Genomic DNA, 132,120 nt, shown 5'->3' with positions numbered 1-132,120 from the left:
AGCGCTGCCGCTGCTGCCCCGGCCCCGGGGGACACCGGCGGTGGCGATCCCAGGGCTCTGCGCAGCGCCCAGCCGTGCCTCAGTTTCCCCAGGGCTCTGTCCCGTGTCCAGCCCGTGCCTCAGTTTCCCCAGGGCTCTGCCCGGCGCCCAGAGCGTGCCTCAGTTTCCCCGGTGAGCCCGGAGCAGGGCTGTGTGAGCGGGAGCTCTCTGGGGACGTCTGTCCGTCTGTCACCAGACCTTTGGGTATTTATTTGCCGGCCTGGCCGGCTCGGCCCCGCAGGGAATTAATCCCCGGGCGCAGAGGGGATTACCGGGGACCCGGGGCCGCTTTAGCTGCAGAAAGAGGATTAAATCAAGGCCAGGGAACGTGGGGATGGGCAGCGAGAGCCCCGGAGCACCGCTGGCCTCGGGGGGGACAGGGCTGGGGCACACACGGACAGGGCAGCCCTGGGCTCGGGGTGCTGCCCACGGGCACTGCCCCCCACAGCTGGGAGCTGCGGTTTTGTGGTGGTGGAACTGGAGCTGTGGTGGTGACACTGGGAGCTGTGTTCTGTACTGGTGTCACTGGGAGCTGCGGTTTTGGGCTGGTGTCACTGGGAGCTGTGATTTCCTGTACTGGTGACACTGGGAGCTACGGTTTTGTGCTAGTATCTCTGGGAGCTGTGATTTCCTGTACTGGTGACACTGGGAGCTGTGCTGGTGTCACTGGGAGCGGTGATTTCCTGCACTGGTGACACTGGGAGCTGTGATTTCCTGCACTGGTGACACTGGGAGCTGTGCTGGTGACACTGGGAGCGGTGATTTCCTGCACTGGTGACACTGGGAGCTGTGATTTCCTGCACTGGTGACACTGGGAGCTGTGCTGGTGACACTGGGAGCTGTGATTTCCTGCACTGGTGACACTGGGAGCTGTGATTTCCTGCACTGGTGACACTGGGAGCTGCGGTTTTGTGCTAGTATCTCTGGGAGCTGTGATTTCCTGTACTGGTGACACTGGGAGCTGTGCTGGTGACACTGGGAGCTGTGATTTCCTGTACTGGTGACACTGGGAGCTGTGATTTCCTGCACTGGTGACACTGGGAGCTGTGATTTCCTGCACTGGTGACACTGGGAGCTGCAGTCCGGGAGCACGGCAGGCACTGGGAGCCGCCGGGCAGAGGTCCCAGGGCCGTGCTGGGAGCTGTGCCCGCTGCGCTGGTGTGAGCGGGGTACTGGGAGGCACTGGGCTGTTTTTACTGCGAGCTGGGAAGGCACAGGGGGACACTTGGAGCTGGGAGAGCCCTGGAAGCTTGGGAGGGGCACTGGGAGCTTCTGGGGAGCACTGGGAGCTGCGTGGGTGAGGGCATTGGGAGCTGGGGTGGAACTGGGAGACACTGGGGAGCACTGGGAGCTGTCAGGAGCACTGGGAGCGGGGGGTCACCGGGAACTGGGGACAACTGGGAGTGTGATGGTGACTGGGAGCGCTGGGGAGCGCTGGGAGCCGCGGGCACGGCTCGGGCACTGGGATGCGCTGCTGGGAGCTGTAGTCCAGCACCGCCAACTGGGAGCTGTAGTCCGGGCTCCCAGCGCATACTGGGAGCTGTGGTCCGGGGCCGGGGACCATACTGGGAGCTGTAGTCCCGGCTCCCAGCGCATACTGGGAGCTGTGGTCCGGGGCCGGGGACCATACTGGGAGCTGTAGTCCCGGCTCCCAGCGCATACTGGGAGCTGTGGTCCGGGGCCGGGGCCATACTGGGAGCTGTAGTCCCGGCTCCCAGCGCATACTGGGAGCTGTGGTCCGGGGCCGGGGCCATACTGGGAGCTGTGGTCCGGGGCCGGGGCCATACTGGGAGCTGCGGTCCCGCAGCCCCGGGCGCTGCTGGGAGCTGTAGTTCGGCTCTGCGGGGTCCCGTGGGTGCCAGCCCCGCGCTGTGCCCCTGTCCCTGTCCCTGTCCCTGTCCCTGTCCCTGTCCCCGCGGGGGGACAGCACCCGCGCCACACGGTCCCGGGGGAGGAACGGGGGGCTCTCACCCCTGAGCAGCCCCCAGGGGCTCTGCCCTGGGACGGGGTGGAACTGGGGGTCACGGGGGGCTCTGGGCAATGGGAGAGGGGTGGGGAAGGGAGGAGGGAGCGTCTTGGGGTCCCTGGGCTGGGGGACAGACACTGTGTCTCTGCCCAGGCAGCATGGGGGGATGCTGGCACTGGGGACCCCACCAGGTGGGATGCACGGATGTGATGGTGGGACACACGCGGCAGGTACGGGGTGGGGACAGCGGTGAGGATGGCACAGGGATGGGGATGGGCACAGGGACAGCCAGCCTGGGGGAGCAGGGGGGAAACTGGGGGGCGCCTGGGCTGGGGGGCTCTGGGGCTCCCCGAAGCACAGGGGGGCAGTGGCTGCCCCTCGGGGGCTCCTGGCGGGGCTGTGGTGGCCCTGTCACCGGAGGGGAGGCTGTGGCAACCCTGTCACCCCCTGTGCCCCGTGCAGAGCTGCAGGAGCAGTTTGGACGGTGGGATGAGCTCCTGGAAGGCGTTGGGGACTCGGTGGCTCCGGATGTGCCCTTTGGCCGCTCACACCTGTAGCTGCTGCCAGGGCACTGCTGGAGCTGGGCACTGCCAAGTGACTCCTCTTGCCCGGAATGGAGAGCCAGGGAGGGCAGGAGGAGCCCTGAGGAGAGCAGGAGCTGGGGCCAGTGCCCAGGGAAGGTGCCAGCAGGGCCCTCCCTGCTCGTGTGCCTGTGCCGAGGGAATAAAATCCCCAGGGATAAAAACCGAGTTGGCTGTGCAGAGAAACAAAACCACAGGGGGGTGGGCTGGGAGAGGCTTTAAAGACCATCCCCAGGTAAGGAAAATCCCATAATTGTCCTGCAAAGCCATGCAGATGGCTGAGTGCACCCTGAACACTGCAGGGGGAAGGGAGGAAGGGAGGAAGGGAGGAAGGGAGGGAGGGAGGGAGGGAGGGAGGGAGGGAGGGAGGGAGGGAGGGAGGAAGGAAGGAAGGAAGGAAGGAAGGAAGGAAGGAAGGAAGGAAGGAAGGAAGGAAGGAAGGAAGGAAGGAAGGAAGGAAGGAAGGAAGGAAGGAAGGAAGGAAGGAAGGAAGGAAGGAAGGAAGGAAGGAAGGAAGGAAGGAAGGAAGGAAGGAAGGAAGGAAGGAAGGAAGGAAGGAAGGAAGGAAGGAAGGAAGGAAGGAAGGAAGGAAGGAAGGAAGGAAGGAAGGAAGGAAGGAAGGAAGGAAGGAAGGAAGGAAGGAAGGAAGGAAGGAAGGAAGGAAGGAAGGAAGGAAGGAAGGAAGGAAGGAAGGAAGGAAGGAAGGAAGGGGTCTCTGAGCACCCCTCAGAGCTGCGGGATTGGGATTGGGATGGGGATGGATCCCTGAGCACAGGGGACATCCCCCAGCAGAGGGGACACCCTGACACGACATTGATTCAATGTCCCCTCTGCCCCCCAGTGACACACAAAGGACTGATGTGACCAAACCCACAGGATCCTGCCATTTTTAGGCCTTCCAGATATGAATTTTTCAGTGTTTGACACCCAAAGCAGTGTTCCTAGCCCTGTTCTCAGGCCGGGGGATGGCAGGGACAGGGCTGTGCTGTGCTGCCTGGGGACATCCAGGGTCGCTGGATGTGACAAACAGTGCTGCTGAGCAAGGAGGGGACGCTCGGAGCCCGGCAGGTCCCGGCTGAGCAGGGAGAGGCAGCGCTGGTGCGGAATCGAATCCCATTTTCCTGCCGGCACAGGCTGGGAATTCTGCAGGGCTCTTATGTAAAGGCGTTCGGGAGGGGGTGGCGGCCCCGGCTCTGCTCGGGGGGGGCTCTGGCATTAACCCTTCGGCTCCGGGGGCTCATTCCCGTGCCCGGTGCCCCTGGGGAGCAGGCGGGACCCTCCTCTCCGGCCCCGCATCCCTCGGCTCCCCCTGCAGAGCCGCCGCCGCCCAAAAAGCGGGTTTGTGCCTCTGGAGAGAAACCCTGAGGGAAAAGAGACAAAAAAAAAAAAAGCCCCGGAGGCGCTGGGGCCGGGCAGGAACCATCGTGTTTGTGTTCTGTGGGTGTGCGGTGCGGGAGCATCCTCCTCATCCACCGGCTCGGAATCCCAGCCCGGAGCCCGCTCCTCCCGAGCTCCCCGCGCTCCGCTCCAGCCGGGATGGTTGGATGCGGCACCAATCCCGAATCCCGAATCCCTGAATCCCCAATCCCGAATCCCCGAATCCCAATCCGGAGCCCGCTCCTCCCGAGCTCCCCGCGCTCCGCTCCAGCCGGGATGGTTGGATGCTGAACCAATCCCGAATTCCTGAATCCCTGAATCCCCAATCCCGAATCCCTGAATCCCATCCCGGAGCCCGCTCCTCCCGAGCTCCCCGTGCCCCGTTCCAGCCGGGATGGTTGGATGCGGCACCAATCCCGGGAAGGATTCCCTGGAACGCTCCAATCCCAGCCCCACGCGGCCGCTGGGATGGGGAGAGAGCCACACGGCTGAGGAAACCTGCGGGCTGAGATGAAGGCAGTTTAATAGGGAAAGGAAAGGAAAAGCTGCGTGTGCAAGCAGGGGGAAGCCAGGAATTCATTCCTCCCTTCTCAGGGACAGGGATTCATTCCCAGGGGTTCATTCCCCCCCTTCCTGTGGGGAAGAATTAATTCCCAAAGATTCATTCCCCCCTTCTCATGGGCAGGGATTTATTCTCAGGATTTCATCCCCAGGAATTCATTCCCCCCTTTCTATGGGCACGGATTCATTCCCAGGAATTCATTCCCAGGGGTTCATTCTCCCCTTCCCATGGGCAGGGATTCATCCCCAGGAATTCATTCCCCCCTTCCCATGGGCAGGGATTCATCCCCAGGAATTCATTCCAGGGGCTCAGCCACTCCCTAAGGTGAGCTGGGAAGACAAACCCATCACTCCCAGTGCTCCCCCTTCCTCCTGGTTTCCATCCTGAGCATGCTCTGGGACATCCCTGGGCTCAGCTGGGCTCACCTGTCCCAGCTGTGCCCCCTCCCAGCTCCCTGGGGGTGACACAGGAGCAGGAAAGGTCTTGGCACTGTTCAAAGGCTGCTCAGACACAACAAAACATCTTTGTGTTACCAACCCTGCCTTCAGCACAAACCCAAACACGGCCCCAGCCTTTGCACTGGAGTTAACCCTGCCCCAGCCCAGACCCAGCACAAACTGCTCTGCTGGGCCTGGGATGGGTGAGGAAGGGGCTGGGGTTGTTCTCTGGGTCTGGGATGGGTGAGGAAGGGGCTGGGGTTGTTCTCTGGGTCTGGGATGGGTGAGGAAGGGGCTGGGGTTGTTCTCTGGGTCTGGGACCATCCCCATCGGGGCTCTCAGGCTGCCCGAGCCACCCTGGCAGGTTCTGTGGCACGAGGCAGGAGTTAAAGGTTGTCCCAGAGGGATTTACCTGCAGCACCAGCTCAGCTGGGCTTTGACTGTGAGCTCTGGGGTGTTACACCCCCAGACCCAGAGGGATTTTTGTTTCTCAGGGATGTGGGGAGGGAACACCAGCCCTGTTCCTTTGGGGGTCAGCCCTGGGAGCCCCCAGCTGCAGGATGGCACCCCAAGGGCTCCCTTCCAGCCCTGCTCCCATACTCAAACCCATGGCTTCAAACATTGATAAAAAAAAAACCCAGCCCCAAACAAAACAAGCGCTGCTGCCCATTGATATTCCCCTCACAGCTGTGCCTGCAGCAGGGCTGGGCTCTGAATGGACACATTCCTCTTCCCCACGGCCTCTCTGAGCTCTCCCACCACAGCTTCCCACTGGAATCTGCAGTCCCACGGTGTCAGCACAGCTCCTCCCAGCCCAGAGCCTCCTGCTCCCCCTGCCAGGGCTCAAACCCCAAATTCCAGCTCCAGCCCTCGCCACCATCTACAGAAAACCTCATTTGCTCCATTGGAGCTTCCCTGTTGGTTTAATTAATGCAAATCCAGGCTCGTGTTAAAGCTCCTTGTAATTACCGTACAGCTCTCGTGGTTTTTGTTGGGGTTTTTTTTTTTTTCCCACTTTTTCTTGTGTTTTTAAGGAAAATATCAAGGCCTGGGTTCCCAACAGCCCGTGGAGGTGCAGGGCCCTCCCAGCTGAGCCCAGTGGGAGCTCTGGGGTTGTGTCCAGCCCCAAAGACACAGGTGCAGTGCAGCCACCCCAGGCAGCCCCTCCTTGAGCAGAATTCCCTAAATCCCTTTGGCTGGTGGGGATTCACTCCCTCTCACGCTGGGTTTTTTCCACTGGAAAAAAAATCCCAGCATTGCCCTGGGTGAGGAAAACCAAGTTTTCTCGCTCTCTGAAGTGAATTTTTATCATCTCATCCCTGAGCTGAGGAGCCTGCATGCTCCCAGTCACGAGGGATTCAGCTCCACATTTAAATCACATTTAAATCTTCCCGAGTTCCTCCCACGCTGGCAGCTGGGGCAGGACAGACCCTCGGGGTCTGCAGCAGCTCCGAGCTGCAGGCTCAGGGCTCTCCCCCTGCCCTGGCCCCCAAAATTCACCCCCACAGCCCAGGGGGGCTCCTGTGCCCCCAGCCAGCAGCACCCAAAGGGGGTTTTGGGGCACAATTCGTTTTTTTGGCAGTTTTCCCTCAGCCCCGTTTTGGGCTGGAGCCACCTCTTGCTACCCCAGGGATGATCCCTGAATGAACAGGGGGGGAAAGGGCTGAGGAGGGAAACTGAGGCCGGGAAGGGGCTGTGTGAGGTGTCTGTGCTCTGAAAAAGCCCCTGAGATGATGGAAATGGTGCCTTTTGGGTGGGCTCCAGCTTTCCCCCATGTTAGGAAGCACAGGCTGAGCTCAGCCTGTGGATGCTCCTGCCTTCCCCTCCAGAGGAAACTGGGGAGCTGGGTGACCCCAAATCCTCCTTTTTAACCCTTTAGCTCATGTTTTCACCCCAGAATTGGTGCTGAGACTGCCACCAGCCCTCCCTGGGGGACAGCAGAGCCCCCAAACCCACTCAGGCTGTCTCGCCCCTCCTCTCAACATTCACCACACAAAGCCTTGGCCGGGCGTTGTTTTGGGGGCTTATTTATTTTTAATTTAATTAAAACAAAGCCCTTGTGTTGCCCATCACACGAGGGTGCCTCTGAGGGTGTTGGTTTTGGCGTGGAGCAGCAGATTGCTGGTTTATTGTATAAAAGATGGATGTTTCTCCAGCAGAAAGTCTGGCTTGGTCTGTTCTCACAGCCACAGTGGATGTGTCGGGTTCTTTTGTCTTTTAATTTATGTATTGATCTATCAGGGGCTCAGATTGGTGGGGGGAAAAAAAAGGGATGAGAAAGCAGGGGGCAAATGTGAAGTGCAGGAATTGTTTCTGTGCTGGTATTGCCGAGATTCCAGGGGCAGGGAGCAGCAGTTAACCCCTTTGGATGTGGGATTGTCAGCGCAGACAGGGGGGGAGCTGCTCCTCGTCCTGAGAGCATCTGAAATGTGGAGATACAGATCTGGATTGATCCATAAAACCCCACCCCAGACTCGTTCCCTTGGCTCACAAATCCTGTGGGAAGAGGCCGCCGGTGTCTGGTGGATCCCACCCATAAATACCTACAGGTATTCCATACAGATACGGGATATTCCATACAGATATGGAAAAATCAGCCCTGGCAGCTGCCCTGGGCTCTCCTGCATTCCCTGGGTGTGAGGAGGGCTGGCCACTATGAAATTCTGCCTTTTGCCCACAACTTCAGCACCCGGGCACCCGAGAGCTGCAGATCCACCTGTTCCCCAGGCAGGAGAGCCCCTGGGAAATAAAACCCTCCTCCCCTTTGTGCCAGGGAAAACTGCCCTGATCTCGGGTGGCCCAGGAGCTCTGCACTGAGAAGTATTTGCACGTTTGCTCTTTGTGGGGCCAGGCTCGGCGTGGGGGCTGTCACGAGCCCATTCATTTTGTTTATTTGACACTGGGGAAGTCGTACTCCTTTAAGAGGATTTCCATCCCTCAACTCCTCCCCTCGTGACACTTCCAAGCCACATTTTGTCTTGACAGGGTGGGAGTATTTTTAACCATATCACGCCAGGGAAGTATTAATAGCACAATGGGCTCACTGAGCTGCTGCTGGGGCCCAACCCATATTTTAAATTCAAGCAACTAATTAGGAGCTGGGGGATAATTAGTGCTATACCCAGCTTTTCTTCATCTTCCCCTCTCCTCTGTTTTCAAAGACCCATTGTGCTGGAATGTTCTGTGGCTGTTGAATATTTCATAGCTCCTGTGTGCCGTGGCTATTCCATGTGTTTGTCAGGATCCCCCTGTGTCCTCTGCAGCATCCCAGGGGCAGGGGCTGGTCCTGGGGTGGGATCAGGGCATGGATAAACCCCAAACCCTCTGCAGCATCCCAGGGGATGGCCCTGGCACTGTGGGGATGGGATCAGGGCATGGAAAAAGCCCAGACCCCGAGCCCTGCCCCTGTCCTGCTCTCCCACCCGGCCCCTGGTGCTTGCTGGGCTCACAGCTCGGGTATTTTTGGGCTGAGATGTTCACGGGCTGCCTGGAATAGCAGGAGGGCTCCGTGCTCCGCATGGAAAAGGGGATTTGTGGGCTCGGGAAGGGTGGGGAGTGTGCACAGAAATGGCTCAGGGCGTGGCTGGGAGCCAGGGAGGGCTCCCAAAATGGGTCTGGGGGCACGGGGAGGGTGGGGACAGCACCCACAGGGAGCTGTGCTGGCTTTAGGCAGGAGAACACTCCTGTGGGATGGAGATGTCAAGAACACACCTGTGGGATGGGGATGTTGGGAACACTCCTGTGGGATGGGGATGTTAAGAACACACCTGTGGGATGGGGATGTCAAGAACACTTCTGTGGGATGGGGATGTCAAGAACACACCTGTGGGATGGGGATGTCAAGAACACACCTGTGGGATGGGGATGTTGGGAACACACCTGTGGGATGGGGATGTTAAGAACACACCTGTGGGATGGGGATGTCAAGAACACACCTGTGGGGACGGGGATGTCAAGAACACACCTGTGGGATGGAGATGTCAAGATCACACCTGTGGGATGGAGATGTCAAGAACACACCTGTGGGATGGGGATGTCAAGAACACACCTGTGGGACGGGGATGTCAAGAACACACCTGTGGGATGGGGATGTTGGGAACACACCTGTAGGATGGAGATGTTGGGAACACTCCTGTGGGATGGGGATGTCAAGAACACACCTGCAGGGACGGGGATGTTGGGAACGCGCCTGCAGGGATGGGAATGTTCACCTGTGCTGGTCTGAGCTGCTCATGGTGACCAGCCCTTATTTCAGGGTCGCTCTTTCTGGGTGTTTGGGTGTTTTTCAGGAGGGAAGCAGTGCTCCTGCAGCCTTTGTCTTTATTCCAGCCATACCTGATGTTCTCCTCGTGCCCCAGAGCCCTGGCACCCCCGTGCCCCCAGGATCTGGGTACCAGGCACTGCAGTCCCGTGGCTGATCGGGGCATTTCGGGGCTCTCTTGCCCCAATATCAAAGCAATTAATTGATATTTCCGTCCCTGTGGCTGCAGGCGTGGTCGCCATCTGTGCTCAGCGCTTCTCCTCCTCTCATTTAAGGGAGGAATGAACAGATTTCGAGTGAATTTCTCAAAAAAATTTAAAAAACCACAACCCGTCTGAGCCGCAAAAATTCAATTATTTCCAACAGCGCGTTGGGAAGTGCAAATTTATTCCGAAGGGAACGTTTTGTTAATGGTGTTTTTCAGCATAAATATAGTACCAGCCTAAACACCTCCAGTAAACAAATATCAATTACCTTAAACGTTTCCTGCCTGTGGAAAAGCTTTCATTGTGAGGGAGGCACTCCCTAAAAATCTTGGTTTGCTCTTCAGTTCCGTGGGCTCCTGGGCTGTGTTTGGATTAAAATGCATTTTTATCTGAAGATCAAGAATTTTTGAGGTTGGGGAAAAAAACCTGTGAGATCATTGAGTGGATTGGAAGAGATCTCGTAGCCCTTCCCCACCTCTGAGTTCCTTTAAAAATTATGAAAAATTGAATAACCCCTGGTTATTAAATCTCTCCAAGTGACCCACTCAGGTCAGATAACACATTGGATTTCTAGTTTTAAAATAAACTTTGCTAATTCGGGGCTCCTGCCAGGATCACTAACCCAGGTGCTCTAAAACATCCTCTGATGAACAAATAAGCTGTCACTGCCTGCACCAGCACCAGCGCTTTAGGCTGGCAATTGAACACCCAGAAACCACATTTTCCTGTTGGAGATTAAATATTTTTGCAAGTTAAAAGAGCTGCCGTGGGCTGAGTTGTCACCTAATTGTGTCAGTCTCTTTGTGGGGTGTTTTGATAAGCGCATCAGAGCACAGCCTTTCATCTTTGGGCTGACTCTGCTCACGTCACGTCCCACATTCACACCCGGCAGGATTCCTCTGGATTTTGGGGTCCCACCCCGAGCAGGGGGGGCTGGGGTGGAGCTGAGGGGGCTCAGGTTGGGTTTGTGGTGGGGCCGATGCCCCAGGGACACGTTTGGGGTGGGTGCTGTCATCACCAGCCCGGATTCTCCAGGGCCACTGCTCTTATTCCCGATTTCCAGAGCCTTTGTCCTTTTTCTCTGGGAGTATCTCCTGCTGGGATCCTCTATTTTCCTCAAAAGGCAGAAATTCATCCGGCAGAAATTCATTCTGATGTCACATTTGGGCTTGAAATGGTGTTTTTTCTGCTCCAACCCGTTTTGGGGCTAAATGTGACGTGTTGGGGGATGCTTCTGCCACTGCTGCCTGCTCTCTTAGTGGTAAAACTGGAATTAAAGCAAAAATTAAAAAGCTTTTGTTGGTGATAAGGAACCCAGTAGATAAAAACTGCCCCAGCCACATGCTGAGGAGGGAAGAGTCTGTTTGGAACTGCAGCAAAATGTGTCAATAAACACAAATCAAATGCAAATTAAATAAAAGCTTTTCATGCACTCCATTCTCCTCGAGATCAGACAAAAATAAATGCCACATAAACAACAGGGTTTATGAAACGCTCCAAAAATAAAACCACTCTTGCAACAAGGCCAAAAAATGAGATTTTCTCTGTGTCTTTCCACCTGCTGGGAGCTCTTGCTCCTCTCTGTATCACAACAGTGCTCAGAGATTGTGGCTCAGATCAGAACCAGCAGTGGCAGGAGCTGAAGGGGCTGGGGAAGAGCCTCATCCCAAGAGATGGGGCATGGAAAATCCCAGAGCTGAGAGCAGGGCCCAAATCCTCTCTGTCAATAAGTTTCCTCTTACATAAGAGAGTTCTCACCCGAAGGAAATATTTTTGGCTTTTAAGCCAGTCTGCCAAGGAAGGTAAGCTACAGACAGGTCTTTTTTTAAATTTTAAAAAAATTTTCTTTTTATTTTCCTTTTTTTTTTTTAATTTATTTCCCCCCCTTTTTATTTTTTTATTTTTGTTCCTTTTTTCCTCCTTTTTTTTTTTTCTTTTTTGTTTCTTTTTTTTTTTTTTTTTTTTTTTTTTTTCTGAAAAGGAAATTTCCTCCTCCCCTCCCAGGGCTGAGCACTGATCAAGGCCCTCACACAGGTACATCCCAAAAGCCCCGAGCCCAGGAACCCTCATTTCCTCTGGGAAATCCGGGGATCATCCCAGGATAAGCTCATTGATTGACTCAAAAGCGTTAATATTAAAGCCTCCACCCCACCCCACTGTTGGGCTGCACGGGTGATAATTAATAAATTACAAAAAAGTCCAACATAGCCTGGTGGGAGGGGCTGCTGCCTGCTTTGTCCACCACAGCATTTAATAAATCAATAAATGGTTAATAAATTAAAATTAAGTCCATCAGAGCCTGGTGGCAGGGGCTGCTTTGTCCCCCACAGCATTTAATAAATTAATAAATGATCAATAAATTAAAATAAAGTCCATCAGAGCCTGGTGGCAGGGGCTGCTTTGTCCACCACAGTGTTAAATAAATTAATAAATGTTTAATAAATGATAATAAAGTCCAGCACAGCCTGGTGGCAGGGGCTGCTTTGCCCCCAGCACCGTTCCATCCAGGCTCTCAATGTTTTCCATGTGTGCTGGGGGTGACAGGGATGGGATTTCCCTGGGCTGGAGCTGCCAGCAGGGATGCCCAGCAGGTTTCAGGTTTCAGATTTGGGGTCTGGGATCCCGGCAGTGCCACAAAAAGGTTCCAGCACCCTGCTGGAAAATGGCTCTTCCATGGCCACCGTGCCTCTCCCAGTTCCAGCAGCTCGGCGGCTGGATGTGGTTTCCATGGAAATAGACGTCAGATCAGCAAAAACCAGGGCCAGCGTTTAAAATAATCTCTGTTTTGAAAGCTCCCTGCCTTTCTGTCACAATATTAACCTTCAAAGGTAGGAGCCCTCTCTTTTTGGTGCGAAATCATTGGGTTTAGGAGGGTGCTTGGCGAGGGGGGGGTCCCAGAAAATCGATTTTTTTTGGGGTTGAGGGTGTGGAGGCTGCAGTGGAGGATTGTGCTGTGTGTCCATCTGCCTTTTGTGTGCGTTGACTCTTGCTGTGGCCAGAGCGTGGAAACCACCACGGGATTGATTGGTGAGGGACACGTGGGCACGAAGAGAGTTTGTTGGGAGCAGTTTTGGGAGTGAGCAGCTTCCAGAGGGGTGTCCTGAGGAGGGGAAGGTCCCTATGGAGCCACCGTGCCCGTTCCATGGGATCTGCACAGTTGGGGTTTGCTCTGGGTGGCCCCGAAATGCTGCGGGTGTGGTGGCTCTGTGGTGGCTGTGACCCCGAGATGACCAAAGGGACTCAGTGGTCGTCTTGGTGATGACCAAGAGCTCTATGGTTTTGGTGGCCCTGAGCTGGCCGTGCCCTTTCCTCGGTGACCATGTCTCTGAGGTGACTGAGATCTCAATGCTGTGGCTCTGAGGTGACCATGGATCTGGGGTTACCATGGCTTTGAGGGGACCATGGCCATGAGGTGACCATGGCTTCAAGGTGGCCATGGATTTGAGGTGACCACGATCTTGTGGTGACCATGGCTTTGAGGTGACCATGAATCTAACATGACCATGGCCGTGAGATGACCATGGCCGTGAGATGACCATGGCTCCGGGTGGCTATGGCAGTGAGGTGACCATGGATCTGACATGACCATGGCTGTGGGGTGACCATGGATCTGACATGACCATGGCCATGAGGTGACCATGCATCTGACATGACCATGGATCTGCCATGGCAGTGAGGTGACCATGGATCTGACATGACCATGGATCTAACATGACCATGGCCATGAGGTGACCATGGATCTGACATGGCAGTGAGGTGACCATGGATCTGACATGACCATGGATCTAATATGACCATGGCCATGAGGTGACCATGGATCTGACATGACCATGGCGGTGAGGTGGCCGCAGCTCTGCTCACCCCAGCCACAGCTCCACTCTGACCATTCCCCCCGTCGGGCCGGACACCCCTGACCGCAGCACAGGCCCTGACGCCCCTGCCCGCCCCACCAGACACAAAGGGAATCCCAGCCGCTCCGGGGGCAGGAGCGGGGTCCCAGCGCGGGGCTCTGGGGGTCCCTGACGGCCGGGGGGCGTCGCGGTCCGGCCCCGCAGCCCCGGTGCGGCCCGGGCCGAGCGCGGGGGCCGCCGCCCCCTGCCGGGGGCGAACTACAACTCCCGGCACGCCCCGCGCGGCCGGGGGCGGGGGGGGCGCGTTCGTGGGGGGTGGGCACGAGCCCCCCACAGCCCCCCCCCCTCCCCGGCGGGCGGCACGTGCCGGCGGGCTCGGCCAATCGGGGCGGGGCGGGGCGGGTCACGTGCCTTTGTTTGGCGCTTTTGTGCACGGCGGGGCGGGCGCGAGCGGAGTGTGGCCGGAGCGGCGGCGCGGGCAGGTGGGTGCGCGGCGGGGCCGCCACGGGGGAGCGGGCACGGGCGGGCCGCGGCCGCGGGGGCCCCCCCCCGCCGCACCCTCCGCGTCTCGAGGGGGCTGGAGGAAGGACAGGGGGAAGTGTCGGTGCTTCACGGGGGTGCGGCGCCCCGTTGATACGGGCGGCGGAGGGGGCCCCAGGGTGGGTGTCAAGGTGAGGGGGGGCTGCGGGGCGCTTCTCGGGCGCTCGGGGCGGGGGTCGCTTTTGTCCCCGCTCGCGGGCATCGCGTCGCCGCCCGGTTTTGGAGCGTTGCGGTGACAAAGGGAAGGGAGACAATGGGGGGGATTCCTCGTATGCGTCCGTGTTCCCCCCGTGCCCCGATCGCGGAGGGGAAGGGGATGGCTATTGTCCCTTAGCGAGGGGCGACGCCCTACCCGCGGCAGCGGCGCCCCCTCCCCTCCCCGCCATTGTTAGTGGGGAAGGGGCGGTATCCGGGCGGCCGCGCCCCGACGCCATCGAGCTGTGGGGGACCCTGTCGGAGCGCCCTGTCCCGGTGTCGCTGCCCAGCGCTCCCCGTCCCCTTCGCCCCTGAGGGGCTGAGGCGGGGGGCGGGGGGGCGGCCCCGCACCTGAGGCGGGGGGCGGCAGGTGCCCGGATGTTGGCGCTGGCCCCGCCCCCTCCCTCGAGCCCCCTCGCGCGGGCGCGCGCGCGCTCTCCCCAGCCGTTTGAATTCGGTGCGGTTGGAGGGGCGGGGGCGGGCCGGGGGCGGGGCCTCCGCTGGCGCCTCGGCGGTGATTGGCTGCTGTCGCGAGGGGGCGGGGCTAGGGCCGCGCGGTCCCCGCTCCGCGCCCCGGCCCCGCCCGGCCCCCGATCCGAGCCCCTTCCACCCCCCCCAAAAAAACCCCTTTTTTGTTGATTTTAATTTAAACGGCTCCTAGACCTTTTTCTGGCATTTTTTTACGGCGCCCCGTTTTCACGAGGTGTGCTGGGCGGTGTACGCCCTCGCTGTCTGCCGCGGTGTGAAGCATCTGACTTGAGCTGCGCAATTAAAACCGAATTTTAAATGAGCTCGATTGCGCACATTTCAGATCCTTCGGGAGTGGCAGGAATCCTAGCCGTGCTGTCCTGTGGTGCGTCATTTTTGTATTCTGCGAGCTCTTTTATATGTGTGAGAGCAGTGAAATCCCCACAGCCCCATGCTAAAACGGGGGTCTTTGTTCGAGTACCTTAAGGTGGAATAAAACGGATTGAAGATGCTCGAATATCACCCAGCTCCTGCAACGCCAGTAATTCCATAGCATCTCCAGTATTCCCAGCACCGTCCATCAGCTGCACAAAATGCCTGGAATCACTGACTGCAGTGACCTACCTTGTCTGCCTTTTGTTCAGCAGCTCTAATTCTGTTCAGCAGTTTCTATTAGAAGGAGCAGGATCCCTGTGCTGGCTGTTGAAAGGCACATCTCTTTGTTACCTAGGAACCCACCTGACTGACCTTCTCCCAGGCTTGGCTTCTGGACTCTGATTTTCTTGGCCATGGCTACTTCTGGTAGGTAGAATCCTGTGCTAAATGCTCTTGTGTCTTTTTTTTTTTTTTGTTGCCTCCTAATTTCTTCAGGAATAACTTAGAACCCAAATCTAGTGAAATAAGCCGCTGTCAGCAGGCTTTTCTCCCATCTTGGGCGAGGCTGCTGGAGCTGGGTGGTTGTGAAAACACCCCAAAAGAGGAGTCTGGCAGCAGATGGGCTCCCTGCAGCCATCTGCTCCCTCGGCAGAGCTGGCTGTCACCGAGACATCGTGGGGACCACGCGGGTGCAGCTGACACCCTGCAGGGCTGGGGGAGACAGCCCTGCCTGCACATTTCTCCAAAAACCCTTTTTTCCCTTCTTGGCTCTCTCAGGTTGTAGGCAAGCGCCTGGAAATTCATCCTCAGGTTTGTCACTGGGTGGAGAATGATTTTTGATTTGAGCCAATGGACTTGTTCTCACCGCTTGGGATGTTGATGGCTAAATTAAAGCAGCAGGTGCTTGGGCGATGCAGGATCGAGCAAGGGTTGCAAAGGAAATTTCCACATTTTTAACAGTATTGCTGTGCTGAAAACAAAACTCCTGTCCTGGCTGCCCTTCCTCAGGGGACTTGGGGGTGCTGAATTTTGGAAGGCTGTTTTTAACGTCACCTGAGCCAGTTCCTGCACTCAATACCCGTTTTTGTGGCTTTGTTCCCTGCTCTCCCAGACATCCAGGTGAAGGAGCTGGAGAAGCGAGCCTCTGGGCAGGCCTTTGAGCTGATCCTCAGCCCCCGCTCCAAAGAGGCCGTGGCAGAGTTCCCTCTGTCTCCCCCCAAGAAGAAGGATGTGTCCCTGGAGGAGATCCAGAAGAAGCTGGAAGCAGCTGAGGAGAGACGCAAGGTAAAGCTGGAGCAGCTGAAGTGAGCTCTGCTCCACCAGTTCTCAGAGTTTGGGGCTCTCTTTTCTTCTTGGGATAAGTGTTTTGTTTTTTAAATGCCAAATTGAATATTACTGGAATTTATTAATGAAATCCCTGGGGCTCTCATGAAGCTCTGTGGTCATGGTTTTGGTTCCAAAGAGATTGTGAAGAAAAACTGGGAGGGAACGTAGCTGAGAGGGGCAGCTCTTTCAGGAAGAAGCTGTTTTTCTTGTCTTTTAACACCAGAACAGATGAATTTTCTCCCAGAAAATGCAGCAGTGAATCTGTAATGAGAAGTTGGGGAATAAATTGTCTGAGTGATGAAAGATGTGGCTGGGGGTGCAGCCTGGAGCCCTCGAGGGTGGCGAGGCTTTGATTGAAGTGAGCCTGACCTGAATCTCAGTGAGAAGGGAGGATCTTCAAGGAAAGTTCCTTCGATATTAACATCAAAAAAACCAAATCCATGTTCCCTCTCCAGAAAAACCCCATTTAACAAGATGTGCAATGCCAGAAAGTGAGCTTTGCAGGTAGATGTGGTGAGAGGTGCAGGTTCTGAGGGAGGGTGGCAGCCCCAGGAGCTGAGCGAGTGCCCGAGGAGCCCTGGGGCTCCCTCACTCCTGGCCGTGCCTCCCCAGTCCCACGAGGCAGAAGTGCTGAAGCAGCTGGCCGAGAAGCGGGAGCACGAGAAGGAGGTGCTGCAGAAAGCCATCGAGGAGAACAACAACTTCAGCAAAATGGCAGAGGAGAAGCTGACCCACAAAATGGAAGCCAACAAAGAGAACCGTGAGGCACAAATGGCTGCCAAGCTGGAGCGCTTGCGGGAGAAGGTGGGTGTGGAGCCCTGCCAGGGAGCTGCCCCTGCTCCCTGCTGGGAAAAGTCGGTAAAAAACCCCAAAGAATCCTCCCGAGGAAGAGGCTGCCCTGAGCAGGTGGGGAGCCCGTGGAATCTGCAGCATTCCAGCTCTGTGCAGGAGGGATGGAGCTGGGCAGCCTCTGTGCCCCTCAGTGGTGTGGAGCCCCCTGTCCCCAGAGCCCCCTGTCCCCAGAGCCCCCTGTCCCCAGAGCCCCCTGTCCCCCGAGCTCACAGCTCCCGTGCTGCTGTTTTCAGCTCCCGTGCTGCTGTTTTCCAGCTCCCGTGCTGCTGTTTTCAGTTCTGTGCTGTTTTTCAGGACAAGCATGTGGAAGAGGTCCGAAAGAACAAAGAAGGCAAAGACCCTGGCGAGGCCGAGACCGACTGACTCCGCTCTGGCAACTGACTCTCCCCCTCCTCCAAATATCCAAAGACTGTACTGGCCAGTGGTTTTAACTTTGGTTTTGGTTCGGTTATATATATATTTCTTTTTTTTTACGTTTCTTAGAAACTGATGTAGAACTGTAAAATTAGATCCAAACTGTACACTTGCTTTGGGGGCTAGAGGGGAGACCTTCCATGTGTCACTTTTCTAAAGTGTTGTCTTTCCAGTGTAGCTTTTTCTTCTTGTTGCATCCTTTTCTACGCCAGTGCACTCGCTCCTGGGTTGATGGCGAGTACTGTATCAGCTCTGTAAGACCTTTGTGCAAGGAATCTCTGGTAACTGTTCCATGCTGAATATCTGTTACACTTCAAACAAAAATCTCTGACTGTCCAGTCTGCTAAAATCCTGCTGTAACAAGTGACTCAATAAAGCTGCACAGTGCTGTTATCTGCCTGCCTTCCTCAGGAGCCAGGGCTGGGTGCAGGGCCAGGGCATTGTCCTGGGGCTGTGACAATGGGGGCTTTGTGTGACACCTCAGCTGGGGCTGTTTGTGCTGCTGGGCCATCCAACAAGTGGCCCTTGTTGCCCAGGGCTCGGGGGGACGTGTGTGGCACAGGGGCCAGCAGGACCTGCGTGGCTGCCCCAAGGGCTCAGGGCAGAAGAACAATTTCTGTGCTGGGGTGGAGCAGCACCTGCCCCCAGCCTGCTCTGTTTGTTCCTTCTGCCTGCAAGAAAGGGGAGGGGCTCTGAGCAAAGATGATTTTTAGGTGGATTTGGAACAAAATCGCTGTGTTGTACCCCAAACCCTGCCCTGAGGATACCCACAGGTACCTGGGCTGCCCTGGGGGTGTGAGCAGGCACCACCACCCTCCCCAAAACACCCTGGGGCTGCCACAGCTCCTTGGAGGTGGCACTGCTGGCACTGGCCTCAATCCTTCCTCTGTCCTTGGCTCCCGGGTTTGTTTTCAGTTTAACTCCACACCCAGAGCACCTGAAGGTGGAATATCCGTAGAGAATTGGTTTTTTCTAAGGGACTCGGGGAGTCCTGGCCGCTGGACTCTGCTCTGGGGTGTGGTGGAGAAGGAGCCTCGGCTCGGGACACTTTGCCCGTGTCCCCCTGGGCTCTGCCGCGTTCTTACCCCAGAGGAGCAGCAGGACAGAGCCCTGCAGTGCCCGGTGGGTCCTGGCCCTGCCCTGAGCGATTTGCGGCAGGGTTGGAGGGACGGGAGAGGCGCTGCTGCTCCCTGCTGGGCTCGGGGCTCCTCGGCATGGCCCGGCAGTGAGGGAGGAACCTGAGGACACCGGTGTGGGGCCAGGGCCTGCCCGGGAATGGGGCCAGGGCCTGCCCGGGAATGGGGCCAGGGCCTGCCCGGGAATGGGGCCAGGGCCTGCCCGGGAATGGGGCCAGGGCCTGCCCGGGAATGGGGCCAGGGTCTGCTTGGGGATGGGGTCAGAACCTGCCCAGGAATAGGGTCAGGGTTTGCCTGGGAATGGGGTCAGAATCTGCCCAGAGATGGGGTCAGGGTCTGCCCCACAGGCTGAGGGCAGGAAAACAGGGCTGAACTTTGTCTCAAAGCTTGCGAGTGCAGCCAGGAGAGCGGCTGAGCACCTGGCACTGCGTAATGGAGGCTGGAGGGAGCCCTGGAGCAGCTCCGGAGTACAAAATGAGGCACAATCAGCAATCAAAACCCCCCAGATCTTCATTTTAATGTAGTTACCTGCTGAGGAAAGAGTGTCCCCGATGCCATGTGGGGTTTTTTCTCCTCTCTCCCGAACGTGGGGGAGGAGAATGGCAGCTCTGCCAAACCCCAAATGGTGCTGGAGCCCAAATGGATGCTAAATGTGAGGTTTAGGCTTGCCAGAGCTGTCAGAGCTCGCGCGGGGCCTTCTGTTCCCTCCTCTTCCTTCTGCTGCCCGTGCCTGCCGAGCCTGGGCTCAGCGGGGCTGCAGGGCCCGCTCGGGGGTCCCCGAGGGCTCCGGGGGGATTTGGGGGGGTGGGAGGAGGGAGAGGACAGCAGTGACCTGAGGGGGGGTAAGGGAAGGGAATGAGCAGGGCAGGAAAACAGAACTCGGGGTCCCTCTGGGGAGAGCTGGGCTGGAAACAGTTCCTTAAAAAATTAATAATAATAATAATAATAACAACAACAACAACAACTTATTCCAGCCGCGTCGGGAGGGAGGGAGGGATGCGGAGCCGCGTCGGGGCTGCAAAGGGAGGAGCAGCGGCTCGGAGCAGCTCCAAGGGGCCGCGACCCCCGGGACCCCCGGCCGGGAGGAGGCGGCGGGGCCGGGCCGGGGCCGTTCGGACCGGACGGGGCCGTTCTGCAGGTGCCGGGGCGGGGCCGGGGGTCCCAGGGGGCTCCACGATGGGACGGGAACCGAAACCCGGCTCATCCCCATCCCAGGGGAGGGAGAACCATCCCGGGCTGCCCAGGGTCTGCGGGGGCTCAGGTGGATCGGGGGCTGATCGGAGCCGGAGAAAACCCGAGGTGGTTGGAAAATGAGAGCCGTGAGTGCTTTGGGAGGCTTTGGGAGGCTGTGCCGCTGCGTGGCGGGAGCAAACAGCGATGTAAACAGCCGGGGGCGAGTCTTTATCATCGCAGAAAAATCCAGCGGGTGGGGTGGATGCTGCCGGGCAAAGGAAACGCTGCGGAGGAAACGCCGGGCGGCTGAGGCAGCGTTAGCCCAGCTCTGCGGAGGCGCAGGCTGTTATTTGGAGTACGAGGCACACGAAGGATTTCCAGGATGCGCTCCCGTCATAACGGAGCGTTGCTCAAGGCTCGGTAGTTGGGAAGAGCTCGGCGGATGAAATCCTGCTCCGACGAGCTTTGGAGGAGCTGAAGTAAACACCGCTCCCTTGGCCGGGCTGCTCCTGCCACGGCATCTCCCAGGGCCGCCTTTCCCGCAGGAATTTCCCTTCTGGGAGCTGCGGAGGGGTCGAGCTGAGAGCTGGGAGAGCTGAGAGAGAGCTGAGCCCCCTGCCCTGCTCCCGGAGGCAGCCCCGGCACCCAGGCAAGTTCTCCGGGCAGCGTTTGCTCCAAGCTGCCCGCGGAATTTGGGGCACAACCGCCGAACTGGGCAGGTTCTGCTTTTGCCCTCTCGGGGCTGCTGCGGTTCAGAGCCGGAGGAAGTTCAGGGGGTGAATTTCCCCTGGCAGCCCCAGAAGGTGGCGGCTTTTGGGGAGGGTGCAGGGCTGGGGAGGGCTGGGGTGGCCGGGGTGAGGTCCTGCCCCAGCCGGGCCTCTCTAACCCGGCCAGGTGGGCAAAGGGCAGTTGGGAGGGAAATGGAGCAGCAAAGAGCCTGGTTTGTTTTTCTTTCTGCATCTGTGCCCCTTGGATTCAGGCAGGAATGAGTTACAGCCTAACTTTGATGAGGAAATTACAGAGTTTTTTAAAGCAAACAGTCCCATCCCCACCTCCTCCTGTTCCCAAACTTTGAAGAGCTTTTCCTGTCCCTGAAATGAGGGCACTTGTCTGGGGGTGAGGCACAGAGCAGCACTGGAGCTGGACGTGAACCAGGTTTTCTTCAGGACTTGTCTGAGCAAGAGCAGGTAAAGAATCTCAATAAGTTTTTATGAAAAGGCTGAAGAAGCTGGCAGGGCTGCCTTGCACTGGGTAAGGACAGCAGCTTCCAAAAGGTAAATATGGAAATTCCTGCTGATAAAGATTACTCTGCTGGACCTCAGTGGTGTAGCAGGGCCACGATGTGGGAAGCTGCTTGGAAAATCAGAAGCTAAAAAAAGGAGGTAAAACTCCAAACACAGGAGCTGCAGCCTCTGTTACTTGTTGGTATTTGTAAGGACAGACACTGCAAACAGTTTACAGGAGGGGGAATCTGCAGTGGGAGCTTTGTTTGGGATGCTTGGTTTGTTTAGCAGTTCCCAAACCACAGGGAGGGGGGTGAGCCAGGCACTGCTGTGTCCTGGTGTGTTCATTATTGTCATTTAACCCCAGCCTCGTGTCCTTGGGGCTGCCCCCACAGCAGAGGCACCTCAGGGGTTCTTAAATCTCCCTCCAGCCTCCTTTTTGTCACTGTTGTTGGGGATTCTATGGAGGAAAAACCCAACCAGAGCGTTTAAACACCCTCTGCTTGTTGATTATTTGTGACCGTGTTCGCAGGGATCCGAGGATGAGGGAAGAGAGAAGGATCTGACTCCATGTTTCAGAAGGCTGATTTACTATTTTATGAAATATATTATATTAAAACTATACCAAAAGAATAGAAGAAAGGATTTCATCAGAAGGCTGGCTAAGAACAGAAAAAGAAAGAATGAATAACAAAAGCTTGTGTCTCAGACAGAGAGTCCGAGCCAGCTGGGCTGTGATTGGCCATTAATTAGAAACAACCACATGAGCCCAATCCCAGATGCACCTGTTGCATCCCACAGCAGCAGATAACCATTGGGTACATTTTGTTCCTGAGGCCTCTCAGCTTCTCAGGAGGGAAAATCCTAAGGAAAGGGTTTTCCATAAAAGATGTCTGTGACAATTATTGCATTAAAACCCCACAGCAGAACTTTCTCTCCTTCCCCAAGGTAACAAGGAGGTGGAGTTTGGCCCGAGCATGGCCACGGTGGTGCCGCAGAAGCTGAGCCAGCTCCTCATCAGCATGAGGCAGCTGCCGGGGCTGCTGGCGCCGCTGTCCCTGGGCACGGTGAGCAGCGCCGAGGTGCCCCCGGTGTTCTGGAAGCCCTACATCCACGGCGGCTACCGGCCCGTGCGCCAGACCTGGCGCTATTACTTCTCCACGCTCTTCCAGCAGCACAACGAGGCCGTCAACGTGTGGTCGCACCTGGCGGCCGCGCTGGTGCTGCTGCTGCGCCTGCAGCGCCTCTGGCAGCGCGTGGACTTCGGGCAGGACGCGCACGCCCGGCCCCTGCTCATCATCCTGGCCGCCTCCATCACCTACCTGACCTTCAGCAGCCTGGCCCACCTGCTGCAGGCCAAGTCTGAGTTCTGGCATTACAGCTTCTTCTTCATGGACTACGTGGGGGTGGCGTGTACCAGTATGGCAGCGCCCTGGGTCACTTCTACTACGCCATCGAGCCGGGCTGGCACCGCCAGGTCCGCGGGTTCTTCCTGCCGCTGGCGGCGGCGCTGGCCTGGCTGTCCTGTGCCGGCTCCTGCTACGCCAAGTTCCGCTTCCACCCGCGCTGCTCGCTGCCCGGGCGCCTGTGCCAGGAGCTGCCCTCGGGGCTGGCCTACCTGCTGGACATCAGCCCCGTGCTGCACCGCATCTGCACGGCCGCGCGCCCCGACCCCGCCCTGCTCTACCACAAGTGCCAGGTGCTCTTCTTCCTCCTCGCCGCCTTCTTCTTCTCCCACCCCTACCCCGAGAAGTGGTTCCCCGGGAGGTGCCACTTCGTGGGGCAGAGCCACCAGATCTTCCACGTGTTCCTGGTGCTCTGCACGCTGGCGCAGATCGAGGCCGTGGTGCTGGACTACGAGTCCAGGAGGGAGATCTACTCCTCCCTGCAGCAGGGCCTGGCTCACGACTTCTCTGCCCTCTTCCTGCTCACCATCACCTGCTCCGTCCTCACAGCCGCCTACATGGCCCGCAGGGTGAGGAACAAGCTGGGCCTCAAGGAGGAGTAAACAAAAAATGAGCCCAGCCCAAACCCAGCCCCAAGCCCCCAGATGCTGCTTCAGGAACTGTTACTCAGCAAGCGCTTTCTATAAGAATGAGAAATGCTTTTAGTGCTTTTTAAATCCAGCCTAAGTTCCAGCTTGCTCATAGAATGGTACAGGGTTCAGTTCAGCTCTGAATAAACAGTTGGAACAAAGTGTCCGTGTGCCCTGATGGGCTGGGAAGGCTCTGGGAGGCTGCCAGGGCTCCCAGCACAAGATAAGGAGAGGCCATCTGGTCCCTGTCAGACTCTAAACCATGGAAACGGACCAAGGCGAGGCTGGTTAAACCACTGAGGTGACAAATTAATTTAACATCACGTCAGGCCCCTCCTGTAGGGCTGAGGGAGTTGTTCAGAGCTCTCCATGCAGTGCCAGGCCCCATCCTTTACCCGCTGGGAGCAGCATGGGCACGGCCCTGGCCCTGAAGGCGCGGGGAGAGGAGGGGTTGGTGCGATGGGAGCCCCAGCACCGGGTCAGGCTGGGAACAGGCGGGTGTGGATGTCCCGCCGTGGATCCGGGCAAAGCTGGGGCCGTTCTGCCCCCGCCAGGTCCGGTCCGGTCCTGCTCCCGGTTCCGCTCCCAATCCTCTGCAGACGCCCTGCCGCCACAATCCCTTATAGAGGGCAGGGCCCGTGTGGGCGTGGTCTCATCCCACATCTGGATCCGCCCCTCATCTCCCATTGGTCCGTACCGCAGGCGGCGCGTGCGCAGTGCTGCTTAGGGGGCGGGACAGACGTGGCACCGCCCCTCATCTCCCATTGGCCCGTTCCCTAGGGCAGCGCGTGCGCAGTGCGTCTTAGGGGGCGGGGCACACATGGCACCGCCTCTCGTCTCCTATTGGTCCGTTCCTGCGGGCGGCGCGTGCGCAGTGCGTGTTGAGGGCGGGGCCGGCGCGAGCGGGAAAACGCGAACCGGGAACCGGGAAAAACCGGAACCGGAACCGGGGAACGGGAACGGACCGGGAAAAACCGGAACCGGGGAAGGGGAAAACCCGGAACCGGAACCGTGCCCAGGCCCGGTTCCGGGGAGCCGCCGGCAGCCCCGGGATGAGGCGGCGGCGCGGGGCCGGCGCGGCCCCGGCCGAGGCCTGCGGGGTGTGGCTGGACACGGCGGAGCTGAAGCGGGGCCGGGCACCGGTGAGGCCCTGAGGGGAACCGGGGGCGTCGGGCCAGCACCGGGAGCCCCCCGGGACCCCCGGGCCGGGCTGAGGCGCTGCCATTGAACCCCGGGGCTCCTTCGGGGCCTGGGGAGGGGAGGCTGAGAGGGGACCCCAAAAACCATAAAATATCCCCAAGGGCTGTCAGAGGATGGTGCCAGGCTCTGTTCAGGGACAGGACGAGGAGCAATGGCCATAAAATAAAACACAACGAGTTCCACCTCAGCGTGGGGAAGAACTTCTTGCCATGAGGGTGGCAGAGCCGTGGAACAGCTGCCCACCCCAAATGACTGATGCTTTGCAAATTATTAATAACTAATAATTATTGTCAAATGATAATGACTTATCCAGCATTCTGATGCCGCATAATGAAGGTGTGAGCTGTTCCACAGTGCTGGGACAGGGGCAGAGTTGGTTTTCTATTTAATTTAATATTTTTCATGTGTTTCTCCCCGCAGCCCCTCACGCTCAGAGCACCCACCCGAGCTGCAGGGAGGAAGCAGAGCCTGGTGCTGCTCCCACAGCCTGGCAGCAGGGAAGGCATCAGCCCCAGGCAGAGCTCCATCCTCAGCTTCTTCAGCCCCCAGCCAGGTACTCAGCCCTCATCAACCCAGCTCTCCTCTCCTGGGCAGAAAATGCTGGGCATTTTGTGGGGCACAGGGCAAAGGTTGGAACTCCCAGGAAGGGGGAGCTGGATGGTCCTGGGAACTTGGATTTTATATGGAATGGTTTCCAAGGTAAAACTTGGATTTTCTATGGAATTATTTCAGAGGTAAAACTTGGATTTTTTAATGAAATGGTTTCCGAGGCAAAACTTGGATTTTCTATGGGATGGTTTCAGAGACAAACATGGGGCTCGATGCCAGTGTGAGGCCAGGGTAGAGCTGGGGAGTTCTGGGGGTTTTTGGTGACTCTGGGCTGCAGCTGCAGCTCTGGGGCTGTGCCAGGGCAGCCTCTGCAGCTCTGGGGACCCCTGGGGGTGGTGGCAGTGCTGGGGACAGTCCCTGGGGACACTCAGGGCACAGCAGGGATGCTCTGGGGGTGGTTAACCCTGGGAAATGGCTCAGCTTTCACCAATTCCTTGTTGTTTGCAGATGAAAGAGACAAAGAGAACCTCAGGCCTGCTGCTCCCTGGGAGGAATCCAGGGTGAAGATCCTGCCCTTGCCACGGCTGGAGGGAGCCCAGGAGGAGCCCCCCGGGGCTGGGCAGGGGCTGCAGGGCACAGCCCGGGCAGGACAAACACCCCTGGAGCCCCAGGTGGGGCCTCAGAGGCTCAGCAAAGCCTCCCCTGGGGCTGGGGGGGATTCCTGGGGCTGGGGCAGCAGCAACCCCTGGGTGTCTCCTGCAGGAACGGCCTCAGGGGGCAGGACAGCATTGCCCGGCCCCAGAGCTGGGCCAGGGCACACAAACCCGGCCCCAGGGGCTGCTCCCAGCGGGGTTTGCTGCTCCCCCCAGAGCCCGGGGCCAGCACAGCCCCTGCGGGAGCGGGGCCAGGCCCCAGCGGGGCCCTGCATGGAGCTCCTGTGCCAGGGGAGGGACAGGGACAGGGACAGGGACAGCCCCTCCAGGGCCACCCACAGCCCCTCCAGGGACAGGGACATCCCCACGGCCATCCCCAGGGCCAGGCAGCTCCTCTGCCAGGCGAGCAGGGTCACTGCCCACAGGGACAGGGACAGGGCCACCCCCAGCCCCTCCAGGGACAGGGACACCCCCAGGGGCACCCCCAGCCCCCCCAGGGCCCCGCACCCCCCCGAGCTGGGCTCTGAGCCCCTGTTCACACAGGACTCAGAAGGGAACAGGGTCATCAAGCACTGGTGAGAGCCCAGCCCAGCTCTGTGGTGCTCACAGTGGGGAGGGAAGCCCTCGGTGCAGCCCCCAGCTCCTGTTTGTTCTCTGAGATGCTGCTTTAATCCAAATAAAAGTTGGAGTTTTGTTTCTGAGGGTTTGGCTGTGTCCCCGGAGCTCATTCCCAGAGCAGGGAGTGCTGAGAGCTCCATCTCCACCAAAACCCCCCAAATCCTGGTGCAGAGGGGCCCTGTGGGGACAGGGACAGTGCCCACAGCACCCAGGGGCTCTGGGTGCATCCAGCAGGGGAGGAGCTCCCTAAAAATGGACATTCTCACATCTCTCTGCCACAGAATTCTCTTCTTCTCTGGTTTTGGAGGTGGGGATGATGATTTAATTTTTCAAGGACATCCAGGAGGACGAAGAAAGCCCCTGGCCCCTGAATATTTGGGATTCCAGCCCCACCCCGAGCCCATCAATAACCCCACAGACCATCAGTGTCTTATTAAGGCTCCATTTTATAGAAAGAAAAAAAAATCACATTTTAAATACAGGCATGGGGGCACTGCAGGGAAGGTGGAGCTGGGGGAGAGCTCTGGGTGAGGGGGAGCTGCAGCCACAGCCAGGCCAAGCTCCTGCCCTGCTCTGCTTGGGGTGCCAGGTCAATAAACAGACCCTGAGAGGTGAAATAAAACACAGGCTGGGGGCACAGGGACTTTAATGGGACATTAAATTACTGGCAGGAAATTAAGGCCATTCTGTCATGCAACTGTGGCTGATCTGTGAGAGAAGGAACACCCAGGGCACAGGAAATCCCTCAGACCCGAGCTGGGGGGGTTTGGGGAATTAAAATCCCTTTTCCCACCATGATCCAACAGCCCTGGAAGGCTGGGAGCACCCAGGAGCTCGTTCTCAGCTCTGTGCCACACTCAGGATAAAAACTGGGCTTTGTCCTGTTCAAACTGGGCAGGGGAACTGGTTCTGTCCTTGCAGCTCAGGGCTGAACTGGAAACCAAGCAAAAGTGCAGGAGCACAGAACTTCATCCAGCAGCACTCCAGGAGATCCTCACCAACACCAAAACACAGCTGGGAAAGAGCTTCCATCTTCTTAAAAAGGATTTTCTTAAATAGAACAACACATGGCAAACACATCAAATCCAATTTCCTGACCAAGTGTCCGTGCACAAACCACGATTAATAAAAGAGGCAAAGGCTCAATCCTTAGGAGAAGGCAGCTACTGTGGAGGAGCTTTTGGGAGCAGAACTCTGCTGGCAGAGCCGAGGGCAGCAGCATCACTTCTCCTTCAGGGCCAGGTCTTCATCCTTGAGGGCAAACTTCCTCCTGAGCACCTCTGCAATGAGCACGGCCGGGTCCTCCTGCTTCAGGGAAGGGCGGCTCCTGAGGGGACACAACTCGGTGCAGTGAGCCCAAACCTCACTGACAGCTCTGCCTGGCTCCTGAGGGGACAAAACTGACTGCAGAGTGCCCAAAACTGACTGCAGAGTGCCCAAAACTGACTGCAGAGTGCCCAAAACTGACTGCAGAGTGCCCAAAACTGACTGCAGAGTGCCCAAAACTGACTGCAGAGTGCCCAAAACTGACTGCAGACAGCCCAAAACTGACTGCAGAGTGCCCAAAACTGACTGCAGTCAGCCCAAAACTGACTGCAGAGTGCCCAAAACTGACTGCAGTCAGCCCAAAACTGACTGCAGAGTGCCCAAAACTGACTGCAGACAGCCCAAAACTCACTGACAGCTCTGCCTGGCTCCTGAGGGGACCAAACTGACTGCAGAGTGCCCAAAACTGACTGCAGAGTGCCCAAAACTGACTGCAGAGTGCCCAAAACTCACTGCAGTCAGCCCAAAACTCACTGCAGAGTGCCCAAAACTGACTGCAGAGTGCCCAAAACTGACTGCAGAGTGCCCAAACCTCACTGCAGACAGCCCAAAACTGACTGCAGACTGCACAAATTCCTGCCTGACAGCTCAGCCTGGCTCTTGAGGGACAGAGCACAGAACTCACTGCAGTCAGCCCTGAACAACAAAACCCAGGAATGAGTTACCAAGCTCTGCTCCAAGGAGGTATTTCCCCCACGAAAATTCTCCATTATTTCCTGTCCCAGAAGGGCAAAAACCCCAGAAATGAGTTACCAGTATCTCATTTCCCCCAGGAGTGAAGGACAGGGAGCAGCTCCAGCCCAGTGCCTGCCCAGGCTCTGCGCGGATTTCACTCAGAATTCCAGAAGAATTTCAGGAAGCACTTACAAGTCTTTGCTCTGCTTCATCCTATGGATGTCTTTGAGGATTCCCATCATGTCAGCAAAGCTGCTGGCCTTGGAGAGGGACACCGAGTCCTCCTCGTCGGGGTCGCGGGGCTCGGGCCGGCCCTCGGGGGCGGAGCAGAGCGGCGGCAGCTCGGCCACCGAGGGCGCCTCGGGGCTCTCCAGCTCCGCCTCCTCCTCCGTGATGTCGCTGATCACAAAGGACGTGGTGGACTGGAAAGAGGGCCCAAAGCAATGAACGGGAGAGGAGGCGTTCGAGCTCCCTGGAGATAACAGGTCTGGGGTCAGCTGGGCCGAGGCTGGAACAGAAACCAGGAGGTGATGGATGAACTCACAGCAATCCAGGGGTTGGGACAGCTTCTCACCAGCACAACAGAATGTAAAACTGAGCAGAGCTCCTGAGCTGCCCCCAGAGCCAGCACCCCACCAGGGAACTGCAGGGAACCAGCCCAGAGTGAGCCTGGAGGAACCCAGGGCTCAGCCCCCAACAGTAAATCAGATGAACCATTAAACAAAATACCTGTGATACTTTAAAAAAAACCCCACAATTGGGTCCTGTTTGTATATTTGAGTTTTGTAGTGTCACTGAGACACTGCACCTTGAATGCAGTTTAGGATATATCTGGTTCTGTATATACTGATCCAGGCCTGCTGGTCAGCAGCAATGGAGGAGTGAGGAAAGAATGTAAAAGGCAGGGTAAATGTTGGGAAACCAGCCCAGAGGGGGCCTGGAGGAACCCAGGGAGCTCAGGGGACCAGCCCAGAGGGGGCCTGCAGGGAGGCAGGGCTCAGCCCCAGCAGGAACCTGGCCCTACCTGACTGTGCAGCCACGATTTTGGCGATCTGGCTCCGCAGGTGGCTCAGCTCGTCCTGCAGCTCCGTGGTCCTGCTCAGGGCTGGCAAACCAGGCTTCTTCAGGGCCAGCAGCTTCTCCTCCTGCTTCCTCAGGTTGGGCACTGAGGCGTTCCTCTGGATCACCGTGAAGGGGCTCGGCTTCCACTTGTGCTTCAGCGGGCGAGTGTCACTTCTGGGGACACAGAACTGTCAGTCCCTGAGGCCAAACCTGTCCAGGACAAAGCCTGGCCTCCCCCGAGGGCAGCAGAGCCTCCAAGGAAACAGTGAAGCCTCTGTGTCCCCTCAGAGAGCAGAGAGCACCTCTGCAGCACCAGGAACACAGGAAACTGCGGCTGCCCCCGGATCCCTGCAAGTGCCCAGGGCATTTCAGCCCTTGGAGAGCTCAACCCTTCCACTTCCTGGCCAGAAAACGCCCTGGAGAGGGGTTACTGTGCACAGAGCAGGACATGGCCCAGGCTCCTGGCACTTCCCACAGGAATTCCTCTCCAGGTGCTTTGTAATTTTTTTTCCCCTCTCTGGGGAAAATGTCTTTCAAGAGGCACCACACGAGACCCTGAGGGGACTGGAAGTTGTGCTCATGTGAGCAGAGTGTGGCCTGAGCTCTGTGCCAGGGAGCAGCAGAGGAAAACCCACCTGACCCTGGCGTAGGTCTCCTCATCGTCCGCTGCGATCCACACGATGTCAGCCAGGGTGGGCACGGGGGGCACATCCCCCAGGTACAGATCTGACACGCTTGGCAGCACCTGGCAGGGGGAGATGCTGCTGAGGAGAGGGTGCTTGTTCTCCTGGAGCTGCCCCAGGTGTGCTGTGGGCAGCTCTGTCAGGCACACAGCAGCAATTCCAGCAGTTTCCTTTAATTTGCACAATTGTTTGAGGTTTTGGAGCTGGGAGATAAATCCTCTGTGCTTCCCTGGGCCAGCTGCAGCTCCTCCCTGCTGTGTGAGTGAGGCAGGAGGGGACACCTGATCCAGGCCAGGAGCTGCCAAGGCCATGTGCCACCCTCTGCCACTCCAAGGGTGACATCAGGGACTCCCCGGTCCTGGAACAGCCCCAGAGGGCACCAGGCCCCTTGAAGGTCACACAGCAAAACCCTGGGGCAGCAGCTCCACCTCTCCATCTCCCTCAGCTCAGGCACTGCCCGAGCAGGGATTTCCTCAAGCTGCCAGGGATCGCTTCGCAAGAACAGAATTCAAGAAAAAATAAATTACAAAAAAAAAATCTCTTAAACTTCACTGTACTGGTGCAGGTTTTGTGGCTACAGCTCTGCAGATGTGCAGGGGCAAAGCAGCAGCTGCTGGCAGTGCCCTGTCCTGCCCCAGCTCCCCCAGCCCCCCAGGCAGGGGACACTCACCTCGAAGGTGGCCCTGGGACAGGGCTTCAGGGGCAGGTTGGAGCCGATCATCCTGACCACGCTGCGAGCTGAGCCATGGGGCTTGTTCTGCCAGATGGGGATGGTCTGCAGGGACACAGCACAGTCAGCATCTGCACCCAGGGCCCTCCCTGCAATTCATTACGCTGGGAATTCTCCTCAGCTGTCAGGGGCTGATCCCTGGCTTGTTATGTCTTCACTTGTAACTGAGAACCTGGTGATAACTGAGGTTATCAGCTGGTTTGGAGCTCTCAGGACACTTCTGAGCTGCAGCCAAAGGGTGAAGTGCTCTGCCCATGAGAGCTCCTGTGGCAGGAACAGCTCAAAGCCCTCCCTGCACAGGGAACAGCACAAAGAGCCCAGAGCACACCCAACAATCGATTTATTGCTGGAGCTCATTCTGTGCTCTGTGCCTGAGCACTGCTTCATGCTGACACACCTGAAACTCCCGATGAGCCCTTCAGACAAAGCCTCTGGGCTGGGGCAGGGAGGGGACAGATCTGTGCCTGGGGACAGGGGCTGGGGCAGGGAGGGGACAGATCTGTGCCTGGGGACAGGGGCAGGGAGGGGACAGATCTGTGCCTGGGGACAGGGGCTGGGGCAGGGAGGGGACAGATCTGTGCCTGGGGACAGGGGCTGGGGCAGGGAGGGGACAGATCTGTGCCTGGGGACAGGGGCAGGGAGGGGACAGATCTGTGCCTGGGGACAGATCTCTGCCATCTCTGCCTGGGGACAGGGGCGGGGGCAGTGCCCGGGAGCTGCTGTTGGGAAACGCCGCCGGGGGAAGGTTCTGGGGCAGCCCCCGGGGCAGTGCCGGGGCTCGGAGGAGGTGTCGGGGCAGTGCTGGGGCAGTGCCGGGGCAGTGTCCGGGGGCAGTATCCCAGGGCAGTGCCGGGGGCAGTATCCCGGGGCAGTATCCCAGGGCAGTATCGGGGCAGTATCCCAGGGCAGTATCGGGGCAGTATCCCAGGGCAGTATCGGGGCAGTATCCCGGGGCAGTATCCCAGGGCAGTGCCGGGGGCAGTATCCCGGGGCAGTGCCGGAGCAGTGTCCGGGGGCAGTTTCAGGGCAGTATCCCGGGGCAGTTTCAGGGCAGTATACCGGGGCAGTATCCCGGGGCAGTTTCAGGGCAGTTTCGGGGCAGTATCCCAGGGCAGTATCCCGGGGCAGTTTCGGGGCAGTATCCCAGGGCAGTATCCCGGGGCAGTATCCCAGGGCAGTATCCCGGGGCAGTTTCAGGGCAGTATACCGGGGCAGTATCCCGGGGCAGTTTCAGGGCAGTTTCGGGGCAGTATCCCGGGGCAGTATCCCGGGGCAGTTTCGGGGCAGTATCCCGGGGCAGTGCCGGGGGCAGTGCCCGCTGTCCCGCCCGTGTCACTCACGGCCTCCGCGTCCATGTCCGCAGGCTCAGCGCCGGCCGCTCATCGCACCCGCTCCGCCGCTCACTGCAACAACAACGGGGGCTCAGCACGGCCCGGCCCGGCCCGGCTCCCCAGCCCGGCCCGGCCCCGGTACCTGCGGGCCGGCGGCGCAGCTCGGGCCCGCTGCCAGCGCCCGCTCCGCCGCCATCCCCGGAACCAGAACCGGACCCGCCCCGCGCCTTCCGGGGCCGCGGCGCCTGCGCCGGGAACGGGGGACAGCGAGGGGACAACGGGACGGCATGGGGACAGCCAGGGGATAAGGGGACAGGCCGGGAATACATGGGGACAGGGGAACATTGGGGACACCGCCGTGCGGGGGGGACACTGGGAACACGCCGGTGCCAAGGGACACTGGGAACACCGTGCTGCAAGGGACACCCCGGTGCAGGGGGACACTGGGGACACCCCGGTGTAGAGGGGACTGGAGACACCCCAGTGTAAAGGGACGTTGGGGACACCGCGGTGGAAGGGGACAGTGGGGACACCCTGGTGCAGGGGGCACATTGGGCACACGCCGGTGTCAAGGGGACACCCCGATGTAAAGGGACACTGGGGACACCCCAGTGGAAGGGGACACCCCGATGTAAAGGGATATTGGGAACACCCCGATGCAAAGGGACACTGGAGACACCCCAGTGGAAGGGAACACTGGGGACACCCCGGTGCAAAGGGGACACTGAGGACACCCCGGTGCAAAGGGGACACTGGGCACACCCCGGGCACGCCCCGTCTCGCCCCGCAGCCCCGGCGCAGGAAGCAGAGCAGAGCCGAGCCCAGCGGAGGATGCACGGATGGTTTTACCGGGGCCGCTCCGCCGCCCCTCCCGGCCGACATCGGCCCGGGCCCGCCGCGCTTTCGGGCCAGGGCGTCACCAGGCACGGGAGGAGCGGCAGCGGAGCCGATACAGAGAGAACGCACCGAGGGAACGGGGAGAACGCACCGAGGGAACGGGGGGAATACAGAGACGGAACGGGAGGAACGCACCGAGGGAACGGGGAGAATACAGAGAGAGAACGGGGGAATACAGAGACGGAACGGGGGGAACTTGGCACGGACTGCTGGAGCCCCGCAGCCTGGCACGGGAAAAGGGGAAAGGGACACGGGCTGTGACCCCTCGGGATCCCCCAGGCTGCTCCGGCTCGGGGGTGGCTTTTGGGCTCCCCCTGTCACTGTCCAGGCTCATCCCGAGAGCGCTTGCAGGTGGCTGGGGGAGCTCGGGAGAATGAAATAAACTCAGTGGGATCCCAAAGGCTGAGCCCTGCGGGGATGGAAGGGCCCCAAGGGCTGGACAGTGCTGCCCTGACCCCCGCCTGTCCCACCGGGGAGTGAGAAAGTGCAGAGCTAATGCATAGTTACAAAGCCAACCATCCCGGGGTCATTAATTAATCTCACTAGAGCAATTAGTGAAGTGACACTGGTTCAGCCCAGAGGTGCAGCTAAGCTCAGTCTCCAGGCTTAGGTACGGACGGGAGGGCTGGGGCAGGATGGGGGCAGGGGAATTGCCACCACCAGGCTCCTCCCAGGACTGAAAAAAAAAAAAAAAAAAAAAAAAAAAAAAAAAAAAAAAAGCTTTTCCCTTAATTTGGTCCAACAAAATTGTGCTTCAGAGAGCAGAAAAAGCATCACCAGCCAGGGCTGGCTGCAGACAGCTACTGAGGATGCTTTGTCCCCTCACATGTCTGTAGGAATATTCCTTAAATCCCACTTCATTTAACCTTTCCTTCCCCAAATTACAAAATGATGCTCATTCTGTATGCAGGCATTGGCACAGAGTAGGAGCAACTGCTCAGGGTGGCTTCAGGTAAGGGATAATGGCTTCAGGTCTGAACAATCTCTTTGGAAAAATAATTCCTGAAAATACCTTTTTGTACTTCTGGCTTCTAGAACTGCCCAGTCCTCAGCCAGGAGGGAAGTTCCCAGAGGGAACTTCATGGTTCCTCCCCCAGAAGCTCAAAGCAGACAGGGACAGAGCAGCAGCTCCAAGGAGCATGGGGAGAAGGTCCCAGAGCTGCTGGGGAGGGAGCCCTGGGAGGGATGGGTGGGAGGGACACTGCTCACTGCTGTGTCCTTCAGCCTGGGGTCACTGCAGGAGCTCAGCCTGATCCTCACCTGACCCCTCTGATGCCCACCCTCGGGGCACAGACCTTGCCTGAGCGAGGCCACCAGGTGACACAGGGCCCTGCTCAGGGTCCTGTCACACAGATTGTCACTGTCAGTGTCCAGAGCTGCCCAGGACACCAGGCTGGCCCTGAGGCGACAGGGAGTGCCCAGGGCTGCTGGCTCTGTCCTCAGCACGAGTGTTTGGTCACGATGGCAGTGCTGTCCCTGCACCCAGCACATCCTGCAGGTCAGTTCTGGGCTTGCAGCAGCTCCAGCAGGAGCTGCAAAGGAATGAGGGTGGGTGCACACCCAGGCAGGGGCACTGGGAGCGTGTTCAAGTATTTGCACTCCTGCAGAAACGTGCCTGAAGTGAGAGGGGCAGGCTGTGAAACTGGAGCTCAGCTCACACCAGGATCCAGAGCACAGCCCCAGCTGGGACTGCCTGCAGCTCAACACCAACGGCTGCCACGGGCATCAGGAGGATTTGCTGTAACCAAAATAGATCTCTGAAGTCTTTGGCCATCTCAGGGGGGCATTCAGTGCCTGGTTTTAGGGCTGCAGGTATGGTTTTGCTCTGTGCAGCCCTTCCTTCAGGAACTGGAGGTAAGTTGCAGTTGAAGGGTCTTCAAAATTGGTTGAGAAACTAAAGATGCTGCTTTCAACATCTTCAGGCTTCATAGAAGTAATGTCCAGGAAATAGTTGGCATTGATGTGGTGAATCTGGCAAAGAAAACAGATGAGAGGAGACTTGTAAGGGTCAGAGCAATTCCCCATCCCCTGCCCTGGCCTGCAGCCAGCACAGAGCAGACAAGGCTCTAACAGCTCCCACAGAATATCCGATTCCTTCCAAGTGCTAATTCAGGAACCAGAATTCGGGTCTGAATTTCACAGTCAGAGGAGAATGCGCCATCTTCCCCCAAGGGTGCTGACCCTTTGCTTAGGTTAAGAAGAAGATGAAAAACTAAAACACATTTGTTGCAGATTTCCAGGTGGAGGGCCCAAGGCTCAGGGGCAGTTCCAGGTCTGGGAGACCCTGCAGAGAACAGATGCCATGGGAGGAGCCCAGCCTTACCACCGTGCCGTTGGGGAGGCAGATGATCATCTCCACAGGGAAGTTGTATTTCTCCAGGTGCAGCTTGGCCAGTTTGCTGTGGAACTCATTCTCTCTGTTGCTCTGCAGGGAGACACCAAAACCACACTTTGGCACAGCCCAGACGTGGCAGAATGACACCAGAATGACACAGGGGAGCCCCCAGGAGAGAGGGAGGGAGGGAGCACAGAGCTGCTTTGCAGTGCAAGGGTGCCTGGTACCATTCTCACAGGCTGCTTTCCCTTTCCCATTCCCTTTCAGGCTCCCTCTCTCATTGCAGCTGCAGATTTTCTCCCCAGACAAGAAAATCTCCCCATCACAGGCACACCAGAGTCCAATGCCAGCCCTTCCCAGAGTCCCCAGCTCTGTGACTGATCCCAGCTGACAGCACAGGCTCACAAGTGGGGAAAGGCTCAGCCAGGAGCCCCAGGGCTCAGACAGTTATTGGGTTATTTGGTTATTTGCTTGTCCCCTGGGCTGCAGGGGAGTCAGTTGGCTGATGGCACCAGAGGCCTTGGGCAGGGCTGTCTCACAGAGAATCATCTGTTTTAGCTTTAAACCTGGCACCAGGACAGAGCCAAGGGGTCACAGTGCCACCTCTCAGCCTGCCTCCATCTGCTGTCTGCCTGGCCCCTGCAGCGCCCGAGGACAGGGAGGGCTCACAACAAAGATCCCCCCTGGCACCCCATGGCACCCCCTGGCACCCCAGCAGAGTGTGAGCCTCACCTGCAGCTCCTCCAGCTCCTTGACCAGGGACCAGCTGCTGATGAAGCTCTCGTTGAGCAGGGTGAGGATGGGCGAACTTTCCAGGACGGTTTCCCGGAGAGTTCGCCCCGAACCTGGCACAGGAAGAGGCACAGGAGGCTTTGCTGTGGTTCCTCAGGTCACTGTCACCATGCTCGATGCCACCTGCTGAGTGCCAGCTGGCTCTGGTGCCCCCAGCCCTCCCCACTGTTTTTTGCTCCATTTTTGGCAGTTTTCCATGGCTTTTGTTCCCCACAGGTGCTGCTCGGCAGAGCAGAGCCCAAGCCAGGCACAGAAGGCCCAGGAGAGCCATGGCAGCCACCCCGAGTGCCACCTGCTGCTCATGCCAAGCACAGCTCAGTGCTGAGGGTTTTTCAGGGCAGACAGGACTGAAGGGACCCTTCCCCTCCCACCCATCCCTCCTGCCAAGGTGGCACAGGAGCTCTGAGGCACTGAGGGGGAAAAGCTGCACATCAGGACAGCCCCCAAGGCCAGGCCTGGCTCTGGCCTGTCCTGTGCAGGTGCCAGGGACAAGGCACACAGAGCAGTGCCCCTTTTTCCCTGCCAATGCTGCCTCTTCCCCAGCAGGAGGGAGGAAGGGGAAAGACCAGAGCCATGTCTCCTCCTTGACAAAGGCACCTGACTCACAGCTTGTCTCAGACAGAGCTGGTGCTGCCACTGGGCAGCTGGGATCCCACCAGGGATCCCCACTCCCAGCCTTTGTCTGTTCAGCATCTCCAGAGCCCACACAAGTGGCTCAAGGTTTCCTGCTGGCCCCTGGGCAGCCCCCTGGCCCCCGTCCCTGCAGCCAGGCTGGGAATGCCCTCACCTCAGCAGGACTGGTCATCCAGGGCACCCCAGAGCAGGATGGAGTGCACCAGCTTCTTCTCTGCTTGTGCTCTCTCAAAGGCTTCTGTGAAGGGCAGGTAGGAGACCTGGGGGCAGAGGGACAGTGTGAGGGACAGGCACGACAGCCCAGCTCCAGCAGGAGCAGGAGGAAGGAACCAGAGCCAGGGACACACACAGAGCTCAGTCTGCAGCAGGACCTGCAGGTTTAAAGTGATAACTGTGATAAAGTGATAACTGTGATAAAGTGATAACTGTGATAAAGTGATCACTGTGGTGGTGTCCCCGTGGGGTGACACCTCCTGGGCAGGCTGTGGTCCCCCTGTCCCTGGCACCCTCACACTGCAGAGAACACCTGCAGCAGGGTGGCCAGGCTGTCTGCAGCCCCACCCCAGCTGCTGGGAAATCTGCCCTTGAGGCATTCATTACAAACCTCCTGAAGCAGCCTGAGAACCGGCAGAGGAGCCTGCACAGAGCTGCTCCCATCACTCAAATGGAAGGAACTGATATGAACATCTTGGCAGCCTGAAGGGACATTTGTAAGCTCAGACTCAAGGAGGCAGCCACCAAAACGTGTCCCTCCAGCCAAGGCAGCAGTGACAGGCAGTGGCCATCTGCTCCACAGCCTGCTGGCATCTTAAAGAGTTTGGGTCAGCCAGAGCTGTAAATTTGTGTCTGGCTGCAGGCTGCAGAGGCACAGGCAGATCGTGTGTTCTCTGCTGATAAGGAAAGCCTGGTCCAGAGGCACCTGGCTGCTGTGCAAGTGAAGCCAGAGGAAAAAGCATTTGTAAGCAGCACAATTACCTGCCTGCTCCAGAATCACAGCAGCCAGTGATAAGAGGCAGGCAGGATGAGCCTACACCCACAGCACAATCCTGGGGACACCTGACAGGGAGAATTTGCTCCTGCCTGTGCTGCTGTGTGACCCCAAACACGCTGGGACACCCTCCCAGTGCCCTGGAAGCTGCTCAGGCTGTGTTCTCTGGACCCTGCTGGCCCTCCAGGACACTCACTGGGTGGCTGAGTGAGGACAATCTGCCCCAAATCAACGTGCCAAGGAGAGCCCAGCCCCTTCCTCACCTTCTTAAATGGATACATGGCCACTTCCAGCCTGTGGGCTGCCTCCTGCCAGGGGATCTGCTGCTGCCAGGTGATCTCCTCAAACACAAACTGGATGGGCTCCCCCGAGGGGTCCTTGCTGGCCAGGACCTTCCCATCCTCATCGTGGATCACGGAGGGCACCGAGGGCCCTGTGGATTCCAGCTCCATCTGCAGGGAACAGCCTGCCTTGGACCTGCACCCAGCCCCTCCTGGGACAGGACACAGATCCCAAATAACCCCGTGCAGCTCCTCAGGAACATCTCCCATGGCCTGGAGCTGCACTTTTCCAATGAAATAGCAGGAGAGGAACTTCATTTCCCCCAGTGTGGCTGCACTCTCTGGATTGGGAATGCACAGAGTCCATGTTCCCACCTTCCCAGGGCAGATTACTGACTGTGGACACCAGATCCTTTCAGTCATTAGGGGCTCACTGGAGGATCTTGCTGTCACCAGCTCAGCCCTAGGAAGCCACGAGGGGGAGCAGCAGGAAAAGCTGCCCAGGAGCTTCCCTGTGGTTCTGGTACAGCTGAAATGATTCTGCTAAATCTGCCTTCCTGACTTCTGCCAATTAAAAATAATCATGACTCTAGTTTAGGAGAACACGGGCTTGGTGAATTCAGGTATTCACAATTCTGCCTTATGTTTCCTGTCCCAAGAGCTGGGATTACCACTAAAAAGGGGAACAACCTCGTGCACTTTCTAAATCCAGACCCACAGTTATTCATACCCTGCTCTGGGCTCAGGGCCTGGGTTCAGCTCCTCATCTTCCCTCCTGCCTGTCAGGCAATGTTTTAAAAAAGGAAAAAGCCTCCAAAAGCTTAGGATTCAACCCACACTGAGGGAAAAAGGAAAATATCAGAAGAGCTGCCAACAGGGCTGCAGAGGGCAGACAGAGACAAATGGAAATTCTACTGCTGTACTGAAATGATCCAGGGAAAGCTCCAAGGAATGGGGTACAGAGGTTCCACAGCTCAGGGAGCACAAACCCCTGAGGAGAAGCTGCCCAGGTGTGGAGCACAGGAGAGGGCACAGACCTGAGGCAGGTATCCAATGTCCACCTCCATGTTGCTGCTCTCGCTTGCCCCGTACAGCCACTCCATGTCCACGTTCAGGGACCTGCAGGGGAACACCCAGGGCTAAAGCTGGGCAAGGGAACCCCAAACTGGAACCCAGGAGTGACCCAGGGCTAAAGCTGGGCAAGGGAACCCCAAACTGGAACCCAGGAGTGACCCAGGGCTAAAGCTGGGCAAGGGAACCCCAAACTGATGGGAACATCCTCCTGCAGGGCCAGCACTGGGCCCAGAGCCTCTGGAGATCTCTGTGCTCCCTGCAGCAGCCCAGGAACACCAATCCTGCTGGAGCAGGGCCCAGGCACCCACTCAGCACTCTGGAAATCACACTCAACACCTCTGAGCTCTGTCAAATGACAGGAAAGAGAGATGTCTTTGCTCCCTCTTCCTTCCCAGCACTCCACTTGCACATTCTGATCCTGCTGAACTTTTAAAAGTGTTTTTTTGGAAGCAAAAGGCTGCTGGCAGAGCCCAAAGTGGCTGCTGGCTGTAAGAAATGTGCTGACAGAGCCACTGGGGTTGAGTCGCCAGGGTAACGTTGTAATAGAATTTTCACTCTTGTCATGGGCAAAGAGATTTGAAGCTTCTTCCCCCTGAAACGCTTCCAGCTCCTTGCCAGAGAGCAGGAACGAGCTGGTGCAAAGCTCTGCACACAAAACCTTAACCTGTGAGACTCCAAGCAAAAAATATGTTGCAGGAGGAGCACCAGGCCTTGCTGTCCTGCACTGGGACTGCCAGTCCTGCCACACCCTGCCTGTCCCTCCCATCCTCCCAGCACCAAGGGACAGTTACTGGGCATGAATCAGGCCCTGCATGGCTCAGGGATCCTCAGTGATGTAGAAATGCATTTAAGGCAACTGCAGAACTCCAATCTCTCAGATTTTCCAAGAAATGAGAGGGAAACAGCCGTACCTGTTGTTAGGAACAAAGAGCCTGAAGTCCCTGACGTGGGAAGAGTCCTTGGACAGGACAATGTAACCTGTGAACTGCCCCGGGGAAAACCAGAAGGGGAAGTTTGGTGGCTCGTTCAGCTGGAATTCAGCGTGGATCCTGAAAGGAGAGAGGAGCCATCAGCTGGGATCCTGCACTGCAGTGACAGCAGGGAAAAGCTGCCTCCAGGCACCTGAAACTATGGACCTAAACTGGGCAGGAGAGGTGGAGCTTAAAAAGCTTTTCATGTCACACAGTGAAGAAGGTGAAAGACTGGAACAGATGCCCTGGGGCAGGAGCATCTCCAGTATCCATGCCTTCTGGAACTGGGCAGCCAGGAAGGATGAAACACTTTATCATTCCTTGAAACACAAGAACAAAACAAGGCCCCTTTAGCTTGCTCAGACACATCAAAGCTGCGTGTAACACTGTGAAGTGTAAAGTGTGTAACAGCTGTGTAAAGTGTGTAACACTGCCACTAAAACAATTGTGTGGACTCTCCCCCTTGGAAAGACACTGATAAACCCAAATCTAACAGAACTCTTGCCAGCCAGATTCTCCTCTTTCAGCCAAGGGTGATGCCCTGCATGAGGACACGGTGACACTGGCAGCACAGGTGACCCTGGCTTGCATGAGGACACGGTGACACTGGCAGCACAGGTGACCCTGGCTTGCACCTCCCTCCCAGCCACACCACCCGGTGTCCCTAGGGAACGCGCTGCAGTGCCAGGACTGCTGTGCCCTCGGCCAGGGCTCCCAGTGCCCTGCCTGGGCCAGGGACAGGCTGGGGGTGTCCCCAGCTCCTGGGGGTGTCCCCAGCCCCCGGGGGTGTCCCCAGCCCCCGGGGCTCACCGGAATGCTACGGTGTAGTAGAAGCTGCTGCTGGCCTGGAGGCAGGCCACGGCTCCCTGTGGGGCGAAGCGCGTCCTGACGAAGGGGCGCGGGTGGAACATGCTCAGCAGCCTGTGGATGAGCACCTGCAGGGAAGGGCAGCAGCAGCATCAGAACTGCTCCTCACACAGCTCCCAAGCAACCCCCACCTGAGCAGGAACTTCCTCCAAAGCAACCCCACCTGAGAACGGCTGTGGTTTAACAGCCAGCTCAGACACCGACCTAATCTCACAGCAAGGAGACAAAGCAAGGCACTGCTGTCACAAATAAATCCATCTTGCACAGCTCCTGTGCCATTCCCATGGGCTGCAGCTTCCCAGCAGCCCAGGCACAACAGCAAACTGATGTGCAAGGCTGCCTCCACCAATGCTTCAGCCTTTGAAGGGGTGGGATGCACCCAGGGGAGGGGATGCACAGCCAGGCTTTACCTGCTGAGCACACACAGGGTCCCAGCTGGCACCTAAGGGTTCCACCAGGAATGATCCCAGGTCCTTTCTGAATGACCCTCTCTGGGAAAAGCTATCCTCCAATCCCACACACTTAACAAAGAGGATGAAGTTACTCAAGTCAGCCTCATCTGCCTGTCACAGACACACACAGAGCTTTTGCCTGCTCTCAGTTTTGCCTCCACTTTAGGTGCTCCTGGTTATAAACTGCAGAATCCCTGCTTCCCTAGAAAATAGGGATTCACACATAAAATCTGAGTGTCATATCTCACCTCTTTGCCCTTGGGAGGTGGAGGGTAGAACCTGTTGTTGGAGAGATACCCAGTGAAGATGTTCAGCTCACTGGGAATTATCCACCAGGGATCCCCAAGATCCAGGTTGTCCTTAGGAGGGAGGAAGGCTTTGAACTGCCTGGCAAGCAGGACACTCATGGGGGCTGCTGGGGCCGTCCAGTTCCTGAGCCCAGACAGAGCCACGTGAGAAATCTGGGAACAGAAGATGCTGTCAGAGCCCACCCTGGAGTCCCCAGTGTGCAGTGATGTCATGGATGCAGGGAGGCTTTGGAAAAGGGGGGAAAGAATCACATCCCAAATTCTTCTTACCCCACCAAACAGTTCTGTCAGCCTTCAAGAATGTGAGTAACAGAGCAGAGGGAACATGGCCTGTACCAGCAGTGCTGCTGCCCCAGCTGAGCAGAGGCAGCTCAGCTCCTGCTCCCAGCTCCCCAGGAAGGAGGGAAGGAGTGTGTGCTGCTCCAGCTGGGCCAGGGCACTGCCCAGTGTGCTGCAACCCTGCAATGCTGAGGGGGTCCCTGTCCCAGCAAATCCCACGGGATTCAGCAGTATTCCCCTGTCCCCTCCCAGTATTCCTGGTGCTGCTCCCAGCCCCCAGACGTGTTTGTCCCACAGTCTGGGCCTGCAGGACACCTACTCCCAAGAAGCCATCCTTGCTCTTCGTCATTGTTTCCATGAGCAAGGGCTGGAACTTGGCCACGACGGACAAAGTCTCCCCATCTGGATCTGGCGTCTCCTCCTCTTCAGACTCTGAGACTGGAGCAACCCCTGGGCAAAAGGACAGGGATTCAAGCAGCTGCTTCCCCTCCCTCCCCTTTAAAGCAATTGTGAAATGAAAATCCTGGGGCACTGGGGGTCTCCAAGCTGATCCCACACAGCAGAACTCAGACCCATCCCCAGACCAGCTCTGGCTGCACAAACTGAAGGGGAAGGGGATGGGCTTAATGGCTTTAAAGTGGGAGGGGTGGGTTTAGGTTGGACAGTGGAAGGAATTGTCCCTGGCACAGGGTGCCCAGAGCAGCTGTGGCTGCCCCTGGATCCCTCTGCAAGTGTCCAGGGCCAGGCTGGATGGAGCTTGGAGCAGCCTGGGACAGTGGGAGGTGTCCCTGCCATGGCAGGGGTGGCACTGGATGGGCTTTAAGGTCCCTCCCAGCCCAAACCATTCCATGATTCCCTGTTTCCCTGGCTGCAAAGCCCAGGCAGACTCCCAGCCCCATCCCAGCCCGTACTGGAGCCAGTCCAGGAGAGCACAGCCAAGCCTGTGTCCCCACTGTCCTTTGTCATCCCCACACTCCTCCCTGGCTGGCACCAGCAGAGCCACTTGCTCTGTGCTGACACAGCCTCCAGAGATGATCTCCCACAGCTGCCACCCAGGAGAGCTGCCCCAGCTGAATGGAGCCCTCACTGATGCCTTTGGCCCGGCCTGAGCTGCATTTGTTGCACTCACCCATCCCAAATCCCCTTTAAGCTCCACACAAAGTAACTTATGTACTTTGCTAGTCCAGCAGTGGGATCCTCCACCTTGTAAAAACTGCACTTTGTCACAGTGATGTCTGCTGCTTAAGCCTTTCCAACAACATGGAAAGCTTCACAGCCTCTCTTCACGTAAATAAGACCCAAAGCAGCACCCAGAAAACAATGAAGTGAATAAAATATTCAGTGAGTTCAAGCTGTGGGTCCATGACGTTTGGCTCCGTGCAGGGACGCAGACAGGAACTCACCTGTGAGCTTCTCAGCGATGGGCTTGAACTCCTCTGGGCTCAGGTACAGGTCCTTGTTGGTGTCCAGGGAGGAGAAGAGGAACAGCCCCTCATTCCCCAGGGACTTCAGAGCCAGCTCCTGGTTTGGGAAGAAGAGGCAAGAGAGATTTCATTGGAACCTCCTGCAGGAGTGCACTCTGGCCCCTCTGGAGTTAAGCCCATTCTTCCCAGCACATCCAGGGGGAAGATGAACGCCCCTTGGCAGGATTTGGTGCTATTTGCAACGTGTCCAGGCACTGCTGGCAGGAGGATATTGAACCTGCATCTGCCTGAGTAATTCCAGCTGAACCATTTGCTCACGTTCAGAGTCTTTTGCCAGAAAAATTCCTCACTTTTTCCAGCTAGTTAGTCCAAAACCTGCAGCTACTGGCAGCACCTGGAGGTGGTGGTTGCTGGGATAAGCTGATGTGCAGTCAAACAAAGGCACTCACATATGTGACTACCACATTCCAAAAGCACAGAGGGACTGAGCTGAGCCCTTGGAATTAGAAAGTCCCACTCGTGGTGGGATCCACTCCAGCATCACTGCCCTGCTGTGGTCATTGCCCCTCCAGATCTCCAGCCTTGGAACTGCATGGAATATTCTGGCTCCCTGCTCCCTCAGCCACCCATCAGGGAGTCACAGAACCCACAGCCTTCTCTAGAAACTTCCACGGGATCCCAGCTTCTCCGTGCCTCAGTTTCTCCCTCTGACAAGCCCCCACAGGGCTCGCCAAGGTGGTGTCTCCCTCAGAGCAGCCCCAGAAGGGCTCTGGATGCTTCCAGACATTTCCACTCCACAGTCTGAAGGGAAAGGGACAATCTGGAGGCAGAGCAAGAGCTGCAGGCTGGTGTGAGAGGAGGGAGAGACACAGAGCAGGCAGGACAGAGCCCTCAGTGCCAGCCAGCCCTTGGCTCGTGCCCCAGGATCCAGCAGCTTGCCCTGCCACCCTGGAGAATCCTGGAGCTGGGAGCACAAACACTCTGCATCCTGCTGCTCTCCATTGCCTGCAGCACCATCCCCAGAGCTCCCGAGCCAGTTTATTTTCCATCTGTTGCTTGCCAGCCTGAAGCAGCACTAATGCAGCCTGGAAGGCTTTGCTCCCATCAACTGCAGCTACAAAAGCACTTAAGAGCCTTCCAGGGCACTTCCAGGGCCGAGATTGAAATAAACTGGAACTCAAAACAAAGATCTGGATGAGGACATGGCCAAGAACATTAAAAAATGAAGGGAGATGGTTTTTTGTGCACAGGGACAATGCACTGTGGACTGTCAACAGTTAACGTGCTTTTATTCCCTGAATGAATGGGGATGAGCATCCTGGGCTCTGGAGATAGATAGGTAACAGCTCTGCTGAGCACCTGGCTGCAGGTGCTGACACATCTCCCTCAACCCAGTGTCCACCTTAACCCCCCAATGCCTGGTGGTCAGCCCAGCCTGGCCACAGCCACCTCAGCCCCGGTGCCCAGCGGTTCTGGTGCCCCCTCAGCCTGGCAATGGCCACTTCAGACCTCACCAAGTGCCTGGTGGTCACTCCAGCCATGGCCACCTTAACCCCCCACTGATTCCTGGTGCCCCCTCAGCCTGGCCGTGGCCACCTCAGCCCTCACCGATTCCTGGAAGTCACTTTAGCCTGGGCACGGCCACCTCAGACGCCACCGATGCCCGGTGCCCCCTCAGCCCCGCTACGGCTCCCTCATCCCCGGTGCCCACCGGCTCCTGGTGCCCCCTCAGCCCCGCTGCCCGCCCGGCGCCGCCGCCTCCCCTCACGCAGCCCGGCCCGGCCGCGCCCGCCATTCCCCCTCGCTCCGCCCGGCCCGTCCCCGCCCCTGTAGCCGGTACCCGGTGCTCGGTACCTGCTGCCGCGCCGCCTCCGCGTCCCGGTAGTACTTGGCGGCCAGCAGCGCGGCCAGCAGCGCCAGGGCCAGCGCCAGGCGCGGAGGGGCCGGCCCGGGCCCCGGCCCCGCCATCGCGCCGGGCCCGCGCCGCGGAGCCGCCATGGCCGCCCGGCCGGGGGAGGCGTCAGGCGGCCGAGGAGGGGCCGCGGGCCCCGCGGGGAAACAAAAACGCTTTTTGGTGTTAAATCACCTCCGCTCCGTCACGGGAAGGGGCTTTGTGGTGTTAAATCAGCGGCACCCGGTCAGGGAGAAGTGTGTTTTAGTGTTAAATGAGCGTCGGTGCGTCTGGGAAAAGATCGTGTTAGTGTTAAATGACCGGCACCCGCTAAGGAAAAAATTGTGTTTTAGGGTTAAAGCCCCGTCGCCCGGCTAGGGAAAAGTTCCTTTTAGTGTTAAATGAGCGGCACTTGTCAGGATAAAACCACGTTTTAATGGTAAATGAGCGGCACTTGTTCAGGAAAAAGCACTTTTTAGGCTGAAATGGCTCTGCTGTGAGGGCTCTGGGGGGATGAACCCCCTCCTCCTCTGTCTCCAAGGGCTTTTTCTTTATTATCCATGGGAGACAGGGGTGTGTGTCCATCCCCACATTCCCATTTTGTCCTTAATTCAGCTTTTCCCAGAAGGAACCAAACCCTGAACTTCCCAAACCCATATTCTGCACTTCTGCTTGGTTCTAGCTGACCAAAATGGGTATTTTTTAATAAAACAGGTATCAGTGGGCTCACTTGCAGTGATTCTGCTGAGGTTTGAGCCCTGGGGATGGGAATTAGGGCATGGGAATGACTTGGCAGCCCTGGGGTGATGGTGCTCAGCCTCCTTTCTCCAGCATCATCCCCACATTTTGGGTCATTTTTACCACCATGGGTCACATTTTGGGTCATTTCCACCCCAAGCTTTTCAACCTCCCATATTTTCAGTGTCCCTCCCACAGCAGTGGCATTGCTGTCACATTGTCCCTTAGCGGTGGCTGGGCCAAGACACACAAAATTATTATTTAGACACACAAATTTATTATTTGAACTCCCTACACCTCATCCTCCCGCTCCTCCGTGCTTCCAATCCTGCTCCAATCCCCCACTGCCAGGGCAGATTCTGCTGCAGGGCCAGCACCGAGCGTTTGATCTCTCCGAGGGTAGCAGGAAGCGTCAGCCTTTAATCCTTTGAAGCTCTGCTGTATCCTAAGCCTGCCTAATCGTTTTTGTTTTAGGTCTAAAGAACTCTGGAGATGGAGATGAGCGAGAGCATGACCAAGCCATTAAGGGAGGAGGAGGGAGGATGAGGATGGGAGCAAGCAGAGGAGCCCGGCAGTGGAACCAGGGGGGAAATTTGTGGTTCATGCAGTGAAAATTCCTTCTGCAGCACAGCAGAAAACTTCCCTGGAACTCTGCTCCATAAAGAACCCGATTGTGGCTGTGGAATTAGCAGAGCATGGAAATGATGTCTGGGAGCAGGGATGGGTCTGGGAGCAGGGGATGAGCTCAGCACCTGCAGCAGATGTGCTCTAAAACCTGCTGCTGCTTCCCTATATATATATATATATTTAACCATATATATAATAACCCAGCACGGACCACAGAGTGTAACGGGATGGGATGGGTTTGGAGCAGGATAAAGGCCCTGCTTTGTCAGGGAAATGAGCAGGAGGGGACCTGGCAGGGTGGTGGCAGAGCTGAGCTGGTTCTCTTTGGGCTCGTTTTACACCCAAACCATTTCCAGTCACCACAAAAGATGAGAAACGGGGAGATTATTTCATGGGAAAGAGAATGAAAGAGAAATGTGAAATAATTCAGGGTGGCTGCAGCTCCTTGAAAGAGAACAAACCTCTCTGGGTTTGTTCTGGGTGCTGGGATTACAGCACTCAGGAAGAATGTTAAATATCCACACATCTGCTGTGGGGCCCACCCAGGCACACCTGGATCAAAGGGAATCCTAAAAATAACAACAGGGAAGATTTCCACCCAGCAGGAGAAACCATCCCAGATTTCCCCTTGGCCAGAACAGCTCCTGGTTTGTGGAGTGGCCACCGAGCTGCAGGAAAGTTCCTTGGGAGGGTGTGGGATGGTCCCACTCACCCGTGTGAAATGGAAACCAGCCATGGATCTGTTCCTGAAGGAAGCCAGAACCACACTGTTTATTTTGAGGGTTTAAGTTCTGCTCCATGTTACTCCAAGAGCAGGTCATTCTTATTTAAGAAATTCCCTTAATCCATTATCAGAATCCTTTGAGCTCCAAGAGCTCCCCATCCCCAAATCTCCCGGATAACACAGCTCACTCCCAAGATGTTTATTTACCAACACCCATTCCTCTAGGCCAGGCTTAGCAGGCTGCAGCTTTATCCCTGGGATAATGCTAAGTCCCCATCTGACAATCTTATTTCTCTCGGGGAATTACAAAGGCAGGAATTTAGAAACAACATTTTCTGTTTTCACAACTTGCTCAAAGCAACTTTATTTTCCCCCAAGTTGCTGAATGAACCAATTGTCACGAGGCTGTCACAAGAATGAACAAAAATGTTCCATCCCCCAGGGCCACAGAGCTGTGCAGTGATCAGAGGGAATGCTGATCCCAGACCCAGCACTCGAACAGAGCTGGGGATTGCTGTCAACCGCTGCCTGGATTCCCCTAGAAACCAACTTCTACTGCACAAAACTCTTTAAATCCGCTCTTTAAATCCAGTATTGTCTCATTCCAAGCATGGAGTCGCTGGTCTTTTACAGGATCAACCCCAACAAGCTTTTTATTTTACAAGACTTTTATTCTGTTTCACAGACCTGACTATTACAGCAGTAAAATTATTACAAGTGACTCGTAACATTTAGTTCCAAATAAAAGTAGAAAAACACCAAAAAAACAATAAAAGGAAAGTTAAATGAGATGTGATGGGTGGTAAATGTACTTTAAGAGCACAGGGAAAAAAAAAAGTATATAAAAATACATCAGGAGCAAGGATTTTGGTTTAGTTACAGTTGTGACACCACAGAGTCACAGAATGGCTGAGGCTGAAGGGGACCTTTGGGGTGGCCCTGTCCCAGTCCCTGCTCAGGCAGGGTCACCTGAACCCCAGGGCTGTGTCACTGAACCCCAAGGCTGTGTCACTGAACCCCAAGGCTGTGTCACCTGTCCCCCAGGGCTGTGTCACCTGAACCCCAGGGCTGTGTCACTGAACCCCAGGGCTGTCACCTGTCCCCCAGGGCTGTCACCTGTCCCCCAGGGCTGTCACCTGAACCCCAGGGCTGTGTCACCTGAACCCCAGGGCTGTCACCTGTCCCCCAGGGCTGTCACCTGAACCCCAGGGCTGTGTCACCTGTCCCCCAGGGCTGTGTCACTGAACCCCAGGGCTGTGTCACCTGTCCCCCAGGGCTGTGTCACTGAACCCCAGGGCTGTGTCACTGAACCCCAGGGCTGTGTCACCTGTCCCCCAGGGCTGTGTCACCTGTCCCTCTGGAGAGGTCCAGGTGGGTTCTGCTGCAGCCCAGGCTGGAGCTTTCCCCCCTCCCTGCTGCCCTCAGGATCCTGAACTCACCATCCACAGCCTCTGCAGCCTTAGATCTTGTTCTGGGCCCAGCAGAGCCCCTCTGTTGGCTCCTGTGTCCCTTGCAGGAGGAATTTATCACTCCAGGAGCCTCCAGGACTGCTCCTGAGTTACCCCTCCAGCAGGGATCAGGGTGGTTCAAGTCCCCCCCTGAAATCTGCAAATTCCAGCCTGAGGCTGCTCCTGTCTGCAGGGTCTGATCCTCTCATTTCCCAGTAGAACATCACCTCTCCCTGTCCTCCCTTCACTCCTGAGCTCTCAGCTGGCTCCTCAGCCATCCCCAAGGACAACTCCCCTTCCTCGTTCTCCTGCAGAGCCCCCAGAGCCCAGCACCAGAAATGCCAGAGCACTGAGTGCTGTCCACTGGAAAGGTGATAAATCCAAGAGCAGATGAAAGGCAGAAATGAACCAGAGAAAGGAAAGGAGGATGTGTGTGTCTTCGTGTGTGTGTAAAGTCTATTTTATGGCAAACTTCCAGTCCTTTGGCCACTATAAAGCAAAATCCGTGGATTTCATATAAATTCTCTGTATAAAGGAATGTCTATGAACTGTGTACAGTATGGCCCAGAATAAACATCTCATCATCAGCCTAATAGAGCTCCTCACAGAGGAAAAGAAGGTGCTTAGTCATGGTTCATCTTCCCAAGAAAATCCTGTCCGCAATTGGACGAGTGCCCCCAAACACCATTTCAGGAACAACAGGAATTCCTTCAATGGAAAGGAAAAGCAGAGTCTGCCCAGGCTGGGGGAGCAGGAGCTGGGCAGGGCCTCAGGGCTGCCCTGCTGCTTTCGAGTCCGTGTGGTTGATGGGCAGGGGGTGAGCCTCGGTGTTGAACACCCAATCCTCCAGGGACAGCACGTCATCTTCACAGAACAGAAGATAGAGGTACCTGCAGGACAGGGACACACGGCCTGGAGGAGCTCAGCAGGGCTCCAGGCAGGCACAGGCAGCAGCTGGGACACATTCCCACCTCCCTGGACATCCCCACCCTTCTCTGGTAACCCAGCAGAGCCCTTCAGCCCCAGCCCCTGGGCAGGAGCATCCAGGGAGCCAAGGGCAGCAGAGATTCTGCTGCAGGGAACTCACAAAGATTTCCAGCCTTGCCCAGTTTCCCCCAGAATGGGTTGGCTTGGAAAGATCCTGAAAGCTCCTCTGGTTCCAGCCCCCTGCCCTGGGCAGGGACACCTCCCCCGGGAGGAGAAGACTTCCCCCTCATCATCTGAGGCTCCTTGAGCAGCTGCTGCAGGAGCTGTGCTGCTCTGGGAGCCCACACTTACTTCAGGGTCTCTGCGAGGAAGAAGCTCTGCTGCATGTTGTCGTGGCTGGGCGTGGTGCTGTACACGTCCCGGATGCCAGAGAAGCCAGCTTCCACCCTGCAGTGCTTCTCCAGGGCCTGGGGGAACAGAACCCTCAGCCACCCCCACAGTGTGGGGAGAACAAACAGCCACAGTGGAGATAACCCTGAACGGAGGCACTTTGTGTATCCCTGCCCCATTGCTCATGGGTTTGAGACCCTGCCCCATTGCTCACGGGTTTGAGACCCTGCCCCATTGCTCACGGGTTTGAGACCCTGCCCCATTGCTCACGGGTTTGATCCTGCCCCATTGCTCACGGGTTTGAGACCCTGCCCCATTGCTCACGGGTTTGAGACCCTGCCCCATTGCTCACGGGTTTGAGACCCTGCCCCATTGCTCACAGGTTTGATCCTGCCCCATTGCTCATGGGTTTGAGATCCTGCCCCATTGCTCACGGGTTTGATCCTGCCCCGTTGCTCATGGGTTTGAGACCCTGCCCCATTGCTCATGGGTTTGAGACCCTGCCCCATTGCTCACGGGTTTGAGACCCTGCCCCATTGCTCACAGGTTTGAGACCCTGCCCCATTGCTCACAGGTTTGATCCTGCCCCATTGCTCATGGGTTTGAGACCCTGCCCCATTGCTCATGGGTTTGAGAACAATCTGGGTTGAAAGGAACCTTCAAAATTACCCAGTTGCACCCCCCTGCCACGGACAGGGTCACCTCCGTCTAGACCAAGCCCAGAGCCCCATCCAACCCAGCCTGGAGCGTTCCTGACCCATCTCAGCGTTTAACACAATTTCAATAATTTCGGCTCCTTCCTCCGACCGAAGCAAAGATTTCCATAGGAATGCAGGGACCCCCCGAGCCCAGTGCCCTCTGCAGCCTTACCTGGACCACCTCCCAGCCCCAGTGCCTGTACTTGGGCTGGTGGGTGAGCCTCCAGAGGTACATGTAGCTCTCCACCACCTCGGGCCGCAGGATGTAGTAGCGCTCGCTGAGCCGCGTGGCCGTGGCCTCGCTGCCCGCGTCGAAGCGGAACGCCTCGGGGCCCAGCTTGGTGTCTGGGGACAAGGACACGGCACTGTCACTGCCAGGCCAGCACCAGCAGGACACCAGCCAGCTGCCTTCGGGCTGCTCAGCACGCCAGGGTTTGCCCAAGGCTTTGTTGAGCCTTTTTTTCTGCAGTGTCTTGGAGAGAAGGGATCAGGATGGTGACAAAACCAACTGCACTGGTTTGATAAACAGAAAAGCAGGGGTATGTTGGTCTGTGCTGAGGAATCCCAGTCTCTTGCAAGCACTGGAAAAAATTGGTTCATGAGGGTGCCCAGAGCAGCTGTGGCTGCCCCTGGATCCCTGGCAGTGCCCCAGGCCAGGCTGGACACTGGGGCTGGGAGCACCTGGCACAGTGAGAGGTGTCCCTGCCATGGGATGGAATTTAAGGTCCCTTGCAGCCCAAAGCACTGGGGCACAGACCCCCCCTGGCAGGGCAGGCAATGCCCTCCCTGCAGTGCAGGTACCTGAGCGTGTGTAGGACTCGTGGCAGGTGCTGGTGATCTCTGCTGCCAGCTCCATGTGCCTCTGCCTCCTGTCCCCCGTGCTGTGCTGGGCCCCCAGGGCAATCATGCCCCCAGAGAAGCAGGCCAGGTGGCCCATCTTGTGATCCAGGATGCCACCCCTCCACTCAGCAATGTAGGTCAAGCCTCCTGCAGACTTTTTCACCAAATGCTTTTCTATTGCCTAGAGGGACGAAAATCAGGATCTCAAGAGAGTGGACAGTGAGTAAAACTTACTCAGTGTTAGTTAGTGCCAGGAGTGAGAACCAAGGAAACCCAGAGGCTCATTCTGAAGGTCTGAACCCTTCTCATGAACCATGGCCCCCCCAAAAAGCAGGGAGCAGCAGCTGGCTCCTCACCTCCAAGGCATCGTCGTACATCTTCTTAGCTTCAGAGTCCTTCTTGTCTGACATCAGCCAGGATTTGATGAGATATTCATAAAAGCTGTCCCCGAGCCCCCCGATGGAGACGTGGTCTGTGGTGGGAAAGCCAGGAAAGAGCTTCAGCCTCATGGCAGACAGTGAGCAGCTGCCTTACAAAGGGGAAACAATCTCGTCCTATTTAATGCCCTTGTTCTCTCCTTCCTCTGCCCAGCTTCCTGGGGAGAGCTGGCAGCATTGCTTTTCAGAGAGGAAGAAAGGTGGAAAGTGCAATCAGGAGAAAAATGTTCTGTCATTTTCCAGAGCATCAGTATCCCTTAGCAGAACCATTCAGAGGCCTTATTGTACAAGTTATTTATCCTGCCACGTGAAGATGCTTCCTGTTTATGGAGCCATCATCATAAATCCAGCCTCATAAACCAAAGCAGTGGTGGGTACTGAGGGATTTCCATCTGGATGGAGCCCCTGGGAGCTGTCTCCCTGCCTCAGGAAAGGAAGGAGAGGTGTTGGGATCCCACAGATCCCACATTTTAATGTCCCAGCAAGGGGCTGTGGACACACTCCTGGGTTTTGCCATTTGTATTCCTGCCCCACGGAGGGACTCTGGGCCCTGGGCGAGGCTGGGGCTTGCTGGCACATTAAAGTGATAAAGTCAGGCACAGGGATGTGCAGTGCATGTTTTCCTCTGCAGAAATGAAATTTCCCAGGCTGTCTGCTCAGAGCCCCCCCTGCTCTGACCTCGCAGGAGGTGCTGAGGGACTGCAGAGTGAAATGGGCCTGGCAGCTGCAGGTTTGTGCCTGGGGGGAGCTGCTGGATGCATTTACAGCTCCAAACTCTGCCACAGGGGGAACGGCAGCTCTTTACAGCACTCAAGCACTCCCATTTTTAAGAGAGCAAGACAAACGGCCCTCCCTGGACTGAGCCATCCTGTTAATTAACAAATTAACAGCGTCCCCCCCTGGCTCTGCCCCACCCTCATTTCCCAGCTGAGCCCATGCAGCGGGTGTCAGAGCTGCTCAGATTTTTGTTTCCCCTCTCCGTGTACACAGATAAAGTCCCGAGGCTTATTCCAAATGCTGAATCCTCCCAGCAGCACAAACCAAGAGCCACGCATCATTTTCCTGACCTGAAGAGCAAACATCCCTGACACAGTGTGTCCAGTGATCCAGTGAATAATCCCTAGCAAAACAATGAGATTAAACACCGTGCCAGCAGGGAGGGCAGGGGATTTGCAAGCACAGGCTGCCTTTAAAGAGCAGCTCTGTGATCCTGAGTGTGTCGTTCAGAAACTCCCCAAAGCTGCAGCCCTGCTGCAGAGCTGCTCTCCATACGGCAGGTTTGCCTCCCAGGCACCCTGCATCAATAAATCCACTGCCCACAGGTAACAGCTGCCCTCCCACAGCCTCAGCCCAGCCTCTCCGCTGACGAGATCTGCTCATTCAGCCAGGTCAAAGATACAGCTTTTAAGAAAATCACAGCAATTTCAAGGAAAACAGCTTCCTGCAAAGAGCTTTAATGGCAGGAGAGGAAATGAGAGCCCGGCCTCTCTGGGGAGCAGGCTGCAGATGCCTCCCTGCTCTGGCCCTCATCTGTTTGTCCCCAGCAGCACTGGGGGTGCAGAAGGGGCTGATCACTCTTCTCCCTCCCTGGAATATGGGGGCAGATCCCAAGGTCACAAACAGCCTGTGAAGGTCTGTCTGGAACCAGGAAATCTCCAGGCACCTCCTGTCCCAAGCAATCAGAAACTGCTTTTACTGTGCTTTGGAAAGCACCACCAGGCCCCTCTCTGAAAACAGAAATTAAATTCGTGGCAGAAGAGACAGAAAATAGGATTAAATTCGTGGCAGAAGAGATGAGGGCTTCCTCCCAGCACCCAAGGGCAGCTCTGGTTCAATGCTGTGACCATCCCAGGCACTCTGCTGGGACCAGCCCTGCCAGTTACAGGTCAGGGATTGCTCACAGCCAGGGCTCTGTCCCTGCCTGTTGCCACCAGAGCCCCAAAAGCAGCGCTGGGAGAGCTCTGCAGTGATCCAGCCCAGCAAAAGGTGCAACAGAGCATGGGGACACCAGGAGCTGCAGGACTCAGAGCAACCTGCCTGGATGACAAATGTCACCCTCTGACAGGTTCAAACCAGTCTCTGAAAAGAGACTTTTCTTTGGCAACATCAAATCCAGCAGCCAGAACAAGCAGATCAATAACAGAGCAGAGAGTGGAGGTCACAGATCAGGGCCCAGCTGCACAAGTGGCTCCTGCCACAGGGCAAACTCCTGAGGAGGGGCACAGCCTCCTCCCTGTGTGCCACCACAATTCCCCTGCCCTCTCCAAGACCTTCCCTGATTATTGCTCCAGTGCTGGGCTCCCAACAGGAGAGAAGCAAACATCCTTATCTCATCCTTCCTTCCCAAATGGCTCTGCAGAGCTGCCATGGTAACAGCAACAGGAATGCACAGGAGAATTCCTCCCTGGATCTGAGGCGGATCCGAGGGGAATCCAGGGCTCCTCCAAGCCCTCTGCTTCTCCAGGTGGCTCCTGAACTTTGGAGGGGAACCTCATGTGCTCCCCATGCAGCTCCCTGTGCTGGCTGCAGGATCCCAGCCTGGGCTGGCTCCCAACACCTGTGGGATGAGCCCCCGTGCAGGGAAGGCCCTGATTCTCTCTCTGAGAACACTCACAGGGACGCTCTCTGCAGCTGGGACACTCAGCAAGGCTCTGATTCTCTCTCTGCAGCTGGCACACACAGCTGGACACACATCTGGGGGTAAGGGCACACTTCCTGCCCTGCTCCCTGCCAAGCCTGGCTTATCTCCTGTCCCACAGCCTGGCTGGCTGGCTGCTGTGCCAGGGGCCCCTGGGGAAGGAGGGAAGGGAGGAGGGGAGGAGAGGCTGGCCTGCTGCAGGCAGGGATACCTACGCTGCACCCAGCTCCCCGTCACCGGGCTCAGGAAGTTGGGGTACAGGCCCTGGGGCTTCTCCACTCTGCTGAGCACCCTGCGGATGTTCCTGACCTGTGAGAGAGCACAGACAGCCTGGGGTTAATGCTCTGCCCTCCCTCCAGCCCTCCCTCCATCCCTCCCAGCCTGGACACAGCTCAGGGAGGGAGAGGCTCTGGGGCTCAGCCCAACCCCAATCTCAGAAATGGCTCTGGAAACGCTGCAGAGCCCCAGGTCAGCTCACTGCCATGGTCCAGAAGGGATCCTGGGGGATTCTGTCCTTGCAGCACCTGAAGGGGTTACCAGGAATTGGAGAGAGACTTTCCCCAAGGGTGTGGAGTGACAGGACAAGGGGGAATGGCCCCAAGGTAAAGGGGACCAGGGTTAGATGGGATATTCTTCCCAAATTCCTCCCTGTGCCCAGAGCAGCTGTGGCTGCCCCTGGAGCCCTGGCAGTGCCCAAGGCCAGGCTGGGCACTGGGGCTGGCAGCACCTGGGACAGTGGGAGGTGTCCCTGCCATGGCAGGGCTGGCACTGGGTGGGCTCTGAGGTCCCTTCCAAACCCAAACCTGATTCTATGCTTGGGGATCTGGGTGGAAATGGGAGATGTGAGCCATGCCAGGGGTGATTTTTTCCATGATCCAAAGGGAAAGGAGTGGCAGGGATGAGTGACTCACACAGCACTTAAATTCACCATGTGGTCACTTAACGTGATGAATTGAGGCCTTTAACTTCAACAAGAGACAGTTCCTTTAATGCCCCAGAACAGCCAGCACTTAACTCTCTAAAGCCCCCCTTGGTTTCACCCCCATTAAATCCAACAGGCCTTTCCCTTAAGGGACCCAGTTAAATTCCATGCAGCATAAATATTCTATTATAACCTACAGAGCAGCTAATTTGCCCTAAACCTTTTACAAAATCAGACAATTTGCACGCCGAAAGCTGGCTACAGCCTTCAGCCAGTGCTTCCAAGGAAGTTGTCAGGCTCCATAATATTTACTGGAGTTTGGGAGCTTGGCATATTCATGACAGGTTTGAATAAAAGACACAGATGGGCTTTAATTCCTGCTAAAATCACCCCAGTCCCAGGCTGGGAGCTCATGGGTTGATCTGCTCCCCTGCAGGAATTCCCACAGGCTGGGCTGGTGGAGCCCACACCATCCCACATTTTCCCTCTCAGGGCGGCTGTGCTCCATTTTCTGTGCACACATCAGCCCGGGAGAGTCCCTCAGAAAGGTTTTGCCCTTTTCCCTCCACAGGCTTAGGAGGAGAAGAGGAAAATCTCTTAGGCTGGGGACAGAGTTTGAACCCAGACTGAGGATGCAATTCTGGTTTTTAGCAGTGCATCCCCAGCGTTTCCTTATCTCTCCCCTCCCTTCATTTCCTCACAGTGCTCCTCTCCCTGGCCTCTCCTCAGCTCCCCCTCCCTGGCAGCAATTTGTCATTATCCCTGTCCTCAGGAACCTCAGCCTTGTCTCTGTTTCACATCACCAGCCTCTCTTCATCTTCCCACAGATTTTCCTGGCTTTCCTGTTTCCCTTCACCCTCTGCTTTTCCCTCCTCTGTGACACTCATTGCTCACCCCACCCTCACTGCTTTCCATCCCCTCCATCCCAGCTCCACTTTCCTCTCCCAGCTTCTTCCTCCTCTTTTTTTTCCTGTCTCTCCTTCAAATCCCCTCCTTGTTTCACAGCTGACAGACCTGCACTGGACACATGCTGGAAATGCGGAATTTTTGGGTGTTTTTTTGGCAATCCTGTCAGTTTGTACCCCACTGTGGCACTCTGGACCAGCCCCATTTCCCTTTGGGTTCTGCCTGGAACAATCTGTGTCCCTCAAAGCAGGCTCCTGATGGCTGTGCCCTTCTCTGGGTAAAATCCACACTGGGAAAAGCCCCCCAGGAGGATGAAGAGGCCACCCCACAGAAGCCAGGCTGGGCTCACTTGCCTTTTCTGCAAACACTGGGTTGCCAGAGAGCTCGGAGAGGTGCAGGAACTCCAGGTGCAGGGTCCCAAACTCTGCCAGGATGCTGCTGCCAGCAGATGCCCAGCCCCAGCTCCAGCTCATGCCACTGCAAGGAGAGAAAAGGGAGCTCTCACTGCCAGCAAACAGCCAGAGCCTGGGGTGGCCCTGCCCCGGGGCAGCCCTGCCTTTGCCAGGTGTCATTGGGGCATGGAAAGGACTCACACACTGATTTAGGACACACACACAGGTTTAGGACTCACACACACACACACACACACACACACAGAGGTTTGGGACACACACACAGATTTAGGACACACACACACACACACAGAGGTTTGGGACACAGACACAGATTTAGGAAAGACACACAGATTTAGGATACACACACAGAGATTTAGGACACACACACAGATTTTAGGATACACACACAGATTTAGGATACACACACAGAGATTTAGGACACACACACACACAGATTTGGGACAGATGCACAGATTTTAGGACACACACACACAGATTTTAGGATACACACACAGATTTAGGACACACACACAGATTTGGGACAGACACACAGATTTAGGACACACACAGATTTAGGACACACACAGATTTTAGGATACACACACAGATTTTAGAACACACACACAGATTTAGGACACACACACACAGATTTAGAACACACACACAGATTTAGGACACACACACACACACAGATTTAGAACACACACACACACAGATTTTAGGATACACCCAGAGATTTTCAGCAGCAGTTCCAGTGGCACTGAGCTGTGATTTTCCAGAGATTCTTTAGGACTGGGCTAACACACACAGACTGCACAAACTGCATTTTTTTTTTTTTTTTTTTGGTGGGAGAGGAATCCCTCCTGCACAGCTCAGCTGACAAACAGCTTTGGAGGAGCACTGCCCCCTGCCCTACACAGATACTTGGGATAAAACATCCCCGTGGTACCCCCGGCTCTGGGTGTCCCTGGAACCCCCCAGAGAGGAGAACGTCCTGGAGGATGCAGGGTTGGATGTAACCAAGGCAGCCCCTGTGGGCGCTCCCCAGAGGTGTGGTGGCTCCCGTTGGGCCCCTCCTGGCAGCTCCAGGGACGGGGAAGGCTGGGGGTGACACTAGATGGCGCCGGGAAGCTTGGCTGGGAGAGGGACGGGTTTGTTGTTTACAGGAGGTTAAAACTAATGATCCTTCTGAGGAAATAAAAGAAGTTTCCCTTGCTGTGATGGAGAGGAAAACGTGGCAGGTCCCGAGCTGGCTGTTTGGTCAAGAGAGGCGGTGTGGTCACAGTGCTCAGTCCCTGCCCTGCAGGGTCACAGCCCCAGCAGCACCCCTGCCCTGCCCTGCCCTGCTCTGGGGACATGGGGACACCTGCCAGGAGTCCATTGCTGCCCTTGATTTACTGCCCTGGAGGGAGGCTGCACCACACACAGCCTCACAAACAGCTCGGCTCAGCTTGGCTCAGCACAACTCAGCTCAGCTCACCTCAGCTCGGCTCAGCTCAGCTCGGCTCAGCTCAGCTCGGCTCAGCTCAGCTCGGCTCAGCTCAGCTCAGTCCAGCTCGGCTCAGATCAGCCCAGCAGGGCTGCAGCTGCCACGTGGGGCCGTGTTTGCTGTCCCAGCAGCTCTGTGGGGTCCCAGAGATGCCTCCCCAGAAGCACAGCACGGGATGTGCTGCTGGAGCTGAGCTGGGGTCCCACAGCACGGCAGAGCTGCTGGGGAGGGCAGGGAGGGAGGACACAGAGCCCATCTGCAGCCAGCCCTGGCTCGGAGAGCAGCCTGCAGTGACCCCCTGCAGGAAACGCTTTGTCAGCCTCACAAACTGGGCCTCCAGAGCTGCTCTGCTCTCCAGCAGCTCAGAGGAAGCCACTGCTTAAAGGACCTTGGCCTCCAAAGGGAAAGGAACGTGCCCAGAACCTCCTTTATCTCCCAGATAAGTGGGTCTGAAATGTCGAATTGTTGCCTTCCCCCATGGGGATCCAAAGCAGCAAAACCAGTGGCAGGTCAGGAGAGAGGCCAGGAGAGGATGCTGAGGGAAAATCTGGAATACAGAGGGGATTTAGGGACGTGTGAAGGAAAGGGCTGCAGCACAGGGAGAGCTCACAGAGCAGAGCACAGAGCAGCAGCTGGAGCACACAGAGCACTCCAGGGCCAGCGTGGCAGCTGGAGCAGCAGGATGGAAAGCAGGAGTGTGGGATGGGACACAGAGCAAAGCAGGAGTGTGGGATGGGACACAGAGCAAAGCAGGAGTGTGGGATGGGACACACAGCAAAGCAGGAGTGAGGGATGGGACACAGAGCAAAGCAGGAGTGAGAGATGGGACACACAGCAAAGCAGGAGTGAGGGATGGGACACAGAGCAAAGCAGGAGGGTGGGATGGGACACAGAGCAAAGCAGGAGGGTGGGATGGGACACAGCAAAGCAGGAGGGTGGGATGGGACACAGAGCAAAGCAGGAGTGAGAGATGGGACACAGAGCAAAGCAGGAGTGAGGGATGGGACACAGAGCAAAGCAGGAGGGAGGGATGGGACACAGAGCAAAGCAGGAGGGTGAGATGGGACACGGAGCCAGGGGACAGCAGGCAGCCACAGGAAACTCTTCAGCAGAGAGGGGACCCCAGAGGAAAAGGTGACAGCAAGAGATAAAGGCAGCTGGTTATGGCAGAGCTGGGGGGAGGCTGTGCTGGGCCCTCGAGAATGAATGTGCAGAACTGACTCAATGCCAGGGGGGTTTTTTGGTCTCAAATTTCTGAACGTCCCTTTTAACCCACCCCCCCACCAGCAGAGGCCCACACACACTGCAGGACCCTCCTCCTCCTCCTCCTCCTCCTGGGATGCTGAGGTCTCTCTGGAATTAGCACATCCTTGCAAAAGCAGAATTGGAGAGAAAATTCCTCGTTGCAAAACTCTCGTGGGCTTTGTTGTGGCCCTGATGTTTGGGTCAGCGTGGTCTCACAGCTCACCTCGCCCTCCCCTTGCACTCTGAGTAATTCCCATTCCCTGGGGGTTTGCAGCCTTTGGCCGCTCAGGCTGTGGATGCAGCTCCCTCCATCCCTGCTCCTCAATCACCTGGCACTCCAGCCCCAGAGCTCCAGGCAGCAGCAGCGGGGGCTCTGCCTGTGGCCCGCGTGTTCTGTCGATTTTCTCTGCTCTCACTCAAGGTCATCAGCAAAACATTTTGGGAATGTCTGGGCAGACAGAGGCTGCTCCAATTGTCTTCACAAAGGGCAGGGGAGGGTTTGGCATTTCTGTGAAAGGTTAGTCTATGCAGAGCCTTTATCAGGCACAGAGGAAGCAGGATGTCTGTGCTGTAAAAAAGGACAATTACAGAGCTGCTGGTGGCTCCAATTTTCCCGGGATCAGGAGCACATCAGACAGCTGAGGGCTGACAGTGATATTTGAGCAACGCAGCAGCGTGAGCCAAATGTTTGGAAGTCTTTTGCTTGCAGAGCCAAGGAGGAGATTTGGGCTAAGGGCTGGAAAATGACTCTGAGGGTTTCGCAAGAGGTGAGGATGAAAGGCTTTGTTAACCCGCATTTCCTGCAGCTCTCACCCGTGGATTTGTTTGGATGCATCAGAAGCAGCAAATCCAAATCCTGCCTGGCTGGCAGGGAATTGTCTGCCAGGAGAGGCAGGAGCAGCAGGGCAGCCCCAGCTCTGCTCTGTTTGCTGCCAGACCTTCTGCAGGCAGGGATTGACTGAGCTCAGGTGCCTCCCTGGCCCTGAGAACATCACCAACCTGAACTCTGGGCTGAGGAAGGACAGAGCCTGGCTGAGGGCTGTGTGCTCTACTCTGTTTTCCAGCACCAAAACTACTCAGCCAGTCCCATCCACTCCCTTGCCCAGTTTTTCCAGTTTTTAAATCCATTTTTTCCTGGATGAATTCACATGCATCTAGCTGGGCACACTGCAAAAATCCCTGCTACGAGCAGAGTAGAAAATCACCTTTCACAGAACATGAGAGTGAGGAAAATGCTCTTGCAGCAGGGAGCCCTGGCAGGAGGCAGAGGAAGAAACTGTGGCCAGCACCAAATTAATTAATAAAGCACAGCTGGGTGTGACCTGAGTCACCTGCAATCTGTGCCAGGGTCTGAGCTGGCAAAGGAAGGGACCTGGAGGAATCTGCCCTAGAGGGGACAGCTCTGAGGAGCTGCTGCTGGCCCTGGTCCTCCCCAGCTCCCAGAATAAAGGAAATGCTGCTGAGGATGTGCCTTGCCTGCCCAGGTTGATGACTCCACGTGGGATTCCAGTGGGGGTGTTGAAGGCTGGCAGAAGTTTCTCTCCAAGTTCCAGGGCTTTGCTCTTGAACACCTGTTAAAAGGGAGGATAAATATTTGATGGAAGGAGTCACAGAGGATCCCCCACATCCCCTTTTCCAAACACACAGTTATAAAACACTGGAGGTGCTGCAGAACCCCTGCTCCAGGTGTGCTGTGCCCTGGCTCCCCTGCACAAAAAAAAATCGGAACCAAAAATCTCACAGGGCTTGGGCATCTCTAAATTTCCTCTCAAATCTGCACTCAACCAGCAGCCAAAGCCTCAGCCTGCAGCAGAGCAGCTCACACCAGCACCCTGTGATCTGAGCTGATCCAGAGTGCTCCCCAAATCCTTCCCATTCCCAGCATGGCAGAGAACAGAAGGAGCTGCAATGGCTGAGCTGAAATCAGAAGAAATCCTTCTGGGCTGAAGCACTGCTGGATTTACAACGTGGGCTTGCCCAGATTTTGTTTTCATCTCCTGTTGTAAAAAACATGATTTGCAACCAACCATCCTCTCCTTGCAGCTCTTGGCCAAGAAGGATTGGTGGTTTCATGGCTAAGCTGCTCCTTTTGCACTGGTAATGCCTCAGTTTTGGGCTTTCCACTCAAATTGCAGCTTATGGTGCCTTGCAGCACAAAGCAAGCACACACAATTATTTTGGGACAGACTGATACCAGCACTAATCTTCACTGCAGAGATTAGTCCTGATCAAGAGAAGCCTCTAAGTGACTTAGGAGATAAAGCACAAGCCTTTTACCTCTAGCCCTGTGGTGGTGGCTCTCAGAAAGCAGGAATTCATTGCTCTAAAAATACAGCACTGAGGAAACCTGAGCTCTCCTGTGGGCTCCCAGACCTTTGATACTCTCACAGGGAAACAGGGGGTTGGTTCAGAGGGGAAAGCAAGAGCAGGGACTGGGTTCTGCCTTTCAGTGACACTGGGTAAGTGACAGGCACTGCCCCAGCTGCTGATGGGACTTCAAGGGGTCACTGCTGGAGTTTTATGGCTTAATGTGGCTTCTCTTTGCTCTGTTGATCTGAAACCTGTTGAAGCTGTCACTGAGGCAGACTCTGAGTCTCACCGAGCCTTTGAGAGTTTTCCCTGGAGGGAAATCCCAGAGGGAAGTCATTCCTGGAACACATTTGAAATGCAGCTGAGGTAAGAGAGCTGCTCCTGATCAATGGTGTCACTGTGCAGGAGCCACCCCAGGGCTGAGCTCTCATTTAGGGCCGCTCCTCACCCAACTCCCCCTGAACCGGAGCTTCAGCTCACCAAAGGGCAGAGGAACAATTCAAAATCTCCTCATCTCCCTACAGATGTAGAACTCCAGCCCAGGCACAGCAGCAAACAGACGATGGCATCTCCAGGCTGGGCAGGAGGGAGGGCAGTGGAGATGAGAGCTCCTGCTTCACCCAGGGCTGCAGCGTCCACCTCGGGGGCTGTGACACCAGCCCAGGGCACCCCAGCTCAGGAATTCCTGCTCCACAGGGATGTGGGGAGCCCCTGCCCTCCCAGCTGCCCTCCTTAGCCCCAGGCAGGATCTGGGACGATGTCTGATGAAATCTCATCCGACTTGCAAGAGAGAGGAACAAGTACAGAGACAAAGATGCTCTGCAAATGGCATTTCCCCGGGGAGCAATGTGTCCAACTGCAAACGTGTCTGGCTAGAATTGCCCACAGGAGGGAAGATCTCTGGCAAATGAGCCATGCACGGTGTGTGCAAGGTAATTATTCGAGGCTTAATTAAAGGAACATTAGTGGCATTTCCATATTCACAAAAAGGATGGGTTTAGCCTGTTGTTAAGGGGGGATTATCTGATGCTCAGGGCAGGGCTCTCAGCTGGTGCCCGGGGCTGGGGGGACACTGTGGGGACACTCCAGGAGCTGTGGGGACACTCCAGGAGCTGGGGGGACACTCCTGGAGCTGTGGGGACACTCCAGCATCTGTGGGGACACTCCAGGAGCTGGGGGGACACTCCTGGAGCTGTGGGGACACTCCAGCATCTGTGGGGACACTCCAGGAGCTGGTGGGACACTCCAGGAGCTGGGGGGACACTCTGTGGGGACAAACCTCCTCTCCAGTCAGGTAGTAGGTGGCCAGGAGCCCCCCGATGTAGCGGATGTTCACCTCGAACAGGGAAGCTTCTCCATTCTGCAAAGACAAAGGAGAGCCCTGAGTGCAGCACAGCCCTCAGCCCTGTGCCCATCTCTCAGCTCTTTGTTTGCTCTGCAGGGACAGGGGGAGCCTGCAGGGAAGAGAAACACCCAAACTGCCCCATTTACCACCTGAGGCAGCACCTGGGGCAGGCAGGGCAGATCACACAATCACAGAACCTCCTGAGCTGGAAGGGACCCCTGGATCACCCAGCCCAACCCCTGGCCCTGCCCAGACCCCCCAACAACCCCACCCTGGGCATCCCTGGGCACTGTCCAAGAGCTCCTGGAGCTCTGGCAGCCTCGGAGCTGTGCCCGTTCCCTGGGGAGCCTGGGCAGTGCCAGCAATCCAAAATCCTTTGCCCAAAATCCAGCCTAAACCTTCCCCAACACAACTTCAGACAGATCACAGCACCCAGTTTCCAGCAGAGCTTGTGGGTCCTGCAGTCCCTGTCCTGCCTTTCTGGACTGTGAGAGCTCCTTGTAGAGAGGCAATATTGAATTAATTCCCCCTGCCTCCCTTGCTGTGCTCCCCGACTCCACTGATCAATCCATTGCATTCACTCTTGTCTTTACAGATCAATCTATTCTGCAGGCCAAGATTAAAAGCTTTTATGAAATCCAGATAAATTATCTCCCAGTTGATTTTGTCCCTTGTTTATCGATTCAGTAACAGACTGAGACCATTCACCAGATTTATCAGATGTGGGCTGTCTCTTATGAATCCATGAATGCCAGTGGTGCCCTCCCAAATGATGCTTCTCTAAAAAGGCAGCTGCAGGCATTGTTCCCGTGGGAGAACCGTTCCTCACAACAACGAGACTGGCATTAAACAAATACAAGTTTAAGCTGCACTTTGGTTTGAACATTCTCTGTGGCTGCCACCGATGAGATGCCGTCAGCTGGGGGTGAGGGATGCAGGGGCAGAGGAGGGACAGCACCCTTCAGCTGCCAGCCCTGCTGTGCTGCACCAGAGCCCCAGCACAGCCCCAAGGGCCCAGGGAGAAGCAGCCCTGGCTGTTTGCAGAGGTGATGCCCAAACCCTGGCTCCCCTGTGCTCCCCCTCTGCTGCTGAGGTGTCACACAGGTCCCAGCAGTGACACCAACAAAGGGCCCAGACAAGGGGAGCTGGGTTTACAACCTTAATCGAATTTAATAAGGAAATTTAATAAGGAAATCTTGTTTTATCACAGGCAGACATTTACCTGAGATGAATCAGAACTTGTTCTTTGGTGAGCAACGTTTCCTTGGAGTGTGTAGCAGTGAGAGTCTGTTTCTATCACCCAGAGCAGAACACAAGAACCATTAAACACTGAACTTGTCAGCCAGGTGAGGCTGATCTGCTGGCCCCTCTGCACCCAGCAGAAAACCCCTGGGCTGAATCCCTGCGCTGCTCCCTTTGGCCTTACAAAGAAAATCAGCTGAGTGGTTCCTTCCCCCAGCGAGCTCTGGGGAAGATTGTGATCAGGGCTGGCAGCTGAGGTGGCACAGGCAGGCATTCCCAGCAGCTGACTCACCACGTTCAAGTCAAAGCTCTTCTCCACCCACTGCTTGGCTTCCTGGAATTCCTCCTCGAGCTCCATGATGTACAGGGTATCTAAGGCGTCGATCACAGTTGCTCCTCGAAGGCCTCCTGTGTGGCAGAAACACAGCAGAGAGCTGAAAGCACAGCTCTGAGGCAGCCTGGGGGGCTGGCACAGGCAGCAGCAGCTCCCAGGCCCCGGGCTGGGGGCATTTCAGCTCTGCACCCACCATTTCCACTGGCCTGGAAGAATGCTGAGTTCTGCAAGAACTTGTGGGGCTGTTTGCAGGGGTCTTAGGATGAGGGAAGAGATGACAATGTTGACTCCATGTTTCAGAAGGCTTGATTCATTATGATATATATTTTTATGATATATATTTTGTGATATATATTATATTAAATAATATTTTATGATATATTATTATATGATCTATTTTATGATATATCAATATATATAATAAAATATATAATATACTTATTCTTATGATATAGATTATATTATGATGCATTTTATGATATAGATCATATTATTTTATGATATATATTTTTATGAGATATATTATTGTTATATGAGATATATTATTTTATGATATATAAAATATTATTTTTATTATATATATTATATTAAAACTATACCAAAAGAATAGAAGAAAGGATTTCATCAGAAGGCTTGCACAGAATAGAAAAGAATGATAACAAAGGCTTGTGGCTGACCAGACAGTCTGAGCCAGCTGGGCTGTGATTGGCCATTAATTAGAAACAACCACATGAGCCCAATCCCAGATGCACCTGTTGCATTCCACAGCAGCAGATAACCATTGTTTGCATGTTGTTCCTGAGGCCTCTCAGCTTCTCAGGAGGAACAATCCCAAGGAAAGGATTTTTCAGAAATTATCATGGCTACAAGAGCTGCCCCAAGGAACAGCTCAGGGTCCGCAGCTGAAGCCATCCAGCCACAAGTGCAAGCCCTGGCCTTGTTCCCAGCCCTGCCTTGGCCAGAGTGGCTCAGCAATGTTTGTGCTCTCACCAAGGGACAAGGGACTGGGTCTGACTCTGGTGTGCAGCCCAGAGAAGGGCTCAGATCCACCCATCCTGGGCTCCTTTCTCCTCTCAGCCCTCCTCTACCCTAGGGATGGATCCTGCCTTATTTTGTTGATGCTCCAAGATTGCAGTTTTGACACTTCTCAGCCAGCCAGCACATCATTGCTTCAATAAAAACCCAAGCAGGACTTTGCTGCTCCACCACGGATTGCTGCCTTTTGGATGCTGTCTGCATCAAAAGCAGGGGCTGGGGGAGAGCAGGGAGGCAGAAACAGCCTCCAGACATCCATTTATTCCTGCAGGCCTGGGAAATGACCATGTCACTGCAGCCACCTCCAGGAGCAGTGGGTGGATGGAGTCGGTCACTGGATCAGCTGGTGGGCTCTAAAAATCAGCTGGGCTCAAGTGGGCCTGGCGTGCTTGCCAAAAGCACCGAGCATGGAAAACAACACCATGGCAGGCAGGGCTGCTTTCATCAGCCCTAATGATTCTTCAATATTAATGATTAGGTGATTTTTATACACTTTCCTGTTAGCAAGGAGAGACGTGCCAGGGAGGCAGGGAGAGCATCTGAACAGGGAAGGAAGGGCAGTGGCACCTGAGGCACAGCTGCTGCTGTGATATTCTGAGAGCAGAATCACACTGCTGGGCTCGCCTGAGTTTGATGATATAATCAACAAAAGCTTTTCATAATCTGCAGAGAGACAATGAGGAAAGTTGGATTTGCTCAAGCTAAATGGAGACAAAGAGACAACAAACTCACCATTTTCTGGGATGATTAATTGAAGTGAGGAATATTGCTGGGATTGACAGAGCCTTTTATCTTTTCAGCAAGTCAGGCCTTTAACTCTGGGAATGGCTCTGGGGACTGGGAGCTCTGCTTGGAGTGGCTCAGCTCTGCTGCCTGTGTTTGACAGAGTGGAGGGCAAACCTCACTCCCTGCTGCTTTGCCTTTGTGTCACATTAAACATTTGTTTTAAATATTCCCTCGCCCTCTGCATCAGAAGAACCTGGGGCTGTGTGTTCTGTACCAGGGGCTGGGCCGTGCTCCCTTTTTTCTGCACCAGCTTTGAAGCAGCTGCAGATGCTCAGTGACTCCTCTCCTGCAGCCCCAGAGCCCTGGCCCGGCCAGGAGGGGCTGGGTCGGCTCCAGCCCCAGGACAGGGTGAAAAGGCAGCTCCTGCCCCTCCTGAGCACAGATCAAACCAGGGCCTGGCTGTGCCTGTCCCTGGCCAGGACAGAGGGCACCCAGAGAGCCCCTGAGCCCCAGCCTGTGACTCCTGTGCCAGGGCAGCACCTGCCCTCCTGCCTGCTCAGCCTCGGCTTCCTCAGAGCAGGACGGAGCCGCAGGGGCAGCTGCCAGAATTCCAGAATTTGGTGTGTGCACACCCCAGCAATGAGTGCAGCACCAACACACCCACCTGGCAGGGTGGTGACACCTCCTGCCAGCTCCTGCCAGCTCTGTCACAGCACCAGCACCTCTCTGCACCTGCACATTAGGGTGGGAGGGCTGCAATCAAAGGGGAGGCAGCTCGAAACCAAATCAAACCCCTCTCTGTCACTTCTGACTCTTGCTGACACCCTCAGCTCGAAATTGCTGGTTTCAGCCTGACTGTTCTTGCTCTGAGGGAGTGTTAAACCAAGAAAGCCTCACAAGAAACCCCTGACAGAAACCCTGCTGGAAATCCCCAGGGCTGGGAGCAGCGGCTTTGGAGCAGGACCCCACAAACCCAAGTGTGCAATGAAATCCCCTCCTGATCCTGCCCCAGGCTGGCTGGGGTGGGGACACCTTCACCAGGGACCAGAACAGGGACCTCAGGAGGAATCCAGGGCGTCTGGGGACATTTCCGAGTGTCACAGCAGCTCTGGTGGCAGGGCCTCTGCCCAGAGCTGTCCCTGAGTGGTGACTGGGGAGGAGAAGCAGCAGCTGAGGGGAGCAGACAAAGGTTCATCTCTCCCTGAGCTGAAGGAGCTGTGCCACCCTGGATTTGCTCTTTTGTGCAGCAGAAGAATGGAGAGAGGAGTGTGGGCAACAAGGCTGCTCTGTTCCTGCTGCCACCCACCCCAGAGAGCACCAACCAACATTGACTTCATTAACACAAGGCTGGGAAAGGTGCTGGGTGGAGAGGAGCTGCCATTGGTGCTTTTGCCTTCTTTTGTTTCTTCTTTTCTTAATTTTTAAATTTTTGTTTTGTTTTGTTTTTTGGTTTTTTTTGTGGGAGGTGACTCAGGCTCTAGGAAGAAACTCTGCCCCAAATGAAAAACCTTGGGGCCAGGTGTTTACAGGCTGGGGATCTACATGTCCAAGCCCAGACTCACCTGCACCTGCCTCTCCCAACACCTGAACCAGTGGCCTAACCCCAGCACTCACCCAGCCCCCAGAGCTTAGCAAAAGTCTGATTTTCCAGAGGGGAGCAGCTGTGATGGGAGGGATGGCTAGCACTGCCTTCCCTCAGCCCTCTCTTCCCAAAATAGCCACCATGGAATATCACAGGCCAGACAGACTTGAAGGGCTCCCAGCTGCAAGTCTGTCCCTTGAGAGCCTCAAAAAAAGCCACCAAAGTGATGCTTCAGCAGCCAAGTAGCTCTGAGTGGGCTCTGAAATAGCCTTGCCTCAGGAAGGAGAGCTCCTTCCAAAGGCTCTCCTGGATCCAGCACACCCTCTGTGCCTGGGCATGGAGAACAAGGACCCTGCAAAGGCACCCAAAGCACAGGCCGGACTCCCCTGTCCCACCAGCCTTGCTCTGGGGTCCAAGGAGGAGCTCAGGGCTTTTGGGGAGGTGAACACCAGGATGCCCAAGCAGCAGGAGATGGAGCATCCTCGCCAGGATCTCCAGCACTCCCTGATGTCAGGGTTCAGCTCAAATAAAATTATCCTTCCACAGGCTGGCTGGGGTTGGAAGGGGCCTTAAAGATCATCCCCTTCCAACCTTCCACAAGAAAATTCCTTGTGCTGTGTCCCCCCTGTTTAGAGCCACGTTCCCCTGTGATTGCCTTTACCCCGAGCCCAGGCAGCCCTGCAGCAGCAGAGAGCTTGGGGAATGTCATCTCTAATGCCCTGGGCCCCAGGGGGGCTGGTGCTGCCATTTGGCAAGGAGCCCTTGATGAAGTGACTCAGTGAGCAGAAACCAAATCCTTCATTTCCAACAAAGCCATTTCCAACCCGTACAGTGACGCTTTGTGCCAACGCCTCAGATGAACAGCACGAGCCATTAGGAAGATATCAGACTTAATCTTGCATGCAGCAGGACTCTTTAAATGCCACAGAACAGGGGGTTTAAACAGCTCTTTGCTAACTTTAATAACAGAGTTTACAACTGAAAAGCAAGAGCAGAAGGGGGAGGAATTTAGATCAGCGCAATGTAAACCCAGATCAAAAATGAAAGGTCTTGACTCCCACTGTTCTTATGTCAGATCGTGTTTGTCAAAACAGAAATTAGTGCTGAAACCTTGTTTGGAATAAAAATTAGGATGCAGTTTCTATGAAACATGATGAACTTGTTAACTGCCAAGGCACAAGGGGCTCTGGTTGTTTACCTTCACCTCCTGGGGTACAGGGGGGAAAACACGAGATCCCTTCCCTGCTTCTGCTGGGCTGAAGGCTTCAATTAAAATCAGTGCCCTGGTACAGCTGGAGTCTGAAAAATTCCCATCTCCAAGTTCTGCTTTTCCTGTTCTTTTTGGTCCTTTTTCTCCATGACAGGGCCTGGAGAGCAGCCTGAACTCCTGACATTTATCCCCAATGTGTGTGAGAAGCCTGGGAGCTGCCTGGGACCGCGCCACCACACAGCTCCTGGCTGGTGGCAAACTGTCCAATTCTGGGAGAAATCCACACAGAGACGTTTTACACAGCTCAGGATTATCTTGGCAACCAAGTAAACTGTGAAAATCACTGCAGCTCCTTGAAAAATCTGCCCTGCAGCCAAGATTTGCCAGTCCCTGTGCAGAGCGCTCCAGGCCAGGCACAAGCAGAGGCTGGGAGCTCCTGAGCTGGGATCTGGGCTTAGGCCAGAGCTCCCTGTCTGGCCTTTAGCTTCTCTTGCCAGCCAAAAAAGCAGGAGGAATTTTCCTCAAAGCATGAAAAGAAAGGGTTTAAAGCAAGAGAATGTGATGGTTAGAAAAATGAGAATGAATTTATCCACCATGACCCGGTGTCTCTGCTCTTCCCAAGCACTTTGCAGCAGCCATCCATCCATCCATCCATCCATCATCCATCCATCCATGCATCCATCATCCATCCATCCATCCATCCATCCATCCATCCATCCATCCATCCATCCATCCATCATCCATCCATCATCCATCCATCCATCCATCATCCATCCATCATCCATCCATCATCCATCCATCCATCATCCATCCATCATCCATCCATCCATCCATCCATCCATCCATCCATCCATCCATCCATCATCCATCCATCCATCCATGCATCCATCATCCATCCATGCATCCATCATCCATCCATCCATCATCCATCCATCCATCCCCCATCCATCATCCATCATCCATCCATCATCCATCCATGCATCCATCATCCATCCATCCATCCATCCTCCATCCATCCCCATCCATCCATCCATCCATCCATCCATCCATCCATCCATCCATCCATCCATCCATCCATCCATCCATCCATCCATCCACCTCCCCTCTGGAATGGTGCAGGAACCCTCCCCACCTTGATTTCTTGACATTTCCTCCAGCACTCCCACCAGGGCTGGGCACTGGAGATGAACTCCAGCTCCAGGAGGTGTTCTCCAGGGGAAAATCACTCTGCTCCCATTGCAAGGATCAGATGTCAGGGATCCCCAGGACAGGGCTGGAACCACAGGTTCCAGCTGACAGAAATTAAACAGAAAATCCAAATGGAATTGGGAAATGGGTTTGCTTTGCAGGAGGAAAGAAAACTGCTCAGTTAAATCCACAATCACCTCATTACAGTCCTTCAGCTGCCTGTGAGTGGTACCTACTGCAGATGAAAGCAGAAACATCAGACCTGAGCTCCAGCCCTGCCAGGGCCTTATTTATTGAGTTTTTTGTCTGGGAGCCTGATAGCTGTAACACAGAGTAACTACATTCCCTTTATTTAAGGGAAACTAAACAAATTACATCTGAGCAACAAGGTAGCAGAAGCCAGAGATAGAGGGGACAAAGAAGCAGTCCAAGAATTAGAAAAGATCTATTTCTTTTTGTATCAGCACATTCTCTTGCAGAGTTAGGGAAAAAAAAGTCCATTAGCTTCTGAGCAACCTCATTTTTCTCTGCTTTCCAAATAAACCACTGCACCTACACTTCAGGGACCTCATCAAAAACCGCTCCATGGCCAAGGTTATTTTCCCATCTTCCTCTCATTAATCTTCCTCACTCTCCTCTGCAGGTACTGGTCAAAGGGTCACCCCTGAGTGCTCTCCATGCCCTGATGGGCAGCAAAGGCCACCAGGCAGGGTCACAGGCAGCTCTGTCCCTGTCCCTCAGCTGGGAGCTGCCATCCATGGGGGTCTCAGGGTGACACTCTGTGCCCCACCTCACACCCCAACAAACCAGCCCCCATCAGCCCAAAACACAATTTCCCCCAAACCAGCCCCCATCAGCCCAAAACACAATTTCCCCATGATTTCAGTCTCAGTTCTGTCTCCTCCCCTTCCCCACCCTGGTAGATTCAGCATTCCCAGGTTGCTGGCCCTGCTTTGCAGTTACCAACTCTTCAGCTCTCAATCCTGGCCCTGAGATGTGGATTTCCACACAGCTCCAGAGGAAATCGGGATCCACTGGAATCCCATGCATTTATGAGCCACAGGACGTCACTCACACCATGTCACCCTCTGAGCTTCACACCCAAACCAGCTCCAGCCCCCATCCCGTGCTTGCAGGGTGCTAAAGCCACATTTCCCCCAGCCAAGGAAAGGTCATGGGCTGATCAGTGCCTGGAAAGATGCTCGGGAGCAGCAGAACAATCAATCCTGCACCAGGCTGGGAGGCAGCAGAGCCCCCAAAGCTCCACTGCCAACCCAGGCTGAGCCTCCCACCCACAGCACAGGAACTCTGAAGGCTGGCATGAGGGAAATCACCCAAACACCTGGCTCACACACAGCTCAGCCTGCTCTTTGCTGTCAGCAGGAGAGCTCTCCCAGGCTCCTGGGAAGTGCTAATGAGTGCCAGCTCCACCTGCAGCACGGAGCGGCCTCGGCATATGGGCTGCCCAGGTAAAGCTGGCAGCAGACAGGCAGCTTCAAGTGCCGCCTTTTAGGCTGCTATGATCAAATTTAATAGAGAGTGTGTTCCAGCTGGGGAAGAAATGGCTTTTTTGGATTACAATCCACTCATGTTTTTCAAATATCAATTTCCCCTGGAGAATTAAGGCTATCGTTCAAGCTGGAGCAGCAGTGGCAGCTCTGCCCTGATCCAGTGATGGGTGGGAGACACAAAAGAGAGCTTGGGCTCGTTCAGGGATGTGAGAGGCTGGGGGGTACAGGTTAGCAATATCCTTATTAAGCACTGGGGAAAGAGGAGAAGAAAGGTGTTCAGCTCAGAAGTGAATCACTTGTCACAGCACCAGCCCCTCAGATAAGTTACTGCCTTCAGAGGGATGGGAGAGCAGACGTGTGATAAGCACCTATTGCCAACTGATTCTTAAATATTTAATACTTGGCAGCACTCCCCAGTTTAATCCTCTTTCCCCCAGTTCCTCCAACCATCTTTCAACATTTAGCGATCCTCCAACAAGCAGCTCCGCTTCATCCCTGCACGGCTCCAGCACCTCCTGGAGCTCAAATCAAACCGTTCCTGTTCCAAAGAGCCAGGGAGGAGGGGAGGCTTGCCCGAGGCTGCCAGCACAGCCCCTGGTGCAGCAGAGACGCTGCAAATCCACCCTCCACGTGCCTCCCATCTGTCTCCCGTGACACACGGGCAGCTCTGTGGGCCGGGGAGAGCTCAGCAGGAAATTGGAGGCGATAATCGTTCAAATGCTCCGCTGGGAAGGAGCTTCCCTCCCGCTCTCGGGCAGTGGGGCTCAGATGCTGGCCAGCAGGGGTAATTGCTTCTGACAAAGATGGGTCATTTGACAAGGCAGGAGCACGGCTGGGAGGAGCAGTTCAGGGAGGTTAAGCACAAGACAACAGCTGGGGCAAAGCACTGCTGGTGCCTCCCTGTTCTGGGTGTTTGAAATTAATTTTGGAGTGGTTAAAGGTAATCTGATTATAGTCAATTTATTGCTCCTCCACAGACCTCCTGGAGGACCTGCAGCATTTAATGTGAGGGGTCCCAACAGGCCCATTAGAGCAAACACACACGTCCTACCTGCAACTATTATCCTGCTCTGCCAGAGCCACAGGTAGCAGTTAATGAGCAGAGCTGCTAATTCACCTCACAATTCAAAGGGGAGATGCTTCATTACAACAATCAGAAGAAGGTGCCCTTCTGCCTCTCAAACACACTTCCCAAAAGTGGCAGATGTGTTATGACAGCACAGCCTGGAGCTCCTGACAGTGATTTTCCCTCAGATCTGATCTGGATGGGCTCTGCAGAACCAGCACCACGTTGGAGCTGGGGCTGTAAAACCACTCATCCCTGTGGTGGCTTTATCCCCAGCCCAGCCCAGCCCAGCAAACATCACCTCCCAGAAATTACCTGGCCCTTAACACCAGCCCAGGTGGGAGAGAATTCAGAGATGAAGAAACCAAACCAGCCTTTGCCTCAAAATGAATAAACAGATTAATTGTGCTGTTCAGTGTGGGGCCTGGCCACCTGCTGAGAACCCATGAGCTGGGCTGGGAACCCTCATAACCATCCATGGGAGAATCTGAGCACATTTTCTCTGTGAATGCAGTGGGCCAGGAGAATGCAAATGCTCCATTACCACCAGCACAAACACATTAAGGCACAGAACTCCATCACTTGGGACCATCTGTCCCCGTTCTTCCCTTTCTCTCCCATATTGTTAAAGTCACACCAACGAGACCCCAGCTGAAAGCCTCCAAATGCTCTCCAGTATGCTGCTTGACAGGATTAGATATCAAAATAATCCCAGCAAATTGGGGAAATAGTCAGGAGCAAGCAGGATGCGGTTCAGTGAGGCCGCACGGCGCGTCCTGCCCCGGGGCCAGCACAGCGCGAAGCAGAAGGGAGAAATGGTGAGGAAACCATTCCCAGGCTGCAGCCCAGGAAATGCAGCTCAGACCAACCACTTCCAGCTCAGACCTACCATTTCCAGCTCAAATTGAGGATTTCCAGCTCAAATCAAGGATTTCCAGTTCAGATCAGCAATTTCCAGCTCAAACCAATGACTTCCAGCTCAAATCAAGGATTTCCAGCTCAGATCAGCAATTTCCAGCTCAAACCAGCAATTTCCAGCTCAGATCAGCAATTTCCAACTCCAATCACCAATTTCCAGCTCAAATCACCAATTTCCAGCTCAAATCACCAATTTCCAGCTCAAACCAATGACTTCCAGCTCAAACCAAGACGTTGGAATGCTGGGAAAAGGAGCAAAGCCCACCCCAAGAAGAACAATAATGCCTCACCCAAGAAAGGGCACAGAGCCTCCCTCCAGCAGCATTTGGAGATTGCAGAGGGCCCAGCAGGAGGAATGTGAGCTGCAGTTAAAGCTGGGGAGGTCTGAGGCTGAAGGCTGGAGGAGGCTGGAGATGCTGAGGGTAAGAGCACCCAGCACATCCCCAGGGAGAGGCCAAGGAGTCCCAGCTGAGCCCTGCAGAGAGAGGGGTCAGCCACCAGGAGCAGCCTTAGAGCATTGAGGCAGAACTGTCCCAGCTTTTAGGGAAGCACTGAAAGGCCCCTGGCTGCTTCTCTGTGTTCTGCTGCTCGCTGGGATGAGTGGGAACTGCAGGACTCCGAAAAGATGCTCTGGAGAGGCAGCAGAGTGATGCTGAGGGAAGGAAAAGCTCCATGAAATGTTTCCTGCTGGCTCCATCCCCTGCAAACCTTTCCCAGAGCTCCCTTAGTGACAGGGAACATCACAGCTACAATTTGGGATGTACACACAAAAGTCAGGAAATTAAAAATGCTGGTTCCCACAGCAACCAGGATGGAGCCTGCCAAGAGAGAGGGAATGTTCTAGCCTAGGCAAAAGGTGTCAGTTTTAATGCCTGGAGGTGACTTCCACTTCCAGCTGTCTGAAGGAGAAGTCCGTGAAAGCTCTGCACTCCTGCACAGGCAGACCTTGATGCTCAGGTCCTTTGTTCCTGGATTCCCTCTCCTCCTGGCACACACAGCACAGCCTGGGGCTTGGAAATGGAGATGAACCAGAGCTGTTCAAACCCAGCCCTGAATGCTGGGATCCCCCACTTCAGAACTCAGGGTTTGTGTTTTCCCACCCCCAGCTCTGCGAGGAAACCACCCCAGAGCAATCCTGTGTTCAGAGGAAAGCACCGTGGAGAAAAACAGGAATGAATTGGGTGTTCTTAACCCTGTGTTTGTACCTGAGAGGTAAATTCTGGGTTTATTGAAATTAGTAGGAAACAACCTCTGCCTTTAGAACTTTCTCTTGAAATGCTTTCATTTCCTGCACTGAACTTTTTCTTCCCTTTTTTCCCTTCCCTTTTGGAGCTGCATATAAAGTGTGGTAGGGTGCAGAAGTGGTGTTGGGAATAAAACATCACAAGGAGGATGAACAATTTTAGTCAGTCCAGAAAAAAAAATCCTCGCCGCGTTTCACACTGATGCCTCAAGCAAAGGCTGAGGGATTTCCTTGAACCTCCAAAAAAATCTTCTCCAGAGACAGGAACAATCCTGGGAGGCTAAAAGGAAGCACTTTGTGAAAGCATAAAGGTCTTGCAGTGATAAATGCCTGCCACAGCATTCTGAGCACACAGAGCCAGCCCCAGCAGGGACAAATCTGAAAGCTGATGTCCTGAGGGAGGGAGTTAAACCCACTGATTAAGTGAGATAAGGGACTCCTCTCCCCCAAAAAGGCAGCAGAGATGGAAAAAAAAAAAATCAGAAACAAGCACCTGGAGAAATTACAGAGGAAGAAATTCAGTAGCAGGACCCATTTGATATATGATCTCCTGGAGGTGAATGGAAAAATGTCAAAATCTAACACTAATCCAGATGAATATCCAATGAGATACATAATGAGGGTGGAAAGAAACCTCAGCAGCAGCACAAAATGATGTGATAAAGCATTAAGTTCTAAATGTGAAATCCAACACAGCAAAGCCAGTTTGGAACCTGCTTAATCTCTTCAGAAGTTTCAGCAGTAGAAACCAAGTGAATTAAAACCAAAGTGGGTTTTTTTCCCTGTACAATTTCCATCTCTTCTGAATAAACAAGGGAAAGCTAAAACACAGAGGGATAAAGGTAGAAACCCACGAGTCTCGAGGTATTTCCAACATTAAAAGGCATAGCTAAAAGCGCATTTTTAAAATATTCTTAACCTTCTCTGGATTTTATGTAGCTCCTGGTAGTGCAGGAGGGGCTGTGGCTGCAAACTCCTCCTGGATTAGAGCTGGAGCCAGAGAGGGGTCAGGCTCTGCTCCCAGGGAACAGGGATAGGGCAAGAAACAGCCTCAGGTTGTGCCAGGGGAGGTTTAGGTTGGATAGAGGGAAAATTTCTTCCCTGAATGGGTTATCACAGCCCTGGAAATGCTCAGGAGTGTCTGGATGTGGGTTAGTGGTGAGCACAGGGCTGCTGCTGGGTCACTGCTTGGATTTAAACGCCCTTTCCAACCTTAATTCTATGATTCTGGCAAGAACCTCATCAAGAATCTGACTGCAAGCAGTGACCAGAGACACCTGGCCCTGAGCATCCCAAAATCCACCTTCAGCCCAGGCAGGGCAGTCAGGAGCCCCAGGTGGGGCATTTACCTCCCTAAGGAATCCCAGACTGGTCTGGGTGGGAAGGGCCCTCAAAGCCCAGCCCATCCCCATCCCAGCCCATCCCATCCCATGGATCCCATCCCCATCCCATGGATCCCATCCCATGGATCCCATCCCATCCCATCCCATGGATCCCATCCCAGGTTCCCAGCGATCCCCAGCTCCCTGGAGCGGGTGCTGGATGTTTGTTCAAACCAGCTGGAAGTGCCAAGCCTCCAACTCAGCTTTTGCTGTGGAGCTGCCACCAAAGCCTCCTAATCCAGAGCTGGATCTGTGAGCAGTCCAACTCCACCCACCCTCAGCTGGCTGCCTTTTAATCACACGCTCAATATCTCTGAAGATTAGACAATTATTTCCGCATAATTAGTGTCCAGAATGAGGCACAGGCAACATCCATAATGGGGTGCTTAAAGAAAATATTAAAAGGAAAGGAGGAAAAAATCTTAAAGACGAGCTCACTGTGTTTTAAAATACACTCAGAGCCTGAAAAAAGGATTAAAAAATAGCTCCAGCCTGATTGTTCCCTGCGTGCTGTGCCACGGGGCTGCTCACGTGTGGCTTCCTCCTCATCTCTGCCTGCTCCTCTCTCAGCTGCCCACAGAGGCCCCACGGAACCCTCCCCACTCCCAGCTCAAAGCAATTTTCTCCCTTTTCCTGCTCCCATTTGCTGCTCTAATGGCTGTTTTTCTGTTCCTTGTTTTGTTTCCTCCTGCCCCGTTTTGCTGTGCGAAGCACTCCTGACAAATCCCACGGCACCCTCTGCTCCTCCCAGGCCTCATTAAGCTCCAGCCTCAGCTCGGGGTCAGTGGAAAGTTCAGGAAGCTGCTGAGGAAGCTGGGCTGATGGATGGAACTCGCCCAGTTTGCTGCTAGGGCAGCTTGGGTGTCCAGAGTGCCCCAGTCTGGGCTCTCCCACCCCAGCCTCTCCACCCCCTTCCCCTTCCTGACTTTATTTCCCTGCTCAGATGCAAACCTAAGATGAACCCACTCTGTTCAAATGACATTTGCTCAACAGCCACTGCCCTGCCCAGCCCCAGAGCCAAGGTGGCCTCATTTGGAGGCCGCTCTTGAGACACTGGGGATTTTTTCTGGTTAAACTTTTTAAATGAATAGTTCAAGCTGAGAAGTCAGCTGAGCCACTGTAATCAGCTTAAACCCCTGTTTAGGGAGGGGTTTAGGGCTCAGCAGAGCCCTGAGGTTTGAGCCACCACTGCCAGCAGGACCCAAGGTGAGAGTGGAGTGGGGACAGATCTCCTGAAGGATTAATTAGCTTGGGAGTGATCTCAAAACAGGGGAAAAAAGCCCAAACAGGGATTGATGTCAGCTCCAACACGCAGCCAGACTCCAGTGAGCTTGGGATTTGGAGGACATCCTGATTCCCTGCTTCCTGCTGCCAGGAAATAAGTTTGTTGCTGCAGATTTCACTGACATCAAAAGCCAAAGTCAACTCAAAATGCCCTCCTGCATTTCAAAAATGAAAATTATTCATCTGGGGAACATTACACATGAAAAAGACAAAAAAGATGATGATGCCAGGGAGCAACAGAGTTCCACCAACATCTTCATTACAAGGTCTTTTTCTCTTTAAAGAGCCCATGGAGTCAAGAATCCAATGTCATGTGCAATAGGCAGCAGGCATAATTCAGCATAGAAATTAGGAGAGCCATTATTATTATTATTATTATTTTAATCACATAAAAGGACTCTCCAGGGTTTTGCAATTTTGTGATCACAGGGAAAGAGACCCAGAGACAGAAGAGAAAAGGTGCAGTAAGTGATTGCACAATTGGAGGTTCCCATTTCTCTTCTGGTGGCCGGGATATTGCTGAATTAATATTTTCATTCAATTATCTCTGTTACATATTCACAGACCAACTCCTGTTGTTTCTAACCGGGCTGGGTGTGTTTGCTGCCTGCTAAATGCTGGAGAAGGAAGCAGCTCTCTGGGAAATGTTTGGCTCAGCTGGCCAGACTGGGGGCACGTGGAGATTTTGGGGTCCAACACCTGAGCTGGCAGCCCCAGAGCAGGTGCTGGTAAAAGCTGCTGTCACAGGAGCTTCTTGGGGGTGTTAAATCCACTGGGGATTCCTGGGATTTCCAGTGGATTCCTGGAATCTCCATCCAGATCTGAGCCTGGCAGGTCACAGTGCCACAGGGCAGAGACAAAGTCTGGTGGGATCTGCCAGGCAGAACAAATCTGAAGGTTCTGGACCTCAGGACAATCAGCTGGGTCCTTTCCAGAGGCTTCTCTGGATATATTCCTGTGGTCACTGCTTTTCTTCCCCTTTCTTTGTCCTTAGAGCCAAACCAGCCCCATTTCCAGGCAGCTGAGGCCAGTGACCTCCTGTCCTCAAAGCAAACAGCTCAGCCGAAGTCAGAGCCCAGCACGCAAACACAGCCATGGATTTTCCAGGAATTCCTCCAGCCTGGGCCCTGCCACCAGGCAATCAAACATGAGAGAGCCCTGCTGCAGGGTGAGGTGCAAACACCTGCAGAAATTCAGTGCAGCTGCTGGCAGAGCTGTGCCACCCCTGCTGCTGGCCTGGCAGTGCCCTGGCTGTGACACTTGGCACTTGGAGCGCCTGCCTCACTGTGCTGCAGAAACTCAGCATATGCTGAGAGGAGCCATGGCTGCAACGAGGCAATTCATGATCTCAGGCATGATATCGAGTGGGGAAAGAGGGGAAAAAAGGGGGGAAACCTGGTTAAGGTTTGCTATTTTTAAACTAAAATTAATAAACCAACATGCATTTAGGTGGTGAGAAACGCCTAACAGCACAGCAGGGTTCCATATTTACTTGCTGTCACTGATTTCAGAGCAAATTGGCTCAGGGTATAAGTCAAAGAAAGATTCTTCTGTTGCCAGCACTGCACACTTCAAGAGATATCTGAAAATCAGGCTTCTCACCTTATCATTGTTAAAAGACTGTGCAATCAAAATGTAACTGACAATTCAGCTGATGCACGAGCAGAACGAGGTGCCAGCTCACTCTCCCGTAGCTACAGAAGCTCTGTAAAGCTATCAGGATTTTAAAAACATTTTGTCAGAAAAATAAGTGGCTCTGACAGAGCTGGGGAGTGGGCAGAATAATAATGCAGTGCTCTGGAGCTCAGGGTGACAGGTGCATTTCAGGGGCTGTGGCACACAGAGCTGCAGCCCTGCTCCCAGGGAGCCAACCCCTGCAAACACCACTGAATTTAATCCCTCCAGCACCCAGGGCAGCAGGGCTGAGGTGGCTGAGAAGGGTTAAAATAACTGCATCAGCACTGGGAGCAGAATTTGTACCTGCAGACCTCCAGCCTCACCCTCAGCCTCAAGCTCAGCAGCTGTGCCATTTTGCTTAAATGTTCCTAAACCAGCTCGTTTGGGGTCTGGTTTGATCAGTGCCTGGCATTCTGCAGACAACCCTGAACCTAAAATTAATGAATAATAATTATAATAATAAATATAAATAACAAAATAACAATAACATTAATTAATAATTAACCCCCCCAAGCTGTGCAGCCTTTAGGAGCATCTGGAACCTCGTGATGTGGGGTTTGCTCCAGCAGAGATCGCCCCTCACCCTCTGTGGGGCACTGTGCCCACTCCCATGGCACCATTTCCAGGGCAATCATGCCACAGCTGAAAGCCTAAACCGTGTTCACCCCACTGGAGGGCATGGGCTGGGCTGCTCAGCGTGGCACTTCTTATCACAAGCACCACTGATGAATAATTAATGCTGATGAAAGGAGCACAGCTTGTGGGTTTAAGGAAAGGGCTCTCGAGCTGCAGTGATTGTAAATGACAGCAATCACAGGAGTTCTGTGCAAATAAACTCAGTCCAGAAACGTGGGAGAGGCTTGATGAGAGAAACAGGAGCTGCAGAACACCAAGCACCAGCAGGAACGTGAGACCAGGTCCCCAGATCACAGTCCAGGAGAGGGGGGATGCTGAGAACACCTGGGAAATGGCAAAGTTGGGTCTCTGGAGAGATTAACAGGGCTGGGGACCCAAGTTTTCCTACCTGGGCAGGAAAAATGGGGAGGGAGGCTCTGTCCTGGCTGCCAGGAGAAGCAGGACACTCTGCAGGAGCAGAATTCAGAGTTCATTTTTATTTCTACTTGGACTAGAGGGAATATTTGATCCAGAGCAGCTCCCCCCAGGCTGAGGCTGCCAAACTGGAGGCTCCAAGTGAGCAGCAGCACATCCACAACAGCAAAATCACCCTTCAGGAACTTGATTGCTTCCCATGCACGCAAACACGCTCCAAAATAGCCCCAAAAAGGTTCCTCCCCTCCCACATGGCAGCAGCTGCAGAGAAATCTCAGCTTAATATTGACATTTCCAGCCTGGAGAGCACCCAGTCTGCCTCCTTCCCAGCTGGAGCTTGGGATAAAAAGCCACTGGGAGTGAGAGGAGGGGGAATGGGCAGCAATGCAGGGCCACAGTGCCCTGTGCTGCCTCCTCAGAGTCTCTGAAGGGCAGAGGGACAGGGGCTGCACCAAGGGATTCCCTGATGCTGCCCTCCTTTAGAGGCACAGCCAGGAGCAGGAAAAGCCTATTGAAAGGCTGAAATGTACCATGGAGCTGCTTTTCTGCAATTGTCTGCAAATCCTCGTGCTCCAAAGCATTTTTCTTGAGAGTGCTCACAGGCACACTGCAAACAAGCATAAGTACTGTCAATTGTTTTAGCATGATAAATGCATTTTAAAGCTTTCAATATTTTTGTCTGTTTACTGGCACACTCCTTGAGGAATTTTGACAAGCTTGCCAGAGTGGAAGAGCTGCAAAATGCTTCAGCTTGCCCTGAACTCCATGCAAATTCTCCATTAAAGAACCTGGCTGTTGCTGGAGGGGCTGAAAGAGCAAAGCAAAGGCCAAACCCACCCAAATCAGTGCTCCAGGCACAGAGGGGCTGGCCAGGGGCAGGGGCTGCTCACACCCAGCCTGAGACAATCCCAGACCTCCTCCCCTGAACCTCCACAAGGGTTAATGGGCTTCCCTGCAGCCCAGCCCAGCTGTGAGCCAGATGTGCCTCCCCACCCCTCAGCAAAGGACCTGTCCCTAATGTCCCATCCAAGCCTGCCCTCTGTCCCTTTCAAGCCACTCCTGTCCCTCATAAATGACCTCTCCATCTTTCTTGTCCTCCCTCAGGTCCTGGAAGGCCATAACCAGGTCACCCCAAGCCTTCTCTTCGCTTCCCTGATGGTGTCAGAGACACCTGGGGCCATTTCCACCTTCACACTTCCCTTCCCCACACCTCAGCCCCCAAAGCTGAGCAGGATGAGGGCTGGGCTCCACACAAAGCAGAACTCCACAGGCTGAAAGCTCCCCCCAGGTCCTGGAGCTGATGTGGAGAAGGAGCCGGGGACCTACAGAGTGCAAAACAGGATGGGAGTGTTCTCCAAAGCCCCAGTGCCACCCTCTGCAATCAGCGCACGGGTGACCTGCCCACGGAGGGACTCCGGGAGATAATCCCTGCACACACATCCCCTGGAAAGGAGCCCAGAGCCCTCTGCACAGCAGGAATTCCCCAGGGATGGGAAGGGAAAGGAAAGGAAGGGCTCAGGGAGCAGAGCAGGGAAATGCTCTGAGTGCAGAGCAGCAGAAAGACAATTTATATCCCCAAAAGCCAACAAATACCCCAAAGCCACAACAAGTATCCCACCAGAATGAGCAGGGGAACAGCACTGGAAGTGGCTCCCATAAAAAAAGGTAATCTGCTAAAGAGTAAAATTATACAAGCCAGTTAGCACAGAGTATAAAGAGCTTTTAATATTGATTCACTCAATATTTCATGGAATTCACATCTTGCTCAACAGTGAAGAAATGAGAGAGAGAAAATGCTCAATTTGGTCAGGTCCTGAAGCCTACAAGCCCAGACAAATAGCAGCATTGTCAGCTCTGGGCTGGCTTCATGTTTTAATAAAGACACTTTCATTTTAGCACATTTGGTGCTGGCTGTGCACAGAGAGGAGCCGCAGGCTGGGACTGGGAGCTGCCTGCAGGGATGAGGTCCCAGCCCTGGGACAGGCACAGCACACAGACTCACAGCCTTGCTGCTCACCAACAGCAAGAGAGACAGGGTCAGAGCTGTGACAGGCACCTCCCTGCCCTGCACACGTGGCTTCCAGAGCTCAGGAGAAGTGGAATTGCACTCACCAAACATGTTCCCGATGTGGCCGTTCTTGGTCAGCGGGCGCAGCTCGTTCTTCCCCAGGGCATACTGCTTGTAGTTATCCCAGGCAAACTTCATCATCTGCGAGGGCAAAAGGCAGGGAAAACAGTCAGCACGAGGGAGAATTTCCACACCTGAGCTCTGGGAATCCATGGCAGGTTCCCACTCACTGCTAAAGCCATGGCCCGTTGATGATAAAATCTTAATTCCCACCGAACACCAGGAGTGGGTTAGGGTTAGGGTTGGGAAGTCTCCAGCTCATCATTTCTGGGGAAGAACCTGGCACACCTCCCACCAAAACCCCACAATTCACCTTGGCCCTGCAAACCACATGGGATTTGTAAAAAGCTGCCTCCACCTCTGAATGTCCAACCTTTTTCAGAGAGTAGCAGCATTTCAGAAAGTTTGTTAAAATGGGCTAAGAATGCAAGGCCAAAGCTGATCTGTGCCCAGGTACAGGGAGGAACTGATCTTAGGGACTGCACAGAGGTTTTCATTCTGTTAATTGACAGAATACATTGACAAAGACCAAAGCCATGACATTTTGTTATCTTCTATCAGAACTCCACAGTGCTCTCTTCAGAGAGCTCTGCACAGGGGCTGGGTCACTTCTGAGCAACCCCTTCCAACTCAAACAATTCCTTTTGGGATGTTTGAGCTGTCCTGCCCGGGCCCAGCACCCTGACCTTCCCCTGAGGGCTGCAGGGCAGTGCTTGTGCAAGTTCCAACACACACACACATCCCAGAGCAGCCTCTTCTGTCCTCCTGCCCCTCTGGGAGGCCAAATTAAACATGCAAGTGTCCTTTCTTCACCTGGGAGAGACTGGGGCTTGTCAGCTTCCCAGGAGTGCCTGAAATCAAGCTGCCTTCTCTGACCCCCAGCCTGACTCTGAGCAGCTCCAGCCCCAGCGCTGCACTGACCTGAACACCCTTTGATTCAATTCCTGGCAAAAAAAAAGATAACAAAGGGGAAGAGGGGGCTTTGAGGGAACACGGCAGTTTAACAAAATCCTTCCTGCACAGAGCACTCCTGTCCCATGGCTGCAGCAGTGCTGGCTGCTCTGTTTCAGGATCAGAATCACAGGCTCCCTTGGTCTGAAATTCCTCCTGAAATTCCTCCTGTCATCTCAGCTCTTACTCTCCCCTGCAGCTGTGTGTTTCACAAACCCAACATCACAAGCCCCTGGCAGTATCCTCCTTAATTAGCACAAAGCCACATCCCCAGCTTCCCCCCTCCTTTTTAAACATCAAGCTTCCAAAGCAAAGTTTCCTGGAGCTGTTCAGATGGAGCAGGATAAACATTTGCTGAACTGATTGTTAACACTCAGGCTCCAACACCACCAGGAGATAGAATGCTGGACAAACTAATAAAGCCAATTTGGGGGTTAAAAACTCAGTGTGGGACGAATCAGTGAGTGGAGAACTAAATAATGACCCAGGGAGGGGGAAGAACCCCTCCACAAAATGCACTCAAGCATGTCCCAGGCATATGCCTCGGGGTGCTCACTTTATTTTTGCCAAATCTCTTTTTGTTTTTGTTTTTTTTTTTCCCCCCAGTGGCAGCAGGTTCTAAATGGGAAGCTCTCATTCTCCATGAACACACACCAGGGTGAATCTGTGAGGAGCTCTGGCTCTCTCTGGGCAATGCAGAGCAATGTTGAGTGTCAGAGCTTGCTGCTGGAGCTGGCAGCAGGAAGGATGGTGTTTGTCAGGGCAGCACAAGGAACCAGCCAGGCACTGCTCTCAGCCAGGGCTGGCCATGGGGACCCACCCTCCTGGCACACAGGGAGCCTGGGCATGCACAGGACGTGGAAACGATTCTAAACGTTCCCTAAAACTCCTAATCCTGAGTCAGCCTCGCTTTAAGCTGAGTATGAAATTTGAAGTTATTTCCTTCCCTCAACTTCTTTAACCTCTCCAGTGCAGAAGGTCCAGGGTGAACCCACCCAGCGCTGCTGGCACAGCTCCCCGAGGGTGCCCACAGGCATGGAAACCACCCGGGCTTCCCTTCAGCCTCCAAGAGCCACATCTACAGGGAAAATCCCCTCTTTCCCTGTCTCCTCACCAAGGAGGGACAGCCTGAGGCTCCCCAACGTGCCCCACGTCCCCCAGGATGGAGCCAACACGTGCACCCCTCATCTGCCTCTCCAACCATTTCAGCTGCCTTGGCCACACTGCTGTGAGAAGCTCCCCAGCACAAATTCCTGTCCCAGGCTCTGGCTCTGCTCAGCCCTGAGCTGATGCTCCGTGGATGGCAGTGCTGCCTCATGGAGCTGCCAGGCTCCCTTCAGGTGGAGCACACACGGTGCTGGCTGCCTTGGAACCCTGCAGATTTGGGAGGCAGGATGCAGAACGTGGCAGCTTTTCATCTCCCAGCATCCCCGAGCTTGCCTCTCTTCACTGACAGCTCCGAAAAGCAGCAACTGGAAAAGGTGAAGAGCCAAAAAAGCATCTGCACCACTCTGCCCGTTCTGGCTGCCTGCAGCTGCCTCTCCAGCCCAAATTTAGCACCTCAGCTTCCAAAGCACTGGAGGGATGCAGCAAGGTCCTGAAAAGGGGGGCTCCACATTCACAGCAGCTTCCTCTGAGCAGAGAACCCAAACTCCAGGCTGGAAGGGAAGGGATGGATGCAGGAGGGAGGGGAATGTGTGTGGTGAGGTGTTCCAGGCTCATTTCTGATGAGCCACCAGGATGAGAAGTGAATATTTTATGAATTCTGGTCCTGACACGTTACAATACATCAGTGTTAACATTGTGCCATTTTGCATTTGAAAATGGCACTGGAACCACAAAAATTATGGAAATAGATCCATAATTTCAGATTTTGTTCTCAGCAGCGAGCCATCTGCCACCTAACAGACAATTATCTATTTGGGCCTGGTATTCTAAGCACTCTGGGTCTCAACTGATTTATAGCAGAGACTTCCAAATTTATAAGTTAATTTGTCAGATTGCTCTTTTTTTCCTTTCACCTGTAAGTCACTTGTTACTTTGGAGAGTTTCAGCTGCCCAGCCAGGCAACAAGCCTGTGTTAAAATCAATTAGAAATGACAAAACTGACCTCTGAAAACCTGCACTATCATTTTCACCACTTAGATCCCTATCTTTTCCTGTGCTTTGCTCCATCCAAACCCAAAAGGGACCTGGCTTTCAAGCCCACCTGTGTTTCACAGAGGCAGCAGCAGAACAAAAAGCATTTAGAGGATGCTGTGATCCAGGTAACGAGGAAATGGGTCTCAGGATAAAAACTTGACCAAGAAAGTGTTTTCACTTTGAAGAGATGTGCAAATCTTTAGCACATTTAATATCTAAACCACTCCAAACCTCTGGGTTTATGCACTTGCAAAAAGCAGAGAGATGAGAGGGGAAGAAAAGAAGGAAAAGCTTCCCCCACCATCACTTGCCCTCCTTTTGTAAACAGGGAAGATTTCCAAAGGCAGAGCATTCCCAAACAGCTATTTGATTAGTTTTATCCATCTAGACTGGGATAATTAGTAAATGCTTAAAAGATGAAACCTAAATATACCAACCAATCAGCCCCTTTCAAGCACTTCCAAGGAACATGACACAAAGCCATTATCTACACAAGATAACCACTTCCCTGGCTCTTCAGCCTCCTTCCTTCAACTTCCCTTCAAACATTCCCCTATAAAATATCAAAGAAATTTCCAGTTTGGGTTAAAAAAAAAAAAAAAGGGCAGGGGGGTGAGTGTAATTTCAATATTTCTTTCTCCATTGTGTTCCTAACTTGTTTTTTCCCCATCTCTCTTCCTTTTCCTGCAGCTGGAAGCAGATTATTTGTGCTGACAGTTTCCAAAGCAGGACCAGTTCTTTCCCACCTTTAACCTCCTTGCCCCACAGCAGCTCTGTGCCACTTTGGGTCTTTAAGCTGCAATAATGCCATCTATTTTCCCCTCCTGTATAAAACATAATGTGCCAGATGAAAAGAAAGAAAGAAAAAAAGGAACTGTCAGTCTTGTAGGAAGAAGTCTGCCTGAACACATCGGGATAACTCATTTCTGTTTGGAATAATGGATGCATTTTTCCCTTATCAGACTTGCATAAACCTGTATAATTCAGGATCTGCAGAAAAGGTAATGAAACAGCATCATGTTTATTTTGTGTTGCTGCACATGGAGATATAAATACCCAGGCAAACAGCAGGGCAGAATGCTATAAAAAGGCTGGAATTCATTTGAAAACCTTTAATAGAAAGCTGAGCAACTTCTCAGGTTACTTCTCTGGGCCCGTGTCCCTGGTAATGCTTTTATGTAACAGCAAAATGATAACAAAAAGGCTGTGTGCATCTCCAGAGCATGGAGATGCTCCATTTAGGCAGACACTGATAGCCAGAGCCTCCCTCTGGCTGCCTCTAAAAGCCTGGGAGTGCAGAGCAGGAGGAGCTGCAGCTCCAGGGACGTTACCAAGCAACCCCCTCAGATGGACACCAACATTGATAATCCATCCTAAAGTAATTACACTTTATAATTAAAGATTACAGGAAAGCCAATAGATCCCAACAGGAACTCCAGCAGTTTAAAGGCACCCTGGCTAACCTGCCTGTTTTCCAGCAGCCATGTTCTCTCCTGCTGGGATGGAGCACTCAGGAACTGCAGAGATTTCCATTTAATGGGCCCTCAAATGCTGCCAGCACCTTGGGATGTGGTAATCCAACATCCCCTCTCTCCTCCCACTTCAAATCAATCTCATCCCTTGGACTGATGGCCAAGGGCTAAAACCTGAGCCTGTCACTCCAAAGGAAAGCCAGGAGAGCACAAGCCCAGCTCCAGCTCTTTCCTCTCCACTGGTGACTGACACATCCTCTGGGCACCTTCCACTGCTCCTCAGCTCCTCCAGCTAAAACACACTCAGCCCTTTCCTCCCAGAGACTGGGCAGGGTGGAAACACCCAGAGGGAGCTGGGCACAGAAACACCCAGAGGGAGCTGGGCACAGAAACACCCAGAGGGAACTGGGCACAGAAACACCCAGAGGGAACTGGGCACAGAAACACCCAGAGGGAACTGGGCACAGAAACACCCAGAGGGAACTGGGCACAGCAACGCCCAGAGGGAGCTGGGCACAGAAACACCCAGAGGGAACTGGGCACAGAAACACCCAGAGGGAACTGGGCACAGCAATGTCCAGAGGGAGCTGGGCACAGAAACACCCAGAGGGAGCTGGGCACAGCAACGCCCAGAGGGAGCTGGGCACAGCAATGTCCAGAGGGAGCTGGGCACAGAAACCCCCAGAGGGAGCTGGGCACAGAAACACCCAGAGGGAGCTGGGCACAGAAACACCCAGAGGGAGCTGGGCACAGAAACACCCAGAGGGAGCTGGGCACAGCAATGTCCAGAGGGAACTGGGCACAGAAACACCCAGAGGGAACTGGGCACAGCAATGTCCAGAGGGAACTGGGCACAGAAACACCCAGAGGGAACTGGGCACAGCAATGTCCAGAGGGAACTGGGCACAGAAACGCCCAGAGGGAGCTGGGCACAGAAACGCCCAGAGGGAACTGGGCACAGAAACGCCCAGAGGGAACTGGGCACAGAAACACCCAGAGGGAGCTGGGCACAGAAACACCCAGAGGGAGCTGGGCACAGAAACACCCAGAGGGAACTGGACACAGCAATGTCCAGAGGGAACTGGGCACAGAAACACCCAGAGGGAACTGGGCACAGAACACCCAGAGGGAGCTGGGCACAGAAACACCCAGAGGGAACTGGGCACAGAAACACCCAGAGGGAGCTGGGCACAGAAACACCCAGAGGGAGCTGGGCACAGCAATGTCCAGAGGGAGCTGGGCACAGAAACACCCAGAGGGAACTGGGCACAGAAACGCCCAGAGGGAGCTGGGCACAGAAACACCCAGAGGGAACTGGGCACAGAAACACCCAGAGGGAACTGGGCACAGAAACACCCAGAGGGAGCTGGGCACAGAAACGCCCAGAGGGAGCTGGGCACAGAAACGCCCAGAGGGAACGGGGCACAGAAACACCCAGAGGGAACTGGGCACAGAAACGCCCAGAGGGAGCTGGGCACAGAAACACCCAGAGGGAGCTGGGCACAGCAACGCCCAGAGGGAGCTGGGCACAGCAATGTCCACCCAGAGGGAGCTGGGCACAGCAATGTCCAGAGGGAACTGGGCACAGCAATGTCCAGAGGGAGCTGGGCACAGAAACACCCAGAGGGAGCTGGGCACAGAAACACCCAGAGGGAGCTGGGCACAGCAACGCCCAGAGGGAGCTGGGCACAGCAATGTCCAGAGGGAGCTGGGCACAGAAACCCCCAGAGGGAGCTGGGCATAGAAACACCCAGAGGGAACTGGGCACAGAAACGCCCAGAGGGAGCTGGGCACAGAAACCCCCAGAGGGAGCTGGGCATAGAAACACCCAGAGGGAACTGGGCACAGAAACGCCCAGAGGGAACTGGGCACAGCAATGTCCACCCAGAGGGAACTGGGCACTGAGCCTGAGCTCCCTTGGTCCATCAGGTTCTCCTTAAACACAAGATCAAGGTTCATTTTCCACAGCCAAAGCAGCAGCCTGGGCACAGAACTCCTCCCTGGGGCTCCACTCTTCCAGGAGGATTCTCACCCAAAATTTCCATCCCTGTCAGCTCCTGCCTGCAAACACACCAGCTGAGAGTTCAGGGGGAGATGGCAGATAGAGGAATTGCTTGCTACAGGCAGCTTTATCTGGAAAAAAATGTAACAGAGCAATTCCAGCAACAGGTGAGTGGGGCTTTGCTTTGATTTCTTTCTGGCAAACTCCTTCTCAAAGCTGCATGGGTGGATTTTTCTGCCATCAGCTGCTACCACAGCTCACCCTCTCTTGCACAACAGCCAAAGACATTGCTCAGAAAACTGATCTCCATCACTGGAACAACGGGGGAATTCTTTAGGAACTGAATAAATCACCTTCCAGCGAGTCACAAGATAAAAAAAAATAAGTTTTAAGCTCTCCTTGCTGTTCCCAGGCAGCCAGGTCAAGGTGAGCTCTCCAACACAGACCTGCAGAGCCAAGCATTCCCTGCCCAGCACAATCAGGGAAAAGCAGGACAAGAAGCACTGGGAGGACAGAAAAAAGCACTGGGAGGACAGAAAAAAGCACTGGGAGGACAGAAAAATGCCCAGCACAGAGCAGCCCAAGGTTGTCAGTGTTAGTGGCAAGGACAGAAATAGAACTCAAGAGTCAGTCCCTGCTAGGAAAGCTGAATGGGAGAAAACAGCTCAAACCACAATTAAACTAACACCTAATTAAATTCCTAATGCAACTAGATTTAACCGTGTCAAGAGGGGGAAAAAAATAAAACCCTTCTCGGGCTATCTGAGGCACTAAACCCCAGCTGGATCCAGCTGCATCTAAATCAGGAAACATGTCAGCAAGAGCAGTTGATTTTGCAGTTAGCTCTGTAATGAGATGCTGGCCTGGAAGAGGCTGACAATGGTTCTGAGAACAAATTTGCAAGTCTAGACCAAAGCACGGGGTGATTTAGTGGAGAGATCAGGGAAACTGCAGCCTCCTCTTCCTTTGCTTCCCAGAATCAAAGCCTGGGGAAAATTCTGATGGGAATAAAAGGAATTTGTGTTCCTGGCCACCCTGACACCTCAGTTTCATGTTCCCTGTGAGCCCCTAGGGCTGATCAGACTCGGGATGTGGCAGAGCGCAGCCAGGCTGGCACGGCACAGCCTCACCAGCAGTAAGCACAATAAATACTCCTCCTGTGCTAAGCTTGTCACCACGCAGGCCCTGCTGTCCCTGGTGCAGGGAGATGGCAGCAAAAGGCAATCCCTGAGCTCCAGGCTGCACCTGCCCCGGGGAGCTGACCCTGTTAAACCTGAGGGGCAAACGCAATTCCTGAGCTGCTGCCAGGGCTGCAGGCACACAGGACAGCAGGAGGACCAGAGAGCCACCAGCACCCATTGTGTGACACTGCTGTTTGCATTTTTTTCAACTCCATTTCACTCCAGGCCGGACAGTCTGGCTTTTCTTAGTGACTACTATGGCATTCCAGCACACTTTAAGGAAAAATAAGTGGGGAAAAATTACTTCCCTAGTAATGATGCTCCTTCACAAATGTCACCTCCGAGTCCCCTCCTGGGTGCTGAGCCTGCAGCACAAACCACACAGGAAATTCCCTGAGCTCTTAAGATTTTGGGCACTGTCTCATCCCTGCAGGCTGCCTTGAGGGCTCTTCCATTTCAGCTACTTCCCTTCAAGCATGTACAGCACGGGGCTTTGTAAATCCCTAATTACACACAGACTGCAAATTCTCCTTGCAAGTGCCCAGCATTCCAGGTGAGCATGAGCAAGAGCAGAGCAGGCAGGCAGAATCCATCAGCTCCTCCCCAGGATCCCCCCACGCTGGATGGGAAGGTGGATGGAAACACAAACACAGGGTTGTTTTTACAGACCTGCATTATGGCAAGGGAAGGTTTTTTTCCTTTTCCCTACAGATACCATCTGCACAGAATTCTCATTTCTGGAGAGCCACAGCCCAGGGGGATGCTCAAAGGGAGCTGTAGCCATAAGTAACTCAAAACACAAGCAAGGAGAAGGAAGGAGAGGAAAAGGTGTGGAAATATTTTGCTTTTCTTTTTCAAGGAAAATAAAAAAAAAAGAAAAACCAAGTCTCTAGAACATATTGGGCCTGTCTGTTTGACAGCCTGTAGGACAAATGTCAAACAGATCAATAATGAAAAGAAACAAAACAGAGAGGAGAGGAGGCTTTGTACTCCTGAGCCTTGGCTGGGGGAGGAGGATGGCAGGAATCCTCAGTGGGCTGGGAAGAGTAAACAGGCTCAGGAGCTTCTGTGTGCAGATGTGCCAGGGAGCCATCCCCAGGGTGGGCAGCAGGGGATCTGTGAGCTCCCTGCCTGTGCAGGGTGGGATGGACCCCAGGCAGGGCAGCAGGGGATCTGTGAGCTCCCTGCCTGTGCTGGGTGGGATGGGGACCAGGGTGGGCAGCAGGGGATCTGTGAGCTCCCTGCCTGTGCTGGGTGGGATGGACCCCAGGCAGGGCAGCAGGGGATCTGTGAGCTCCCTGCCTGTGCTGGGTGGGATGGACCCCAGGCAGGGCAGCAGGGGATCTGTGAGCTCCCTGCCTGTGCTGGGTGGGATGGGACCAGGCAGGGCAGCAGGGGATCTGTGAGCTCCCTGCCTGTGCTGGGTGGGATGGGGACCAGGCAGGGCAGCAGGGGATCTGTGAGCTCCCTGCCTGTGCTGGGTGGGATGGACCCCAGGGTGGGCAGCAGGGGATCTGTGAGCTCCCTGCCTGTGCTGGGTGGGATGGGGACCAGGGTGGGCAGCAGGGGATCTGTGAGCTCCCTGCCTGTGCTGGGTGGGATGGGACCAGGCAGGGCAGCAGGGGATCTGTGAGCTCCCTGCCTGTGCTGGGTGGGATGGGGACCAGGCAGGGCAGCAGGGGATCTGTGAGCTCCCTGCCTGTGCTGGGTGGGATGGGACCAGGGTGGGCAGCAGGGGATGTGTGAGCTCCCTGCCTGTGCTGGGTGGGATGGGACCAGGGTGGGTGCACCAGAGCTTCTGGGGGGCTCCCAGCCCAGCAGCCAAGGGAAGGGATCCAAAGCACCCCCAGAGACAGAAAGGGAGGATCAGCCCCACACCCAGCACAGCTGCCAGAGAGAGACAAAAGGAACAGCCCCGGGCCAGGCTCCCCAGGGCCCAGCTCTCTCCCTCTCCCCATCCCAGCCTCAATCCCCCAGCAGCTGAGCTGCCTCTCCCCCAGCACCCACAAGGTGCGAATTGCTGCTGACACATGGATGGCTCAGGGGCCCGGAACACAGCAGAAGCAGATGGGAGAGCTGAAGGGAAGGGAGAAGGGAAGGAAAAAAATGTAAATACAGGCCAAGAGTCGTCCTGCATCGCTCCTGTTCTGCGCTGTGAGAACGGATTCAGGGAGCAGGAGGAACATCTGTTTGGAAACTGCCTTTGTCTCAGTCCAAATGCTGGAACAGGAGAAAGAGGGAGGCTGAGGACTGCCAGCACACCTTGTGCTTCATCTCACACTTGGATGGCTTAGCAGGAGAGATCTGGGAGGATGAGTTTAGTTTAATGATTTCTTGCTGGTTCACCTGCTCCCCATCTGTCTTTGTAGTCCTTGCTCAGAGGGACAGATTGGAGCACTGCTGTCCTCTCCCTTTTCCAGAGTTCCTCGTGATTGGAACTTCTGAAGAGAGGAACAGAGCAATTCTCAAGTATTAAGTAGTCAGCTGAGATTAGTCCAATAATTTATCAGAGGTAATAGCTAATAACAGACACGAGAAACTCACTCAGAGCCTTCCTAGAGCCACGTGTCAGAGCTGTCACCTTACAAAAGTGGTGCAAGAAATTCTTGGACCGCAGCAGCAAATTTATTAGCCAGAGGCTGATAAACCCTTCCAGGAGCCCCAGGGCCCCCAATAAATCATCACAAAGCAGGTTACAAACACCGGATCCCCGATGAGAGTGAGGTCGGCGGGGTGGATGTGAGAACAATGTTAGGATTCAGCTGGCAGGATGGAGGGGCCTGGCCCTCCCTGGGCCTGACCTCCCACCCCCAGGGGGATCAAGGCTGGGCCCTGGCACTGCTCCAGCCCTGCCATCCCACTGCACTGACTAATGGGCTGCTGACAGAATAAAGCAGGGAACGGCAGCTCCGGGCATCTGGGTAATAAACTACAGAAAACAGCCATAAAGGTTCATCACAAGTAGAGGCAGCTCCTTGCTCCCAGACTCCACGTCAGTGCACAAGTGGCACCCACAGAACACTCAGGCCTAAGGAATGAGCCCCCACTCATCAAATCCCACCCTAACACTCAGCTCAAAACTTGATTTAAGCTTGTGAAAGCCAGAAATGAAAGAACCAAGAGAAGAGAGCTGCCTATGGCTTTGTCCTATGCCAGCCAGGGCTGAAATCAACCTTTTGAATGATTTTGCTGTGTAGCCACCAGTGAGGGTGGGCAGAGCCACAGCCAGCAGCAGTGGTGTTCTGGTTGTTTGGGCTCAGCAGCACAAACCTCTGGGAGATAAGATCATCTAACACAGCCATGGTGGTTCAGCAATCCTGACATGGTCTTGGTGCTGGAGAAAGGCCTTCAGGAAAGCCAAAACAGCACCAGAAATCAGCCAAGGGTTTGTTTGGGTTCATCAGCACTGCATTCCAACATAAAGACGTGTCCTTCCTAGAAAACTCCAGAGAAAAACGAGGCTCATGTGGAAGGAGAGCCAGAAACATCCCTATTCCACTGGAAGCATTTTATTTGTATTTGATCCTGCTGGCTAACCCAGGCAGCAGGAGGGTTTCAGGATGGATGAAACGCGATTATTTTACAATTATCCTTTGTTACTTCTCAAAGTACACGGTTCTGCACTTCCCTCCCTGCCCAGGGAAATCATGTTAACACAATTAGAGCAAGAGCCCTGCTTTAAACACGGCTGCTCGGACGCCGCTAACACGGCTCCAATTCTCAGCACAGACAGTGTGCAGGGCCATCCTGCTCCATAAATCAGCAGCAGCTCTGTCACCGAGTGCCTCTGAAGGGAAGGGACACTCTCTAGGAGGAACACTCACTGTAGATCATCCTCCTGTGCTAGTGCTGCTGGCACGAGATGCTGCGAGATTTCTCCATCTCTTGCATTTCGTATTCCTTGCAGCCTTATTCTTGCAATATCTCAGAGAGGAAATCTAACAACAGCTCTAGGGCCACACAAGGCAAGTATTGGAGGCTGGATTAGAACTAATGAGCTCCTGGCTCCCACTCAATCCCAGCCTTTAGAACAATTAGCTCAAATAAACCCAGGAACCGTTTTCTGCTCTGCTGTCGCCCGCCCGTCCTCCCCGGTACCTCCTGAGCTGGAAAACTTCAATTGGCTTTGACAGAGGGGAGAGGCCACAGAGAAACCAGAGTTCAGTGCAAGCTGCCAGCAGGGGAGACCCCCAGGGTGCCCCAAGAGAGGGGGGGTCAGTTCAGGGTTCCTGTGGCTGCACTGAGGAACAGGCACAGGATCAGGATGGGGCCTGTGGCTCACACAGGAGACACAGAGGGACACGAGGATGGGGAGCCCCGAGCTGCCTGATGGCTCTAAGGAGGTTCCAGCACACATTCCTAGAAAGCTGCACCCTGTTACCTTCCAGGCCAGGGAAGAAGCCTCAGGAACACCATTCCCCTCTCCAAACCCGCTGGAGATCCCTCCTTGGACCCCACGCTCACTCCCACAGGGCACTGGGCAGCTCTGCTGTCAGCAGCAGGAGATGCAGGAGGGAAGCACAGCAGTCACTTCAGCTTAGTGCAGCCTCGTGCTTTACTCACGCTCCAGTGTCCTCCTGGGGAGTGCTGGAGTGCCCGGGAGGAGCAGCTCTGCTGTGCATTTTCCTGCTGGATCGGGGCCTGAGCAGCGTGTGCCCGTTTCACAGAGGTGCCACCACGGATCTGCCCTCAGGAACAGAGCACAGCATGTCCTGTTTAATTCCCAGAGGGTGCTCTGCCCCGTTAGCCAGGGGACCAACGAGTGCCCTCCTGGCCCACGAAGAAAGAGGGGATGTTCGTTATCCAGTCGTGCAGCACGGCTCCCAGCGTGCTGTGCCTCCTGCCATGCTCTGGGTGCATCGTGCACAAAGCCCTCACATTATGTGCAGCTCACAGACACCACTGCCCACGACAGCTCCTCTGGAGCCCTTCCAAAACGCGGTGTCAGATGATGAACTCAAGTGCCAGGGGACCCAGAGTAAAGACAGCAATCATGGCAGCGTGTGCTCCTCATGCCAAATCCACTCACAGCATCCACTGAAAAGTATTTTTCTGGGGAATGTAAATGTCGTCTCTCCCTTAAGTTTAAAAATCAGAATGCTCCCAGCACCAAGATCTCCTCTTGCCACCACTGGAGTGAATTTTTGTTCCTGCCTTCTCCTTCTGACAGCTCCATGTCAATTTTATATTCAGGTCAGTCTCTCATTTAGTACTAAGGTACATTTCCCTTCCTCTCTCTCAGCTGCCCCATCTAAAATCTGAATTGTTTTCAATACTGGAGAACGTATTCAAAAACATCAAAATGACAAACAATCTGTACAATAACAGAGTCACAGAGTAAACTAAACATGATGGATTAGCCTCATCTGGCAAAGCCTTGCATACAGAACCAAAGGAAAGAACACTTAGCACCAAAATCTTTCTCCCATTAAGGGGCAGATTTAATCATTGATTAAAAGTTAATCATGAGTCCATAAAAATTTTGGCTGGGAAGATGGAATCTTAATGCAGGTGACTGCTTTTCAGTAACTATTTGAAGGCCTGGATGTGCTCAGGCCCCAGCCTGATGGAGGAGCAGGGAGGTTACAGCAGGATGTTACTGACAGCTCCCAGCCAGGCTCCATCCCGCTGCCCTAACCCCATCTTCCCATCCCAACAATTGCCAGGAGCTGATGTGCATTTCCTGAAGCGATTCAGGGGCGTGCAGGTCCTCCGGCAGCACAGATCCGTGGGCACCCCAGAGCCATTTCCCCCGCCCAGCCCTCGCAGTCGCTCATCACCCGCCCGCCAGCAGCTCTGCAGTGCTGGAGCCGTGTGCTGGCTGTAAGTGGCAGTTCAGAAACCAGTCTAGCATCAAATTTAGTTGTTGTGGAACAAGTGCTTTCGCTGCTAGACTTGGGGAGAGAAGAGCAAATGATTGCAAATTGCAGAGCACTCCCGAATTCCGGCGTGCCCTGAGCTGGGGAGAGCCGGGTCAGAGCGAGCTCTGAGGTAGCACTGAGGCAAGCAGCTCTGCAGCACTGATCACAGCTCAGACTCCTGTGCTCTGCACTCTACCAGCAGAACAAATACATTTTTAGTCAATTAACTGTATCCCCTACAGCTAAAACAGGCTCCAGGTCAGGTCTAAATTCTGTTTGCGTGAATCCACCGGAGGCTACTGAAGCAAAAAACCCACTGCATGCACCATTTGTGGGATTTACACTACAGTACCCCTTTCACAGGTTCAGTAAATAAATGCATGAGGAGTGTGGAGCAAAGGAAAATTCCAGCAAGGCTGGAGCCAGCCAGTGCTTCAAGCTGTAGAGAAATTCTCTCTTGCAGAGGTATTTCTACCCCAGAGAAAGAATTACAATCACAGCACAACTGACTGGTTTGAGATCATAATTCCACTGCACCACAGTAAATATTTTACAGAGAACTGGTTTCCTTACCCCCAGCAGCCAGAGCAAGTCTGTTGGAAGTCCCTGGGTCACACAGGATCAGACGCTCCCCACGTGCCCCAGAGAGGAGACGGGCACGGGAGGAGCATTTCCAGCTGGACTGAGCGTGGTGCTCCTCACGTACAGAACCACGGGCGGATCTCACGGCTGGCCTGGAGCCTGCTCAGCCCCGATCACAGCACTGAAAGGCATTTGCTCCAAATGGACAGACAGAAAGTTGCACGGTGCAGGCAAAGGGACAGGGCTGACATCTTTTTCCTGCTGGCTGTGGAAAGGAGATGGTCAGAAATGACCAGTGATGGGATTCACAGCCCAGCTCAGCATGAGAGCTGCTCTGAGCTCTGCTTTTAGCAAACTGGTGATCACAGCCCAACCCAGGGCACCTGTGAGCTCCAGGAGAGCACCCAAACCCACACAGATGTACCAGAGGCAACCAGCACCAGGGCTGAGAGCTCTTCTGGAAGGGGTCAGGGCTGTGGCAAAAAAAAATTCAGGAGAACCTGCAGCATTTCCCCAGCCCTGCCCCAAATATGGGCAGTTTTTTCACTGCAGTCATAAGAGTCAAAACCACACAAAGGGAACTCAGCAACCACCACCAAGGGGCTTTCAGCAGAGGCTGAGCTCCTGATAACATTCCTGTCTCTTGCTAATTACCTTTTAGTGATAAACTGTCAAGATATCTGTGTTCCAAAGACTGATCCACCTGCTGATGTGCAGAGCGATGCAGGGTAACTGTGTGAGTTGGTGCCTCCTTCCCCCAGGGGATGATTTTTGAGAGCAAATACATCTTTAGAGCTGTGTTGGAAGAGGACAGGGGAGAGCCAGGTGAGGCAGGGAGAGGTGGAGATGGAAGGAAAAGCCAGGATGAAGAGAACTGCACAGTGAAACAAACAGGCTTTGGTATCATTAATCCAGAGGAAATGAACGCAGGTGTCAGACCCAAGGGGACAATCCCTGCCTGGATGTGACACATTCCCTCATTTGAAAGGGACAAAAGGCACTGCCAGGTTCAGGCACGATGCATTCCCACACCTCAGGCATGGAAATGTGCCTTTTGCACCCAAAAAAAAAAAGAGAAGAAAAATGAATAAACCTCTCCCTCTGTTCACATTTTTCTCACATCCCATGACTGAATTGAAGTATTTCATGCTGAACTTTCTGCTCTGCCTGGCTCCAGCGGTTGTCTTTAAGCACTGGTTGGTATAAAAATACTTTAAAGGAATGCTCCTCCCTGTCTCCCCCCTGCTCCCCCACCTGTGAGACCCAGGAGTGCAGCAAGGAGCAGCCTGTTTGGCTCCATCCATCATCAGCAAAACTGTCAGCTCAGCTCCACCAGCAAAATCTTTATTACTGGTTATGATGCAGAAGGCAGGAACCACACGGTCTGATTTCCTCAGATCTGAGGCTGAGTTTGCAGAGGCAGCAGTTAGAGGGGAAATAATTTTGACTTTTCCCTGAGCCAATTTGATCTGGAAATTGTTGAGAGCAAATAAATATGGAATCCCACCGTGGAATTTCTGCAGTCACTCTCCAGCTACAACCACTTCTCTTTTTTTTTTTTTCCCTGAGCATCAGTGATTTGTATTTGGCACATGTAAAAAATCAGCTAATCCCCAAAGCCATGCCTGACTGATCAATTACACAACTAATACCTTTTCCAGAGGTCATCTTAAGAGATGAATAATCCCTTCCAAAATTTCCCAACCTGCAGCATGGGGACATTTGTTATTTGGCTTCCTGCAGCTTTCCTGGAAAGGTCAGAGTGCCCCAGCGCTGGGCTGCCCACAGGAACACGCAGCAGTGAGTCCCAGACTGTTCTCCAGGTGACCAACGACCTTTAGCAGCAAAAGCTGTGCAATACAGCTGCTCTCTTTTTTCATTTCCAAGAAAACAACTGTTAACTGACCCTGGGCTTGTTTGTAGAGGTGAAGGTACCTGCACACACACGTCAGCCCAGCAGATCCAGCCCAGCCTCACACTCTTTCCTCACTCTGCAAACAGCCCCAGTGCTCCTCACGCCCCAAAGGCTTTCCCAAACAGCAATGAAATGGGAGAGGCCATGGGGCTTTGCACTCTAAACTCTGGTTTTTAAGCAGGGAAGGTCTTGCAGGGCTACAGGAAAGCCGTGGCACTGCCTCTGCTTTAGCTGCTCAGAGGTGGTGGGAAGGAATGGACACCAGCTCAGGATTCCTGGCTGGAATTCCTCACACTGGAGGGTCCTGGGGAAAACAGAAAGTTCCAGGCTCTAGGCTGGGCATCACCTCTGGGCATCTGTGGTCATGCACCAGTTTTTCCTCCTGGCTTTCATCTAGCAGGCAGGAGGGGGAAAAACATCCACAAATCCCATCCACACCCACCCTCCCTGTTACAGGGGTGCTGACATGGGAGGATGGCCTGAGGGAAGGCAGAGAAAAGAACAGAACTCCCAGTGCAAGGACAGCTGGGGACTCTTTCTAGCAAGTTACAGGACTGAAAGTCCTGGAGGAAGGAGGGAAAAGCAACTCAGAGCAGCCAGCACAGCCACCACCTGCCCTGCTGGCATCTCACATCATGTGAGCAATATTTGCTAATCCAAAGGCTGTATCACCACTTCTTCCTTGCAATTCTTTTTTTGCTCCATCTGTTTCTTTTTATGCAGCATTTGTCTTCTAACCTTCCTGGTTTGTTCTCCTCTTGTCTTTTTGATTAACAAAAAGAGACACACCTTATCTCTTCCCCAGGCTGCACCACCCTCCCTTGTTTTGCATGTTCAGCCTCATATCTCAGCACCATATTTGTTTCTCACTCTCTGAATAAATAGAAGCGTAGGCACTTTTAAGAAATAAGGGCTCTGTTTGAAGAGTAATTAGCTGTCAGCATAAAACTAATATTTATGGATTCTCATCCTTGAAAACTCTAACTCTGCTACCCAGCACTGATTATGGCTGTTAGAAACAGATGGGGCTGAATCCATACAGCTTGAAATAATGCTATATTTAAAAAATAATTAACTCCAAATGAAGGGCTGAATGCCACTCGCTTCCCCTAAATTTGATTTTTCAATTTGATTTGTTTGCAGGGAGTGGAAGCTGGGTTGTTCCCGGGTGTGTTGCGCTCCCTGGCACACCTTGGAGGTGGGAATCTGCAGAGAGCCAGGCACTGGAACATTCCAAACACCCTGCAGCAGGAAAGGATGGCTGCATCCCTCCTGGGACCATCAAGGAACCCAGCACCCCTGGGTGTGCTGTGCCTGGCAGAGGAATTGGAATTCCACCAGCGGTGCAGCCTTTGTTTTAGTGCCTGACAAAGACAGCGGGAGGGCAGCTTTAAAAACTGTTTTCCAGATGCAGGTTGGAGAGGATGAAAGCCCTCGGTTTGTTATTCCCTGACTTGATTCTCTCTTCAATCCAGCATCGTCGCTGGACGCCTGCACCTCTGCGAGAGCACAGACCCAGGAAATTTACACTCTGCTTAATTAAACCTGTGCTTTTTAGTTATTGGCACCTCTTCCCAGAGCAGAATTCCCTCCAAGTCGGTTATCCATCAGGGCCAGGGATCCGACAGCCACGATGGAATCCCACACAAACCCGCTTAACTGGGTCACAGCTTGCTCCACGTATGTGTGCCAGGCTGGAGGCACGGGGCCAAAGCCTCCCCTCGCCCTGGCAGCCCCCCCAGCTCCCAGGGGTGACAATTCCAGCGCCAGCCCCACAGGGACCTGCAGGGACAGAGCCTCCTGCTCCTCCCCGGGTCCTGCATCCCGTGCCTCCATCCCCCTGCACCAGCCAAGTTCTGTCATCTCCTGGTTTTTGTGCAAATCTGACCCCCAGGCATGGAGACTCTTGCACAAGCAAAGACATCTCCCACCAGGAAGTGTCTTCCCCCCATAACCCTTCTTTCCCTGAATAACCAAACTGAAATGTACATTTCGTTCATTTCAGTGACACCGGCCGAATGGAGGGTGTGTGGGACACACAGTCAGCGACAGGGACACTCCCCCAGAAAGGGACACCCCAATTCCTGCCACCCCGCTTGGGAAAAGGAGGGAGCAAAGGACCTTGTGTGTGAAATGGGGGTGAGGCCGGGAAGGTGAGGGGTGGGAGCAAGGAGGGGAGACATGGCTGTGAGGGGAGGTGACAGACAATTGAGGGGGGACATGGCTGTGAGGGGAGGTGACAGAGAATTGAATTGAGGGGGGACATGGCTGTGAGGGGAGGTGACAGCTGACTGAGGGGGGACCCAAACATGAGGGCTGAGGTGGACATGGCCCCGAAAACTGAGGGTGGTCATGGCTGTGAGAGGGGACAAGGGTTGCTGAGGGCAACGTGGCTGTGAGGGGGGCAAGGACTGAATGGGGGGGAGATGCAGCTGCTGATGGCAGGTGAGGACTGAGGGGACACACACCTGAGGGGAGGGGATGTCTGATGGGGACATGGCTGAGGGACACACACCTGAGGGGAGCTGGGATCTGAGGGGACATGGCTGAGGGACACACACCTGAGGGGAGGGGATGTCTGATGGGGACATGGCTGAGGGACACACACCTGAGGGGAGCTGGGATCTGAGGGGACATGGCTGAGAGACACCTGAGGGGAGGTGAGCTCTGAGGGGACGCACACCTGGGGGCAGCCGATGCTGTGAGGAGGTGAAGCAAGCTGAAGGCTGCCTGAGGGGGCTGTGAGCACTGAGGTGAGGCTGCCTGAGGGGGCTATGGAGGGACTGAGGCAGCCCCGAGCAGGGACTCGGCCGGGAGCGCTGCCTGCGCTCCTCACCCACCTCTTTGATCTTCATCCTGCGGGCGCGGGTCTCGGGGTCCTCTCCGCTCCGCCCGCCCCGCACCGGGTGCCGGAGGCTCCGGCGGAACCGCTCGTAGTCGAAGCGGAACGGGGCCCGCGTCTCCCGGGCCAGGGGCGAGGCGCTGGCGGGCTGGGCTCGGCTCTCGCCGCCCTGCACCTGCTGCCGGGAGCCGGGCGCGGTGCGGGCCGGCGGCCCGGCCATGCGGGCGGCCGTGCGGAGCTTCTCCCGCAGGCGGCGCGGGGCCGCGGGGCTGGCGTGGCGGGGCTCGGCGGCGGCGGGGGGGCTGCGGGGCAGGTCGGTGTCGCGGGTGGAGGAGGAGGAGGCTGAGGACGAGGAGGCGGAGGATGAAGAGGAGGCGGAGGCGGTGGCCCGGCGGGGTAGGAAGAGACGCTTGAAGCGGGAGGAATCGGGCAGGAGGAACAGGGCCCCGAAGCAGAGCGTGAGCAGGCCCGAGAGGAAGAGCAGGAACAGGAACTTCTGCGGCAGCCGCAGCCCCAGCGCCGCCGGCCAGCCCGGCATGCCCGGCAGCTTCCGCAGCACCACCATGGGGCACCGGATCGCGGCCGCCGGGCGGGACCCGCCGCCACGCCGGGGGCTGCCGCTGGCTCCTGCGGCCAAACGCTCAGCGCGGCCCGCCCTGGGCACCACCGGCCGCCTTCACCGGGGACCGCACGTGGGTGGCTCCGGGCCGGGCGGAGCGGCGGTTCAGCGTCCCCCCTGCCGGCATGAAGGCGGCGGCGAGCGCATCCCGCCGGGGCCGGGCGGTGCGGGGCTGGGCTGGGCTGCGCTGCTCCCGGTGCGGGCTCCCGGCCGGACGGTGCTCCGGGGCTGGCTCAGGCAGCGGCGCCGGGGCGGTGCGAGCCCGTCTCTCTAGGCGGCGGTGGGTTCATGCTGCAGCATTTCTGCGGGGCGGGGGGAGACAAGAGCGCAGTCACTCAGCACCGCCGAGGATGCGGCCGGCGAGACGAGCCTTTGTCCCCGGCCGGTCCCCCACCCTCCAGCGGCACTAGTTCGGTTCCCTCTCTCCGGACTTGGCATCAACTCTCCGGTCTGCGAGCAGCTCTGAGCTCTGCACCATCTCCCATCCAGCGCCGGGATGCCGGGCTGTGCTGGCGGGGCAGCCCGGGGGACAAGGGTGAGAACCCTGGGGGGAACGAGGTGCTCTGGGACACCCTAGGAGGGGCAGGGTGCCCTGGGACAGCGCACACAGACAGGGACGGGGCTGCTCCGCTCCTCTGCCAGGAGCTGCCTTCGCCCGCGCCGGGCTGGGGGGGACGATGGGGCTGCAAATCAGCCATGCGGAAAGCTCGGCTCGGGCTGAGCTTCTCCAGGCAAAAAATAGTAATAAAGAAAATTAAATCTACGGGTTTTGTTTTGCCTAATAGATCCCGGTAAATTTCTCCCAAATCTCTGCCTGCTAGTTATCCATATCCCCCCACAAATCCTCTCCTTGCCGAAGAGCCAGAGCTCAGCTTTCAGACCCCGCAAGCCGGCAGGACACGGCTTAAACCCCTACGTGCGATGCCCAAATCGCCCCTTCTCCTGCGGGCAGGGACAGCGCTGCCCCCAAGCACCGTCACACCCGCTGGGGCGGACGCTCTCGCATCCCCAGCGCTGTTTACTCACCCCTCGGACAAATCCAAGCCTCTCTGGCTCATACAGCAAGCAAAATCTTCTCAGTCCTGCCCGCTCATCCCAAAAGCGACAGCCCCTCGCTGCTGCCAGCGCTCACGGGTGTCCGCTCAAGTAGGAGAGGGAAGATGCTGCGCTCTCCAGGGGACAGCTCCTCTCCCTGCCCATGCGAGCGCGCACGAGGGAAGCGCCTCACTGCACCGAGCCCCTGGCCAGGCTGGGGTTTTGGCCGCTCCCGTGCCGGGCGCGGGGACCGGCGGGGCAGCGCTGCCCGGTGCCCGCCCGGAGCCCCGCCCGCGCCGCCGCTCACTGCGACAGCGCCCGGCCCCGCCCCCGCCGCGCCCCCTCCCGCCAACGGTCACTCCGCCGCCGCGCCAGCCAATCAGCGAGCAAGTCTCTGCCCGCCCTCGCGCGCTATTGGCTGGTTGTCCACTCCTGCCATCGCCCATTGGCTGCTGCCCGCGACAGGGAAGCCGTGGGCCCCGCCCCCTTGTTTACCACAGTCGCCCGGCTCGAGCTCGGCGAGGGTTGGCCGCGCCCCTTTCCTCCAGCCGCCGCCTCCCATTGGCTGCGAGGAACGCCCCGTCCGCGCTGCGATTGGCGGAGGGGGGGCGCCGCTACTTTAAAAAGGGGCTGCGGGCACGCGGCCGCTCCAGAGGCTGTGAGGGTTCGGCTGCTTTGGGTGACTCTGCTGTCACCAATTCCGATCCTCACGCACCGTAAGGGCTCTGAGAGACCGATTTACCCACAGATCCCCCACGAGGGGCTCCCTACCCTGCGGGTGCCACGGCCCTGGGGGCACTGCCTCGCTGCCTGGCACGAGGAGAGGAGCAGGAGTTTTGGAGAGGGGCTGGAGGTGCCTTGGAAACCCCTTTTCTGGTTTATATGAGCCCATGTTCAAGTGCCATGAAACACTTCTTAATCCCAAATTGTTAAATCCGCACCTTAACCTTCAATTTCTCACCAGGTAAATTGAGTGACCTTGTGAGCAAATACTGTACCAGAGGGGAAGATGGTAAATCAGAGTTTCAGCTCATAAATGTTACAAAAACCACCCTCAAACCTGCAGAATTAGCAATGAAAGGGAGAAAAGGGCATCATCTGCAGCCAGAGGCATCTGGAACCCCTCAGGAATAACTGGATGGGGGAAGGGGGCAGGATGAGGCTCCCAGGAAAGGATAAATGCAGCCACCAGAGAACGGCTGTGACTAAACTTGGAAGAGCTAAAAGGGAACATTTTGTAGGCTGGAAAGAAGCTGGAGCTGTGAGGAAAGGAAAGAAATCATCTGCTGTTTGTGTGTGCAGTGTGTGCCTCCTGCACAATAACCAGCACCGCGGGGGACAGATACCTGAGCTGATTGCTGCAGGGCCCACATCTCTGAGAGTCAGAGCCACACTAATATTGTCATTTTCCCATGAAAACTGCTTTAAGGGGCATAAAGCAGGCGGCACAACTGGATTGTGGAGCTGCCCTTGACCTCAGGCCGGCCATCCTCCCACTTCACCTTCCCGACAGCTCCACAGCTGCCGCAGATTCAGTCCAAATAAACCCAAACAATCGTGATGCTTTCAGCTCCGGTGGCTGCCCGGCGGACCTTGAAGGTGGCCACCCTCTGAAAAGGATTTGCATCTTGATGGTTTGGGTTTCAAATCGATGTTTTTCCCCCCTTCGGTTGGAGGCAGGGCCTGCTGAGGCGTGAAGCATCTGTGGGCACCACGACCCACGGCCACCATGGTCACCACAGCCCACAGGGCACCACGGCCCACAGGGCACCATGGCCACCACGGCCACCATGGCCTACAGGGCACCATGGCCACCATGGTCACCATGGCCCATAGGGCACCACGGCCCACAGGGCACCATGGCCACCATGGTCACCACAGCCCACAGGGCACCATGGCCACCATGGCCCATAGGGCACCACGGCCCACAGGGCACCATGGCCACCATGGTCACCACGGCCCACAGGGCACCATGGCCACCATGGTCACCACAGCCCACAGGGCACCATGGCCACCATGGCCCATAGGGCACCACGGCCCACAGGGCACCATGGCCACCATGGCCCACAGGGCTAACCCTAACCCTAACCATGGTCACCACAGCCCACAGGGCACCATGCCCCACAGGGCACCACGGCCACCATGGTCACCATGGCCCACAGGGCACCATGGCCACCATGGTCACCATGGCCCATAGGGCACCATGGCCACCATGGCCCACAGGGCACCACGGCCCACAGGGCACCATGGCCACCACAACCCACAGGGCACCATGGCCACCATGGCCCACAGGGCACCATGGCCACCACAACCCACAGGGCACCACGGCCACCATGGTCACCATGGCCCATAGGACACCATGGCCCACAGGGCACCATGGCCACCACAACCCACAGGGCACCATGGCCACCATAGCCCATGGTCACCACAGCCCACAGGGCACCACGGCCACCACGGCCCAGAGCCAGCCATCCTCCCTGCTGGCCCCCAGGTGAGGCAGAGCCAGGTGGGAGCGTCCGGGCCCCAGCCCAGCAGCAGGAGCTCTGTTCCCAGCAGCTGCAGAGCTGAGGCACAAATGGGGCTGTGGATGTCAGAGCCGCTCCAGGGAGATGGCTCCTTGTTCTGTCAGCCGAGCTTGTTCCCCGGCAGGGAGGGAGGGAGGGAGGGGATCCCTTCCTGTCACGGCTGGCAGCCCCAGCAGGGTTTGTTGTCACTGCCTGCACTTTGTAGTAGCTATCAGCAGAGATTCTGTGTCTGCTCTACACGCTGGGGCTGCCCTGTTCTGGGGACGTGTTCAGATCCCTTTGCACCACAGGGGAGCAAGGCTGGCTTGTTGGGTTGGTTTCCTTTTTCCCCCCCTTTCCTTCCTTTCATTCCCTTCCTTCCTCTGCCTTCTCCTTTCCCCTCTCCACATTTGTCCCTCCCCATCCCTGGCTGTTGGGTTGTTTTCCTTTTCCCCTCCCTCCTTCCTTCCTTTTTCCCCCCTTCCTGGCTCTGCCCCTGAGCCTCTCTCCCTCTGCCTGCTCCATCCTTTCAGGGCTGTGATGCCCAAAGATCCCCAGCTGGGAGCCAGAGAGGCTTTCTGGATCCACGTTCCAGCCCTGGGATTCACCCCACAGCCAGAACCAGAAATGTTTTCTGCTCTGAGAGAGGAATAAACACCGAGGATCTCTAAAACATAGTCTGGAGGCTCGAGGGCAATAATTGGGCCAAACTCCTTTGCCCTGGGTGTTATCTATCACTCTGTAGTTTGCTTCCTCACAGAAAGGTGGATATTAAATTCTATTTTTCTTATGCCCATAAAAAAAAAAAAAAGAAAGTAATTTTCTTTAAATTATTTCTTCCAGAGCTGCTAAAAAACCAAGAATCATAATGCAGCAGGACCCCCATTTCCCCAGTAATTACACTCTGCCTCCTAACTCCTTCAGCAGCAATTTCTCAATTTATTTGGCTTCTGTCTGGAATTGCAGTCACGGGCAGAGCTGGGCTCTGTCTTATTATTGCACAGACAAAATTGTTTTTAAAATGTAATTAAACATTTACCTTGAAGACAATGCTTTGTCTTCTTTAAGAAGCATAATATCTTAATTTAACCTAATCTGGAGAACCTTCCAATTCCAAGCTTTTACCTTGAAGACAATGTTATGCCAAACACAAAAAAAGCAAAACAAAAAGATTTCCTAATTTAACCTAATTAAAAGATAAGCCTCCAACTTTTCCAGAGCTGCTGCCTGGAATGAGGAGCGAGCGTAGCCCTTTGCTTTGCTCACAACTGGCTGCTTTATCCTCCCTCTGCTTTGCTCTCTGCTGTTGATTTTTATTTATTATCCTCCTTGATGCCCCCAAATCCTCTTAGGAAGCAGAGCCGTCCAACCTTTCCCATCCTGGGGCCTTCCCTAAGAAGATCAAGGGACCACCACAGGAACAGAGGAGCTTTGGTTTGAGGGGTTGGTTTGGGGTTGTTGTTTTCAATAATGATGAGACAAAACGCAGCCTCTCTGCTGGGTGAGGCTTCCCCAGGGGAGAGGAGATTTAGGGGAGGTGAAGGATTATTTCTGTTCAGTCTGAGCTGAGGTGTGGGGAGCCCATGGAGCGATGCTCTCTGGCTGGTGCCGGTCCCTGGGGGCTGCCTGAGGTACAAAATGCCAAAATCCATCCGTGCTCAGAGGAATGGAAGCGGCAGCTGGCTCGCAGGGCTGTGCCTGTCCTGAGCAGGGCCAAACCTTCCTTTGGAGCTGCTGCCAGGGGCTGAGAGGAGCCTGGGCAGCATCTGCCAACCTGGCAAGGAGGAGCAGCCCCATCCCTCCCTCCCTAAGGGAGCCAAGCTGCACCAAGGGAAATACAGGCTGGGCATTGGGAAAAAGGTTTTTATAGAAAGGGTGGTAAAGAACTGGAATGGCCTGCCCAGGAGGTGGTGGAGTCACCATCCCTGGCTGGGTTTATAAAAGGACTGGATGAGGCACTGGGGGCCAGGGTCATCATCTGCCTGCTTTGCTTTTCACTCCACATTCCTAGATACAAGATATTAATTATCTGAATTAAGAGTCACACTTAGGGATGCACAGGAGCCTCGCTGAGAATTCCAACAGCTCTCTGCAGGCAGGAGAGAGACATTTGCACGATGTAAACCCCAGCACCTCAGCCAGACTCGTGTTCCATCCCAGAGGAGGGGAAAAAAACCCATTCATATCTGAGATAAGAACCCAATCTGAGTCCCTCGCCACAGAATTGTGTAGGAACAAGCTCTCACAAGAGGAGGAATCTTGCTTAATTATGGTAAAGGTCTACATCTCAGCAATCTTCCCTCCTGTGTGCCAGGGAAAATATCAAAGACGCTGAAAAACAGCACAAAAGCAGAAACACAACATAAGGTGCATGGAGGAGAGAGCAGGAACATTCCCGGTTTATTACTTCCCTGTAACGCCAGGTGACTGATGGAGCAGGCTGCAGCTTTTTTTCCCCTGTTTTTCCATCAAAATCTGCATCATCAGAACTCCTGTGCTCCATTTTGCCCTGCTGGAATAAGGAGAGGGCCAGAGGAGTGCTGTGAATGTGGGGCACCAGCCCGTTTTAGACGGCTTCAGAAAGAAGATCCCAAGTGGGAAAGGTCTAAGAATAATTCTCAGCCAAAGACTTCACCTGGCAGAAAATGCAGCTCAGGCAAACCAGACCCGAAGATAAATCAGGGGGGAACTTGGCGAAAGCAAAAGAGGCCCAGCTTTTCCCTGGGTGCCCAAACCCCCTTCTGCTGCTTCTGCTGAGCTGCAGCGGCTCCCTGGCCAGCCCTGAGACAAGGAGAGGGTTCTCTGCAGCCCAAAAGAACTTTGCAGTCACCTTGAGGGTGAAGTCCGTGTGTCCCAACCTGAGGAACAGGTCACCCCAAGCTGCCTGGGATGAATCACTGTCTGCTCTATATTTAAACCCAGCCCGGGGAGGCCACCACCGAGCTGCTGTCATTGTGCCAGTCTGGTGCTCCTGGTGGCATCCTCAGGCAAAACACGTCCTGTGACACAGCCAGAGCCTGGAGGGGCCTCAGCACGGCTCTGAGAGCTCACCCTGCACGTTTCCAGTGTTCCCAGTAGCTGGTGATGGCCCTGAACTGGTGGCACTGTGCCAGCACAGCCCCTGCTGCTGCTGGGAGAGGGGGGTTTGATCCTCTAGGTCCCTTCAGAAATGTCCTTTCAATTTTTCCTGGGTCAGGAGGAAATGAAATAATTTTCATTTCATTGGTGTCAATGAAATGTTTTCCCTTCCTGGTGTCTCTGTGTGGCCCCAGCTCAGTCTCCTCATTCCCTGAGATCCTTTGGAATGACAAATCTCCCACAGACCCACTCAGATTTCATCTTTCCTTTTCCTCCTTGAAAACTGCACATAGGGCTATGCCTAATCCACACAAAAAACCCCAAAAATATCTTCTCCACAGGGCTATGCCTAATCCACACAAAAAAACCCAAAAATATCTTCCTTGGAGCCTCAGCCAGGCTGAGCAGACCCTGCCCAGGGCAGTGCCCTGTGCCCAGCCCGTGTTAGTGAGCCCTGAGCACGTTTGAGAGCTGAGAGTGGCCTCGAAGGGCCCTGGTGGCTGCGGTGACGCCCGAGCCGTGCGGGGACAGGCAGAGCAGATGCTGAGAGCGGCTCCCCCTGGTTCTGATTCTCACCACAGCCAGGAGCTCCTCTCCAGATATTTCGCTGTGTTATCACTCCTGCACCTCCCTGATAAAGCTCGAGCTCATCGGGGCAGGCAGCTTTAAACCAGCATTTAAAGGAGCATTTATCGGGCAGGAGGCACGGGCAGGTCGGGATGCTCAGCCCGGGCATTTCCCAGCTCCACGCCGGGCTCCGAGCGGGGTCAATCACTCGGAAGAGACACATTCGGTGCCATTGCACTGCGGCTGGCACTGCCAGCGCGGCAGCAGCGGTGCCAGTCCGAGGGCAGGGACTCACCTGCATCGCTGCGGGCCCCGGCGAGGGCACCGCGGCAAGGGTGGTGGCACAGCCGAGGTGACTGGGGACACACACACGCAGCACCCTGGCGATGGTGAGGCCGCTCCCCACCCTGGCACAGGGCACAGCCTCTGCCCAGAGCATCCATCAGCGCTCGGAGCGTGCCCAGGGCTGCCCGGGCTGGCATCGCCCGGCTCCGAGCGGCTCAGCCGGGGCACAGAGCGCTCCCCTGCCCGATGCTCTCAGCCGGGGCACGGAGCGTTCCCCTGCCCGATGCTCTCAGCCGGGGCACGGAGCGCTCCCCTGCCCGATGCTCTCAGCCGGGGCACGGAGCGCTCCCCTGCCCGATGCTCTCAGCCGGGGCACAGAGCGCTCCCCTGCCCGATGCTCTCAGCCGGGGCACAGAGCTCTCCCCTGCCCGATGCTCTCAGCCGGGGCACGGAGCGCTCCCCTGCCCGATGCTCTCAGCCGGGGCACGGAGCGCTCCCCTGCCCGATGCTCTCAGCCGGGGCACGGAGCGCTCCCCTGCCCGATGCTCTCAGCCGGGGCACAGAGCTCTCCCCTGCCCGGGGCACAGAGCGCTCCCCTGCCCCATGCTCTCAGCCGGGGCACGGAGCGCTCCCCTGCCCGATGCTCTCAGCCGGGGCACGGAGCGCTCCCCTGCCCGATGCTCTCAGCCGGGGCACAGAGCGCTCCCCTGCCCGATGCTCTCAGCCGGGGCACAGAGCGCTCCCCTGCCCGAGCTGCCTCTGAGGAAGCCAGGCTGCTGTGGTGTCTCTGTTCTGTGCCAGGGGGCAGAGGAAGGGCTGGGTTTGGGCACTCCCGCGCCCCCTGTGCGATGGGTACCGAGCAGGGAGCCCCAGGGAGCCGCTCCGGCCCTGCTCGGGCTCTGCTCGGGCTCAGAGGCCTCGCTCCGCTCCCGGCAGATGAAAAGCAGCGCTCCGAGGGCAGGGGAGCGGCGGTGATGCAGAGCCGAGCCTCTCCTGTCGGGGCTGGGAATGGCTCCGGGCTCCTGCCCGTGAATTACCGCACCAGGAGCGCTCCCACCTCTCCCATCACATTCCGCAGCCGTGAGTCAGCCCAGCTCGAAATATCACCGGGACCACAGAGGAGCAGGTGACCCAGATTCTGCCAGACCTTCCCCAATTTAATCTTGATATACACCCCCAGCTGCCGGCTGGGTCACCGTGTTTAAGCAGCGTGAAAAAACCAAGTCCAGCCTCTGACATCCCCTGAAAGCAAAGCTCCTGCCCGCCCAGCACTGGCTCTTGCCACACAAAATCACATTTGGCCAAGCCACTGACCCCTAAACTCTCATTAGAACTCATTTGATGGATCTCAGGATCCATCAGAACCTCAAACATAACATCAATGATCAAATCTGGCCCCACTCAAGAAGCAAATCCCCAGCAGAGCAGCACAGCCCCATCCCACAGCCACACCATGGGACACAAATCCTCTCCAGAACCTGCAGCCCCGGCTTTGGGGTTTATTTGGCGCCTCTGAGGGGTGGGATTTGGGTGGATTTGGGGACGCTGTGGGCAGGGAGACCTGAGCTGATGAGGAGCAGCTGGGAGGGAGCTGAGCCAGTGCCAGCCCCAGCTCTGTAGGGCAGGGCTGGGAGTGATCCCTGCTCAGCAAAAATCCCTGACTCCAGCTGGACCTGAGCTCCAATAAAGCCCTGCCAGAGTCAGCTGGATCATCCTCTGGCTCATGCAGCAACCACGAAATTACAGGTTCCTGTTCCAGGCCCTGGATGAGCAGGTGATTTCACAGGAGCTGAGACTCCCAAAGCTGAGCTGGATCTGCAAGTCCAGCAGATTTTTTGCATCATTCTCATCCCTCTTCCACCACCCACCTTCTGTGCTCTGTTTTTAACTCACACCTGAAGCCAAGTTGGTCTGAGAGGTGCTGACAGGAGATGCACCTGGCTCCTGCCACTGCTCCCTGCTGTCACCCTGATCACCCCAAAAGCTGCAGCCCCTCCTTTCCATGGACGTGGAGCCTCCTCCAGCCTCCCTTACAAACAAACCTGATTACCCAAAGAATTCTGACACCTTTTCCTGCTTTTTTAACATTTTCCTTTGGGCTGGCTGAGCCACAGCCACTTCTCTGCACACCAGCTCTTGTTCTAGACAGGTTAAACGATTTAAAATATTTAATGGATCTCCAGGCTGCCTCACTGCCCTGCAGTTTGCAGGTTCTCTGCAGACAGAGCTGCAGGAATTGCAGACATGCAGGACACGATGGCTGGCAGTGCTCCACAGGGAACCAGGGGACAGCAAAGGCAAATCCCTGCAGCTCCTGGGCAGGATGGGATCTGCCTGGGCTCAGGACCCTGCTCCTGCACACAGGACCCTGATTAGAGCCCTGCTCCCCCCTGAGCTGTCCAGGGGACACTGCAGGCACTGCTCCCTGTCACCATCTCCCTTGCAATAATACATGAGCTTACAGGAAGCCTCTCAGCTGCAGCTTTTTATATCTGAACTCTTTCTGGCTGAGCAATCTCAACCTACTATTGATCCACATGACGCATTTGATTCCTATAATTGAGATTGGAATGGAAAAAAACACATTTCTGTTCCTCCCAGCGAGTTTGTTTCTCACGTGTGACAGCTCAGAGCGTGCAGCACTCGAGTTTTGCTGTGATTAAAGTGAAGGAATCTTTTAAAAGTGGAAATCTGTGACTGCTCCAGCCCAAAATTCAGCGATGGTGGGAGCAAAATACCTGGGTGTTCTCTCCCCCATCACCTTTCAAATGTCAAGCAGCTGCTGGAGCTGTTTTCTGGGTGTCATGGAATGGTTTGGGTGGGAAGGGACCTTAAAAACCATCCCATTCCCAGCCCTGGGTGGGCAGGGACACCTCCCACCACCCCAGGGTGCTCCAGCCTGGCCTGGGGCACTGCCAGGGATCCAGGGGCAGAGGGATTTCTCCCTAAGATTTCATCTAATCCCACTGTCTTTGAGCTTTCACTCATTCCCCTTTGTCCTGTCAGGCAGGAATTTGGAAAGAATAAAATAGAAATAAACCCCTGTCCAGCTGAGAATCAAACAAGAATGTTCCTGATCTTTATTGTATTTGCAGGGTGCCCCAATGAAGGCAGGAATGGTGAATCTGACTCCAGGCTCTCAGAAGGCTGATTTATTATTTTAAGATACTATATTATACTAAAGAACACTAAACTAAACTATACTAAAGAATACAGAAAGGATAATTACAGAAGGCTAAAAAGATAATAATGAAAACTTGTGACTCTTTCCAGAGTCCTGACACAGCTTGGCCCCGATTGGCCAAAGAGTGAAAACAACTCACATGAAACCAATGGAACAATCACCTGTGGGTAAACAATCTCCAAACACATTGCAAAGGAGCAAAACACAGGAGAAGCAAATCAGATAATTATTGTTTTCCTTTTTAAACACATTCCAAAGGAGCAAAACACGGGAGAAGCAAATCAGATAATTATTGTTTTCCTTTTAAAACACATTCCAAAGGAGCAAGACACGGGAGAAGCAAATCAGATAATTATTGTTTCCCTTTTTAAACACATTCCAAAGGAGCAAGACACAGGAGAAGCAAATCAGATAATTATTGTTTTCCTTTTTCTCTGAGGCTTCTCAGCTTCCCAGGAGAAAAATCCTGGGCAAAGGGATTTTTCCAGAAAATATGAATGTGACAATCTCCCCTTGCTGCTTTCTCCTGCTCCAGGAGAATTTCCAGCAGCTGAAGGGGACAGAAATCCCCCAGTTTCCCCTGACTCCGAGGAGAAATTTCTGACTCAAGAGCAAGCCTGGAGCCCCTCCTGTCTGGGCAGCAAAGTGAGCTGACACTGATCCCTTTGGATCTCTCTGTAGGTATTGCACTGATGGAGAAGGTGCTGTGTATTCTCTTGTTTATTTGCAAAAAAGGAAAGGTTTAAAAAAAACCTCTATTAAAATGCTGCACCTCTGGGAGCGCCTGTGAAAGGAGTGAGATGTGACTCCAGCAGGGAAGTGATCAGCCTGCAATAATTTAGATGTTCCTGTTGCTATGGATACTTTCTTAAAGTGAAGCATACCATTATAATTTAAATTTCCAGTAACTCACCAAAAAAAAAAAAAAGCACATTAAAAGTAATAAAAAATGCCAGAGACGCAACTGTTTTATTCCTTGCTGTCAGTTTTCCTGGTGCTGTGACAGCCCTGGAGAAGTGAGAAAATTGGCACTTGGGAGCAGATTTCAGTCTTTACTCATTTACTGCATTAATTACACCTGGGCTTGGTGGCTGTGATCGAGGCAGGGGATGGGACACTGGGAGTGAGGGTGGGACACTGGGATGGGACACTGGGAACTGGGATGGGACACTGGGAACTGGGATTGACACTGGAATTGGGGATGTGACACTGGGATGTGACCCTGGGAGCAGGGCTGTCACACTGGGATGTCACCCCGGGATGTGCCACCTCTCAGCAGTGAATTCAGCAGTGAATTCCTCCTGCCCTCCCTTGCAGGAGAAGGGAAAGGATGCTGCAGGTTCCTTAACTGGCAGCTGAAAGCAGGGAATGGATGCTGGAAGCTCCCGAAGTGGCGGCTGTGAAAAGGTGACATCAGAGCTGAGGGCTCAGTGTGTTCCTCAGCAGGGCCATCAGTTCTGCATGAGGGCTCAGCACTGGGACAGCTCAGCCTGGAACAGGCAGATCCAGCTGCAAAATCAACTTCTGGTTATTTCTGGTCATTCTGTTTATTTCTGTTAGCACCAGAAATTAAAACTCTGTTCGCTTCCTGAGGTGGCTCTGCAGAACCCCAGGGGGAGCAGGTCAGTGTGTCAGCAGCCCAGAGGGATTGATGGGATTTATTTCACTCTCCAGGTGCTTCCCCCCAGGGTGGAGCACACAGGGCTCTGCTGGGCTCTCTTTAGCCACAATCAACTGCACAAACTCAGCTGAAGGAAAAGAGAAAAGCACTTTGTGACTCAGGGACTGCCACGGAGGAGATTTGGGGTTTGATGTTGCTCCTCGTGCGCAGGTGAGCCTGAGGCTTCCACCTCCCTCTTTTTCCCCTTCCTCACAGCCTCACCTGGAGGCCAAAGCAGCCACACAGGGACAGGCTCTGTGTCCCCATGTGTCACCTCCAGCCCCTGGGAGCAGAGTCCAGCTGAGCCCCCCTGGAATCACCCCCAGGACCTTTCTGATCCCATCCTGCCATGCACCAGGGCCAGGCAGAACCCAGAGACACAAAAGCTGCCACAGGAACCACAGGGGAGATAAATAAAGTGACCCAGCACAGAGCCTCCAAAAAATGGCAGTTTTTATTCCCCTCAGTGCAGAATATTCTTTACAGCATCAGGTTTTCTTGAAAAAAAAAAACCCAAAAACAAACAAAACACTCTGGACACACATAGATAGTGTTAAGAATGTCAGGATCTGCTGCTCTGGGAAAGGACAGGGCAATCCTCACCCTCCATCCCGGGTTCCTGGGAGAGCAGGATGAGTTCCTCACACATGCCAGGAGAGCAGGATGAGTTCCTCACACATCCCAGGCTCCAGAGGAGAGCAGGATGAGTTCCTCACACATGCCAGGAGAGCAGGATGAGTTCCTCACACATGCCAGGAGAGCAGGATGAGTTCCTCACATATCCCAGGCTCCAGAGGAGAGCAGGATGTGCTCCTCACCCTCCATCCCAGGTTCCTGGGAGAGCAGGATGAGTTCCTCACACATGCCAGGAGAGCAGGATGTGCTCCTCACCCTCCATCCCAGGTTCCTGGGGAGAGCAGCTCTCCCTGGGGCCAGGGCTGGCCACAGCCCCTGCTGGGCTCCTGGCCAGCTCTCCCTGGCTGAGCCCTGAGCCTGGAGCAGCTCTGCTGATTCCCCCAGCCCAGGAGCTGCTGCTGCTGCCCCCAGGACTGAGGCACTCATGGGCACAGCCCTGCCAGGACATGGAACTGCTCTGAGCTGCACCCTGCAGAGCCCACAGAGCACAGGTTCCATCTGAGAGACCCCCAACACCTTCTCACACTCACACTGGGGGGAAAAACATCTCCAATCTAAGGCAGAGTCACTCAGCCGCTTCCTGATGAACTCTTCCAGCTGACTGAGAGGGTTTTGCTTCCTTTCTGTGAGCGGTTCTGAGGGAGTTCTAAGGAGCTATCTGGGGAATGAATTAGTGCTTCAAACCCAAGTTACAAATCTATAAAACAGATTAGTACACTTCACATAAGGCCACAAACACTGTGAGGTGTCAGTGAGGCTACTGAGGATGGTTAAACCCAATCTTTAGTGAGCACAAGTTGTACCTCCATGGCTGATTTCAGTCCCAGGGGTAGATGGAGCTTCCTGAGCCCCCTGGGAGCTGTCAGGGAGAGGGGTGGGAGCACCACTGGGCACCAGGTATTGCTGCTGCCTGGCCCCATCCCATCCACTGGGCTGTGGGGCAGGAGCCAGTCCTGGCCAGGCAAACCTGCAGGAACGTGGATCTGAGCTCCTGCTGCTCCTCCCAAGCTGCCCTTCCCAGCAGAATTCAGCAGAACAAACCTTTCCTCCCTGCTGGTTTTGCTTTTAAAGCCAACTTTGGGACCTGGAGTCCCACCAGAGGTGATGAGGGTCAGCCTAGAGCAGAGCTGCAGCACTGCCAGGGTGGCTCTTTTTGGGTGAAAAGCTTCTGAGGAGAGCTCCAGGCACTGCTCACCCTGGCAATCCGCAGCACTGCTTTCAGTCCAAGCGTTAAAGTGCAAAACTTCTTTGAGTTAAAAAAGTCTTTGGGTTAAAAAGGAGCTGGGACCCGCTGGGGCGATGCCCCAGACACTGGCACAAAGCAGCAGCTCCGCTCCCTCTGTGGCTCCACGCTGTCAGCAGCTGCTGCAAATCCTCCCTGGCCAGGCAGTGCTGTGCTGTCCCAGGCTGGATCGGTGACACCCAGAGCTGTGTCTGCACCCACAGAGGGGCTGTGGTGCTGCCTGCAGGAGGAGCAGCCCCTGCAGATGCTCTCCACACCTCCCAGGAGCGTTTGTAAACTGTGAACAAATCTGTCCAAGAGCATCCTGTGGTTTGGGTAAAAAAGCAAGGTACAAAAATCCACGTCAGGCTTCCGAAGCTTTGGTCTGAGCTGGGCTGTGGCACCCTGGGAGGGTTCCCTGCCCACAGCAGGACCCAGGAGGGGCTCAGAGAGGGTTTCTGTGCCCTCAGAACATGAAGAGATCGTCCTGCTCAGCTGGGCTGGGCTCCAGCTGGCTCCAGTGCAGGGGGGACAGAGCCTCTGCAGCCTCCTGAGCCGACAGCCCCGTGTCCAGCTCCTGGGGATTGGTCCTGGACTGCGCCAGCCTGGGGCACAGACACACAGGGAAACAGAGAAACACTGAGAAAAGCGCACACAGAGAGATGCACAGAGCAAAATAAACACAGAGTGATGTGCAGAGGAAAATAAATACAGAATAATGCAGAGAGTAAAATAAATACAGCCTGGAAAAGCCTCAGCAAGGGGGAGCAGACCCAGGAACTGCTTGGGGAATGAAATTCCCCATCACACACAGCCTCACTCCCTCCATCCTGAAAAGGTTGTCAAAATATTTGGCTTCTCATGCAGCCCTAAAGCCTCCCCTTCTATCACCAGCTGAGGCACCGGGGGCAGGTCAGATCAGAGCCTGGTGAGATTCAGGAGCAGCATTAACATTATTAACAAACAGCCATTATTAACAAACAGCCATTATTAACAAACAGCCATTATTAACAAACAGCCATTATTAACAAACAGCCATGGCCCTGGGGCTGCTCCCCTGCTGAACTCCAGGGAGGGCTGAGAGTTTGAGATTTACCTCGAGGGAGGGATGAGAGTTTGAGAATTACCTTGAGAACGCCTCGTCCAGGCCATCATCCATCTCCTTTGTGAAGGGATCAAAAGAGAGACAAGTAGTTGCTAAGAGAACTGCACAGAAGTGCATTTAGAGACCTGGCTCTGCACTCAGACAAAGAAATATCTCTGTCTGTTGGATCCTGAGTGCCTCAGCCACCTCCTCTGCAATCTGCCTCCTCTGCAGGGCAAAGGGGAACCCCGGGGTTTGGCCCTTCCTGCACCCCAAAGGGGCTGAGCCTGCCCCAGCTCCACCCAGGAGAGCAGCAGGGATGGAAATCACCCCCAAATCACCCCCAAAGGGGCTGATCCTGCTCCAGCTCCATCCAGGAGAGCAGCAGGGATGGAAATCACCCCCAAATCACCCCCAAATCCCTCCCCTGGCCCTCCCAGCCCTGCAGGTCCCACTGCCAGGAGGGACCTGACACTCTGAGCTGTGGCCCCTCCCGGAGCAGCCCAGGCCCCCCAGAGCTCCCAGTTTGGCCCAGTTTGGCCCTGGGCCCCCCTGGCTGTCCCTTACCCACTCCAGGTTGTTGTTGACCGAGGGGCTGGGCCCAAAGCTGCTGTTGTCCAGCGCTGGGGCCTCGGTGCTGCCGCCCAGGGGGGACCTGCCCGGCTCCTCCAGGTCCAGCAGGTTCCCCAGGGCTGCTGCTGAGGGCAGAGCAGGGGCAGTGAGGGGAGAGGAGCAGAGCAACAGAGGCACAGCCGAACGTCCCTGCAGGAGTCACCTCCCTGCGTCAAACCCCGGCAGGATGGACCCAGGTCTGAGCTCTGAGGGGCTGCACCCACCCCACCGCGGGGCACAGGCATCGTTTATGGAAAATCCTTTCCTCAGGATTGCTCCTCCTGAGAGGCCTCAGGAACAAATGTAACCAATGGTTATCTGCTGCTGTGGAATGCAACAGGTGCATCTGGGATTGGGCTCGTGTGGTTGTTTCTAATCAATGGCCAATCACAGCCCAGCTGGCTCAGACTGTCTCAGTCAGGCACAAACCTTTGTTATTCATTCCATTCTTTTTCTATTCTTAGCCAGCCTTCTGATGAAATCCTTTCTTCTATTCTTTTAGTATAGTTTTAATATAATATATATCATAAAATAATAAATTAGCCTTGTGAAACATGGAGTCAGATCCTCCTCTCTTCCCTCATCCTCAGACCCTGTGAACACCGTCACACTGGGGGCTGTGGTTCAGCTCCTGAGGAGCTTTGGGAAGGCTCCTGGGTGCCCAGTGATGCTCAGGGTGAGCCCCAGGCCAGAGCAGCCCCTGGGCAGCATCCTCAGCTCAGCCCAGACCATCCCACAGAGCTGCTCCAGGGTTTTATGGGCTGAGCCCTGCCCTGGGTGCAGCTCAGAGCCTCCCAGAGCCTGCCCTGGGCAGGAGCACCCAGGGAGGTGCTGAGCTCATCCCCACAGCCCTGGCAGCCCCAGGTGCCACCCTTGGCAGAGGAGATTCCTGCAGCCCTGGAATCCCTGCAGCCACTGAGACCCCTGAGATCAACCACTGAAACCCCCAAAATAAATGAAATTACTGAGCTCAATGACATCACTGAGATCAATCCCTGAAACCTGCAGCCCTCCCAGGCACGGGCAGGAGGTGCCAGCCTGGCAGGGAGTTTAAGCCCAGCCCAGTTTAAGGCTGTTTTTTTCTCTGTGCCAAATCCTCTTATCTCATGGCCAGCATGGGGAGGGATGAGCCTCCTGTCCCACTTCTGCCTGCCCTGCACTGGACCGGGAGGGGGACATTCCCATCCCTTGGGGACAATCCCCATGGCCCACAGGCCATGCCCCATCCCTCAGGGACACCCCTGTGCTGCTCAGGGACAGTTCCCATCCCTCAGGGACAATCCCATTCCCTGTTCAGGGACACTCCCCATCCCTCAGGGACATCCCTGCTCTGTTCAGGGACAGTCCTCATCCCTTGGGGACAATCCCCATCCCTCAGGGACAATTCCCCACCCCTGGGGATAATTTCCCACCTCTTGGCGACCACCCTGTGCTGTTCAGGGATAGTTCCCATCCCTCAGGGACAATCCATTCTCTGTTCAGTGACAATCCCCCATCCCTCAGGGACATCCCTGCTCTGTTCAGGGACAGTCCTCATCCCTTGGGGACAATCCCATTCCCTGTTCAGGGACAATTCCCCACCCCTTGGGGACACTCCCCACCCCAGGCTCTGCTCTGTGCCTCGCTCACCTGTGCCAGGGTGGGCAGGAGCTCCTGAGCCAGGGCTGCTCGTCCCTTCTGCTGCCAGGATGGACCTTTCCCTCTTCTCCTTCTCTGCACAACGGGAGGAGAGGCCATCACTGCCTGCAGGGAGCAGGGACAGCGGGGCCAGGGCCACCCTGCTGCTCCTGCCAGCCCAGGGAAGGGGACAGCACCAACCCCAGGGGCTCTGAGGCACCCAGGCCCTGCAGGGCAGGAGTGTCACTGGGATATTTTCACATTCCTGCCAGGATTTCTTCTCCTGGGAAGCCTCAGCTGCTCCACGTTTTGCTCCTCTGGAATGTGATCTGGAGAACTGTTCACCCAGCATGGGAATTGTTCTTAATTAATGGCCAACCCCAGACAGCTGGGTGTCTGTCATGACATTTTATCATCATTCTTTTCCAGCCTTCTGATGTCTCCTTTCTCTTTCTTTAGTGTAGTTTTAACACAGCATTTTCTTTTAATATAATATATATCACAAAATGATAAATCAGCCTTCTGAAACATGGAGTCAAATTCTCATCTCTTCCCTTGCTGGGGTTGCCTGCAAGTTCCACCCAGGAGCACAGCCCAGACCTGCCTGGGTTTACAGCAAGCAAAGCTGGAAATGTGGGAGGCAGGGGAGGGAACAGCCTGGGGTGAGCAGGGCAGGGACACAAACTCCAACTCACCTTCCTTTGCTGCCTGCCAGAACTCAAAGGCCAGCCTGAAAGCCTGGGCCACGGTCAGGGTGACAGCCTGGGCCTGGGGACAGACAGCAGGACAGGCTGAGACCTCTGAGAGCACTGAGATCAATCACTGGAATCACTGAGATCAATCACTGGAATCACTGAGATCAATCACTGGAATCACTGAGATCAATCACTGGAATTACTGAGATCAATCACTGGAATCACTGAGATCAATCACTGGAATTACTGAGATCAATGGCATCACTGAGATCAATCACTGAGATCTCAGAAATTACTGAAATCAATGAAATTACTGAGATCAATCACTGAAACCTCTGAGATCAATCACTGAGACCTCTAAGATCAATGAGATCCCAGAAATCACTGAAATAACTGAGATCAATCACTGAAACCCCTGAAATAAATAAAATTACTGAGATCAATGAAATCACTGAGATCAATCCCTGAGATCTCTGAAATCAATCACTGAAATAACTGAGATCAATCACTGAAACCCCTGAAATAAATGAAATTACAGAGATCAATGACACCACTGAGATCAATCCCTGAGCTCTCTGAAATCATTGAAACCACTGGCAGCCCCCAGGGACATGGGGGGGACACAAACAGGGCACAGCACCCCCAAAACCAGGCAGGGGGGACAAGGGGACCCCCAAAACCAGGCAGGGGGGACAAGGGGACCCCCAAAGGCAGCAGTGCCAGTTAAGGCTGGCACCAGGAGGGCCCATTGGGACGTTGGAGTTATTTACATCCTTGATGGGAGTGCAAATGCTTTATGGCAAAAAAAAAAAAACCCTTAAATATGGTAATTAAGTATGAAACTCCTCACAGCTGTTTACAATTTAAGCTGTCACATCTGAATCAAGTTTAATAGGCCCAGCTACTGTTGAGAATTACCCAGGAACTAAAAATATGGGCTAATTACATGGCTGTGCCTGGGGGCTGTGGTGCAGCCAGAGCCCCTGCCCTGGCTCCAGGCTGGGAGCAGGGATCACCTCAGCAGCAGGATGTTCCTGCACCTTACAGAGCAGGAAAAAGGAAATTATTCCCAGGTTTTTTTTGCCACAAAAGGCTCTGGAGAACTTTATTTGGAGGGGGATGCACTGAGCTGATGCAGCACTGAGATAATTCTTTTAGCAGCAGGAAGATTTAAATTTTAATTTGCAGAGCGAGGCTTATCTTGGCCGTGCCAGGATGGGAGCACAGGAGGGACAACTTGCAGCTGCCATTAGTGCCCCCAGGGGAAAGAAAGGAGCTGGGAGAGGCAGGGAATGTGAACAGAGCTCCAGGCACAGGGAGGCTGCTGAGGATGGCCAGGAACGGCTGGGAACGGCACCAGAGGGGACCTGGGACACCCTGTCCCCGTGCAGAGGCACCAGGGAGGGATGGCTGGGGGCAGAGGGCTCTGAGCTGCCCTTGCCCTGCCCTAAAGGCCCTCGGGTTTAGGGGAGGGGGCTCAGGGCTCCACCAGACACCCCAGGGCTCCCCTTGCCCCTCTCGGGTCACCAGGTCCCTTCCCCTCCTGGAGCACTGGAACAGCAGGGAAAGGTCCAGGAGGGCTCCGAGAGCAGACCTGGCTCTGGGAGAGTCTGGGATGGGCTCTGAGCCCACCCTTGAGTCCTTCCCAGAGCCAGGCCTGGGCTCTGAGCCCCTCCCCAGCCCAGGTCAGGCTCTCCTGATGTCACAGACACATTTATGGAAAATCCTTTCCTTGGGATTGCTCCTCCTGAGAAGCTGAGAGGCCTCGGGAACAAAACGTACCCAATGGTTATCTGCTGCTGTGGGATGCAACAGGTGCATCTGGGATTGGGCTCATGTGCTTGTTTCTAATGAATGGCCAATCACAGCCCAGCTGGCTCAGACTGTCTGGTCAGTCACAAGCCTTTGTTATCATTCCATTCTTTTTCTATTCTGTGCAAGCCTTCTGATGAAATCCTTCCTTCTATTCTTTCAGTATAGTTTTGATATATATCATAAAATGATAAATCAAGCCTTGTGAAACATGGAGTCAGATCCTCGTCTCTTCCCTCACCCTCAGGCCCCATGAACACGGTCACATCCTGAGGGCAGGACACGGCCCCAGCTGCAAAGATGTCCCTGAATGTGTGCAGGGAGCCCCAGCAGGGTCCCCCGGGCTCCCCCTGCCCCAATCCCCCTGCCCAGGGCCTCAGGGGCTGCAGCAGCACAGGGAGGCGCCCCTGGGGCAGGGGCAGCTCCTCACAGCCCCAGCTGGGATGAGCTCTGGGCAGTGCTGAGCCTTCCTCCCAGCCCTCCTCCTCCTCCTCCTGTCCCTGCCCTCACTGACCATCTTCCTCTTGGGGCACAGGAAGGCGTGGCACTCCAGGCTCTCGCTCTGCTGGCTCTGGGCGATGTAGGCAAACACTTTGTCGTGGGCCTTGTCTGCTGTGCAGTAGGAGATCCTGGAACACACCAACAGCCCGGGACGGGCGCTGGGGCAGCCTCCAGAGCCCCCTGGGGCTGCCACAGGAGCTGCCCAGCACGGGGTGGGCAGGGGGAGAAGCCAGGGTGGGGGCGTGGGTGAGACCCACAGGCTCCACAGGGAGAGGGGGGAGAAGGGAGAAGAGAAGGGAACAGAAGGGAGAAGAGAAGGGAACAGAAGGGAGGAAAGAGAAGGGAACAGAAGGGAGGAAAGAGAAGGGAACAGGAGGGAGGAAAGAGAAGGGAACAGGAGGGAGGAAAGAGAAGGGAACAGGAGGGAGGAAAGAGAAGGGAACAGAAGGGAGGAAAGAGAAGGGAACAGGAGGGAGGAAAGAGAAGGGAACAGGAGGGAGGAAAGAGAAGGGAACAGGAGGGAGGAAAGAGAAGGGAACAGAAGGGAGGAAAGACAGAAAAGAAAAGAAGAGGAAATGTCTTTTCCACACTGCGGGACAGGACAGGCTAGAGAAGGGGAAGCTTCCAGCAGAGCAGCACCTCACAGTGCTCTGCCTCAGAAGGTTTTCCCTGGAGGGTGAGGAAGGAGAAAGGAGCTGAGCTCAGCCTGGGGTTTCAGCCTCAGGCAGGGGCAGGAGGTGATGCAGGGGTGCCCAGATCATCCCAGGCTGGGATCCAGGGCTGGGGCTTGCAGGTGCTCAGGATGCTCCCCGAGCTCAGGGGATGTGGGAGGAAGGCTCAGCCTCCTCCCTGAGCCTCCTCACAGCTGTGCTCCAGGCAGGGGTGCTGAGCAGCAGCCCTGGGGCCCAGCAGAGCCCCAGCACCCACCTGTAAATGGAGATGTTCTCGATGAGCTCGCTGGTCCTGCTGTCCCTGAGCACAATTCCCCGCGGTGACACCTTCAGGGTCACCTTCTGCAGCTTCTTCCCACTTGCCTTGGCCTTGGGGAGGGACAGAGGGAGGGGAAGGCCCAGGCTTGAACCCCGGCACCTCCGAAGGCGTGGGAGCAGCCGGGGATGCGCTCTGCTCTCACAGCACTGCTCAACCCTTCCCTTCCCTCTCAGGGGGCAGGAACACAGGAACGCACCTCACCAGGCAGCACAGGCACTGCCAGCCATTATTAACATGTTACATGTCCCCAGGGCCACCAGCACGGCCACAGGAGCTGGCAGCAGGACAGGCCTGGCACGCCTGGGCTCCCAGGTGCTGCCAAACCCCGCTCCAGTGGCAAATGGACACGACATCAGCTTCAAACCAGACTTTAGCAGCCACTTTCCCTCCTTTACTGGCCTGGAGCTCTCAGCCTGCAGCTCACACCCAGCTGGAGCCAGGCTGGAATCCTCAGCCCCATTCCCTGGGGGATTCTGAGTCCCTTGGGCACCTCAAAGCCCTGCCCAGAGCAGTCCTGCCCCAGCCTTTATTTAAGGGCTCCTCTCCCCCCATCCATCAGTGAAGGGCTCTGCAATTCCCTCCTGCCCTGGTCCAGCTCAGGAGAGGATCCAGCACTGCCCACCCCACTGAGCTTTATGGCACAGCCAGGGCTCTGCCTCAGTCACTTTTATAGGGGTTTAAAGAAGCCTTAATTTCACCCAGAGCCTGGTGAGCTGGGAGGCTCCAAGCTGGAGAGGGCTGGGAATTGGGGGATTCAGGAATTCCACCCCTCTGAGGTCCCAGTGGGACAGAGGCCGTGTTGGCTGGGACCTGTCCTGCTCCCTTCCCCTCTCTGCCCTCCAAATCCTGGAAGGAAAGCCCAGAGCAGCCCTGGCCACACTCCAAACCCTGCCCCAGCCCCAGGGCAGGCTGCCTGCAGCAGGTCAGAGCCTCCTCACACACCCCAGCTTATCACAGCAGCCAGAGCTCAGCACGCTCCAGCCTGGCCCAGAGAGCCCCATCCCACAGCCTGGGCTGGTCCCAGGGGCTCCCAGAGCCTGGAACTGTCTGCAGTGCCCCCCACACCCCTGGAGGGGCTGCAGCTGCAGCCCCAACCCCATGAGCAGCAAATCCCAAACTCCTGGAGCTGCAAATCCCAACTTCCCTGGAGCTGCAATTCTGACCCCATGAGCAGCAAATCCCAAACTCCTGGAGCTGCAGATCCCAACTTCCCATGAGCTGCAATCCCAATTTCCCTGGAGCTGCAATTCTGACCCCTCAGGAGTTGCAATCCCAGCCCCATGGAGCTGCAATCCCAATTTCCCTGGAGCTGAAATCCTGACCCCCCTGGAGTTGCAATCCCAGCCCCATGGAGCTGCAAATCCCAAACTCCTGGAGCTGCAAATCCCAATTTCCCCCAGCTGCAGCTCTGAAACTCCTCCCCGTGGGGCCCCCCAAGGGCCAGCTGGGCCACCTGGTGACCCTTGGGGACACCTGGGGACACTCACGGTGGCCACGATCCTTTTGACAGCGGCTGCAGAGAGCTCCTCTCCCTTGGGCTGCTCCACCAGGGTCATGCCCAGGTACTTGAGGCTGAAGAGCATCCCCTCCAGCAGCGTCTCCCTCGTGTCTGTCCAGTTCTCAGGCAGCTCTGGGGACACACGGGAGGCTCTGGAGTCACAAACTCACGGCAGCAGCACTTCAGCCACCAGGTGCTCACCTGGGAGCCTCCCCTGCAGCTCTCCAAGGCACCAAAACAAACCCCAAAACGTTTCCCCACGAGCCACAACAAACCCCAAAACGTTTTCCACACCAGACCCTTCAGGAGCCCCCAGTTTACCTGGGAGCCACCTCGTGCCCTGACCCTGCAAAGCTTCACCTGCACAAGGAGGCTAAAATGGGATTTGCTGCTAATCCCGGGCAGCTGCTGGGAGCCAGGTGAGGGGAATGATCCCCCCCAGCCCTGAGGAGCCCCCCAGGAGCAGAGGGCTCTGCTCTCCCCTTGGAAACCGGCACTGAACGGTTCCCCAAAGTGCTGGGGGGGAAAGGAGGGTTCGAAATACAGGGACAGGTGTGGGGCCAAGGTGAAAATCAGGTGGGGGTTCCTGAACCTGAAATTCCAGCCAGGAGCCAGCTGGGACGGGCAGCTCGAGGGCTTTGCCCCCCCGGTGTCCCCAGGCCAGCCCGTTCGTGTCCCCCCGCTCCCCATCCCCGGTCCCGCTGTAACCCGGGCCGGGTCGGTCCCACGGGATCAGCGACAGCCGCGGGTTCGGTGTCGCCGGGGGGGTGCGGGGTGGCCCCTCCGGGCCCGGTGTCCCCCCCCCGGCAGGGCCCGGTGGCCGCTCCACGGGGCCATCGATCGGTGAGCGGGACGAGGTCACAGCGCGCCCGCCGGGCTCCGGCCCTTGGCCCGCGCTGGGAGACACGGGGACACGGGGACACGGGGAATACGGGAACATGGGGACACGGGGACAGGGGGACACGGGGACAGGGGGACACGGGGATACGGGAACATGGGGACACGGGGACAGGGGGAATACGGGAACATGGGGACACGGGGACAGGGGGACACGGGGACACAGGGATACGGGAACATGGGGACACGGGGACAGGGGGACACAGGGACCCCCAGCCAGCCCCGCCGCCGCCGCCGGGGAAGGGGCGCAAGGAGCGCGGGGCGGAGCGAACAACGCGGCGGAAAGTGGGGCTGAAAGTGAGAAAAGAGCGACGAGAAAGCGAAAGAGGAGGCAGAGAGAGAGAGCAGGGGGCTGGGGGAAGAGAGGGGACACGGACAGAGCGGAGAGAGGGGAAGGGGCAGGGACCGGAGCAGCGGAGCGGGGCCCGGGCGGGACCCGGGGCAGGGAGCGGGGCCCGGAGCGGGGTGCGGGATGCGGGACCCGGAGCAGGGCTCGGGGGAGGGAGCGGGGCCCGGAGCGGGATGCGGGGCCCGGGACAGAATGCGGGGTGCGGGGCAGGGAGCGGGAGCCGGGCGGGATGCGGGCAGGGAGCGGGGCCCGGGGCAGGGAGCGGGGCTCGGCTCTCACTCTTGTGCCGCCCGCCGGCCCAGGACGGTTTGTGCACGCTGGGGCTCCTCAGCAGGGCCCGGCCCGCGGACTTGAGCGCGTCCATCCCGGCCCGGCCCCGCCGCAAACTTTTCCTGCGGCGCCAGCGCTGACCGCGTCCGGGGGCGGGGCTATGCAAATGAGCGCTGGCGTCAGCGCACCACGCCCTGTGCCACGCCCACCCCCGCCCCGGGACCCGGGGCGCTGCGGGACCCCAAAAACTCTGCGGGGTCCAAAAAACTGTGCGGGGTTCCTAAGGTTGTGCAAGGTCCCAAAAACTCCGCGGGGACCCAAAAGTTCTGCGAGGTCCCAAAAACTGTGCAGGGTCCCAAAAACTGTGCGGGGTTCCTAAAGTTGTGCAAGGTCCCTGAAGTTGTGCAGGGTCCCAAAAACTCCGAAGGGAACCAAAGCTCCTCGGGGTCCCTAAAGCCGTGCAAGGTCCCTAAAGCACTGCGGGGTCCCCAAAACTCCACAGAGACCCAAAAGTTCTGCGGGGTCCCAAAAACTGTGCGAGGTCCCCAAAGCTCCTCGGGGGACCTAAAAGCTGAGCAGGGTCCCCAAAACTCCGCAGAGTTCCCAAAGCTCCTCGGGGTCCCTAAAGCTCCTCGGGGTCCCCAGGTCTGACAGCGCTGTGGGGACACCGTGACCCGGCCACACCCAGGGCCTGTGGGTGCCCCCCGAAATCAGGAGTTGCTTCTCCGCACGGATCTCGCCCCAAATCCCTCCTCCACACACCTGTGGGTGCAGCTCCGCAGGGATCCCCCCCTTCCCCACTCAAATTCAGGGCCAGGACCCCCCTCTGCTCACTCCATGCCCAGTTGACCCCAACAAAGTTGTGTTGGCCCCAGGAGGGGTTTGGTGGCCCGGGCTGGGGTGGGATATCGGGATGTCCTGTCTGAGCAGCCACCCTGGTGTCACCAACGTGTCACCAACTGCTGTGCACGCCATGGAATGGGAGATCAAAGCCCTCGCAGGCTTTCCGAAATTAAAGGATAAAAAAGAGGAGGTGAAACCCCAGAGGAAACAGGAGCAGTTTGGGAAAGGGGAGCTGAGCCCTGAGAGGGGCTCGTTCCTCCTGCAGCTCCTCCCAGCACGGGCTCAAACTGCTGAGGGAAACTTGGCTGGAACGGTTCTGTGCTGGCTGGGATTTCCTCTCCCGGGGTCAGAAGAGAGGGACCAGGAGTTCAGTCACTTATTCGGGTTAATTCTGCTCTTTGTCACGAGGAATCCAGGCCTGTGTTAAACTGGATTAGTTTTACCGACAGTGCTGGAGCTCCCAGACTGACACCAGCACATCTCGTTATATAACGCAGCAAAGATAAAAATACAGCAGGGTAAAACATCAGCTGGGAGAGGAAATGACTGGAGCACCCCCACTTTTAATGCATCCTGGAAAACGGGGGGAGAAACCCCCGTGCTGGAGGGCTCAGGACATCTCCTGTCACAGCTCCTGTCCAAGCTCTGCACAAATCCTGATTTATTTCAGCCTTGTCACACTCTGCTCACAGCCAGGGCAGGAGCCTGGGGAGCACCAGCAGGCAGGGAAATGCTAAAATATTAAAAATGAAGAGCTGAGTTTTCCTGGGGAGACCCTGCAAACCCCATCTCTTGGTTTTTGTGGATTTCCTGAGGAAAAGGTTTCACTCTCCACTTTCCCCACCCCTCCTGTGCTGCTGGGGCAGCCCTGGGCAGGTTTCCCTGCCAGGCTGGGGCACAGGGGATTTTTGGGGGTGCCAGGGGAGCTCCCCTGGCCCCTGAGAGAGCCCTGAGGTGCCCTGAGCTGCCACCAGCCCTCGACGCCAGCCAGAAAACCCTGGGGGCACCCAGCAGCGCTGCCCTCCCGCAGCTGTGATGGCATTTCCCTCCCTTCAAGCTGAATTTTTGTCCCTTTTCCCCATTCTCTCCCCCAGCCCTGCATCCCCAGGGGCAGATTTGCTGCTGCTGCTGTCACTCCCAGCCAGGCTGTGCCAGAACACGGAGTCTGAGGTGCAGGCAGGAGCAAAAGCAGCTGTAAAGCAGCAGATGGGCAGCGCCCGGGCTACTCTGCCAGGGCAGATTTGGGAGCTAATAATAATTGTAAACATCTCAGTGCAACCTGGTTAATCCTGATCATCCCCTGAGCCCAGCCTGGGATTTGTGGGAGTTTTGTGTGCTGGGACATCCCTGAGTGTGGTGGCGTTTGAGGGTCCCAGGACGAGGGAAGAGATGAGAATGTTGACTCCGTGTCTCAGAAGGCTGATTCATTGTTTTATGACCTATATTATATCAAAAGAAAATGCTGTATTAAAACTATACTGAAGAATAGAAGAAAGGATTTCATCAGAAGGCTTGCACAGAATAGAAAAGAATGAGAATAAAATCTTGTGAGTGACCAGACAGTGTCCGAGCCAGCTGGGCTGTGATTGGCCATTGATTAGAAACAACCACATGAGCCCAATCCCAGATGCCCCTGTTGCATTCCACAGCAGCAGATAACCATTGGGTACATTTTGTTCCTGAGGCCTCTCAGCTTCTCAGGAGGAACAATCCACAGGAAAGGATTTTTCCTAAAATGTGTCTGTGACACCTGAGTGTCCCCGGCCCCAGCTGGGATTCCTGCAGTGCCAGGGGCGCCAGCCAGGTGAAAATAAAGGAAATAAAGGAAATAAAGGAAATAAAGGTGCCACTCTGAGCCCAGCTCCCATTTCAGCCCTGGATGTGCTTCCAGCCTGGGCTCAGCAGCCCTGGAGTCTCACACAGCCCCCAGTGATGTTTTCAACTCACAAATCTCCACTGAAACGCGAGGTTTGGGGATTTTTGTGGTTGGAAATATGAAGAGCACGAGTTCAAAAATGCACACAGCCAGCAGAGAAATGTGACTTTTTAATTAATTAATTTATTTTTTTAATCTCTGAATCCAGGGGAGGAGCTGACTCTGGGGTTTGGAGCTTTTCATAGAAAAACTGGAATCTGCTCCCGTGGTGGAATCTGCTGCTGCTGGCCTGGGGACAGGGGGACAGGGGGACAGGGGGACACAGGGACAGGGGGACACGGGGGGACACAGGGACAGGGGGACAGGGGGACAGGGGGACACAGGGCTGGGCTCCTCAGCAGCTGCTGGGCAGGGGGGGTGCAGCTGGAAGGGGTCAAAACCACAAAAATCCTTTTTGAACTCATATAAATAAAAGATTTTTTTAATGGCAAAATAAAAACCCCCAAATCAAACCCAAACCTCAGCTCATTATTGTTTAAAGTTCCCTCAGAAACATGGTGGGAAATGTGAGTTTTTTTCTGCTGGGGAGCACCAGAGTTCCCACCTTGCCCAGAAGCAGAACCAAGGCTCAGTTTCACCTTCATTTTCCTGATTAAAATGCTTTTTTCCATCACTAACTCCATCTGAGTGCCCATTTTCCAAGCACACCGAGGGCTGCAGCTCCCCTTGGAAGCCCAGGGGAGGTTTTAAGGCCAATCAGGAATGTTGGAGTTGCCCTCTCCAGGTTTGGGTGCCACAGCTCCCTTTTTGCTTGGGGCCACAGCTGATTTTTCCTTTGGATTCACCAGCGTGGCCACATCCCTAAAACCACAATTCCCAGGGCAAGGCAGGCCCCAAAATGCATTAAAATGAAAGGGTTCAAATGTCAGCTCCTGCCTGGCACAGGGGGCTGGAAGGGGCAGGGAGAGCTCAGCTCCAGGAATTTATTACCGCAGCTCTCTGCTGATTTACATTTTTGCATTCATTAAAGCAGCATTTCCAATTCCCAGCCTTCCTGCTCTCCCGTTCCCTGTCCCGGCCAGGATCTCAATTTATTCCAGACAAATAAATTTGTTAATTCCAGACAAACCCTCTGAGGCAGCTTCCTGAGCTCCTCTTGGATGTTGAACTCTCCTGCTGGCACCCCCAGGGCACAGAGGGGCTGCCCTGGGCATGGGGGAAGGAACATCCCCAAAGCCCATCCCTAATTCCATCCCCATCCCCATTCCCAATCCCATTCTCATCCCCATTCCCAAATCCCAATCCCATCCCAATTTCCATTCCCATCCCTAATTCCATTCCCATCCCCATCCCAATCCCATCCCCATTTCCAATCCCATCCTCATCCTCATTCCCATCCCGATCCCTACCCCCAATCTCAAATCCCAATCCTATCCCCAGTCTCAGCCCATTCCCATCCCCAATTCCAAACCCCAGTCCCATTCCCAATCCCAAATCCCATATCCCATCCCTAATTCCATTCCCAATCCCCTCCCCACCCCTAATCCCATCCCAGTCCTATCCCCATCCCCATCCCCATCCCCAATCCCCCATCCCCATTCCCATTCCCTCCCCAGTCCCAGTCCTGGGCTGGCATCACCTGCACCCCCCCTGTCCCCTCCAGGCACAGATTTGGGGTCCCCCAGGTCTGTTCCATCCCCCCTCCCTCCCTGGGGTGTTTTTCCATCATTTATTCCAAAGGGAACGGGAATTGTTGGGAGCCTCTCCCACCGGGGTGACACTGCCACCGCTGCCATGGCAACCTGCCTTTGTTTCTGGGCGCTGCTCCATCACAATTAATAACTAATTAATAAAAATCCTCCCCTGCACGTGGGCCCTGCCCCGGCTGCTGCCCCCGCTCCCTCGGGGCACGTGGAGAGAGCAAAGAACAGAAAAAAAAAAAAAAAAAAAGGGAAAAAAAAAAAGGAATTTCTGGCCAGGTCGGGTCTCTGGGACAGGCAGGGCCACCTGGGGGTCTTTGTGTTTGGTTTTGACCCCTTCCAGCTGCACCCCCCTGCCCAGCAGCTGCTGAGGAGCCCGGCCCCGTGTCCCCCTGTCCCTCTGTGTCCCCCTGTCCCCGTGTCCCTGTGTCCCCCTGTCCCCCCTGTGTCCCCCTGTCCCTGTGTCCCCCCGTGTCCCTCTGTCCCTGTGTCCCTGTGTCCCCCCGTGTCCCTCTGTCCCCCTGTCCCTCTGTCCCTGTGTCCCCCTGTCCCTGTGTCCCCCTGTCCCCCTGTCCCCCTGTCCCTGTGTCCCTGTGTCCCTCTGTCCCTGTGTCCCTGTGTCCCCCCGTGTCCCTCTGTCCCCCTGTCCCTGTGTCCCTGTGTCCCCCTGTCCCTGTGTCCCCCCGTGTCCCTCTGTCCCTGTGTCCCCCTGTCCCCCTGTGTCCCCCTGTGTCCCCCTGTCCCCCCTGTGTCCTCCTGTCCCTCTGTCCCTGTGTCCCCCTGTCCCCCCTGTGTCCCCCTGTCCCCAGGCCAGCAGGAGCAGATTCCACCTCGGGAGCAGATTCCAGTTTTTCTATGAAAAGCTCCAAACCCCAGAGTCAGCTCCTCCCCCGGATCCAGAGATTTATAAAAACCAAAAAAACCCAATTTAAAAAGTCCCATTTCTC

General features: G+C 55.4%; 7 protein-coding genes across 43 annotated transcripts; 3 read left to right on the top strand and 4 right to left on the bottom strand.

Annotated features, from left to right (window-relative positions):
* The first annotated feature begins 12,229 nt into the window (after positions 1-12,229).
* On the top strand, positions 12,230-17,843 carry STMN1 (stathmin 1). Of its 4 annotated transcripts, none has more exons than XM_036397094.2 (5): positions 12,230-12,257; positions 15,214-15,284; positions 15,970-16,142; positions 16,797-16,988; positions 17,331-17,843. In XM_036397094.2, the coding sequence occupies exons 2-5, from the start codon at positions 15,272-15,274 to the stop codon at positions 17,397-17,399; spliced, it is 447 nt and encodes a 148-aa protein (XP_036252987.1). In that variant the 5' UTR covers positions 12,230-12,257; positions 15,214-15,271; the 3' UTR covers positions 17,400-17,843. The 4 variants fall into 4 exon arrangements, with proteins under 4 accessions (XP_036252987.1, XP_036252984.1, XP_036252988.1 ...); XM_036397091.2 differs by lacking the exon at positions 12,230-12,257 and adding an exon at positions 13,689-13,762; XM_036397095.2 differs by lacking the exon at positions 12,230-12,257 and adding an exon at positions 14,850-14,868.
* A 2,403-nt stretch (positions 17,844-20,246) lies between these two features.
* Positions 20,247-23,178, top strand: PAQR7 (progestin and adipoQ receptor family member 7). The gene is given in 3 exon segments (XM_036397043.2): positions 20,247-20,408; positions 21,931-22,389; positions 22,392-23,178. Coding segments are annotated over 2 exon segments (1,029 nt in total). The 5' UTR covers positions 20,247-20,408; positions 21,931-21,959; the 3' UTR covers positions 22,991-23,178.
* An 858-nt stretch (positions 23,179-24,036) lies between these two features.
* On the top strand, positions 24,037-26,120 carry LOC129046929 (aurora kinase A and ninein-interacting protein-like). The gene is made up of 3 exons (XM_054517227.1): positions 24,037-24,159; positions 24,638-24,770; positions 25,274-26,120. Exons 1-3 carry the CDS (start codon positions 24,070-24,072, stop codon positions 25,996-25,998), a joined length of 948 nt encoding a protein of 315 aa, XP_054373202.1. The 5' UTR covers positions 24,037-24,069; the 3' UTR covers positions 25,999-26,120.
* A 345-nt stretch (positions 26,121-26,465) lies between these two features.
* MTFR1L (mitochondrial fission regulator 1 like) lies at positions 26,466-32,059 on the bottom strand. Of its 3 annotated transcripts, XM_036397064.2 has the most exons (7): positions 31,987-32,059; positions 31,854-31,916; positions 30,454-30,558; positions 29,736-29,845; positions 29,063-29,274; positions 28,231-28,546; positions 26,466-27,364 (listed from the first exon to the last, which is right to left on the bottom strand). In XM_036397064.2, exons 2-7 carry the CDS (start codon positions 31,866-31,868, stop codon positions 27,259-27,261), a joined length of 864 nt encoding a protein of 287 aa, XP_036252957.1. In that variant the 5' UTR covers positions 31,869-31,916; positions 31,987-32,059; the 3' UTR covers positions 26,466-27,258. The 3 variants fall into 3 exon arrangements, with proteins under 3 accessions (XP_036252957.1, XP_054373203.1, XP_036252958.1); XM_054517228.1 differs by lacking the exon at positions 31,987-32,059 and having other exon boundaries at positions 31,854-31,977; XM_036397065.2 differs by lacking the exon at positions 31,987-32,059 and having other exon boundaries at positions 28,231-28,510; positions 31,854-31,977.
* Positions 32,060-34,030: 1,971 nt separating this feature from the next.
* SELENON (selenoprotein N) lies at positions 34,031-45,113 on the bottom strand. The gene is made up of 12 exons (XM_036397018.2): positions 45,000-45,113; positions 43,125-43,242; positions 42,041-42,171; positions 41,383-41,595; positions 40,626-40,750; positions 39,756-39,893; positions 38,808-38,889; positions 37,753-37,941; positions 36,656-36,761; positions 35,809-35,921; positions 35,065-35,166; positions 34,031-34,712 (listed from the first exon to the last, which is right to left on the bottom strand). Exons 1-12 carry the CDS (start codon positions 45,111-45,113, stop codon positions 34,542-34,544), a joined length of 1,602 nt encoding a protein of 533 aa, XP_036252911.1. The 3' UTR covers positions 34,031-34,541.
* A 2,662-nt stretch (positions 45,114-47,775) lies between these two features.
* On the bottom strand, positions 47,776-103,570 carry MAN1C1 (mannosidase alpha class 1C member 1). Of its 31 annotated transcripts, none has more exons than XR_008508808.1 (15): positions 103,285-103,570; positions 101,638-102,560; positions 82,676-82,772; positions 64,650-64,765; positions 63,050-63,130; positions 60,937-61,031; positions 56,685-56,808; positions 54,719-54,812; positions 51,785-51,900; positions 51,390-51,609; positions 50,761-50,933; positions 49,852-49,967; positions 48,262-49,463; positions 48,181-48,221; positions 47,776-48,094 (listed from the first exon to the last, which is right to left on the bottom strand). XR_008508808.1 is itself a non-coding variant. In XM_054517220.1 (13 exons), exons 2-13 carry the CDS (start codon positions 102,202-102,204, stop codon positions 49,343-49,345), a joined length of 1,920 nt encoding a protein of 639 aa, XP_054373195.1. In that variant the 5' UTR covers positions 102,205-102,560; positions 103,285-103,570; the 3' UTR covers positions 47,776-49,342. The 31 variants fall into 31 exon arrangements, 1 of the variants encoding a protein (XP_054373195.1); XR_008508816.1 differs by having other exon boundaries at positions 47,776-48,115; positions 48,181-48,201; positions 48,324-49,463; XR_008508819.1 differs by having other exon boundaries at positions 47,776-48,115; positions 48,181-48,201; positions 48,346-49,463.
* Positions 103,571-115,033: 11,463 nt separating this feature from the next.
* Positions 115,034-126,850, bottom strand: LDLRAP1 (low density lipoprotein receptor adaptor protein 1). Of its 2 annotated transcripts, none has more exons than XM_036397057.2 (9): positions 126,764-126,850; positions 125,228-125,370; positions 123,678-123,790; positions 122,764-122,878; positions 120,438-120,510; positions 119,755-119,838; positions 118,081-118,211; positions 117,557-117,591; positions 115,034-117,034 (listed from the first exon to the last, which is right to left on the bottom strand). In XM_036397057.2, exons 1-9 carry the CDS (start codon positions 126,846-126,848, stop codon positions 116,896-116,898), a joined length of 918 nt encoding a protein of 305 aa, XP_036252950.1. In that variant the 5' UTR covers positions 126,849-126,850; the 3' UTR covers positions 115,034-116,895. The 2 variants fall into 2 exon arrangements, with proteins under 2 accessions (XP_036252950.1, XP_036252951.1); XM_036397058.2 differs by having other exon boundaries at positions 118,081-118,208.
* Positions 126,851-132,120: the final 5,270 nt, after the last annotated feature.

This window comes from Molothrus ater, chromosome 24, assembly GCF_012460135.2.
Source record: "Molothrus ater isolate BHLD 08-10-18 breed brown headed cowbird chromosome 24, BPBGC_Mater_1.1, whole genome shotgun sequence".
Classification (NCBI taxonomy): Eukaryota; Metazoa; Chordata; class Aves; order Passeriformes; family Icteridae; genus Molothrus; species Molothrus ater.
Note: the sequence above shows the minus strand (reverse complement) of the source record. Positions and strands in the feature narration are given on the sequence as shown.

What these genes read in the sequence shown, in the direction of transcription:
- MAN1C1 (XM_054517220.1), bottom strand. Translation starts at nt 102,204, where the DNA reads ATGGTGGTGCTGCGGAAGCTGCCGGGCATGCCGGGCTGGCCGGCGGCG. An exon ending in AGAGCTTTGACTTGAACGTG is followed by an intron (nt 63,131 to 64,649) that starts GTGAGTCAGCTG and finishes TTGTCTTTGCAG; the next exon opens with AATGGAGAAGCTTCCCTGTT. An exon ending in TTCCTCGCAGAGACCCTGAA is followed by an intron (nt 49,464 to 49,851) that starts GTAAGTGTGGGC and finishes CCTGTCCTGCAG; the next exon opens with GTACCTCTATCTTCTGTTCT.
- LOC129046929 (XM_054517227.1), top strand. Translation starts at nt 24,070, where the DNA reads ATGAGGCGGCGGCGCGGGGCCGGCGCGGCCCCGGCCGAGGCCTGCGGG. An exon ending in TGAAGCGGGGCCGGGCACCG is followed by an intron (nt 24,160 to 24,637) that starts GTGAGGCCCTGA and finishes TTCTCCCCGCAG; the next exon opens with CCCCTCACGCTCAGAGCACC. An exon ending in CTTCTTCAGCCCCCAGCCAG is followed by an intron (nt 24,771 to 25,273) that starts GTACTCAGCCCT and finishes TGTTGTTTGCAG; the next exon opens with ATGAAAGAGACAAAGAGAAC.
- MTFR1L (XM_036397064.2), bottom strand. An exon ending in GAGACCTACGCCAGGGTCAG is followed by an intron (nt 29,275 to 29,735) that starts GTGGGTTTTCCT and finishes CTGTGTCCCCAG; the next exon opens with AAGTGACACTCGCCCGCTGA. An exon ending in ATGAAGCAGAGCAAAGACTT is followed by an intron (nt 27,365 to 28,230) that starts GTAAGTGCTTCC and finishes GTGTCCCCTCAG; the next exon opens with GAGCCGCCCTTCCCTGAAGC.
- STMN1 (XM_036397094.2), top strand. An exon ending in CAGCTGAGGAGAGACGCAAG is followed by an intron (nt 16,143 to 16,796) that starts GTAAAGCTGGAG and finishes GTGCCTCCCCAG; the next exon opens with TCCCACGAGGCAGAAGTGCT. An exon ending in TGGAGCGCTTGCGGGAGAAG is followed by an intron (nt 16,989 to 17,330) that starts GTGGGTGTGGAG and finishes GCTGTTTTTCAG; the next exon opens with GACAAGCATGTGGAAGAGGT.
- LDLRAP1 (XM_036397057.2), bottom strand. Translation starts at nt 126,848, where the DNA reads ATGGACGCGCTCAAGTCCGCGGGCCGGGCCCTGCTGAGGAGCCCCAGC. An exon ending in GGCCGGCGGGCGGCACAAGA is followed by an intron (nt 125,371 to 126,763) that starts GTGAGAGCCGAG and finishes GTGTGTCCCCAG; the next exon opens with AGCTGCCTGAGAACTGGACA. An exon ending in CTGGACGAGGCGTTCTCAAG is followed by an intron (nt 117,035 to 117,556) that starts GTAATTCTCAAA and finishes TCTGTGCCCCAG; the next exon opens with GCTGGCGCAGTCCAGGACCA.